General features: G+C 35.3%; 15 protein-coding genes, 1 long non-coding RNA gene and 3 other non-coding genes across 23 annotated transcripts; 6 read left to right on the forward strand and 13 right to left on the reverse strand.

The window, feature by feature from the left end:
- Window positions 1-16713: 16713 nt before the first annotated feature.
- Window positions 16714-16798, forward strand: TRNAM-CAU (transfer RNA methionine (anticodon CAU)). Its single transcript is given in 2 exon segments — window positions 16714-16751; window positions 16763-16798. It is a non-coding gene; the product is annotated as a tRNA-Met (tRNA).
- A 2103-nt stretch (window positions 16799-18901) lies between these two features.
- On the reverse strand, window positions 18902-21662 carry LOC108195218 (uncharacterized). 2 transcript variants are annotated; one of them, XM_017362173.2, is made up of 5 exons: window positions 21506-21662; window positions 21277-21391; window positions 19840-20083; window positions 19375-19500; window positions 18902-19272 (listed from the first exon to the last, which is right to left on the reverse strand). In XM_017362173.2, the coding sequence occupies exons 1-5, from the start codon at window positions 21586-21588 to the stop codon at window positions 19151-19153; spliced, it is 690 nt and encodes a 229-aa protein (XP_017217662.1). In that variant the 5' UTR covers window positions 21589-21662; the 3' UTR covers window positions 18902-19150. The 2 variants fall into 2 exon arrangements, with proteins under 2 accessions (XP_017217662.1, XP_063936903.1); XM_064080833.1 differs by having other exon boundaries at window positions 21277-21419; window positions 21506-21623.
- A 1775-nt stretch (window positions 21663-23437) lies between these two features.
- On the reverse strand, window positions 23438-25129 carry LOC108195216 (F-box/kelch-repeat protein At3g23880-like). The gene has a single exon (XM_017362171.2). The coding sequence runs from the start codon at window positions 24871-24873 to the stop codon at window positions 23779-23781; it is 1095 nt and encodes a 364-aa protein (XP_017217660.1). The 5' UTR covers window positions 24874-25129; the 3' UTR covers window positions 23438-23778.
- A 1369-nt stretch (window positions 25130-26498) lies between these two features.
- On the reverse strand, window positions 26499-29830 carry LOC108195217 (uncharacterized). 2 transcript variants are annotated; one of them, XR_010285899.1, is made up of 3 exons: window positions 29083-29830; window positions 27109-27825; window positions 26499-26873 (listed from the first exon to the last, which is right to left on the reverse strand). XR_010285899.1 is itself a non-coding variant. In XM_017362172.2 (2 exons), the coding sequence occupies exons 1-2, from the start codon at window positions 29622-29624 to the stop codon at window positions 27411-27413; spliced, it is 957 nt and encodes a 318-aa protein (XP_017217661.1). In that variant the 5' UTR covers window positions 29625-29830; the 3' UTR covers window positions 26999-27410. The 2 variants fall into 2 exon arrangements, 1 of the variants encoding a protein (XP_017217661.1); XM_017362172.2 differs by lacking the exon at window positions 26499-26873 and having other exon boundaries at window positions 26999-27825.
- A 6365-nt stretch (window positions 29831-36195) lies between these two features.
- LOC108195215 (protein NRT1/ PTR FAMILY 2.13) lies at window positions 36196-39795 on the forward strand. Its single transcript, XM_017362170.2, has 4 exons — window positions 36196-36516; window positions 36699-36916; window positions 37779-38353; window positions 38772-39795. Exons 1-4 carry the CDS (start codon window positions 36309-36311, stop codon window positions 39649-39651), a joined length of 1881 nt encoding a protein of 626 aa, XP_017217659.1. The 5' UTR covers window positions 36196-36308; the 3' UTR covers window positions 39652-39795.
- LOC108195219 (glutathione S-transferase U17-like) lies at window positions 39754-40943 on the reverse strand. The gene is made up of 2 exons (XM_017362175.2): window positions 40481-40943; window positions 39754-40257 (listed from the first exon to the last, which is right to left on the reverse strand). The coding sequence occupies exons 1-2, from the start codon at window positions 40799-40801 to the stop codon at window positions 39892-39894; spliced, it is 687 nt and encodes a 228-aa protein (XP_017217664.1). The 5' UTR covers window positions 40802-40943; the 3' UTR covers window positions 39754-39891.
- A 440-nt stretch (window positions 40944-41383) lies between these two features.
- LOC108195220 (glutathione S-transferase U17-like) lies at window positions 41384-42855 on the reverse strand. The gene is made up of 2 exons (XM_017362176.2): window positions 42458-42855; window positions 41384-41914 (listed from the first exon to the last, which is right to left on the reverse strand). The coding sequence occupies exons 1-2, from the start codon at window positions 42776-42778 to the stop codon at window positions 41552-41554; spliced, it is 684 nt and encodes a 227-aa protein (XP_017217665.1). The 5' UTR covers window positions 42779-42855; the 3' UTR covers window positions 41384-41551.
- A 2368-nt stretch (window positions 42856-45223) lies between these two features.
- Window positions 45224-46436, reverse strand: LOC108195221 (glutathione S-transferase U17). Its single transcript, XM_017362177.2, has 2 exons — window positions 46079-46436; window positions 45224-45627 (listed from the first exon to the last, which is right to left on the reverse strand). Exons 1-2 carry the CDS (start codon window positions 46400-46402, stop codon window positions 45280-45282), a joined length of 672 nt encoding a protein of 223 aa, XP_017217666.1. The 5' UTR covers window positions 46403-46436; the 3' UTR covers window positions 45224-45279.
- A 2473-nt stretch (window positions 46437-48909) lies between these two features.
- On the reverse strand, window positions 48910-55442 carry LOC108195223 (uncharacterized). Of its 3 annotated transcripts, none has more exons than XR_010285616.1 (5): window positions 55041-55442; window positions 53844-54946; window positions 49551-53750; window positions 49290-49466; window positions 48910-49212 (listed from the first exon to the last, which is right to left on the reverse strand). It is a non-coding gene; the product is annotated as an uncharacterized LOC108195223 (transcript). The 3 variants fall into 3 exon arrangements; XR_010285617.1 differs by having other exon boundaries at window positions 48910-49466; window positions 53844-54248; window positions 54369-54946; window positions 55041-55441; XR_010285615.1 differs by having other exon boundaries at window positions 48910-49466; window positions 55041-55441.
- A 2579-nt stretch (window positions 55443-58021) lies between these two features.
- Window positions 58022-59211, reverse strand: LOC108195330 (glutathione S-transferase U17-like). Its single transcript, XM_017362290.2, has 2 exons — window positions 58840-59211; window positions 58022-58633 (listed from the first exon to the last, which is right to left on the reverse strand). The coding sequence occupies exons 1-2, from the start codon at window positions 59158-59160 to the stop codon at window positions 58265-58267; spliced, it is 690 nt and encodes a 229-aa protein (XP_017217779.1). The 5' UTR covers window positions 59161-59211; the 3' UTR covers window positions 58022-58264.
- A 2484-nt stretch (window positions 59212-61695) lies between these two features.
- LOC108195464 (glutathione S-transferase U15) lies at window positions 61696-63880 on the reverse strand. The gene is made up of 2 exons (XM_017362426.2): window positions 63500-63880; window positions 61696-62665 (listed from the first exon to the last, which is right to left on the reverse strand). Exons 1-2 carry the CDS (start codon window positions 63818-63820, stop codon window positions 62180-62182), a joined length of 807 nt encoding a protein of 268 aa, XP_017217915.1. The 5' UTR covers window positions 63821-63880; the 3' UTR covers window positions 61696-62179.
- Window positions 63881-65849: 1969 nt separating this feature from the next.
- LOC135147616 (uncharacterized) lies at window positions 65850-68744 on the forward strand. Its single transcript, XR_010285273.1, has 3 exons — window positions 65850-66593; window positions 67508-67583; window positions 68424-68744. It is a non-coding gene; the product is annotated as an uncharacterized LOC135147616 (long non-coding RNA).
- Window positions 68745-69243: 499 nt separating this feature from the next.
- LOC108194096 (glutathione S-transferase U17) lies at window positions 69244-70472 on the reverse strand. Its single transcript, XM_017360996.2, has 2 exons — window positions 69975-70472; window positions 69244-69776 (listed from the first exon to the last, which is right to left on the reverse strand). The coding sequence occupies exons 1-2, from the start codon at window positions 70290-70292 to the stop codon at window positions 69399-69401; spliced, it is 696 nt and encodes a 231-aa protein (XP_017216485.1). The 5' UTR covers window positions 70293-70472; the 3' UTR covers window positions 69244-69398.
- A 153-nt stretch (window positions 70473-70625) lies between these two features.
- Window positions 70626-70696, reverse strand: TRNAG-GCC (transfer RNA glycine (anticodon GCC)). Its single transcript has one exon. It is a non-coding gene; the product is annotated as a tRNA-Gly (tRNA).
- Window positions 70697-71617: 921 nt separating this feature from the next.
- LOC108193439 (hydroxyproline O-galactosyltransferase GALT6) lies at window positions 71618-74612 on the reverse strand. Its single transcript, XM_017360092.2, has 7 exons — window positions 73639-74612; window positions 73302-73534; window positions 72862-73152; window positions 72647-72775; window positions 72395-72568; window positions 72127-72234; window positions 71618-72042 (listed from the first exon to the last, which is right to left on the reverse strand). The coding sequence occupies exons 1-7, from the start codon at window positions 74444-74446 to the stop codon at window positions 71836-71838; spliced, it is 1950 nt and encodes a 649-aa protein (XP_017215581.1). The 5' UTR covers window positions 74447-74612; the 3' UTR covers window positions 71618-71835.
- A 21174-nt stretch (window positions 74613-95786) lies between these two features.
- On the forward strand, window positions 95787-99237 carry LOC108194695 (exocyst complex component EXO84A). Its single transcript, XM_017361647.1, has 7 exons — window positions 95787-96077; window positions 96534-96631; window positions 96777-97818; window positions 97949-98431; window positions 98550-98738; window positions 98888-99024; window positions 99102-99237. Exons 1-7 carry the CDS (start codon window positions 95787-95789, stop codon window positions 99235-99237), a joined length of 2376 nt encoding a protein of 791 aa, XP_017217136.1.
- A 4118-nt stretch (window positions 99238-103355) lies between these two features.
- LOC108194696 (phospholipid-transporting ATPase 3) lies at window positions 103356-114390 on the forward strand. The gene is made up of 27 exons (XM_017361648.1): window positions 103356-103514; window positions 104600-104665; window positions 104790-104851; window positions 105081-105162; window positions 105392-105502; window positions 106423-106500; window positions 106648-106744; window positions 107364-107470; window positions 107722-107787; window positions 108179-108300; window positions 108405-108498; window positions 108721-108798; window positions 108886-109002; window positions 109143-109292; window positions 109375-109479; window positions 109762-109904; window positions 110282-110383; window positions 110469-110532; window positions 110613-110825; window positions 111345-111510; window positions 111616-111695; window positions 111794-112033; window positions 112650-112871; window positions 112954-113121; window positions 113292-113645; window positions 113739-113842; window positions 114090-114390. Exons 1-27 carry the CDS (start codon window positions 103356-103358, stop codon window positions 114388-114390), a joined length of 3651 nt encoding a protein of 1216 aa, XP_017217137.1.
- Window positions 114391-125356: 10966 nt separating this feature from the next.
- Window positions 125357-127843, forward strand: LOC108195439 (serine/threonine-protein phosphatase PP2A-2 catalytic subunit). Its single transcript, XM_064081811.1, is given in 6 exon segments — window positions 125357-125637; window positions 125994-126102; window positions 126181-126258; window positions 126729-126937; window positions 127019-127152; window positions 127831-127843. Coding segments are annotated over 5 exon segments (558 nt in total). The 5' UTR covers window positions 125357-125491; the 3' UTR covers window positions 127035-127152; window positions 127831-127843.
- A 566-nt stretch (window positions 127844-128409) lies between these two features.
- Window positions 128410-130244, reverse strand: LOC108193779 (transcription factor MYB1R1). Its single transcript, XM_017360600.2, has 3 exons — window positions 129807-130244; window positions 129019-129230; window positions 128410-128929 (listed from the first exon to the last, which is right to left on the reverse strand). Exons 1-3 carry the CDS (start codon window positions 130096-130098, stop codon window positions 128582-128584), a joined length of 852 nt encoding a protein of 283 aa, XP_017216089.1. The 5' UTR covers window positions 130099-130244; the 3' UTR covers window positions 128410-128581.
- Window positions 130245-142089: the final 11845 nt, after the last annotated feature.

A 142089-nucleotide genomic window follows, 5' to 3' on the forward strand; every position in this document is an offset into this window, starting at 1 on the left:
TGATGCGTAGTGATCGTCGATTACTTCTCTTGTTTGTTGATCGGAATTTTTAACCGTTCGTTTTGCCCTGTTTTGTTCTGTGTAGGTGATATGTCTTCCGATAGCTCTGCCGGAAGTTCCAGTCTGCACTACGGCCGGTCGATCGAATGGCGCCGGCGGCAGGATCTGATAAACCGGATTCGCCGGCTGCCGTCCGAGGCCATCACTGTGAAAATCGTGGAGGCGTTGGAGGATGAGGAGCAGTCCTATGAGGCTGCCTTGGAGATTGTTTACCACGAGCTGCTCTTGCCGGGTCGAGCCCGGGACGCCGAGGAGGTGGGCGGTCGGCTGATGGTGCCGATTGACAACCCACCGGTCCCGCCCGGTCCCACGGTGCGGGAGCGGTTGCGGGATGCGGAGGTGGAGAGGGAAGGCCTGCTCGCCAGGCTGGAAGCTGTGGATGACCGCATCGCGGATCTGGAAGCTCAACTTCCCTAGATATTTTCGATGCGGGATTAGCCCGTGTCTGATTGTATTTTTATTCCTGCCTTAATGTGAAGCTGTTGATTTGATTCGCATATCGCCTTGTGTCGTCCTTGTGTTGTGTTTGTTTCTGCGATAAAGGTTTAAAGCGAACAAGACGCGTAATGAAAATGAGGTTAGTGCACCCCCCCAAGTATTGGGCGCGGCCAATAATGAGGGAAGTAAAAATTTTGAAATAAAATGAAAATGTGCCCCCCAAGTATTGGACGCGGCCAATAATGAGGGAAGTAGAAAATTTGAAATAAAATGAAAATGTGCCCCCAAAGTATTGGACGCGGCCAATAATTAGGGAAGTAGAAAATTTGAAATAAAATGAAAATGTGCCCCCCAAGTATTTGACGCGGCCAATAATGAGGGAAGTAAGAATTTTTGAAATAAAATGAAAATGTGCCCCCCAAGTATTGGACGCGGCCAATAATGAGGGAAGTAGAAAATTTGAAATAAAATGAAAATGTGCCCCCCAAGTATTGGACGCGGCCAATAATTAGGGAAGTAAGAATTTTTGAAATAAAATGAAAATGTGCCCCCCAAGTATTGGACGCGGTCAATAATGAGGGAAGTAGAAAATTTGAAATAAAATGAAAATGTGCCCCCCAAGTATTGGACGCGGCCAATAATTAGGGAAGTAGAAAATTTGAAATAAAATGAAAATGTGCCCCCCAAGTATTGGACGCGGCCAATAATGAGGGAAGTAAGAATTTTTGAAATAAAATGAAAATGTGCCCCCCAAGTATTGGACGCGGTCAATAATGAGGGAAGTAGAAAATTTGAAATAAAATGAAAATGTGCCCCCCAAGTATTGGACGCGGCCAATAATGAGGGAAGTTAGAAAATTTGAAATAAAATGAAAATGTGCCCCCCAAGTATTGGACGCGGCCAATAATGAGGGAAGTTAGAAAATTTGAAATAAAATGAAAATGTGCCCCCCAAGTATTGGACGCGGCCAATAATGAGGGAAATTAGAAAATTTGAAATAAAATGAAAATGTGCCCCCCAAGTATTGGACGCGGCCAATAATGAGGGAAGTAGAAAATTTGAAATAAAATGAAAATGTGCCCCCCAAGTATTGGACGCGGCCAATAATGGGGGAAGTAAAAATTTCGAATAAAATGAAAATGTGATGGCTGGCGGGATGGTAATGGGAGTGATAGCGGTATGGTCGTGGGTGTTTGACTTGGGTGAACCCGAAGTTTGTGGGTGTCTGTGTGCATTAAATGCCCCGCACAGACATTCACTGAGGAGACTGTTGACCACTGGTTTTTCAGGTGCGTTTGAACTATATCTGGCCTAGGACTTGTCTGTTGGAAGTTTGAACGTCTTGGGAACTGCTGGTTGCTTTTATTGCGGGGGTTGTGGCCTTGGCTATATAAGGGCTGTAGAAGTTTACTTGTGTACTTCATCAGTTCGTTTATTTTCTCTCATTTTTCCTACTTATCAAATTGTTCTTTTTGTATAAGTGTTGTGAGGATGTCGGACAATTCCTCTGCGTCTGTGAGCAATGGCAGCGATGTGTCCAGTGGCAGTTACAGGACACAGATGCGTTGGATGAGGAGGGTTGAACTCCTTACCCTGTTCAACGATCTACCGATTGATCCTTTTGCGAGGAGGTTGGCCGATATGTTGGAAGATGGTCATCCATATGATGACCTTCTTGAGGAGGTGTACGAGAGGCTGCTCGTCCCGGGACGCGGGCGAGAAGCGGTGCAGATGAACGGGCGTTGGTATGTGCCCATTGATCGGCCGGATCCGGTGGTGGAGGCTACGGTGGCGGAGCGGCTGGAGGCGGCCCGGGATGAGAGGGCGGAGCTTTTGGAAAGGCTGGAAGATGTCCGCGCCCGCATTGCAGATCTGGAGGCTCAGCTTTAGATAGGATCTATTGTCGCGGACTGAGTCCGCATCCGTTCGTAATGAAAGTTTGAAAAATATATATATATATTTAACTGTTTGGCTTCCTGTTGTCTTTTTGGCTTGTTTGTATTAATTCTTTTTGTCTTCGACCAATTCATGACTGGTAATAAAATGGGTAATAAATGGGGAATAAAATTGAATGCGAGAATGTTGTGGGTGAGATTTGATAAGTAGAGTGGCGTATATGTATTTGTGTATATGGGCAATCGAAGAGACACCGGTTTTCGAAGTTGGGGGTTTTTTGGGGATGAAGTACGGTTTATGCGGCTTTTGAGGAGAGGTGGGTGTAATGGTGCAGTTTCTGAGCCAATCGTGTGCGCGCACGTGGCCATGCAGTTAATGCATCCCTTGGTAATTGTGGGGGTATATATGTATGTCTTAAAAACCAGTTCTAAGTATATTTGTCTGAAGCTTTAATTTTTCCGAAGTGCTCTGCTTTTTCATCTGTGAGTTGCGAGAGGTCGATCGGTGAAGTAAAGGGCACTTGTCTTCTTTGTCATTCCGTTAACAAGTAAGTGTCGCCGGCGAGCCTTCGTGTTCTTGCTCGTCTTATCTCTTTGTTTTGTTGCTTAGTTGTACCTTGTTGGTGTCTGCATATTTCGCTTTTTCATCTTGTTTGCTGCTTCTCTTACTGTCCTTTATGCGTTTAGTTGTTTGCCGGTGTGTCTGAGTTTCTTAGCCGTGTTTTTCGCGCCGGAGTGTGGTTAGATCGGTGTTTTAGGGCTTGCCCTTTCTTTATTTCGACTGTCTGAATGTTTGTATTTTCGTCTTTGATTTGTGGTGGTGTTAGTGAAGCTTTTGCCACCGTGGCTGCCGTCTTCACGGTGGCGTCTGTGGTTTGAGGGCGGTGTAGTGACCTTGGGATTGTCGTCTCGGGTTGTGCACCATTAGGGTTAGGTTGAAGTTTTAAGGTTTGTAATTTGCGGCGGTTGCACGTGTTTGTACTGTAGGTGTTTGATAATATGTTTGTATGGGGGTCGCGGGTAACAAAAGGGGGGTTTGTTGTGAAGTGTGTTTTTGTTTGTCCGTATTCCGCTAATGTTGACGGGATGAGAATGATGTGTGTAATGGTTTCTTGTTTGTGTGGCTACATGTAGGTAATTGATGACTGCTGCAGCTAAGGAGGTTCGTCTGGAAGCTATTCACTTGGGTACTGAAGAAGAGATGGCTGCCATGCCCGGGGAAGATTATTTTGATCCCGTGACGCGGGAGGCCAGACCGCTGATTAGTTTGTCTGGTCGATGGCGGGACTTTCCGCGGTTTACCATTCCGCTTCCTCCCAAAGACCTGCATTACAGGTTCTTTGAGGATCAGAGTAGCTTCTACCGGGCCGCCAAGATACGCCCGGTGGAGATAAATAATGCCAAGGTGGAGCAAGAATTGGCCGGCTGTGAGCATGTTCAGAGGAGGAGCACGTTCAATGCGGCGGAGTATGGGCCATACATGTCGAAGTTGTTTAGGTTTGGGGGTGAATATAGCTGGCGGCCTGCCCGTGATGATGAGAGGCTGCACCATCGTGGTGCTGGCGGGTCCATATGTGTGACCTTGGAGCAGCTGAAGGCGGGTTTGAGGTTCCCGATGCACCGCTTTATGTGGGACCTTGTTTGTGTGCACTTGAAGTGCTCCATTTCGCAGATTACGCCCAACGCGATTCGGGCTATTAACTGGTTCATAGCGAGTTGCACGGCTCTGGCGAAGCAGCCTACTCTAAAGGCCTTTTTTCACTTGTTTAACATCAAGACTAGCACGGCCAAGCCTTTCGTGGAGCTGCCCTTTGCCAACAAGAGCAGCGTGATTGGTAAAGCACTTGTGGATTACACGCCTTTTGAGTTTCCGAATAGTATGACGGACTGGCAGTATGAGTTTATGGTGGTGACGGGTGGAGAATTGGCGTGGATGCTCAATATGGTTTTGAAGGTAGAGAATAGCTATCACACGCCGCGGGATCATTTGTCCGCGGTTGATGTGGAGATATTGGTCGGTATCACGAAGGCTTTGAAGGGTACTTTTGTGATATGTTGTTTGCTTTTGCAGTCCTGGACCCCCGATTGACGGAGTTGCCGACCCTGGAGGGCATGACTGAGGAGGAAGAGATAACGTTGTTAACGGGTCTGTTGAACAGAAATCCCCCTAGGTATAGGGGTGCTGCTAGGGGTGAAGGTGAAGGTCGGACGCAGGCAAGGCGACGTGCGCCGGCTCAAAGCCGGGCGGGACGTGCGTCGGCCAGGGCGGCCCGGGCTACGGCGGTGCAACCTGCGGCGACGGTCATTGGGGCTTCCACATCGGGGACGGCGTCCCGAGGCCGCGTGCTGCTACTGAGGAATGAAGAAGAGCCCGTGACTGAGCAGGCTGAAAACATGCCAAGTGAGGAGGTGGAAAACCAAGATGTGTTTGGGGATGCAGAGGGTGATGAGGGGGATGCTGAAAAGAGTCCTGAGATTCATGAGATAGCGGACAACGAGGAAAGAGGAGGTGGTGGTCATACCACCGCTGGTGATTTTGACGATGGTCTTGACGGGGAGGGTGAAACCGAGGTAAGTGCACAGGCTGGCGGGAAGGTTGTGGAGGCGGGATCGTTCCGTGAAGCTGGAGAGAAAGAGGGTGCTGGGGCCGGCGGCTCTTCAACTGTGTTGATGCTGGAAAACCCGGCAGCAGAGGGACAGACTCCTGAGGTTCCCAAGCGGAGAAAACGGGTTCGCAGTGCCGGCAGTGGTCGGAAGTTGACCTTGAGTGCCCAGATTGGGCGCCGCGTGAGGCGCCGCGGGAATGTAGATTTGATGGCGGGTGTTAGTGTTGGGGATGCATCCGGGACTGAGGATGAGTTGGGACCCGAGGATGCCCGTCGTGCGGGACGAGGCAATTTGTTTGGAGCTGGGCCGCCGGGACAAGTTGGCCTTACTGAAGATGATTTGGAGAAGCTGGATGGGTTGGGGTGGAAAAAGCTGGTGCGTCGTTCCGAGCTTCATCACAGGAAGGTATGTGTTGTGTAGTTACCTTTGTACTTAGCGTTTGGTTTTGTGTATATGGGTTGTAATGTGTTATTTGATAACTGCTGTAGGCTCGAGGGTATGACCTGGCTTTAAGCACCCGAGGAGAAATGTTCCGCCAGGACAACATCGCACTGCGGAAGCAGGTTGCTGATCTTGAAGGTCAAAAGAAGACCCTGGTGGAAAATTTTCATGCGGTGGAAGACCAAAAGAAAAAGCTCGCCCAAGAAATGGAGACTCTCAAGGCTGACTGGCAGGTGCTTGCAGACCGAAGAGGCCTTGTTGACAAGGAGTTGGAGACCCAAAGGTTGTTTTGGGAAGGGAAGGAGGCGGCTTCGGAGCGGACCTTTACCGAGCTGCGCAAGCGTGCAGAAGAAGCTAAGGCCCTGGTTGCGTCACGACTCACGACCAACTGAGGAAATGGCTATCCGAAAATCCCAGGCGGGCATTGAATACCGGGCTGCTTTGGCGAAGGCTTTTGAGGATGGGGCCTCTTCTGTAAAACAAAGCGCGGAATATGTAAGCCTGGTAGCGGGTGCGGGTAGCTCTTCTTCAGGTGTTGCTGCTTTGGAGAAAAGGGTGGCGGACCTAGAATCCTCTCTGAAGAAGGCCAAGTCCAAGGCATACAAGAGGAAGAAGAAGAACAAGAAGCTTGCTGACCGGGTGAAAGAGCTTGAGGGTGCGGGTGCCAGCTCTGGAAGCAGTTCCGGGACGAAGAGCCCCAAGATCCTGGAAACCGTAGAAGAGAATCCCGCAGCGGAGGAAGCGGAGGTTTCCCGCTCTGTAGCCGAGGAAAGGGAGAATCCGGACACGGTTATGGCTGATGCAGAGAAGCCAGCTGAGACCGAGGCTGCCACCCCGGAGGGGGATGAAGGGTTTGTTGATGACTCGAGCGAAACCCCCACCATTTAATTCCTTTGTCTTTAAACTGTTGCTTTTAAATTACTTTCGAACTTGGCTGGTTAGACTGTTTGAACCTATTCTTTTGGGTCTGTAATATGCCGTACAATGGCGGGTGACTTGTGTGTTGCTTTTGATTGTGCGTTTAATTTGCCTGTGTTTGCTTTTTTGTTAGTTGCGTGCATGTGTCTGTGCTTTGTGTTGCTTGCTCGAGTTTACAGGTTGGAGCGTTGCCGTTGTCAGGGTATAATTGCGGATATGCGGCCATGCCTTGCTATATTTTTATTGTTGCGTGTGAACTTGGTCTAGGGGAGGGATGGTGGTAGTCGTCCTTCCCCCTAGTTTATATGCTTGTTGTGTGACAGGTGGTTGCTTGGCCCGTGCGCGGGAGTGGTATAAATAGCCTGCTTCTGCGACGAAGGTATAATGTTCCTTCACTCCTCTGTTTTTTATCCTTGTGTGCTGCCGAAATTGTGCTAACATGTCCAATCTTGTAGGGTCCCGCTGTTATTGTGATCGTCCCGTGGTGATGAAGACTATCTGGGGTGGCCGGAATGCTGGGCGGCGTATGGAGGCTTGCGTTGCGGGTGACTGTTATTATGAAGTTTGGATTGACGAGCCGCTTAGCACTCGCGCTCGAGGTGCCATTGAGGAGTTGGTGCAGAAAAACAAAGACTTGCATGAATCTTATCATAAGAAGATGGAGCGTGTTCGTGCCCGCCAGATGAAGCGTCGTGGTGCGATTTGGGCACAGTTGCAGCTTATTCATAACGAGCTTTCCGCGGGTGACTCGAGCGAGGAGGATGAGGTGTTTTAGACGTTGTTGCCGCCGTGCTAGTTTTTGTATTTCCTAAGTATCCCAGTTGTATGTTTCTGGGATCCATTGTTGTTTGTGTTTTCCGTATGTGTACGTTTGTAATATGCTTGGTATGCGTTGATGTGGCCTGACCCGGGTATGTCTGTTCCCGTGGCGGCCGTTAGCGGGTCTTTGTAAGTTGTGGACTATATAATATAAGTTGTCCGTTTGTCTTGTGCGAAAATGTGCTTTTATGTGCTTTTCGTTGAAATGTGCTTTATATATTGTGCTTTTTATGTGCTCTTGTTGGATGAATCATCAGGATGCAAATTAACGGGAAACATCGTTAATAATATATATAAGCCCAAAATGATGCCCGTTTACATGCTACGAATCATTAAGCCATGTCTGCTACTGATAATATTTCTTGAGCTTTTCTACGTGCCAAGTATTGTTGACCTCCGTGCCATCTAGGTGGGATAGCTTGTAAGAGCCAGGACGGATGATTTGTGCTATTTTATAGGGGCCTTCCCACTTGGGCATTAGTTTACCCGTGTGGCGCGGGTCTGATGCTTCGGTTGCTCTGTTGACTAGGTCGCCCACCTGGAACGCCCGCATTCGGACCCGCTTTCCGAAGAAGTCCCTTGTCTTTTCTTTGTAAAGCTCCATTTTTTGGACTGCTTCTGCTCGGACTTCGTCCAGTAGCTCCAAATTAGTCCGCATCCCCTCGATGCTGTCGTTAATGTTGAAGTTTTGCATGCGGAAGGACGGTGACCCTATTTCGACTGGTGCCAGTGCTTCTGCCCCGAATGCTAACTTAAACGGTGTCTCCCCTGTGCTTGTTTTCTGTGTGGTGCGGTAGGACCATAAGACTTGGGGTAGGTGTTCTGGCCATTTTTTCTTGGATTCTGTAAGGCTTTTCTCTAGCCCGCGAAGAATGATGCGATTGGTGACTTCGACTTGTCCGTTGCTTTGCGGGTGGCAGACTGATGCTTTTTTGTGCTTGATCCCGTGATCAGAGAGGAAGGTGGTGAACTTCTTACCCCACGAATTGTGTCCCGTTGTCAGAGATGAGAGTTGTGGGGATACCGAACCGGGTGATTATTTGGTTGCGGACAAACCGGATTGCGTCTTCCTGGGTGATGGTCCTGAGTGCTTTGGCTTCCGCCCACTTGGTCATATAATCGATAGCCACCATGACAAATTGGAGTTCCCCACGGGCTTTGGGGAATGGTCCCATAATGTCGATTCCCCACACAGCGAATGGGATAGGGGAGAGTATGGAAACTGGGACCGCGGGGGCTGCGCGCGGGACGTTGCTGAAGAGCTGACATTGGTGGCATGCTCTGACAAATGCTTTACAATCCTTTGCCATGGTTGGCCAATAGTATCCTTGGCGCAAGATTTTATGTGTAAGGGCCTTGCCCGCCATGTGGTCCCCGCATATGCCCTCGTGAACTTCCCGCATGCAGTATGTCGCTTCGTCGTCATTGACGCATTTGAGGATGGGGGAGTCGAAGTTTTGACGGTAGAGAACATCGTCCTGTAGGAAGAATTTGGCGGCGTGTGCCTTGACCTGCCGGGCTTTACTATGCTCGGTCGGCAAGGTTCCGCTTCGGAGGTAGGCGATGAGCGGGGTCATCCAGTTGTCTTCGTCGAGCGTGATGTTGAGCTGTTCCTTGGACTCTATTGAGGGATGCGGGAGAGACAGGAAGTATACGGGACCATCCACGGTCGTGTAATCTACCTCTAGGAGCTTGGATAGGCTGTCAGCCATGGAATTGTCTTCTCGGTCTATTTGGTGGAGCTGGTAGCTTTTGAGCGTAGATAGGCGGGTCTGTACTTGTTGCTGGTATCGAGCTAAAGTCGAATCTTTGACCGCGTAGTCGCCCATTGTCTGGCGGACTACCAACTGGGAGTCGCTGTATATGGTGAGGTTCTGCAGTTGTAGGGTGATGGCGAGGTCTAAACCTGAAAGTAGGGCCTCATACTCCGCCTGGTTGTTGGTGGCCTTGAAGTTGAGCTGGAGGGCTTGCTTTATACAGAATCCATCCGGACTAATGAGTATGGCTCCGGCCCCGCATCTGGTGTTGGTGGCGGAGCCGTCTACGTAAAGCTTCCACCCTTCTGCGACCGGGATAAGTTTTTGGTTGTCCGGTGCTGCTTCGTCTGGTTTAGTAAAGTTACATTCCACGACGAAATCTGCCAGGGCCTGTGCTTTGATCGCGGTTCTCGGGACATATGTGAGGTGAAATTGGCTGAGCTCGATCGCCCAGTTAATGAGTCGTCCCGACAGCTCAGGCTTGTGGAGAATTTTGCGCAAGGGTTGGTTCGTGACGACCCGGATCTCTCGTCCTTGGAAATAGTGGCGAAGTTTCCGGCTCGCCATGACGAGGGCCAGGGCTGTTTTCTCTATATTAGGGTAGCGGGTTTCTGCGTCCTTGAGCGTTTGGCTGACGTAGTAAACCAGCCTTTGCACCGTTTCCGCCTCTTTAATAAGTACTGCGCCCACCGTTTTGTCAGAAACTGCCAAGTATAGTGACAACGGTTCGCTCGGGGACGCGGTTGTCAGGAGCGGCGCGGACGCCAGGTATTTCTTGAGGTCCTCAACGGCCTTTTGGCATTCCTCTGTCCATGTGAGTTTTTTGGTTTTGAGCGCTCCTTTGAGGGTGTCAAAGAACGGAAGTCATCGTTCCGCCAGCTTTGATATGAACCGTCGCAATGCTGCGAGGCGCCCAGTGAGGCGTTGAACGTCCTTGATGGTTCTTGGGGGCTGCATGTCAATGACGGCTTGGATTTTCTCCGGGTTGGCCTCGATCCCGCGTTGGCTCACTAGGAAGCCTAAGAATTTTCCCGCCCCCAAGGCGAAAGTGCATTTGTCGGGGTTAAGTTTCATGTTGTGTTTTCTGAGGTTTGCGAAGCATTCTCGCAGGTCGGTCAAGTGTGTCTCTTGGAGCATAGATTTGACGATCATGACATCGACGTAGACTTCCATGTTGCGCCCTAATTGCGGTGCGAAGATCTTATTCATCATGCGCTGGTAGGTGGCGCCCGCGTTGATGAGGCCGAAAGGCATGACCTTATAGCAGTATACCCCTCTATGAGTGATGAAGGCAGTTTTTTCACAGTCTTCCGGTGCCATTTTAATCTGGTTGTATCCTGAGAATGCGTCCATGAAGCTGAGCATGAGGTGCCCGGCCGTTGCGTCTATGAGTTGGTCGATGCTCGGTAGCGGGTATGGGTCCTTAGGGCATGCTGCATTAAGGTCTGTGTAATCGACGCACATGCGCCACTTCCCGTTAGCTTTCTTTACGAGCACAACGTTTGCCACCTAATCCGGGTATGAGACTTCGCAGATTAAATCCGCGTCTAACAATTTATCTATTTCTGCATCGATTGCTTTCTGGCGGTCAGGCGCGAAGTTGCGCCGCTTCTGTTTTTTCGGTGCCTTTTTAGGGTCTACGCTGAGCTTGTGCATGGCCACGGATTCATCGAGGCCGGGCATGTCTTTTGGGCTCCATGCAAAGACGTCCGCGTACTCACGCAACAAGTCTGTAAGCTCCTTTTTGAACACTGATTCCAAACCGGCTCCAATGCTGATTTTTCGCGTAGGGTCGGTGGGAGAGACCTGAATCTGTTCCGTTGCCACAGCAGGTTTTGCCACGGGCTGCTCGTCCCGCAACAAGCATTTCTTGAGTTCGGCGTCCATTCGTGGGGGCTCCTCATGTGTGGGGTCATGTGTTTCTATGACTTGCACCTCCCGGTGCCGTTTGTTCTTTCTTTGGAGGTTCTCTGCGCGTTTCTTTCGCTTCTCCTGCTTTCGTTTGTCGGCGTTTTCCCGCTTAATGTTTTCGGGCTCGGTGGCCGCTAGGACGAGGGCTATTCCATAGCATCGTTTCGAGGTTTCAGAATCCCCTTTGATCTCGCCTATTCCTGTGGGAGTTGGAAACTTCATTTTGAGGTGTGAGGTTGAGGGGATTGCCCTTAGCGCATTTAGGGTTGGTCTCCCCAGGATCATGTTGTATGAGGAAACCGCGTTGATGATGTAGAATTTTATCGTCTTGGTGATTTGGTGAGGGGGTGACCCTAAGGTGACCGGCAAATGGGCTACTCCCGCTATGGGCACAGCATTGTGTCCGAAACCGTACAAAGGTGTCTCTTCAAGGCAGGGTTCGGGGACTGCGTTGTTCAGACGCAGTCGGTCCCAGGTGTGCTGGAAGCAGATGTCCGCAGAGGAGCCATTATCCACCAATATTCTTTTTACCTCATTTTCTGCTATTACCAGAGATACGACTAGGGCTTCGTTGTGATCCGGGTTGATACCCTCGTAGTCTGCATGTGTGAAGTATATGGGGCTGTGCACCTCTCCCTAGGCAATTGCATACACTGAAGGTCCGCCCGGGGCAGGGGGCGTGACGGTGCCGCAGAAAACGGGATTGACCACATTTCGACCGTCTCGATGGTCTTGTGGCGGTGGTGGTGGTAAATCACGAGGGAGGTACTGGTTCAGGTTTCCCGCTTTAGCTTGTCGTTCCAAGAAATGTTTGAGTGCGAGGCAGCTATCCGTAGAGTGCCCATGGGTTTCATGATATTCGCAGTGGCGTTCTTTGTTCCGATCCTCTGGGTTGGTCCACATGGCTGGTGGTGCTTGGTAGAATGGTTTGTTTTTAATGTCCCTCAGTAGAGCCGATCGGGTCAGGCTGAATTTAGTCCAATTAGGCTCAGGGCGCTTCTCGGACGGGGACCCACCGCGGGGCCCAGACGATCCTTCACGGATATGTTGCTGTTTTTGTTGACGGGTGGTCCATGCGTAGTTTGAACTTGCATCTGCTCCGCGGGCTTTTGGTATGGGGCGTGTCGCTCACGAGGGTAGTGTTTCCGATTGCTGGCGGGTGGTGCTCGTGCCCGTTTTAACACGGCTAGAGATTCCGCTTCCGTGACGGCTTGGGATGCCAGGTCATATGCCTTGGCCAATGTCGTGGGTTGTACTTCCATCAGCTTGACAACGTACTTTTCGCACTCATACGGGTCCAGACCTCTTTTCAAATGGACGAGGGCTTCTATTTCGTTTACACAGATGATCTTGTTGACCGCTTCCTTGAAGCGATTGATGTAGCTCTGTAGCGACTCCCTTTCTCTTTGCCCGATGGTTTGTAAGTAGGAGGTATGCACCTCCTGGGGTTGGTTTGCCCTGAATTTGTTTAGGAATGCCCTTTTAAAGTCGGCCCAAGTGTCTATGCTCCTGGCTGGGACGCGGCTGAACCACCGCTGCGCGCTTCCCCTCAGGGTGGCGGCGAAGAAACGGCATTTAGTGAGGTCGCGGTACTCGTAGTGTAGGGCCAGCTGGTTAAAGTAGCTGAGGTGTTCCTCGGGGTCCCCCATCCCGTCGAAGGAATTCAGGTTAAGGTGCTTGATGTGCCTTTGCTTCGGTTCATCCTCCAGCCTTTTTGTAAAAGGGGACTCTCCAACCTCACCACTGGTGCCATCCTCAAGGCGCTTCTTTAGGGCCATGAGCGTGTTGAGCATGTCCGCGTTGGAGGGATTGACGCTTCCTGTGTCATTGCGGGCCTCAGGGGCCTCTGTACGACGGCCTTTGAGACGAGCGCGGGCGCTTTCGTACTCCGCTTGTTTGGCTTCAAGCTCTTTTTTCAGATCCCGGATTCTCCTATTTTCTTTCCAGGTTCCGGGACGATGTTGCTGGCCGCCGTGGTTCTTGTGGTTGGTATTCTGCGACGGTCCGAGGTGGGACGCGGTGGATTTTTGTGGATGTGGTTGGCTATGGGCTTTACTTCGCTCCTCCTCGTCCCGAGGTTCGTGGTTTCCGCGTGCTTCCCCTCTAGGTTGAGGGAAGGCCGATGCTACTTTTAGCATTATGTCGATCTGTTGCTGTGTGAACTTCGTCAGATCGATGGGCCCCCCCTGAGTGAGCGGGGGAGGTACTGCATTGGTGTTTTGTCCCGCGTTCGGGACGGAGTTCCCGGACGGGGATAAGTCTTGCAGGAGTACGTCTTCGCCGACTATTTGAACATTGGGGTTGGCGGGGTCAGGGTTCTGTATGTTGGTGTTTTGCATGTTTGGGCGAGGGTTTGTCATGTTGCTGGTCTGACTTACTATGAGTCCGGATCGAGTTTGCATAAATTTGCCCGATTCCTGAGGGATGCGATTAGGTTTCTCTTAGGGAGATAGCCCCCTTCCTGGCGCCAAATGATAACTCCAAATCTCGTCTAGGGTTCCAATGCACTGTTCCGGGAAGCTTCAGGCCGGACCTAACCTGCAAAACAACGCTACACGGGGGGTGACATCCCGTGAGGCGCCTCCGGCGTGATAATCAGTGATTTGGATGTGCTTGACAAGTTAGGGAAATCAGAGAGCTTTCACTCTAAATATATGGTGAGAGGTGCTTTCTAGAGAGAGTTTTGGGGAGAAATTTTTACTTACCTTCCACTTCTACTGGGGAGTCTCTTATATAGGCCCCCGGCCGCCACTGTTGCTAAAGTGGCGGGAGTGGGTCTGTAGGCACTCCCCAGCATGGGTGGCTGCTTTGGTACAACCACTGTCCTTTTTTCTGTCCTTTTGGGATTTGTGCATGCCTGTTGTCCTGTTTGCGTTGTACTTAGTAATGATGAGATTTGACTTTGGGATCCCCGAGTCCTGTAGCGGGGGCGGATACTGTTGAAGGTTACTGTAGCGTGGCACCTTATCAATATGTAATCACAATATAACATATAAGTATAAAAAATTTGCTCGCAACAAGTCTTACCGCAGGATAAAAAAATCTCATGACAATACAAAAATCTAAATGATTTTTGTTGTTTTTATCTTTAACAGTCGGGGGGCTATTAAGGCCGTCGAGTATCGGATTGATAGATGTGATATCAAAATTTATATTTTAACAATGAATTTGTGCGAATCAGGAGATGGACTCTGATATTGACAAACGTAAATAAATATATATTTTTTGGGGAAAAAAGGTGTAAATTGAAAATTGGAGGTGGAGGTGAAGGAGCGGGGCGGCTGATTTTAAACTATCCTAGCAGTGGCAACTTCCACCGATAACAAATTTCCATCAAATAATATGCAATTTTTCTGAAAAATGGGCCATCATCTTAGACCCATTACGCCCACCGACTGGACTTTTTATATTTAGCAATCTCACGTCAGAGGGCCCAGACATTGGGTTTGCTTTCGACTTTTCCCCCAAGAAAAAATTACTCCCTCTGGTCCTTTATATAAGACACTTTGATTTTTTGCACATTGTTTTAAGAGTTTTGACCACATACTTAAAATTAATATTTTTAAATTTTTCTTTTTCTGAATAAAAATATAAATATTATATTTTTATTCAGAAAAAGAAAATTTTAAAAATATTAATTTTAAGTATGTGGTCAAAGCTCCTAAAATAATGTGCAAAAAATCAAGATGCCTTATATAAAGGACCAGAGGGAGTATGATGTTTGGACGTTTGGTGGGGTTGATTTTATTTTTTTTACTCGTTTGTGTAAAAAAATAAGAAATATTTTTAAGAAGTCGTGAGAAAAAATTTGGAAATAGAAAATGCTACCTTCTCTTTGCAATTTCTAATTTTTTTCCAAACACTTTAACAACTTGTAATTACTCTCTCCGTTTCATAATACATGTCCACTTTAGATCAAATCACACATAATAAGAAAAACTAACTTTTGTAGAAAACATTCATTTATTATTGTATTTATTGTATTGACTAAGTATAATATGTGGTATATATTTAATCTAGGAAATATAGTTTAGTAATATGTGGTATAAACTTCATCGAAAATACAGCTATTGACTACATTGCATTGAAAGTTGAAATGAGACAATTAATTTGAAACAATTTTTAGTTATCAATAGTGGACATGTAATATCAGAAGGAGTACTAATTTACTTCTCAATTATACTTCACTTCTTTATTTTAAGTAAGAAATCACTTCTTTTAAGTTAATCTAAATGACTCCTATATTACTGAATCAAATCTTTACATAATAAATTGATTAAAATCTGGCTGGACATCCCCACCTCCCATTCACGATCACCTACTAGACGGTTAAAAGTGAGCTATTTAGTTTGCGGATCGTATAACAAACTTTACCTTAACTTGATGTTTTGACTATGTAAGCCTGAAAGAAGTGTTCATTGTACAATTTTAGAGCCTGTCTTGGGCAGTCTTAAGCTAAGGCTTAAATGTGTTTCCAACTTTAAGCTGAAAAATGTCTATTTGTGTAATAAGTCAGAAGTCGGCTTAAAGTCAGAAATAAGCCAGAAGCTGACTTAAAACCAGAAGTTAGTTTGAGGTACTTTTTCCAATGACTTACTTTTTTTGAACTTTTTTTTGAAAAAAATTATCCATAAATCATAAGTTACTCATAAAACACTTTTATATTTATTATAATATTTTTAATAACCCATAAATCGTTAATAAGTCAAAATTGCCCAAATAGACATTTTAAACTCCCAGTTTATCAAATAAATCACGTTAAATCATAAGCCTCTTAGTTAAGTTTTATCGTCGCAGTTCCTGTGTTTAAACTGATATCATAAGCATGTCTGTGAGCCCGAACTTTAAGTCATATTTGACGTCAAAGCACAAAAATGGTTGTTTGTGTAATAAGTCAAAAGTCGAGTTAAAATCAAGAATCAGTCGAAAACTGACTTTAAGGTATAAGTTAGTTTGAGGGACTAAATTTTTTTGAACTTCTTTTGATAAACGTTACTCTTTAGTCACAAGTTACTCATAAATCATTTTTAATTTTGTTATTATATTTTTAATAACTCATAAATCATTGATAAGTCAAAATTAACCAAACATACATTTCAAATTCTCAGCTTATCATATGTCACATTAAGTTATAAGTTATGTTAAATGATAAATCATAAGCCAAACGGACTCCACCCATCTGTAATAGGGTAGCATAGACATAATATCTTATATAAAATTCTAGTTATGTTTTTCAATTTATATTCTATAAAAATAAAAAGGAAAACTTCAGCAACAAAAAATATTATTTTTATGGTCACAAATCTCCAATACATAAAGTTCTCTTACTTTTATATTAAGAAGTTTTAGAAAATACATACGCTTGACGTACTATAAAATAAAAATTTTATCATTATTCAATTAAATATAAGTTAAAATTAGCTAAAAAAATTTAAAAATATAAAAACACAAAATTATTATCATTAACATATATTATTTCTAAATATACAATAATCAACATAACGAGTCTTCTTCTGACCAAAAACAAATCAAGTCTCCTAGCAGTTTTATATGAGTCTTGGCCAACTTATCTCGAAGATTCAACAATTCTACACCTTGCTCCATAGTGGACGCTTCCATAATTGTTGTTATTTGCTTTATGTCTTGTTGTTTGGCTTTATTTGCATTTGTTTTGAAGAAAAGAATAAGAACAGAAAGTATTAAATATTTACTAGGGGTATGATTAATATATTTAATTCTCATAAATTTAAAAACATAAAAATACGGCATAATATTTAGTTTTACTTTTACCATATTCATTTTACTTTCATATTAACGTACTAGACAGCTTCAAGTTAAATATGATGATTTTAGAAATTGTTCACACAGGGGTGGTGGCGCAGTTGGCTAGCGCGTAGGTCTCATAGCATACGAGTAATCCTGAGGTCGAGAGTTCGAGCCTCTCTCACCCCACTACTTTTCTTTTTTCCTCCAGTAAAACTGTTTCTATAGGCACATGTGAAAAGAAATAGATATGTTGAAAGCCAACTAAAGTATTAGTTTTCTTTTTATAGATTGTTATACTCCCTCCGTCCCCTTTTACATGTCCCCGTTTGACTTTTGACCAGTCAAATTGACTATATTTTAACTGAAATTTTACATATATCATATAATTCAAAAAATAATAAAAATTATATCATTAGAAAATATATTTAGTGTATTTTAATATGCAACTTTCAGATTTAGAAAATAATGAAGAGATTTGGTCAATTTGACTGGTGAAAAGTCAAATGGGGACAAAGGGACGGAGGGAGTATCTTATTTAAATAAGGAAATACTGATCTCTATTTTTTTTCGAATTTCCAATATTCATCTAATTCAAAATATATATATATATCATTAAATTTGTTGACAAAAATTATATGCTGAGAAACAAATAACAAACATATTAGTTTTTCCAATAAAAAAATTACTTTTGTAATCATATTAAGGTGTGAAGTGAAATATAATTTTACATTATAATTTTTTTTAATGCATAGTTCCTTAACTGGTTTCTTTGTGTGGGTGAAGTGAAATAGTTTACTATTCCCAATCACAATTTTTCCATACTGAGAAGCCATCACCACACCTCCAGAGGTGCAAAATATAACCTAGCACAAGAAAAGGCATGTATCACAGAAGTCCTGGAACTTGCAAATGCACAAAAATATAGAGCTGAGTATTCTAATATCAATAGTAAACTGTGGCATACAAAAAAACATAGATTAGTATTGAATCATCTGATTAATAGCTGGGTAAGTTACCAAGAGGGACCATGAGTATGGTGTGCACATAGGTCTTTAGCTCGAAAGCCTGCCTGACATTATAAACTTCCTTCAACACTTGCTTGCTTAATTGTTGCAACCAGGGCTCTTACACCTGCATGAGTGTCAATTTAATATAACACAGCATTCCAAAGGTGTCATAGTCGATTCTCTATAAGTATATATGCAGCTGGTTGCAAATGAAAGTAAATTTGTTGTACAGCTTTCTTGCTATCATATCAGATTATAACAGTCCAAAGCATTAAACATCAGTTTCTGCTGCAATACCACCATTCATATCACCTAATTTAACAATATTTGTTGATTCGGAAGCTGGAATTATATATTTCTGTAAAAAGAGCTAGTATAAACATTGTAAAAACCAACATCTCTGCTAATTTTCAATTCTCAGAATACTATTTTTATTGTATGCAGATATTTGTAGTATTTGGTATCAAGTAGCTTAACTGTATTTCTTCTGCTTCTTTTGTGTGTAATGTGGCAGCCAGAGGACACAAAATCAGAGTGGAAAGCAATATGTATTGTACACTCTGAGCCAAGTTTCTTCGTTAGTTCCCCGCTCCCGTGATCCAAACTGGTTGCAAGGAAATGCAAGAATCTCTAGACTTGGATTACCAGAACATGTTTAGAGTTGAGTTTAATTGTGATGGCTTAAAACTTCTCCATGTCAATTACAAACCAGATAGAAAGAGAGGCAAGCTCTGTGTAGTTTGACTCAAAATCATTATTCATTCTATTTAACTGCAAATCCCAACCAATAACAAAACCATCAGAATAATCATCCACAAGTGTTATTGAGCATCCAAAACTCTAATAAAACACAAACACAAATTCAAAGACACATACAGAAATCGATAAAGGCAAGAAACTGCACATACAATTTCTCAAGAACTTCGCCGTTGAAGAAATTATTCTTGGAGAGGGCATCAAGAATGCTTCTTGCTGGAAGGAGAGGAATGTACTGGTGCCATCATCGATATCAGAAAAATAAGAGCTCCATAGTTGGTTCCGAAATAAGCAACTGATGTAAAAGGATTGTCCACAAAAGGCCATTTATAAGAAACTCTCTGAGAAGGCATAGAGACTTCAGTTACGATTCAGGAAAACTTGCGAAGCCTGTCCAAGTACCAGACAGACAAGGCAATCGAAGGGCCATCAGGTTTGATCATCAATACACAGCAATGCATATATCAATTATCAATTAGAGGAGAGTTGATTTAGCTGAGCGAAGCGCAGAGAGCAAAGATTTCAGTTCAAGAGATTTAGGAGTGCCACGTAAGCCTCCTGAGATTTTACTTTATATAGGTATATAGATATAGATACAAGACAACAACTTATAATCACCACAACATTCTAAAAACAGATTTCAACACTGACAACATATAATCACCACAACATTCTAAAGACAGACTTCGAAAAATGCCATTCATCATGAAGTTTCTCACGGCTTGGAAGTACTGCATAATTTACAACATATCATAGCTACTGATGATAGCTTTAACTAGTTCCACTCGAGTCCTCCTAAAGTAGTAGATCCGACCCCTTCCCACATTTCGTTGCAACCCACTTCTTCATTGTCAACGCCTTCCATGTTACTGTCCCACCAGCCGCTACCATTTGCATCTGTTTGTCAGAAAAACAAACTCCTTGTAATGGACAAAGAATGTTAAAATTGCGTGCTTTCAAAAATGAGAAAGATGCATCAATGAGGAAACTCAAACTTACAATGATTAAAGAGAGGCTTAGATTTCTCGTAGCTAATAAATTGCTTCTTCCTTGGATTATATGCATTCTTATTATTATCACCAAGGGTGACTAGGACCTTTCGAGCTGTTGCTTTCTCGTCCTTACCTAGTGATTTCAGATAATAATCAAGATAGTAATGCATTAAATATAATGTAGAAAACAGAAGAGTATGCTATGCATCTAGCAGCTAGAACTCTAGCAATGACATTGAACACAGATACCCAGTCTCGCATTAAGTACATCCGGAATCAAAAACAACACTCGAAAGCATATAGTGAGGTAGAGGGTTGACCTACAATGATAATATTGCCAATTGTATATGTTCATTGTAAATTTTCATACAAAACAGCTTGAGTGAATTGGTTCAAGCATGGACATGCAGTAACATAATTTATTTTCAATACCAGCATATTGCATTTGAAAAATTAAGTTGCCATGATGAACCTTCAAATGAGTTGCCTCTTTTTCTTGACCCTTGACTGTGGTGTATATTCGAACCTCCAAAGTCATTAGCAGGTAAGCTGATAAACCCTTCCTTTTTATCTGCAGTACTTTTGAGCTTTTCAAAAGCTACATCAATATCACAATTCAGCCCTGGTTCACCTGTTCTGTTACCAATATTCTCTCCTTCCCTACACCCACTTACACCCACGCCAATCACAGGTGATGAAAATGGTTTTTGTTTTCCCTGCAAATAACCAATCCTAGCATAATCAGATGTTTATATCTATCTGTGTTAATTATCAGTAGCACACTACAATTGGTTGCTATCAACAAGTTTTGTTTGGTTCTTTTACCTAAAGGAATGATTAGAGCAGGATCTTTTGTGGGGGCTAATTGTGCCACTAAAGTAAACCAATAAGCTTGATTCCAATATTACCCATCAAATGCATCGTATTAGTTTGTATACATGTAGTTGTATTGTTGGTGCACACACAACAGATATTACTATGTGTCAAGTATACTAGCTCACCATCATCTACATCTAGCAAAGCTATATTAACACACAGTGTGATATGTAGGCACCTAGAAGGATCTAGCACATTTCTTTACATAATCAGAGTTAGTTAAAATAGTAGATACAGTCTTGTACGTATAGGTTCAGTAGTATATATCATGTCTATGCTCTGATTAGTTGTAACAGATTTTATTTTTGCTCATTCTCTTTTCTTCTTCATCAAGTCAGATAGTTTCTCTGTAATACAAGTTGCTCTGCAATTAAAGTTGTTTCATGGTATCAGAGCTTTGTGCTCGATCCATGGCATTATATATAGATTAAATGCAAGCGCTCATAAATAAATGCTACTCATAGACATTAGTGGGATGTTCGTTATGTCTAACTTCTATCTACAGAAGTGACTATATCTTGTTGGTTGTTGAAAACATCTAACCAAAAGTATGAATTTTAAGATCTGCTGTACTTTGCTCGTGAACCCCATTACCATATTCTACCAGCAAGATTACACTTCACTGCAATTGACCACTTAAAACTTCCGCAACCTCCCAGTCTCCCACAATGCACTCTGATATACCACATTCCTAGGTTCAAGCGTTCACTCTTGACTAAGAATTTAATGTACATTACACAAAACAACTGGTGAATATTAGATAAGCAACTAAAAATAATTAGCAATTTACAAGCCTATACATAATTTATAATTTCTTTAGACATTTGAGCTTATTTATCATTTCTCATTTTTCATCCTCTATGTTATTAAATCCCTAATCAAAACATCCAACAAAATTACACTTCAAGTTCAATGGTCAAGATTCATCGATAAAATTAGAAACCCAACTCTAAATTCTCTATCAAAAACATTCATTATAAATCTTGTACATCAAAAACACAAACCCAAAAATCCATTTCAGTAAACAACACACCTGAACAGATTTACTCAAACTAGCCCCTTTCTGCAGCTTCTTATCAAGAAAACTCGAAAGCGAAACACGCATATGTTTGCCAGCAGCTTTAGACTGTCCATCTACTTTACCATCACTAAAACCAAAACATATCAACCAAAATGCTGTAAAGACATTCGTTTAATCAAAAATCAAGAAAACTGAAAAAACCAAAATTAGGGTTTTGGAGAATTGGGGGGAAAGATCAAACCCTTTTGAAGAGGCAGAGAGAAATTGTGAAGAAATTGGTCGTTGTCCGAAGGCCCTTATGGTAGGAAGCTTTGAAGATTTCATTTTCTTGTGATTTTGTAATCCAGGGTCGATTATAATTACGCAGGGAACTAAAGCTCCAAGGTTTTTTTTATTATTATCAGTTTAACTCTTCCATTTTGGCGCCAATTTTAAATTTTCGACTTTCTAGAGTTGTGTTTTTCTTTTTTCTTTTTAATTTTGAAATTGTTGCTCAAATTTTGATCGTCTTTTGCATTAATTTCGAAAAAAACTACATTATTAAAATATATTAATCAAAAATTTGAGTGTAAACAATGTCATTCATCATAAACATTACTCTCTTCAGCACCCTCTCCTTTTCTCTCTCTCAAAACCCTAACCTCCATTAAAGATTTTTGAGAGGACTTTCATCAGTTTTCACCGGTGGAAAGCCCCAATTCCTTTTTTCTATTCTTTTATTTTGAAATCTTATTTTTCATTTGGGTTTTGTTAATCTCTCCTTGTGAGGGTTGATTTGTTTTGTTTTGGCGTGTTGTGATGTTTTCCATGACCGAGGTTATAGATCAGCATGATTTTCATGGATTTGATCCAGGTTTAAAGGTTATTATGAGATCGCATCTATAGTCGATTGTTTAGAACAGTCAGGTGAAAACCAATCAAATGGAAACAAGTGTATATATTCTAGTCATCTTTAAATCGCTTAGTCGCCTCTCCAAGAAGATCTAATTTCGATTTTATTTGTAGATACCTTATGGTTTTTAATTAATGAATTGTTTCCTATTTATCAAAAATAAAATAAATTTTGAGTGCAAACATATAAGAATTTCAATTACTGATCACATTAAGTTTGAATGACTATCAAACTCTTGCGGTGTATTATAGGATTTTAACATGATTCAAACGAAAATTTTGAATTAACACAATATTCACCCATGCCCAATTTTATAACTTCCCTCGAGCATCTCCAAGGGTAATATCTAAATTCATTATTAGCTATAATACTTATCTAAATGGATTATACAAATTTTTTGCTAACAGTAAAGATACACTCCAATGATATTATATATAATTATTATAAGCTAAAATTATATCTAATAACTTTTTTGGTTCAACAATTCTATTGAATGATAATTAGTTATCTATAATTTTTTGCTAAAGGGTGATGGTTGGAGTGAAACTTTTTTTACATATTATCTAAACGGGCCACCTAAATGACACATAGATTTTTAGCTAACATTTTTCAACCTTTGGAGATACTCTAAAAATATCCTAAAATTTTCTCTATTATTCAGAGAGGCTTTCATCGGCGTGAAATCCCTAACTCTTTTATTTAATTTTTTTTCTTCAATAATCCTTTTTAGGATTTCTGTCGTTTTGATTAGGTTTGATTTGTTTTTCTAGATATAATCATTAGAGTTTCCGGTTTACTTTTTTTTTTTTCCGATCCAAACGGAGCTTATCGGATTTGAAAGTTAATCACGTATCTTGTGGCTTCGACTATCCTATCTAATTTTGTATTTTCAATTGTTTTGAGTTTGGTTTTATTTCGGTTTCCGGTTTGTATTTTTAGGTTGTTTTCTTCTTGGTGAGAGGTTTGTTTTCGCTTCTTGATTGTAAGCGGTGGTCTTAATTTGGTAATGAAATTTTATATGGATCATATTTCCGGTTCATAATTCAAAGGATAGCTCCACTTGATTAATAGGGTACCAGTAATTCAACGAGAATACATGAAATGGACACATATATTTGTATATATATATTATTTTTATAAATCATTTAACTGTCTGTTGATGAGAACAGGCAATGACAATTTACTGTTTGTTTGACTCGATCATTGGTGTATATGCATATGATTTTTAATTATTAGATTAACACCTTTATTTCCTAAAAAATTAAAAATGAAATTCATCCGTCATCCACAAACTCCAAATTGGCACACACATATATAACCGTAATTTAATATACATAGTGAAAAAGTAACATTACAAATTTTGATATGTAACAAAAATATTTAGAGATATCTGCAGTTTGCGACCATTATAGCTTTTTCGTTTTGGTCTCGTACTTTAAATGGGTGCAAACCGTGAATATCTCAAATATTTATCATACAAGTAGCTTGTGAAAAGCCTCATTTACCAGTCATGCTGATGCATGGCTTTAACAATACAAATACAGTGAAAACAGCACAAATGTAGTCTGTTTACCGTTTTAGCATCAGGAGGTATTCTAATCGATCTTGATGTTATTTCTAACTCATGTTTGGATATCAGGTGAAACCAGAGTTTCAACATAAGTATCTGCTTCATAACAATCATAACAACCAGTAAAATTGGTAATCGCAAGATCCATTACACCCTCCTTGATATTGTACACTACAATACGCGACACAAATTTCAGCAAAAGATCTGCATTGGCGTAAATGTACAACGGTGTATACGGATATCCGTACGGATCATCCATATTCAAGATGGTAACTAATTTTGTCCATGATTCTTTCACACCGTACTCCTTCATAACCCAAACATCCCACCTACATTTCTGACAACTAATAAGGATGGATAAGTATTTTCCCAACATTCCTAGTGTCAAACTGCAGTTGCCCTCTCCATAATCTGGCTGCACAACTTCTCCGTAATGCTCCCTTGTCATGTCGAGAGAGACGATGATCCATGAATCTTGACAACTAGGTGGCCTAGTAACCCAATGCAGAGCTCCATATGCAAACTTTCCGGACTTATTAATTGAAATGCCAACTGGAAAGTCTTCTATCCTTCTCCAACAATTGGACCTTGAGCTATACATTTTGAGTTCAGTTGTACAAGGTCCGCGATAATTGGAACTACATTTGATCTCAACAACCTTGTAATCATCATTACTTTCATCATAACCAAACCCATAAACACATTCTGAATGACTTCTGAGTCGCAATTTCACTTCAGAATCGCAAACCCTTCTTGATTTCCGAGTGGCAGGGTTCCACAAAATCAATGAACCTTCGAAAGCTACACAAACCAAGCCATTACAAGTACCTACAATCCGGACTAATACACCTAGTTGTTTCAGAGGATATTCAAGCTCCTCGCAACTGGGCTGAATAAGCCCAGCATCAACAGAGAAAATGTTGAAATGAGGGTCGAGGGAGCTTAAAATCAGTCTAGGGTGAGTAAATTGAGTCGATTTAGAAAGGTGGGTTTGGATAAAATCATGAGTAGAAATCAAAGAGAGCCACAACTTACAAACTGACCTGAACCGCAAAAGAGACAACACGGGCAGCCATTGTAGGATCTCCAGAATAATATCCGCAGGCAGGCTTGGGATAGGCCTCGAATCTGCAGTGCTTATAGTCATCGATCCCTCACTTGTCCTATCTCTATTCCAAATTACAACACATATACTTGACTTAAATAATCATCAACTCATCAAGATGTCTAGCTGATCAACTCAAGAAACAAACGCAGAGCAAGAACCCCTCGTTTTTTTTGCAGGAAAGAACCCCTCGTTGGTTACTCACATTTTTTGCAAAAACAAGTTACAATTCTATCATGTTCACTGATACATAGAAGAAGAATGTCGCGTATTTGACTTTGTATCGGCATTATCTTCTGAATACTTAATGACTTTATTCTATATTATCTGCAATATTAGTCAGATGTGCTACTATTATACAACTAGCACAACTGTGTAGTTCTTTAATGAAAAATTGCAAAAAAATAAAAATATACTAATCCAGTTGTGAAAAATGAAAATAAAGATAATATTGATCTTCCATCACGGTCAGTTTGTTACATCAAATGCTTTATCTGCATCATCAACTTTCAGATGTTCCGAGTTTCTATTGAACCGAGTGTGTTAAAACACCGAAACATTCATACTCCTCCAAGTCTTAATATATTACAAATTCAAGCGTGGAGGAACTTGTAATGTGTGTGATTGCTGCGTTCAGTTAATTACAAAAGGCCATTTCGAGTATCCAGTAAGTTTGCAAAGAATATTGAGGTTGAGAAATATGAGATGGTAGAAAGATATAAGATTCCAGTACATATTTATCATTGTTGTTGCGCTTCTGTGAGGCCACAGAGTGTTAAACGGAAGAAGCAAATACCATAAAGTAGCATGAAGCATCATCTCCAGCAGGAGTTTCTACGACTTATCATGCATCTTTCCTCCCGCTACTCTCATATCACGGCAACCTCCGCCAACTGCAACCACCTAAGTTACCCGAACTCGAGTATAGGTGTCGGATTCACGGATCCATGCAGGTCCAAGTGTTAGACCCTTATTTCTTAAAAGTTAGGATTTATGGATATGGATCCGAAATTGGACACGGGTACGGGGCTACAGCATATGTAATATTATATTTATACCTACATTTTATATATTATAAATTTAATAAGGTCTTCTACTAATAAAATGTCATATACTGATTTTTTATTTTAAACTTATAGCATAAATCGAAAAAAATAGTAATTTATATTGCTAAAAACAAGTTGTTGCTAGGCCTTATAAATCATTTTGAACTATATTACTAGAAATTGAAGTGTCTAGTTTTCAATTGAAGGATCCGACCCAAATCTCATACCCACACCCATGTAATGTCCGATCGACACGGGTGTGATGGCAAAATTGAAGAGTCCAGATAACATAGGCGACCGCCAATGTTTGTCCTAATCTAACATAGTTTCAACAGCGCAAATGTAAGATATACTGCAATATAAGTAAAAACCGCTATAGTCATCTAAATATATGTCATAGGTCGTTTCTGAAATGCAGTGAGAGACAAGTGTAAAACATATACTCATGTAGTTTCCGATCATTGGTGACCAAGTTTGCCTAAGAGCCCAATGCAGAGCTCCAGCAAAATTTTCCAGAATTGCTCCACACGGAAAATCTTCTATCCTTCTCCAGCAATCAGAACTTGAGGTCTAGCTTTTCACTTCAGTCTTACAAATATTCTCTTAGTCAAAAACATAAAAGATCTCAACTGCTTTAAAATCATTATTACACTCGTCAATCGTCGTAGCAAAATTCACGATCATAGTTCGAATAAAATCCAGTCTGCAACTTCATACCAGAATTGTACAATGCCACAACCTTCTCGATTTTATAAAATCAGGACTAGAGATCAAAGAGCGCCATAATTTGGAAACCGCCTTGAATCACAAAAGAGACGAGACGAGCAGCCATTGAAGTATCTTGTAAATAAGTTCTACAGGTAAGCTTGGGTTACGCTTTGAATTTGCTATGCTTATATTCTTTCGCTTGCATTGTGGAACTGCATTTGCCTTCTCATGAATATTCATTGATCTTTCAATTCTTGTGTTTGTTCGATGTCGGATTTTCAGCTGAAACTTAAGTACAAAAACTAAAAATTAAGGTCAGTGAAACTAATATAACAATGAGAACTATGACAGAACAGAACTCAGTAAATTGATAATTTTGATTGAAAATAATAATAATAATTTTGGATATAATATCCAAAACAGGGATAACTTAAACCCGTTTCTTAACTTTTATCATCAGATGTGAGTTGCATAACAAAGGTTTTATCGAGTTCGAATCAAACAAGAAAGTCTGAGTTGGTACCTAATAGAAATGTGTGCTTAGTAATCGCTGTACTCTTCTGCCACAAGATTACATTCAAAATCAAGCAACTTAGATTAAAATCTGATCTACGTTATGTAATGTTGCCATGATTGCAACGAACAACTTGTTACTACTCGTCAAATCCATCTAGCAATATACCTGTGAACAGACTCCAACAAAGAGGATTTCTGTCAAATGGTGCAAAGGGTAAAGAGTCTGCAATACAAGGTCACTGCACACAAGATGATTTCGATGCCTGCAGTTCTCTGTGCCTATTACGACTCTACTAGTGTCGTTTGACATCAATTTGATGAACTCAAAGACCTTTTAAGCTGTCGAAGGATACTCCACATGAATGTTGATATAATGAAGAGCGCAATACCAGTAAGTACAGCATACTTGAGGCCAAGATTCACCAGCAAGTTTACCAAAAGGCCAGCCAGGACAACGCCGAAAAAGTTTGCCGAGACAGCAGACCAGAATGGCATGTCGAGAACAGAAGCAATTATGGCTCCTGTCCAAGCGCCTGTACCAGGGAAAGGGACAGCTACAAACAGCATCAGGCCAAGCCACTGAAACTCTTCCACAGGGCCCGCCTTCTCCTTTGCTCTCTTGAATAACATGTCAAGGAACTGAGATGCAGACTGGTTTCTTCCAGCGAGGAAAGTTGCAAACTTTTTCAAGTAGAGTACGATAAAGGGCACAGGAACCATATTCCTACAGTAATAAGCAAGTTACTACTCACATCATACATTCATCAACAATTGACTTTCAAAGATGATCTCTTCACCTTATACAGTAATGGCATATTAATATACAAACATTTCATTTAATTGACATGTTTGATTCAGAAAGAAAAAAATGGATCTAAATTTGGTTCAATTCCATGGCTTTCAAATAAATAAAAACTCAATTTATGTTATTTAAAATCCACATAATCTAGAGAATATGCAATAATTCAAGACCCTATGCTTCTATTATTTGCAAACAATTTGTACATAGCCTATGTGTGGTAAACTATTAGTACAACTAAAGAAGAGCGTGGAAGGTACAAAATATGATTTGTTACTCAACTAATTCTCATGCTTAGTCATCAAAGTTGATCTGATTCATAGATAAAACTTGTTCTACCAAGAATAATATATTCAACAGATCTAGCAGAAGGACAAAATCAGATTTCTTTACCAAGACACAAAGCTTGTGTCCATCTATAGCTCCAGCCAAAAGCCTATATGCAATAACTGTTAAACCCACTGCTAAAGTTAAAAAATGCTTTGTTGCACCTTCTACAAACGGTCGCATTCCATCAACTTAGTCAATGCACATTCATAAAATGTAGGAATGATCTAAAATGGATAAAGTCAATGGCTATACTTGTTTGTATGGATCATAATTCTTGCACTATCTACAATTTTGTTATCATTGCGTCATACTTATCCATAATCCCTTCTGTAATCCTCTGAACTGTTATTCTGATCACATTTTAGTCCAATACTTCAATTTTGAGGACCTCCATTTCCATACTACTGTGATTTGCATGTACATTAACTGAACAATTATTGCCATTTTGTGCACGGGATAAGTTAAGGATCAAAAATAGTACAAAATCGAAGATACAGAGCTCTGATTTTTCATGAAACAAACATAACATGAATCCTTTATCATAAACACAACTACACAAAAAACTACAATTACAAAATTTTACTCAAATGGAGAGAGCAACTTTTTCCAATTGAAGGCCAAAAATATTTTTTTCCAGCAAAGACAGTAATAACTAATGACTTGTATATCATACGCAGAGACCCAATTTCTCAACATGTTATCTGGGACACTAGCACAACAAAGCTTGAAAACGAGTAATCCAGAAACTAATTATATCCGAAAACACCTTAAACACAAGCACATTGATTACACAATACACAAGTAGATAATATGATAATAATAACAAAGAAGAAAAGGAAAACAAGTACTAACCCCAAAACAGATAAAACAGTGAGCACCACAGGTTTTAGCTGCAACCAATAACCCACAGGAATAGCTCCACGAAGCTCGATAACCGGAAGCGTAGCCAGAGCAAAAACAACAGCCTCATCAGGCCAACCAAAGCCCCTCAAAGCCTCAGCAAATCTCAGACCAAAACTAGAAGCTCTGATTGAGTCAGCAGCAGCATTGGCATCTCCGGAAGCCACATAAAACCCTACAAAAACAGAAGCCCACAACAAAACCAAGAAAAGGGTCTTAACTGGGCCAGTTTTACTTGCTGGCAAAACCAACTCATCTTCTTGAACCAAATCAAAAGACCCATCTGAAGATGATTTAGTTGAAAAACAAGAGATTGAAAAGTGACCCAGATGATTAAAAATCTCAACTTTTGGAGGGGTTCTTGAATTTATTGTATTTTTGTGAATCAATAAATGGGGTAATTGATTGATGGGCAAGAATTTGATTTGAGACTTTGTGTGGGAAAATTGCAAAAGGGTTAGTGAGTGTGGTGAAAAGGAAACAGAAGAAGCCATGAAAGCCAAGGAATGAAATGTATGAAAGGAAGTGAAGAATTATGAAGTAAATGTACAAGTCTTATTATGAGCTGAAACTCAAACACAAACTGTGTTCAGAACTTTGGATTAAGTGGTCATCTATCAAGTATGACTCAAACAGAAAGAAGGAAGATTGTTCATACTGAAGCTCAGAACTCAGGAGCATCCCTGACCAAAATCCCAATATTTTTTTTTTTTTTTGACCAAAATCCCAATATTTAAAGATAGATGAAATATGAAATCATAATAAATTATTTAGGGTATATAAATGAGTTTTTTTTTAGAGTTAATATTTAATCAACTTTTTTGAATTTGATTCAAATACTTTTATTTCAAAAAATATATTTTACAGCTATTTTTTAACAATTATATTTCATAAATTATATGCTATAGATTATATTGCAACAACAATAATTTAATATATGAATTTTAACTTATATAATTTAACATATTTTATAAGATTGATAAATTTAAGAGAAAGAATCCTACGATTATTTCATATTTAAATTAATTATATAATATTAATTAATATATAAATTATTTTGTTTGAATTAATGATCAGCAACATTATTATATCTTAGTAAATACTCCTTTCGTCGCCTTTTACATGTTATTTTTTGGAAAAAAAATTGTCTCAAAATACTTGTCTCATTTCTTTTCTAAAAACAATTTTTTGAATATTTTTCTAAAGAATATCCTTTGAATACAACTTTCGATGTTTTAGTACCACACATATACATATAAGTCAATTTAATTCAGTGCATTTATTAGGGGTAGACCAGTGTTCTAAAAGTCGGCAATTAATCGGGACTAATTGCCGATTAATCGCTGTTCGGTCGGCTACCGTCTCGATTAAATGTTAATCGGTGAAAAAATCGTTGTTTCTGAAAATCGATCAAAATGGGGATTAATCGGTCAAAAGTCAGGATTAATCAGAAAAAGTCGGTCAAAAATCAGTGAATTTAAAAAATTTAAAAATAGAAAGTAAAAAAAATTTTAAATAAAACAAAAGGCACAGTAATGACAAAACACAAAACTTAAAGTTGTTTTTATTACCTTTCACTTTTTCAATATTAACTCATAAACTCTAATTACATAAATTTATAATATCTTCCCTCACAGATTCAATCAAATTCAAGTTTATAGATGAGATGACTGGACTTGTATATGTATATAAAGGCATTTTTTGTGTTAAAAAATCACTAATTTTTTGATCTTATATGACTATAGAATTATAATATATATAATTATATTGATATTAGTCTCAAAAAGAAAAAATTATATTAATATATATATATATATATATATATATATATATATATATAATTTAAAAAATAATATTAAATTGATTACGATTAAAGATCCGATTAATCACTCCGATTATCCGATTAATTGCTGGACGGTGTCTTCACCGACTAAGTCCGATTCCCGCTTTTTACAACACTGGGGTAGACAAGGAAATCAAATACTCAACTAATTTTTCGTAAAATGCGTAATTTTTTCAAAAGGAATATGTAAAAGGGGATGAAGGGGGAGTATTATACAACGTGAATAATTAATGAATTATTATGTGTTTAGTCGAAATATAAAAATTTATTATATTTTATCATGATTTGTTATTTTCTCTTGTTATATGTACTTAAATTTTAATACCTTTTGTCCTGCCTTCTATATTTCTAGGTTTGGCGCTTCACATTGTAAACTTAGAGCATGGTTTGAGTTTAACAGTTGCATGACTTTTGCAGGACAAAAGTTGATAAAATAATATCAGGTTTGCAGGAAATCAACTCTAGATTGCAAAATATGGAAGATAAATCTGAGTTACAAGGTAATGCTAATAATGTCGAGAAATTCATAAGCCCCATACTGTCGATTGAATAAGTTGTATGTAATCCACTTATTAGTAGAAATAAGGACTGTGGTTCTCTAATAAAAAATAGTATGGAGACCTTGATACAATCCAGAAGACAACGCAATTGCAGCAACTGCAGAACAATGCCTTCTATCATGTAACAAAACCAAGTTTATCGGTTGGAAAAACATGCTCTGCATTTTTATAAACTCACAAATCAGCAGAACATTGTGATATAAATACCCTCAAAATTCATTCCATACAAGCACAAAACATTGTAAAATCATTACCCCCATAATACATATATCCTACAACGATTAAAAGCACAAAAAGGGATTTATCCTGCAATTGAAGATGATGGCATGGCTTCGCTCATTACTGGTGATGTCCTGCACGAGTAATTTCTTTGCTCAAACAGAAATTGAACCCTAGTTTCACCTAGCGAAATTGTTCTTCCGTATAACGTGGAGAAGATCTCCGTGTTGCAGGATCAAATAAGTTGCAGGATATCAGCCATCACAATTAATTTGTAAATTATAATTGCCTAGCAACTTTCCTTGTTATTAGCAGTTGAGATAAGCATGCTTTTTTTGAAAAATCATACAGTTTTTTGTTTTAACAAAATAATAACTCCATCTTCTCTATGAACCGTAGGATTAAAATATGATCTAAAGATGATTAGTAGAGACTCCAAGGACTCTAATGAATGTGGGTTTCTAAAGAGCCCAACTCATATAGTTGAGCTCAATGGAGACCACAAATTTTGAAGTCCTTAGAGACTAAAAGATCTAACGTTAAAATAATCTGACAATTAATGGACAAGATTGAATATTCTTGTCGTGCATTTCTGGTAATATTCTTATCCTGCATCCCAAGTAAACAACAATTGCAGAACATTGTAATTTGTAGAATAAATTCTTGGGATATCATGGCTTCAGTTGCTGCAAGATCATCAACATAAGTTTTAATTTTAATTCAAAATTATCTTTATAGTTTACACTATTCTTGTCCTGCATTTCCAGTAATGTGATATTAATAATTTGTCCCGCATATTTGTGATAAATCTAGGTTGAGACACTCACTTTGCTAGTTTTCAAAGGTGAGATACACAAGGTGCATGACTCTGTAACTGCAAGCATTTTACTATAATAATAATATAGTACTTAAATTAGAGAAAATCTAATAAGTATACTAGATATAAAATTATATATATAATCACAGATTACAAGTAATAGTTATGGTGTGTGTATGTATGCATAGGAACAAGGGATACGAAAGATGTGTAGTATTATGAATACTAGCCTTTAACCCGTGCCAAGCACGGACGGATATATATATTTCGTAATTTATTATTTATAATTTAAATTTAACATCATTTTATTAATATTTTAGTACTATTGAATTGAATTTTAATTAAATTATATTAACCAAATTATTATATTTTGTCACGAAAATTTAGTTTTTACAATTTATCATCTATTTATAAATATTTTTCTATTATTAATATGTGATAATTTATTATTCAATTGATTTTAAAACATGTTTTTCATATTTTTTATATCTTCGTATGTATGAAAAAAATTATTTGTCGTGTAACATATTAGAGTTGGAAAGGGTGACGTAATGGATCATGTTTGTATTGAAATAAAACATGTTAGAGTTAAAAGGAATTATATGAAGGTTCATGTTTCTGGGAATATGTTTGTAAATGATATTTAGTAATGTTATTATTGTTGACAATCTGTGCAAGAAACCTAATATATGTTTTTTTGTGTGCAAAATAGAATAAGAACGAAAGGAGACAGATTAAAACGAAAGATATAAACGAATCCGAGTCCAGTGCGAAACTACCTCCTTAAAGCGTATTCGCCTCCTCATCGTATGTCTGGAACGAAGGGTTTCCAGGATAAAACGGATTGCAATGCAGTGCAGCACTTTCAGCGAGCAAGAACAGGGTAGAAACTATCACCGACAGAGGACGAGAGGAAGTGTAGGGTTTGATGTGTGGCTGTGTATTGTGTGATAACCCTAATGACTAGGCGGTTCTAAATTATATTCGTAATCAAGAAACGAATTAATTTAAACCAAACAATTAATCCAATCAAATCAGAATTAATTTCTGTCAATTTAATTTAGCCCAAGCCTAGTGGAGAATAAAATCAGCAAAATTAGTCCGTAATTCTTCGGGTCTAGATTCGTGTCCGCAGGTCGCAAATGCGGAAAAGCCCGAGGCTTGCGAAGGCACGAATTTTGCCTTGAAATTCCATGATTTGCAACTCCCTGTGCGCACGTAGGAGATGGAGCATAACACATTAAACATAAGTTAAACACCACATGGGTGTTCTACTATATAAAGTCAAAAAAGACCTATATTCTTTTCAATGTGGGATACAAGTTTCAAGCTTCATTTTCCACTTCTAAAAGACCCACTTTGGATAATTGTATCTCATTCATCTCTTAGTCATTTTCAGTGATTTAAAGTGCCTCGGAAAGTTCTCTCGGAGGAGAACACATTTCAATGCCCACTCAAACAATTTGACTCAAAATTGACACACCAATGTGGGGCTTAAACCCACATTTTTCCAACAATTATATTTAATACATGAATATTTATTAAATAAATATTATATATATATATATAGTATATATAATTTATTAAAAATAAGGAGTAATTGTTGAAAAATAAGTCAAACCAAATGTGTATATATATATATGTTTCTTTTATTTTTTTACATAATTACCTATAATTTAATCCACTTATATTAATGATCTTCGAAAATTTATTTTAGTTGCGTTTTGTGTTAAGAACATTAGCATAATACATACTTAAAAGAGCTTTTTTTTTTCTCTACCTGTATCATGTTTATATGTTCTTAAATTTGAAATTTCTGAGGAGAAAAGTGACATAAGAGAGATATTTACGACGCTTTCAGAAAACAACACTCCACACATGTGATGTGTGTTTACTGAACATATGTCAAATGTGTAAGTATTTATTTTCTAGACTTTCCTATTTTCTTCACAAAATACATAGCTGTGTTTTTTATAGGACATATACTCCGGTGGAAAAGTTGGGGTGTCCAAAACAGACAACACTTGTCTTAAGCAGAATAAAAGAAGACATGGTTGCTTATAATCTAACTAACAAAATGAATTGTAAATGTCGAATTTTGAACATTTTCAGCAACAACTTGATTCGTAAACAAAATAATATAGAAGTCATACATGCATGGTTGCCGTCACGCTGGCCTGCAAAAAATCAGTGGCACCAATACCATCGAATACTCGTCACTCGGTCTAGCCGATTTGATTAGTTTCCAGAACGTTTATATTATATATAAAAAAATTTCATTTATACAATTAAACAACCGTAAAGAAAAATCACAATTCAGATATTAGATAAATAAACTGATGAACCAGAAGTACTCAAATCCGAAAAAATAATAAACTCATATAAAGTTGTAAATTATTAGGGAAAAAAATTAACAAGTTCTTATGAATATATAATCCTGCTAGTAAAGAGTTAGTAGTAAATCAAGCACACAACGAGACGACCTTGATCATCATCGCCCAAATTACTTCGAGTCCTCCGTCGTCCCTGAATTTGCAATCACAATATTTCTCTCGCATTTTATGTAAAATATATAACATGTTTGACTTGTATATACAAGTCAAAGAGAGTCCAGAGGTAACAGCCAAACAAATCGATTAGAATTTGTATTAAACTTTTTATTATGTTTAATTTTAAAAGAAATCCAAGTTTATACATCATTTGAGATTACACGATGAAGAGAAGATCGATGTTGATTTCTAAACACCTTAGAAGTCACGTAATTTAGAACTGTGTCATTCACACTTATATTATTTAATTAAAACTTGCTACATATAATTTATCCCACGGTAAATAGGACGAAACTATCAACTGTTGGCAGGGTCTTGGAGATGTATTTTAACAGGGTCTTGGAGATGTATTTTAATCATAGTCTAGTAATAATGTAATTCGAGTCCACCGAATTGATTTTTATAATAAACCAGCTCAAGTTTTAAATAAATAATAAATAAATGAACTGATTGAATAACAACTCATTGATAGCTAATTTAAAATGAGCAATGAAATTCAGTTTCTTAATGATTCTGAGTCTACTCATTTTACTCAGTGAGTTGGAGATTATACTATTAGAACTTAACGGACATATTCAACTCTCGTATTGATAAACAAACTCGTAGCAGCTAAAAAAGCAATTTTCATTATAAGCTCAATATGTTAGTACTCCGTGCACCCGGGCCAATAGTGCACATCTGACCTCTCATTCAATTGTATACACCAGGGGCCGGGCGCGGCACGGATTTTAATGATTCATTTTTGAGAATTCTTTTCTCTGCATAACAATATAATACTTATTTTTTTGTAATTTTTTTTAAAAATAAATTATAGAACTATGTTTTGTAAGATTATTGAAAAGCATGTCGAGCAATGAAAAAAAAACATATACGACTGAATGAGACGGAGGGGAATATATTTTAATATGGTCTTACATTTCATCATAATCTCAATATGATATTATTTATACTTTACAGAGCCATGAAATCTCATTTTCTTCGAGTTAAATATTGAAAAATTATCTTTAAAACTCTATTATGCACGAAATTTAAAATTTGGGTTTAACCTCAAAACATATGCACTCGCAATCCTATTGCATGTCACTAAACCACAAATAAACAGTGGGCATATATATTCCTCCACTAGCATAGCTGAGAGGGTTTGTAGTTTGCATACACATCACTTGGAAGAAAAAAGAAAGTGCTTGAAGATGGCAGAAGCAGAAGAAACTAAAAAACAACTAAGCTCTTCATGGCTCTGTTTGTCTGCAAAATGCTTCCCCATCACCACTTCTTATTCTAAGTCCGCAGGAAATAGTTCCGACGACGACGAAATTTACCATTCCGCAGCTGACAATTTGCCAAAACAAACCACTCCAAGAAAGCCCGGTGGATGGAGATCCATGCCATATATAATAGGTACGTAAAAACTCGTACTCTACTTCAGTTTGTTAACGGAGAAATCTGGTGATAACAAAATGAACGTGTAAAAGTTCGTGTTCGTATTTGTATTCTACTTCAATTTGTTAACGGAGAAATCTGGTGATAACAAAATGAGCGTGTTTTACTTGATGACTTATATATTGTCTTTGTTTTTGCAGGAAATGAAACGTTTGAGAGATTAGCCACAGTAGGGCTGCTGGCAAATTTTAATGTCTTCTTGATGACACAGTTTCACATGGACCAAGTTTACGCATCGAATGTGATCAATATATGGTCCGGTATCTCCAACTTTGCGCCTCTTCTTGGCGCCTACATCTCCGATGCTTATGTCGGAAGGTTTCGCACCATTGCTTTCTCCTCCTTCGCCGTTCTTCTGGTACGTCCACTCGCGTAATAAACAAGCATGCTGATATGTGCACATCCTAAATTTTCGCGATTAACTTCATAAAACTATTAACAGATTCTTTTTTATTTTAGTAATGACGAGTATCAAAATTGATTTATTCGCACACAGACATTTTGCTCTTAGCATTGGTTTCTCCATAAACATCGATATTGCCGGTAACATTAATCATCTTAAGTATATTCCGGTATATATGATAAATTCCAAGTAGTCAATGGTGAAGTTCGAAAAGTAGGCGTGATGTCAAAAAAGGGCCAGTGCGTGATGTCAAAAAAGGGCCAGTTCTGTTACCTAAACATTGGTAATGGCTGGGAAATTTAGGATGTGCTAGTGATTTAGGTAATCAGCGCTGGAGTATCACTTTTATACGTTGCCTAAATGTGAGTTTAGAAGCAGCTTTAGAACGTGCAAGTAGTATTCACGGCAGGGGAGCTATCTTGTGATGGAGGGTCTGCATGGGATCTTCTAACCGTTTAAATTTGCTCGTATTGTTATGCCGTAAAGTACTATCGTCCAAGTTTGATGATTTTTTTGTTGAGAAATTTGGAATTTATCTTCCTTTTGATTTGACACAAATATACTTGGGTATAATTTTAGTTCGGTTTCGGCTAGTTAACTAAACAAATACCAATAATTATGCCTATCTAAAGACGAGTCTGCTTTTCTTCAGATTCCTATCTATGCTTAATGAAACATATTAATCTGCAAAATAGAAATTTATTAATTAATCATCTATCAGATGCTACGTCGCTTTACCATTTTCGTGTGATCTCCGAAAAATATACTAAAACTTTGAATTGATTATGTTTATGAATTGGGATTTCTTGTATTACAGGGAATGGTGTGCTTGACTCTAGTTGTATCTGTTCCTGGTCTGCATCCACCAAAATGTACTGATCAGGAAGCCAACCTGAGTCAGTGTGTGGGCCCCACAGGTTCGCAATTCGGGATGTTGATCCTAGGCTTAGGTTTTCTGACCATAGGCACAGGTGGCATTAGGCCATGCAGCCTTCCATTTGGTTTAGACCAGTTTGATCCCACAACAGATAAAGGAAGAAGAGGCATTACTAGCTTCTTCAATTGGTATTATGTGACTTTCACTATTGTTTTGATCATTGCCTTAACTGTGGTGATTTACATTCAAGACTCTGTCAGTTGGATCCTCGGGTTTGCTCTCCCTACTGGATTTATGGCAATTTCGATGGTGTTGTTCTTTGTCGGTATGAGAATATATGTGTACATTAAGCCGGAGGGCAGTGTGTTTTCTGGCATTGCACAAGGGCTTGTGGTGGCTTACAAGAAACGGAAAGTTAAGCTTCCGACAGATGGCAATGTTCAAGGCGTTTATTATGATCCACCTCCAGTAGGAGCCTCTGCATTGTCAAGGCTAGTGCTGACAAATGAATTAAGGTAATAATAACTCATATCTTATGGTAAAAGTCTCGCGTGTTTTCAAGCTAAAATCGTTCTCAGTTGAGTGTGACCCTACATATTATAACGATGTCAAATATGAGGACTCTGTGGTCTATTATAACATGAATTATGAAGTACTAATTGCTTCCGGATCTCCACTAAACTTTGCTCAGATATGACAACAGATAGACTTTAACAACAGGCAATTTTTAATTGAATCTTGGAGGTTAATGTTTCATTTTGTCTTGAGGACTTGGGCAATGAAACTTACAAGAAAGCTAAAGAAGTTGACATCTTCCATCTGGGACTCGAAATATTTAACAATATTTTGTTTTTTCTTTTGTTAATAGCAACTTGTTGTTGTTAGCAGCAGACATGTAGTAAAGCTTTCAAATGATTCTGTATTATTTTACAGCTTCTTGAACAAGGCTGCTGTAATATTGGATGGCGAAGTAAAGCCAGACGGCTCAAAGGTGAATCCATGGACATTATGCAGTATCCAACAAATCGAAGAAGTGAAATGCCTGATCAATGTAATCCCTGTTTGGGCTTCTGGGATTATTTGTTTTCTTGCCATGACTCAACAAGGCACATTCACCGTCTCACAGGCCCTAAAGATGGACCGACAGCTTAATCCGCATTTCAAAATTCCAGCAGGATCACTAGCAGTAATATCTATGATCACAATAGGATTATGGATTCCACTATACGATCGTGTTGTTGTGCCATCAGTACGAAAAATCACTAAAATTGAAGGTGGAATCACATACCTTCAGAGGATTGGAATTGGAATTTTTTTCTCCGCGCTCTCAATGGTTGCTGCAGGAATTTTTGAGAAAATGAGAAGAGACTCTGCATTAGCACACCCGAATCCAGATGGAATTGCACCTATTTCAGTCTTTTGGCTTGCACCGCAACTTATATTAATGGGATTTGCCGAGGCATTTAACATTATTGGACAAATCGAATTTTACTACAAAGAATTTCCCGATACAATGAGAAGTCTAGCAGTTTCATTAGTATTTATAACTGGAAGCGGGGCTAATTATCTTAGTACATTGGTGGTTAACATCGTGCATAGTACGACAGCAAAGAACGGAAAACCAGATTGGTTAACAAAGGATATCAATGTTGGAAGAGTTGATTACTTTTACTATCTTATAGCATTTATGGGAGCACTGAATCTGGCTTATTTTCTAGTTGTATCTCGACGCTATCGTTACAAGAGGGCCAGGATGGTTGGTGATGAAAAACCTGGATTTGATGTGGAGCTTGCAGCTGATGGCAAGCCTTGAACAAGTGTCAACTTTAACTTAACAGCAACTTATTATGATGTAAAGTCGATGTCTCAGATATACAAGAGATCGACTGATATAATTCAGACTGTGCAAGCACTATTATGATTCAAGCCTAAGAAATGGCTGTGCATAATTGTTTCATTTAAGGCATTTTTTATGAATTTGAAATCACAAATTTGTTCAGACAGGGAATTCAGAAACAGAAATGATAAGCATATAAACGCGACTAAAGGCTGGCTAACTATATTTTGGAGGAGCAATGGCCCTGGCTCGCAGAAGTTTTACGAATATCTCAGTCTCTGGTATAACACTCTTAACTGCATTATTGGACATAAACTTGTGAATCCATCCAAGCAGCCCTGGTGTTTTGGCTTCCTCCATCACCTTCATGCCACCGACGATCTCCATAGCCTTTATCCATCCCATGTAGCTTCCAAGAACAATATCAATGTATCCAATATTGTCTGCTCCAAAGTAGCTTTTCCCTTTGCTGCATTTTTCATAAGCCTCCTCCAGAAGTACCATTGCTTCCTTTATTCGCTCTATCGCTGCAACCTTTTCCTCCTTTTGAACTGATTTTAGCTCCCTCATCAATGGAACCAACTGCAATATGTTATTTAGTGACTATTTACAAAATTTGTCATATAATTAACTAAACGAATGTTGGTCCACAGTAATCTGCAGAAAGGCCAGGTCTAGTACTATACATATAAGTTTTGTTATATGTAATTTCAAGCAAAGTAGAAAGCCAATTTTGTTAATACAATCGACTATATAATATCTTTAGAAGAAGTAAGACTATGAGTTCAAACTTGGAAAAATGCACCTTGTCATCAAAATATGCAGACCAAAATCGGGCAACAGCACGATCATAAGGATCAGAAGGGAGAATGGAGTAGCCATTAGTAGTCCAGGTTTCGTCAATGTATTGAATGATGGTAAGTGATTCACATATGCAGTTCTCATCGTGGATTAAAACAGGCACTTTCCTGTTAACAGGGTTACATTTTAGGAGAAGATCACTTTTGGAACTCAGATTCTCCTCAATGAACTCAAAATCAACGGATTTCAAATTGAGAGCGATTTGAACCCGGTTAACGTATGGGCTATAAGGTGTGCCCAAAACTTTTACGCCACCTGAAGCCATGATCAGTAACCAAGCTGTGTAAATATGTCAAGATGAAATTGAACTGATAAAGGAGTTGCAAACTAAATCTTCACTATATATTATGAAGGTCGCTGCTAGGCGCTAGCATATTGACAGATTCTACGGTTTATTAGTATAATTTAGTTGCATTATGCTGTATGCAATGAGGTATCAGCGCGCATAAAAAACTGGCGTAGGTAAGAAAATCTTGAGCATCCAATTTAACTATGTAAATAACGTTGAAGTCAATAGGTGATAACGTGTAGGATATTCGCGCGTATATTTCAGAAAGAAGCTAATCTAAATTTGATAAACATGAAGAAATAGCAGGGTTGTTCGTGATGTGAACAAGCCGATTAGTAACATTTCTAACGAGTGGCTAGTCCAGAAGGGGTGCTTAGGGGCCTATGCACCCCCGAACAAGATAGTACAAAAATGACGGGGACTATTGAACTTTGATTTGTTTTAACTATCTTCAGAATTGTAGATTTGCAGGACTGCAAATACGGAAGTGTGTACTATTAGACAAAGACATAGTTTTATGGAATTGGTTGACAGAATCAAAGTTACAAGATTGCATCATTTCAATATTAAAACCATCATGCAAACGAGGTTTTATTTCTTCTTTTTGTCGTGTAATCGGCTGCAGATAAACAACAAACAAAGCACAGTCCCTAGATCAATCATAACTGATACAGATGGTACAAGAAATGCAGATGAGAAACAATGAAGACCATATTTCCATCAAATTTAAGAAGCTGTGGGCTTGGCTTGCATCTTGGCAAGAAGTTGAAGAAACATCTCTGTTGTCGGTATAACATCCTTAACAGCATCATTCGACAAGAACTTGTCAACCCATCCGAAGAGACCTGGTGTTTTTGCTTCCTCAATTAATTTCTTGCCGCTCATTTTCTCCATAGCTGTTATCCATCCGAAGGAGCTTCCTATAACAATATCAATGTATCCGATGTGATCTCCTCCAAAATAGGCCTTCCCTTTGCTACATTTCACAAAAGCTTCCTCCAACAATCCCAGTCCTTCGTCTATTCGCTCTACCAATGCAGCCCTTTCCTCCTCTTTCACCGATCTTAGCTCCTTCACCATGGGAGATAACTGCAAAAACCCATAAATTCATAGCATGTTAAAATTACGATCCAATTAAACCCCTGTATCATACTGACACCTTAACAATTTCGGAACAATTTTAATTAAGATGGCATCGTAACTCAACTGCAAGACAGCAATTCTTTCTTTTTATTTTGACAATTTAGGCTTATATGTCTTACAAAGATGAGTCAGAGTCGAACCCGGATGTCCCGGGACAACAGAGGATAAACCCACCACTTGGGGTATCCGATCGTGATCCAAGACAGCAATTCTTTAGTATAGTGTATAGTGCTACTAATATTAGCAAGCAACAGGTCTGCCTGATCAAGACCTGTTCGTATTAACTTGCTGCAATCCATTTTTATATTTTGAAAAGAAGGCATGAATCTGATTATCTTACTACAGCAGGGTACTGCTATAAAATCAAATACATCCCGTGGTTTTTGTTAAGTTATCAGTTCCCTAAAATCTCAAGGTGCTAAGTTATGGGCTTACGAGGATCGTATCGTATTTTCTTAACAATATTTCAGATTTCAAAAAAGCATGTACCTTGTCATCATAATATGCAGCCCAGAACCGAGCAACAGCACGATCATAGGGATCAGAAGGAAGAATTGAGAGACCATTACCGGTCCAGGCCTCGTCGATGTACTGAACAATAACACTTGATTCACAGATGCACTTGTCGTCGTGGATCAGAACAGGAATTTTCTTGTGCACAGGGTTGGACTTGAGCAGAAGCTCACTTTTCGGATTCAAATTTTCGTGAATAAACTCGAACTCGACTGACTTAAGATTGAGAGCGATTTGTACCCGGTTCACAAATGGGCTATAATTTGAACCCAGAACTTTGACACCACCAGAAGCCATGAAAGCAGAGTGATTTGTTTATGTTTAAAATGAAATTAATAAATGGATGAGATTGAGCTGGTGAGGAGTGAAGCATGCTTAAAAATTCAGTATTTATAGTGAAGATACTCATAGCATAGTAGCATATGCTTTTAAAATAAATATCTTATTCGTTGGAAAATAATGATGCATGCAATGAGGTATCTTGCAATTAAAAAACAGGTGCGAGTTTGATGCAGGCCTGTCGGTAAATCACATTGAAGACAAAGAGATACTAGTGGTCCAGTATTGACACTTGTAGTTTAGGACAAAAGAGATTTGGTGTTAAAAGATCAATCTCCAAAATTCTCCTAATTGTCTCCTAAATATATAAAAATTATGATTGTTGAATATCTCCAATCATTGAAAATCTTTAGCTAAAATGTGAGTTAAAAATAAAAAAATTCAGCCAACAGCTCGAAAAACTCATTTGTCTATAATTTTAGCCAACCTCCTTTGGATGACTAAATTTGTCGAACCTCTACGTCTGTAAGAAATCTGTAGGAAGATTGCACATCATTTATTATTATATTGAACTGATATATTCTATTTTAACAATCTAAAATATCAATAACATACTATTTTTAAGTTATAGCTATCTTACCGGTTGAGCAAATTTTACATAATGTCTTACAGATCCCATTTAGCCAAGGATTATAGCCAACGCTGTTGGAGACGCTCACAAATTTAGCCAGTCCCATTTAGCCAAGGATTATAGGCAACGCCGTTGGAGACGCTCACAAATTTAGCCATCCATAGGAGGTGGGCTAAAATTATAGATAACAGCTTAGCATGGTTGGAGTACGAGTTTTCGAATTTTTGGCTAATTTTTTTTTATTTTTAGTATGCCAACTCACCTTTTAGCTAAACGAATTCGATGGCTGGAGATTCTCTTAGTCATTTATTATAAAATTATGGGTATGAACTCCAACAATACTCTCTATATTTTTTCTCTATATTATATTTTATTTATGTCGTGTTCCATTTTAATGAAAATATAAATTCAAAAATAGAGATGAATTGGAGGGAAAGAATTTTTTATTGATAAAAATAAATTAGAGTAAGTTATGGCTTCTAAAAATGAGAAGGGAGAATGTTCTTGATTTTTTAAAGAGAATCTTGGAGCCTTTTCAAACTCTGATTTATGATTCTGTGCAGGAATGATTTGATATAACTCAACATTATTAGTCGAGAGTCTAGTTTAAACCCCAAATCTGGATGGACAAACAGAGTATTCTCCGGAGTAAATCAGTTTCTTTTTGGAATTATCTTTTAAAACAAATATTTTCTAAAGTCCCTGAAATAAAAAAATATTTTCTAAAGTCCGTTTGGTTGGAATAACTTATAAAAGTAACAAAAATGTTAAAAATCATTAAAAATAAAAGTAATGTATAAAATATTTTTTGATGATAAAAAATAAATTTTAATTTAATTTTTATAAAATAAAAATAATTTTGATATAATTTATAAGTTAAGTTAATTAAGAAATTAGTGATATTTTAAAAAATTAACTATATAATTTTTAAAATATAAATAAATTATAATATTATAAACATAATTATATTTCATTCTCTTGAAATTACATTTATCTGAACAATCACTAATCATACAATTTTTCATTTTTGCTGCAGAAGAAAACCAATATATTGCTTAAAGCATCTTCAACCATACAAACCCCTTGGCTAAAAAATGTGTTGGCATTCCAAATATAAAAAATTTAGCCAACATGTTGAAAAAATCGTACTCCAACCACATGAATCTGTTGTCTATAATTTTAGCCAACCTCCTATGAATGACTATATTTGTCGAACCTCTACAGGTCTGTAAGAAATCTGTAGGATGATTGCACATCATTTATTACCATATTAAATTGATATATTCTATTTTAACAAACTAAAATATTAATAACATTCTATTTTTAAATTATAGTCAACCAATATAGCCAATACCATTGAAGTACAATGTCTTACAGGTTCAGCAAATTTTACATAATGTCTTGGAGATGCTCTTACTTAGCACCTACATGTGCCCCTTTGAAAACCTTTCCGTTACTTAACATGTTCATTTCATTTCATTTTGTGATAAAATCAAATAAATATCATAATTCAATATTTATTTCTTATATCTTCATTTATCTTTTCTAAAATTTCATTCCGCTTTCCAAATCATACCAAAGTGTCAGAATATAATATACATGCTACCAGTAAAAATGCACCCTTTATCTCCAGTGAAAACGTATTTCCGAGCATAAATTAGTATCAATTTCAGAAATTTACTATTAAAAATTATTATTTAAAATAGAAACAAATTTTGAAATGAGTAAATATTTTATTATAATATGTACTCCACACTTATAATTCAATTATTACAAGCGATCGGTACTTATCTTATGATTTTAATACTACATTTTCAACTCGCCAAAAAACACAAGTCACTCTTATTGAATCAAAGAGACACTCTCAGTTCCTTTATGCAGCTCAGGCTCAAGCCTGCATCTTCTTAAGAAGCTCAACATACACTTCAAGCTCCGGAACAAATTTCTTAGCAGCATCAGTCGACAGAAACTTGTTCACCCATCCGACGAGGCCCGGTGTTTTGGCCTCAGCCAGAACCTTGATGCCACTCATTTTCTCGATTGCCTTGATCCATCCAATGAAGCTTCCAAGAGCAATATCAGTGTAACCAATGTTATCTCCCCCGAAGTAGCTCTTCCCTTTGCTACATGTCATGAAAGCCTCCTCCAGCGGCACCAATCCTTCAGCTAGCTGCTCTATCAACGCCACCCTTTCGCTCTCTGGACCAAAACTCAGCTTGAAGAGCACTGGAACCACCTGCAATATGCCACAGTATCATTTCCCATACATTTTGGTTCCAATGTATTTTTTTGTTAGTCCAAACTGAATACAGATAGTGCCTGTTGGCGACTTTTGTTATTCTAAACCCGTTTAGCTTCCTCAAACGGCCCCATAGATTTCATCAATAAAAAAACGGAAGAATCCGGATTAATTACAACCCGGTAATTACTCAACCAAAAGATATGAATGGACACGAGCAATCAATAAGATCTGCTCACTAATTGTTGATATATAAATTTTAAAATTTTTTAGTAACATTCACAACATTCAAGTACTCACTAAGAAAAATAGTCATAGTAATAACAAGAAATTGAAGGTACGAGATTTCACATCCGTAGAAAAAACGATAATAATCTCAAGAAAAATAAGAAAATTACTACGGATTATTAAAATAACGTGATTTGCGAATCAAAATTTAAAAATGTACCTTGTCATCAAAATACGCAGCCCAGAATCGCGCAACAGCACGATCATAAGGATCAGATGGGAGAATCGAGACACCATCATCACCACTCCACTTCTCATCAATATATTCAACAATGACAAGGGATTCAGAAATGCACTTGCCATCATGAATCAGGACCGGAACTTTCTTATGAACAGGGTTGGATTTGAGGAGAAGATCACTCTTGGCAGCCAAATTCTCCTCAATGAGCTCGAAATTAACAGATTTGAGATTCAGAGAGATTCGAACTCGGTTCACGAATGGGCTAAAGGTTGTGCCCAGGACTTGGACGCCACTTGAAACCATGATGACTGAGTAATTTGTGGATATGAAAATTGAAATTCTTGAAAGATTGAGATGATGAGGAATTTGGCATGCTAATCTCGCACTATATATAGTAGATATTTGCCAGATATGTGCATGAAACGCACGAAACGTTCCAGAAGTTACGGGTGCTTACTAGCATGTTTTGTGAAAATGAAAATTTTGGTAAGTATTAATTATGATGTATTTGAGATGTGTGCCTGACGCAAAAAATGAATAATGCAAAAGAAAAAATCAAGGGGAGGTCAGATTTTGTAACGCTTTTTGCGTGCTTAATTTTGTAATATCAGCAATTCAAATTTGCAAGAGCATCTCAGATATAAAAATCACTTAGCTAAAAAATGAGTTATATTTAAAATAAAAAAATATAGTCAATCTTCGAAAAAATCACACTCCAATCATGATCATATTTTGTCTATTATTTTAGCCAACCTCTTATGAATGACTATATTTGTCCAACTTCTACATGCTTGTAATAAATCTGTAAAAATATTACAAATCATTTTTACCATACTCAACTGATATATTTTATTTTAACGATTTAAAATATTAATAACAAACTATATTTAAGTTATAGCCAACCAATATTGCCAATATCATTGAATCACAATGTCCTAGAGCATCTTTTACATAATATCTTACCGGTCCAATTTAGCCAACGATTATAGCCAATCCATTGGAGATGCTCTCTAATTAGCATAAAAACCTGTGCTAGGCACAAGCCTCTATTCTATATTGTTTTTTTTATAAATGAATTAATCTAATAATAAAAAGTCATACGACATCTACATAAACAGTTGCGTCGAACAAACAAAACACAGAAACAATTACTAATTAATCAATTTTTCTTGGAAAGAAAATCATATGATTTGTTGAAGATGATATTTACACCTGCTTCGCCATTTTCGCTTCCGTAATAACCAGTTTGAGCTATCGACTGAGAGTGCAATTCCGTAACAACTTTTCATACTAAATCAAACTCACACAAACGGCAAGACAACGAAACAACCAAAATCAAACGCGAACTAAACGTGACAAACTAGCAACCTTAGATTTGCAAAGAGAATTCTTAGATCAAACCCACAAAAAATAAGATAACTCGGACCACTTTCGAGATCAAAATCACTGGGAAGAACGAGAAATCCGTAACTCCGTGGATTTGAGATCTAAGAAAAAGTAGGCCAAATCGAAAAAGACTTTGAATACTTAGATCCTAAAAAACAAACTAATATCAAAAGTTAAGAAAAACAATATCAATCTTATCTAACAAGGAAGATCTATAGCTAGGGAATCAAAACGTTAAAATAAGATTTACTGAAAGAAGGAAGAAAACACAAAGGAAATAAAAGGTTTTGGGGCTTTCCACTGGTAGAGATCCAGTGGAAGCCCCGACGACTGTTAAACAAATGAAAACGACGGAGGTAGAAAGAAAAATATGGATTTTAACCTTGCAGTTTGTAATCCAAACTTGTTATTGTGTTTTAAATAATATTTATGTGTAATTATATTATTTGGAGTATAAAAGTTATTTTTAATTCTTTAACGAAATGTGAGTTGTGAAAATGTAATATTTTTTGCAGCATAATAGCAATAATAATAATAATAAATATTGTAGTTTAAAAAAATTTATGGATCAAAAACACATTTGAACTAATTTTTTGATATTCAAATTCGTTAGGATATAGAAGTCATTATCATATTATCTACATGAGTCAAAATTATATTCAAAATAAGTATCGAAACTTCTGAATTTTAAATATATTATACCTCATTGAAAGGTTTCTAATTTATTCCTGAAAATTATTAAATTATTTCACCTAATACATCATTATTTTGGTGAAACTTCTAGATATTTGAATTACAATATTCTAATTTGTGATTAGATGAAGATGTATGACATGCGTTATTTTACATTTCTTTTCGCTTTTTTTTGAGCAATTTTAAAGATTATCAAAATGTCCTTCAATCTATAAATTATATGGATGTTTTGATAGCGTTTAAAATATCTTCAAACTATATGGGAATTTTCTGGTGTTTAAGATCAAACTGATGTAAGAGGGTGTAGATTTGACGTCATAGTTAAGTGATACAGGAGGGGACTTGATTATCAACACCATCTTTTTTATCATATGTTGCAGACACTTTATATAAATAGAAATTGGAATATATATTGTATATAAAACGACCCGTACCTTATTTTGTCGCACACACTTTATATAAATAGAAAATACTGTACAAATATTAGAAAGACGGTGAGAATAATTTCTAACCGAAATCTCATTATCGTTAGTATATCATCTAAATATATTCAAATGTAATGTACTATATTATACTTCCTCCGCTCTCCTCAATTGTTTAACATGGGGAAGAGGGCACGACACGCATTCTAATAAATAAGACAAGCATTTTAAAAATAAATTATAGAACAATACTTAAGACAAGCATTAAAATACGTGCATGCGTATAACTCTGGAGGACGGAGGGACAACTTTGGAGGACAAAGGGAGCAGATAAATTTATTTATTTAGTAGATAAAACAAAACAGAACAAAATCCCAATTAGAAAATCCAATACATTGACCACAGTCACAATGCATGGTAAATTTGAAAAAGATGAAACAGTAGATAACTTGTGGAAAGCCAAACTCCTGATTCAACAGAACTGCTGGTGCATAAAAGCATGGCAACAGGGAGCATGAGACCATCTGTCATGGTTGATTAGCTAGTTTCGCCAGAGGCTTCAAGTCCATCCGATCCCCCCACAGCTATTTCCCCTGGTTGATTAGCTAGTTTCTGGAGAGGATCAATGTAAAATCCGATTGTTTCAATACTATCCGTTTCGTAGGATCCAAAAAATCCACCAAATTTACCTGCCACCTGATAATTGAAGTCGATCGACACAAGACCTTTAGTAGGAGCACCTGGAGCACCAGGTGCGAATGGTCCATAGACGCCTTTGTTAGTATGAAACGTAAATACTTTCCTAGATAGTCGTTGTATTGACCACTCACTCTCGTAATGTACTCTGACGGATAATCAAAATTCACCTGCAACAGATTGGAAACACATTTTAGATAATATGATCATCAATAATCCATGAAAATGTTATTTCAAGTTTCTGACAGTCTCACCGTTTCCATGGAATGACTGGTTTCCTCCCTACCGATTTTTTCAGACAACACTAACTTGGTTCCTCCATCTTCGACGTAAACAAAGTACATGAAATTGATTCGATTTCGGTTGCATGAAATGAGGATTTGAGCTACTTCTGTTTTTCCTTTATGATCCCAGGGAATTCCCCTGCCGGGATATGCTGGCCCAATTCTTATCATTGCCAATATGATTTCTTATTGCAGGTAACTAAATGACTAGCAGTGTCATATATTTATACAGGCAGGAGTAAGTAGCTTTAGCATCTGCACTTCAAATACATTTTTGATTCTTTGAAATTATACTTTTTAATTAACCAACTCTCTCGGTTCGTTCATTAGTATCTTTAATTGTTGCTCTCTTTGAGAAGTGTTTGGGTGGAGTTTTTAAGCTCCACTTCTGGAGTTATAAGTTCGAAGCACTTATTCGTACCGTTTGGATAAAAAGTCGAGAAGCACTTATAAAAAGCTAAGAATCCTAACTTTTGTTTCATGACTTCTACTTTTTTTCCTAACACTTTCATCACTTATAAGTCTTAACTAACTTCTAGCTTCTACTTCACTTTTTTTTACTTTAAGCAAGAAACACTTATTTTATGCTCACCCAAACGACATCTGGTCTAATTAAGACAAATGTGTGATTGTGTTCAATTATCAAATTATTATTATTATTATTATCTATATCTATTTCTCGCTTTTTTCTTGATTTGACAGAAAAACATGAAAATCAGGTTTGCTAAAATGGGCAATCAGATGGTGAAAGACAATTATTTAGACGGGCATGATATTTATGTTTCGAGGAAGATTTAAACGAATCATATATTTATTTTAACAAAGTATCCGTAAAGAAATTCACAAGAAAAGCTAGTCATCTGGTTTAGAATCTCTATTGCTTAGCTTGGAAGTAATTCCTAACTTCTTATTTTCAATCCAGTACACCAATTTTTTGTCGCTATACCTTTATAGAAGGGGATCCGATCCTATCAAAGCTATTTCATCTGCTTGATTAGCTAGCTTCCAGGGAGGATCAATATGAAATCCAATTGCTTAAATACTATCTTTGTCGTACGATCCAAAAAATCCGCGAAACTTGCCATCTGATAATCGAAGTCTACCACCTCAGCACCTTGACTGGGATCACACAAGTGAAGTCCGGTCCGTAAGTGCCTTTGTATAGAAGTAATGGAACATAGATGATTTTTTGGATATTGTGACTAAAGACAATTGCGTCTGCTCACACAATCTCTATAACATTTTAAATCGGTTAGATAAAGATTATTTGTCATATTTGAGCCTTTACAAGCCACAAATAAACAACTATGTTGTGTTTGGTTGGGGTGAATGATTCCGGAAGGAATGAAATGAAAAATGAACTATCTTATGGGTGATTTTTAAGAAATTTCATTCCTTCCTCCATTCCATTCCCTACATCATATGCTAGATATCACCCTTTACATTTGAGATGGAATGCTCCATTCTCTCTCATCCTCAATTTCTTCTCAAATCTCATCATAGCAATTTTGCACTCCTTCAAATTTTTTCAAAACTTTCTTCCTATTTCTATTAGTTTCAAGTATTTTTTACTCATTTCATTCCATTCCATTCCATTCTCCCCAACCAAACACGACACTAATCTTTACCAAACTGCAGCTACCACTTTTGGACTGACATGTGATGAGTTATGTGTTTTGAATGTTATAATGTCCATAAAGGAAGAAACAAAAAGTATAATTGTCAACACAAACTCACCGACCAACACAATGAACAAATGGAGATGCAATAAACTATAACTAATTTTTCTAACAAAAATGTATAGGCTGCTGTTTGAAGATCCTGATTGGCTTCTTTAAAAAGATTTCAAAATTCATTTTATTCTCAGCAGCTCAGCTCCTTGTCTGAAAAATTCCATAGCTTTACACACACTGATGAGGACTATCAATTTGAGTCGGTTAGCTTTCAACTAAACCAGCTTGTTACTAAGATAAAGTACTTATTTCTAAGTCGAATAGAAGCTTTGATACTTCAGATCTCATCCTTGTTGATGAGCTACTAGCGTCTAAAGTGTCCGTGTTTTACAAGGCCAATATAGCTTAAGTAAGACAGAAAAAGATTGGTCTTCCCAAGACTTCGCTTCACAATTTTATTTTGATGAAAACAAATATACCAAGAAGGGGAAAATTTTGTTGGATTTGAAGTGGAGGCAATAAATTTACTGCACAAACTTGCATCTATCACAAAGATGGAGCTTGAAGTGCTCGCGGTTGTAAGGAGGGCTGGACTAGGAAGACTACTTTAGATAGAAGACTCTATAATGATCCGTATGTAAAGTCATACTTTTATGTTCGAGCATGGGTGCCTTGTTTCCAGGTTTATCATGAAAGGGATTTATTGCTTGGTATTTTAAGTTCTGTCATCAAGATGACTGATGAAGTTTATGACATGGATGCTAATATGTTATCCTATGACTTGTTTTAAAGGAACATAGATAACTTATTGTGATTGGTTGGCACAGAATGATAAGAATGTAACTTCTTTGTACATTGCAAATGATGAAAAATCAATACATGGATACACTAGCATTACGCTACGACCATCTGCCTCAACACTTGAGACCTTGTTTTCTCTGCTTTGGAGCATTCCCTTAAGGTCACGAAATTTCAGTACCTAAATTGATTTGGTTGTGGATTGCAGAGGAATACATAAACCAGGAGGGCACAAAAATGTTTCTAGAGGATATTGCAGAGGATTACTTGATGGATCTTATAACTAGGTCTTTATGGACCATTGACAACAAAGAGAGGAGAGTTAAAATGTCCTGATCTTGGCCAACTAATGCATCTCGAATCATTAGGGATGGCAATCGGGTCGGATCGGGTCGGGTTTCATGAAATCCATATCCAATCCGTTATATTTCGGATCGGATCGGGTTCGGGTTTGGATATTAAAATGTAAAATCCAAATCCAATCCGTCGGGTTTTTTCGGGTTTCGGATCGGATTCGGGTTTCAACCGGATATCTTAAAAAAAAAATTAAAAATTATAAACCTGTCTGAACTATGATAATTAAGTATTTTTTTTTCAAAATTAAGATTATTGGATTGGATTTTATTGGTTTAAATTAGAATAATATAAACTTAAACCATATTAATTTTCATTATTACCAATATACAATATATTTTATACAATATATTATTAATGAAGTATTTGTCTTAAATAGAAATCCTTATTCCTTTAACCTAGTCTATTGATATTGAGAGTATTATATTACATTCATCCAAATAATTAAATATAAATATGTTATATATATAGACACACACACACACATTCATATTAAATTATTTATAATATATATATAATATTCGGGTTTTTTTCGGGTTTCGGGTTCGGATCGGGTTCGGATAGGATTTCGGGTTTCGGATCGGGGTTCGGATCGGTAGAGGTCATATCCATATCCAAATCCAAAAAATTTCGGGTACAAAAATCAAATCCATATCCAAATCCAAATCCAAAAATTCGGGTTCGGTATATCCAAAAATTCGGGTTTCGGATCGGGTATCCGTCGGATCGGATTATTTTGCCATTCCTACGAATCATTGAAGTTTAATACAATTTCTTTGAGCAAAGCTGCAAAACTAAGTGATGCAATCATATTCCCCGAAAGTCTAAGCAGTCTTACTTTCTCAAATACATTTTTGGATTGGAAGGAAGCTTGGATTTTTGTTATGATACCTAACCTGGAAGTTCTCAAGTTAAAAATTCATGCCTTTGTTGGTAAAGTCCAGGAAACAAGTCCGGAAGCGTTCCCTCAGCTCAAATTTCTCAAATTTAATGAACTAGATATTGTGAATTGGACAGCTTCTCGTAATCACTTTCCACTTCTTCTGTGCTTGCAGGTGTTCCGATGCCCATATCTGAGGGAGATTCCTGAAGACTTTCATAATATATGCACGTTCGAATGGATTGAATTAATAAGGTGTAGTGATGCTGCAACAAATTCTGCAAGGAATATACAAAAACAGCAGAAGAGCTATGGCAACGAGTGCCTTGAGATCCTTCTTAACCCTTGAAATAATAATGTAGATAAGTGGTGGCAGACTTTTTGTATCTTCTTTCTCTCTCTTTTCTGCGAGTACTTGGCACATTTATTCTAGTCATGTCCTCTGATGGATGATCAAAACGTGACCTGCAACAATATTCCACAACAAATTTTATAGACAGACAGAGATAATTGTTCATCAGCCATGATGAAAACATATTTGATTTGTAAAAATCTCACCGTTTCCATGGACTGACAGGTTTCATCCTCGCCAAATTTATCAGACAAAACTCGCTTGGTTCATCCATCTTCAACATAAACAACGTACATGAAATTGATCTGATCTCGGGAGCAAAAAATGAAGATCTGTGCTATTTCTGTTTTTCCTTTATGATCCCAGGGAACCCTTGGGGGGAAATGGTGGCCCAACTTGGATTTTCTAAGTGTGTTTGCTCAATGCACACAAATCATATGATCAACAGTGTCAGAAATTTATATAGGCAGTTGCTTCAGCATCACTTTTAGTTCTTTAACATAACCCCAACCAACGACTTGTGAAACGATGACATATTTCTCTTTGAATAGCTAATTTTTTCTTTAAGTATAGTAGACAAGTGGCCACAGAGCAGCTCATCTTTAGAATCTCTGTGGTTTATCTTCAGGTCAGAGCAGTCATTGATCTTACTAACCAACTTTTTTGTTATGATTTAAATGAGTCTCGACGCTACAACTTATTATTGAGGATGCAGGGAACCGAGAATGTACCTATTTCAGATATGACCTCGCCTTTAGGACCTCATAAACAAATTTAGATAACTGAAACAAAACAAAAAAAATTTACCAAAATACAAAACAAACAATTCTCACACATCAAACACCATTATTGGACAATGACAACGCTTAAAATTACACAGTACACAACTTCTGAAAAGCCAGTCTCTGATTCAACATAGCTGCTAGGTCGAGGAAATCATGGCATTTGGGACTATGAGACCATCTCCCCATGGTTTTTAGTAGATAGTAGGAGGCTCCTCAATTTCGTCTACAGAAACCAATTTCCCTGGTTGTTTAGCTAGCTTCTCCTGAGGCTCGACATAAAATCCGATGGTTTCGATCCCATTTCCAAGGTATGATCCAAAAAATCCACATAATTTACCCCCCACCTGATAATTGAAGTCGACGAACTTACCATCGTTAATAGATTCAGTCGGAACGTATGGTCCGTAGGTGCCTTTGTTGGTATAAAAAGTTATCGACCATAAATATCTATCATACGGTGAAACTGCGTCGGTGTACTGACCACGTACTCTGGTTATGTACTCTGATGGATAATCAAAAGTGACCTGCAACAATATTTCAAAAATAAACTAAAAGCATAGGCAAAAGTTCCATGGAGAGTACCTTAGACGGATTTCTAATTATTGCCTGCAGTCTCACCGTTTCCATGGAATGACTGGTTTTATCCTCACCAAATTTAGACAACACGAGCCTGTTTCCTCCATCTTCAGCATAAACAAAGTACATGAAATTAATCCGATAGCGGGAGCAAGAAACGAAGATTTGTGCTATATCTGTTTTTCCTTTGTTATCCCATGTAGATCCCGCAGGGTGAAATGGTGGCCCGACTTTTATCATCGTCGACATGTTTTTTCCAATGTACTTAACTAAATGACTAGCAGTGTCATATATTTATACAGGCAGGGCCAGTAGCTTCAGCATCTCAGTTAAAAGTAGACGTTTGATCCTTTGAAATAATACCAGTCAGTGTAACAGAAAGTTTCTTGGTTCAATAACATATCTCTCGCTCAACGGTTCAAATATGGTCGAGAGTGGTGCCAGGTGCACAAAATTGTGTACAAAAAATTTGTATATAATGATGTGGCAATTGACGTGGTGTGTTTTAGTTAAAGTTGTTGATTTAAATATACGAGACTCATTTCAATTAAAACCCATCACATGTTATTATGTACAAAATTTTGTACACATTTATTTGGATCAGGCATTTTTCTATCAAATACAAAACGAATCCAAGTGCAGGAGCTATGTTTAATTATATAAAAAAAAGTTGGTCATCACCTTTAATCTCTTTTGCTTAGCTGGGAAGCAATGAATAATCTTAACTTTTATTTTCAACTAGTACACAGTTTTTTTGTCGCTATCATGTAAAGACCCAAACATAGATACCATGCACCACGGAATCACCTTTACCGGAAGGAGAACAGCTTGATTATTTGTGATTTGGCCATTTCTTAAAAGATTTGCGTGAATCATCACTCAAGTCTTTATAAAATGATAGAATAGGTATCATTTTTGAATAAATGAGTTCATTCAATAATAAAAAGTCATACGGCATCTACATAAACAATCGCGTCGAACAAACAAAACACAGAAACAATCACCGATTAATCCATTCTTCTTGGAGATAAAATCATGTGATATGTTGAAGATGATATATACACATGTTACGCCACTTTCGCTTCCGTCATAACCATAACCAGTTTGAACTATCGACTGAGAATGCTATCCCCGAACAACTTTTACTACTAAATCAAACACCATACTCACACAAATGATGAGAAAATAACAAAACTCACACAAACGGTGAGAAAACAAAAACCACAATCACAACCTAGCAACCTTAGATTTGCAAATGCGTAAGTGAAATACTAGCTAAATCAAAACAATCCTTAGATCTGGGAACAATCCCACAAAAACACCGGGAAGAACGAGAAATCTGTAGCTCCGTGGAATTGAGATCTAAGAGAAAGAAGGTCAAATTGGAAAAGGTTTTGAATCCTTAGATCCGAAAAACAAACTAATACCAAAATTTAATAGAAAAATTTTAAAACAAAATTTATTGAAGGAAGAAAAAAAAAATATAAAAGATTTTGGGGCTTTCCACCGGTTGAGATCCGGTAGAAGCCCCCGGCTGCCAAGCAAGAAAAAGAGAGAGGCGCAGGTCTCCTAATTTGACCTTAAAATATATGAAAGACGTGAGTGTGCAATTAATAGAATAGGTATCATTTTAATTGGGGCACATAATTGTATAAAAAGGTGTGTGTATATAATAACATGTGCTGAGTTTTAATTGGAATGTGGTTATTTATTTACATTAACAACCCCAATTAAAACTCACCACATCAATTATCATATCATTATATACAATTTTTTTTTACATAATTTTGTGCTACTAGCACTACTCTATTACAAAATTTGGTGGTATTCAATCAGATTTTAAATTATACTCAGAAATCTGATGTTATTTTTTAAAATCCATTAAAATTTAATAGTATTCAAATTCTGATTGATTTTTATGAATTTCATAAAATAATAGATTTTGTGGGATTACTCGATATATTTTTAATTTTTTGAAATTGTACCAAAGTCAATGATATTTTGAAATATTGTGCTTAAGCCGAACGAATCTATATATATAAACTCTGCGACATTTTATTAAGAATTTGCATAAAATCAAAATCACATACAATTTATTAAAATTCATATATAAAAAACAATCCATTAATCAACAAGATTACCTACTTTACTAAGAATTAAAAATTCCATGAGTTCAAAAACAGGGTTTTGAGAGTCTGACTCCCAAAACTAACCGTCACTTTTCCATTCTTCACCTTCATCCTCTTCATCTACCAAATCTTTTTCACTCTCCCATCTTCTCCACTATTTACCAGTTTATTGTTTTTCAATAAAATCGAGTGTTGATTAAACCTCGAAGATTCCAATTGAGTTTTATTCTCTGATCTATTTCGGATTTGAGTTTAAGCTTGATTGTTTTCTGAATAAATCAGATCTTTTGAAATCAAAGTTCCAATTGTGTTTTCCCGTATCGCCTTTTGGCGTGTGTTGATTTAGTACCCATTTTTTTGGGTGATTCCGCGTTGTTATATTTGTGGTTGTTATGTTTTTCTGTGTTATCAATGAGAATGATTGGGATGGAGTTTTGAAAGATCTGGCTTATCGCATCATTAATACTTTCGGCATGTTTATAGCTGGCTCCCGGCATGTAGATAGCAAAACGGTGGCGATCGCATGTGCTCACCTTTCACAAAATATTATAGTTGTTCATTATTCGAGGACTCTTATTTCTCATTGCTTAGTTCTTACAACTGAGTCGCTTGAACACCGCAACAGCCATGGAACTATTGTGAAGGTCAATTGTGAAGCTACCATTTTCGGGATTGATGTAGGCTGGATTACTCGAGAAGTCTTTGTATTCATTTTCAGTTTCAGAATCCTTGGATTGAGTGTGTTAAGCAGTTTAGGAACAATGCGGCTATTTGTTTAGCTCGTTTTATTGTTTATCAGCCTGATTGCATTGTCAGTTGGGATTTGTCCCGACTAGACTTGTTTTAATTTAATGGAATGAATTTGCATTTTGTCAAAAAAAAAAAAACAATCCATTAAAATCTCAATCGAATACATCCTCTTTAATTTCAATATTAATGATATAAAATACAAGGAAACCATGTAACAATATCAATAATTAACAACTAAAATACAAGATAACTAAGTAGAGAAAACAATGAAGACAACAAAAAACTGAACCAAATACAGATTGACCAAGTAGGAAACGATGAAGCACCAAATTCACTCATTTGCTTTCACAAGAATAAATATAAAAAAATTTAGATATTATAAGCTGCTTATTTTGAAGCAGGTTTGGCCGTGGCTTGCATCTTCTTAAGAAGCTGCAGAAACACTTGAGGCTCAGGAACAACATTCTTCACAGCATCATTCGACATGAAAGTGTCAGCCCATTCGACGAGCCCTGGGGTTTTGGCTTTCTGTATCAACTTGATGCTGTTCAGATTTTCCATAGCCCTGATGAATCCCAAGCAGCTTCCGAAAGCAATATCAATGTACCCAATTTTATCTCCTCCAAAATAGGCCTCGCCTTGGCTACATTTCCAATAGGCCTCCTCCAAAAGCCCCATCCCTTCTTCCAATCGCTCTATCAACGCCACTTTTTCCTCCCCTTGGGCCGTTCTAAGATCCCTCATCAATGGAACTAGCTGCAAAATCCATAACAACATTTCATAAGTAGGCTATAAATGTAAATTATACTCTCTCCGTCTCCTTTTACATGTCCACTTTGACTTTTGACCCGTCAAATCGACTAAAATTTACATGTATCATATAATTTTAGAAAACTGAAAACATTTACAAAATAAGTGCAAACACGCATATCCAAATTATATTGTTTAGCCAAAAAATGTACCTTGTCATCAAAATACGCAACCCAGAATCGAGCCACAGAACGATCATAAGCATCACAAGGAAGAATAGAGTAACCATTACCGGTCCAAGTTTCGTCAATGTACTGAAGAATGACAAGCGACTCAGAAATGCACTTATCACCGTGGATCAGAACAGGGACCTTCTTATTAACAGGGTTAGACCTTATCAAAAGATCACTTTTAGAACTCAGATTCTGCTCAATGTACTCATACTCCACCGATTTAAGATTAAGAGCAATCTGAACCCGGTTCGCATACGGGCTATAGGCTGTGCCCAGAACTTGTACACCGCTTGATACCATGCTGATTAATTTGTGTATAACAGAACGCAGTATTGAATTGTTTGATGAGGAAAGCTGCATGTAAGATCTTGGTATTTATACACTCTGCGGCTGCATGAAATGCGCGGATTTAGCATTGAAATGAAAATGAAAATTGAATTATGATGTAGGGGATGAGGTGTGTTGCACTTACGAGAGACTGTTGTGCTGTGAAAATTCTGGCTAAATGATTAAAATGTGTGGATTAGTATGAATGCGACTTATAAGTCAAATGGGTCCGCAAGGGAGTCAATTAATTAATTTATAAATTATGCACCATTACGATAGAAACACGAGTGGATTGTGAATATACGCAAGTCAATTGAGCGGTTGAGCCGTGTTGCATCCTCACATGACCTGCCGTATCACATACCAATGATACCATACGAGGCCGGCAGGAAAATAGAAAGTTCCTTTTTTTTTAAGAAATTATTTGTTATTTCTAAGTGATTTTTTATTGAAACAAACACGTTAATCTAATAACGAAAAATCACACAGCACGAGTTGAACAAATAAAAAATTATAATGTCTGTTCTCGTAAAGAGACAATTAAACAATATTTTCAAAATGAGTACTCATTTTATGCATTTTTGTTGAATTACTAATTATATCATCTTCATAATGTCTTGATGGAACTATCATTCAGGGCCGGCCCTTGGACAAGGCGACCAAGACGAACGCCTAAAGCACCGATGTCTCAGGGGCACCAAAAAATTTAGACATACAGTATGTAGTATATATTATGATGAATTTATATATTTATATATTTATATATTTACATGTATTTGAATTGATTGTGTTATTAATTTTAAAACAATATTTTTGATTATGTCATTGTATATTTGAATATATGTAAATTTTTCTTTTACGATCTTGAAAAATAGGGGCACCATTTTCAAAAATCGTCTAGGGCACCCGAATCTTTAGAAGTGACCCTGTTATCATTTGAGCTATCGATCAAATCTGCAATTTCATACAAAATTCATCACCAAATCAAGACCTCCGCTTAAAATCAAGAAGCGAAACAAACCTCTCACCAAGGAAATGAAATAATCTGAAAATACAAGTCGAAAACCGAAATAAAAACAAACAACAAATAAAAATCTGAAAAATTTAGATCTGATTGTCGAAACCACAAAATAGACGATTAACTTCAAAAGTAAACCCGGAACTTCAAATATGTCGATCTGAAAAACATCCGAAATCTAATAATAAAAAAGCTTCCCGAAAAGGAAGATTATTGAATGAAACAAATCAATAAAATAAATAAAAGAGCTTGGACGTTTAATTGGATAAAATCGATGTAAGCGCCGTCCGCTATAGATTTTAAGAGGAAGGACAAGCTGAGAGAAAACAGAGTCGAAGGGTTATTTTTTCGAAACGGAAAAATATTTATAAGTGAAAGTGAATTTATATGTATATGTTATGATTTACTGTAATTCTTACTTATATAAAATAATTCATTTATATATTAAAAATCATCTTTAATTTATTACTACATTATATATTTTTATGAATTCAAATTATCCTAAATATTGGTGATTTATATATAATCTAATTGTTAATTAATCAAGTGGAAACACGGTCGCTTGCTTAATCATTGTTATACACTGAACCGATTAAATCTCCGATTATTTAATTAATTATTTGATTAATTTTAAATTAATTTAATTAAACTTTATCTCGTCTCTCCACTGATTGAACACTTCATGTTTTTTATGGCTCAAGTTCCCAAAAAAAAAAGGATAAAGAAATTAAAATTTTCACCATCTCATATTAAAATTTATAATTATTAAGTTGATATATAAGTTTACAAAAAATGGGAGAATAAATTTAGTTGAAAAGTGGGTACGGTGGTGAGACCTATCAAAATTTAATAATAAATTGAGATACTGGCGGAAAATATTAGTGAGTGTAATAGTGTTTATTTAGTAAAAAGAGAGTATAAAATAGAGAAGTAGCAGGTGTAACAGTGAAAAGTAGTGTTCAAAAATAATGAGTACAATAGGTTATTTTTTTTAGACGTCTCAAAAAGATAGAAGGGTTATATAAAATAGGACGGAGGGAATAATATAAAATGCTATATATTACAATATTTTAACATGTTTTATACAATTTTCCTTTTCTTTTGAAAGATTCTAATAAGCAGCCTCTCGAATAGTATAATACTAGAGACAGAGCGACAATGCAAATAAATCACAAACTTTATTTTCTTAATAAAATCAACAGCACCACAAAACGAACATACACAATCTGCATCTTCAAAGTACATGACTAGATGAAATCCTGCATGGCTGCATATTACTTTGCAGCAGCCACTAGGGGAGAGCATGGGTCGGTTCGGTCCGGTTTTTGGATAAAACCGGAACCGCAACCATATATCTCCGGTTTTTAAAATCGAAAACCGCAACCGCCGGTTCGGATTCGGTTTCGGTTTCGGTTTGAAAAACCTCGGTTCGGTTGTAAACGGTTCGGTTTCGGTTACAAAACCGACAAATATATAAACGACAAAATAAATACAAAATAGGCTGATAATTGCAATACAAAAATATATAAATTTACATCGTAATTTAACACAAATAATAGGAGGAATGCATTTTATGTTTCAGGCTTGCAGATGAGAGAATCAAGTTAGAATTTCATAAAAAGATGATTTAAGTTTCCACATTTAGCTAAATATTTCACTTCTGCCAAAATCACAAAGGATTGTGTATTGCTTGCCTCCCCATCCTAGATCATAGATATAAAAATAAAAAGGTCCAAAACCAGTGATGGACTATCTAATAAAAAGTATCATAATGTCAGGTTAATATTTCAGTAAGCAGGGGCCTGGAAGTATAAACTAATGCAGATGTGGAGTAAATAAATTGGATATAACAAATCTCAGTTGTTATATATATATAAATTATATATAAAATATTTATTATTTGAATTATATTTTAATAACCGGTTCGGTTCGGTTTTATCGGTTCGGTTGAGACGTATAACCGGAACCCAACCATTAAGTTCGGATCGGTTTTAAAATTTTCGGTTTCGGTTTCGGTTCGGTTTTGTTCGGATCGGTTTTTCCCGGTTTTCTTCGGTTTCGGTTCGGTTTCGGTTTTAATTCGGTTTTTTGCTCAGCCCTAGCAGCCACTGCTCTAGCTCTGTAGTAATTCATGACCTCCACAGCTTCATCAGTGCTGGGCAAAATATTCTTAACAACATCGTTAGAAATAAATTTGTCCACCCATCTAACCAGTCCTGGAATTTTAGTTTCGTCAAGCAGCTTCACATTTGCCATTACCTCTCTTGCTTTAATCCAATTCACCATGGTTCCAATAACAATGTCAAGAAAACCGATTTCATCTCCGCCAAAATAAGCCTTCCCTTTGCTTATTTGAACAAATGCCTCATCCAATAGCACCAGCCCTTCTACTGCCCGCGCCACGGCTGCCTCCTTGGCTTCTCCTTCTGCGGTACTAATCTCCCTCCACATTGGAATCCACTGCAATGGAAAATGGTCTAAGCTGACAAAAAAGAAAGGCTAATAGACGTGTTTGCGTGAATATTTAAATTTCTAGAATCTCGTACTTTAAAGTTAACGGAAATTAGCACAAACATAAAAGTTAATATTCCTTCCGTTTTTGAATTTTTGTCTTTTGATTTTTTAGCACACATTTTAAAGTGAAATGTTATTTTCGAGTAAATCCTTCTGTGAATAAAAGTATTGATATACTACCTCCATTCCAAAATAATAGTCGCTTTGACTTTGTGCACGTATTTTGAGGTGTAAAAAAAACATATTTCTACACATTTTTTTTGAAATTTTCTTTTTCTGAATAAAAGTTTAACATCTCTATTTTTATTTAGAAAAAGAAAATTTCAAAAATAATATGTAGAAGTATGTTTTTTTTGCACCTCAAAATACGTGCACAAAGTCAAAGCGACTATTATTTTGGAATGGAGGGAGTAATATTTATATCTGGAAACAAATTTTTTAATAATATTTTAACTATACGATCAAAGCACTTTAATATGTGTCAAAAAGTCAAAAGGCAGATATCTATGAACATAGAGAGTATGAAATAAAGGCCCTGTTTGGATTGTGGAAGCAGAAGCTTCCAGCTTCTGCTTTTCTTGACCCGTTTGCGTAAAGAAGTAGAAGCACTTTTAAGAAACTGAGAATGCTAGCTTCTCTCTCAGAGCTTCTACTTATTTTCCAAACACTTTATTCATTTATTTACTTCTCACTTCTACTCCACTTTTTAATTTAAGTAAGAAGTCACTTCTTTAAAGCTAACCTAAACGGCCCCAAAGATGCTGAGGAGACTGAATTTACCTTTTCATCGAAATATGCAGCCCAAAATCGAGCAACAGCCCGATCATACGGATCACAAGGGAGAAGAGAGTAGCCATTACGAGTCCAGGTGTCGTCGATGTATTGAACAATAACAAGGGATTCGCAAATGCACTTACCGTCGTGGATCAGAACAGGCACTTTCTTGTTAACAGGGTTGGATTTGAGGAGAAGATCACTTTTGGAGAATAGATTCTCCTTGATGAACTCGAAATCGACGGATTTTAAATTGAGAGCTATTTGAACCCGGTTCACGTATGTGCTATATGTTGTGCCCACAACTTGTACACCACTCGAAACCATGATGAGTTGAGTATATTAAGTGAAACTTTATAATTTGAATGATATTAAATTGATGAGAAATTAAAGTGGCATCCACTACTTATACTCCCTCCGTCCCCCTGAGTTGTATACATTGGGGGACGGGGACGCGACACGGATTTTAATGCTCCTGTAAAGTGTAGTTGTGTAATTTATTTTTAAAATTTTCTTTTTCTGAATTAAAGTTTGGATGTTATATTTTTATTCAGAAAAAGAAAATCTCAAAAATAAGTTACGGAACTATATTTTATAAGAGCATTGAAATGCGTGTCGAGCAGTTGAAAGGAAACGTATACAATTAAATGAGACAGAGGGAATATTAGTTATGCATGAAAATGGCTCTCGGGCTCGGACCTAATGCGCGAAGATGATAATATTAATTATTATATCAGGCGAAAGTAAAATTGTTAACTACACTATGATGTATGTGATGACTCAAGTCGTGTCTTTCCTGCCAACCGCGAAGGCAGGAATTTCATCCAGCGAGCCGATATCCTCATTCCTCGCCCTCAGATACATAAAGATAATAAGCATTATCACATTGAATAAATCATATTTTATGAAGATCTGACTCTAAGTAAGATATTAAAATTTCATAAAATGATGATTATTTACTTACGAATATAATGAATTAAAAAAATAATATGTATATGAGTTGGGATCGAATATGAATATGGATCATATTCGGGTATTCGGGTAGAATTATATAATGAAAAATTATATGAGACCTAATCTGAGTGGGTATACGAGTGCTCATATCCAGGATTATATATTATCCGAGCTTAATTTTTCCGCCAGATTTGGATCGTTTTCAAAACGAATATGAAACATGTATCATATTTTCGAGTCGGATATAAAATCGATACACCGGATAGTCTCTGGTTATGAACTCAGCAATGACATAATGTTTTTTGCTATATCACGAGTGATGACTGATGACATTAGTTATTAGTGCCATTGCCATACTCCGGATAAAATTACCAGGTTTTGCCAATATTTTACTAGCATTTTGCTTTAACGCGAATACCATTTTGCTTGCGGATAATCGAGAATACCATTTTTATAGAATATCCTCGTATAAGTATCACTGAAATGAGCATAGGGTGTGAATTATTATTTTTTGTTTTCTAAAAGGTTTTTTTTTTTTTTTTTTTTGAAAATTCTAAAAGGATTGTTAAAATTCCCGGAATAAGTATATTCTAAAAATTTCATTTTTTTACTATTCTCAAATACGTATACCGCCTCTTTATCCACACATCACTACTCATCTTATATACTCATTGTATGGTCCTTTTAAATTGGATTATAAACAGCAGTGGAATATGTTTACAATATGGAAACACGAGCAGGGTCTCTGGTTGGCCGCTAGCCTATAATCTGATACTCACACTCGGATCCCTACTCGAACCATATATGTCTGTTATGCAGAAATACCACCTTAGTCAGAAAGAGTTTCGACACAAGCCGTCCAAGACCTCCAATCGTAATTTTGGATATAGCCTCCCCCACATCATACAACTGCAGCATGCAACCTCAGGATCAACTTCTTAATCATCAGCTCAGCATGCAACCTCAGGATCAATTTCTTAACCATCGGTTCGGATACCACTTGTTGGGCCGCGCAACATCCGTTAACTCCGCATTAGTATGATAACCGTGGCCAAGCCTGCACGGATTTTTTTTCGGACTCCTCCCAAAAGGCATCATACTCATGAAATTGTTTGGCTGCTTATAAAGACAAAGGGTTAATTATCAAGTTGGTCACTGAAGTGGGCTTAATGTATCAAGTTGGTCACTGAACTCAAAACGGTATCAAGATGGTCACTAAAGTCACTATAAATATCAAACAAGTACCTTGAAATATGAGTTCAAGTAGTAAAAATATTATTTATAAAGTTTTACACATTATTTTTAAATGTTAGCACAACCAACTAAAAGGTTATGATTTCTAGTATTTAAAATAATATATTTATATTTTATCAAGTTTATTTATTATTTATATTGTAACGACCACAAATTTCAAGTAAATGAATAAAAAAAAATATATTTAATTTTATGCATATAAAATTTATTATTATCTAAATAAATTGTGAGTTTAATATATATATAAAAATGTTGGTACGTAAAATATTTGATGATGGTACGAGTTTGATAATTTATTTTGGTGCTGGCCAGTAGCTTAATCTATTCGGCGATATTAAATTTAGGAATCCGTTACATGAATGAACTAGTAGACGCGAATAGTTGAATTATTCTACGACTCGGAAATAAATGTTACGGGATGGCTAGAATAATTATTTAATTGTTAATATTCTATAAATCGCGAAGTATTTAGAAACGGTGAGAACAATTATTTAGTTAACAATTTTATATAATATTCAAATATTTAAATAGTAGCATTAATTAAATCGGAACCGAAAATATTCGGGAATAAAACGATCAAAATAACGCATTCTTCGAGTCGTTACTTGTGGAGCAAGAAAAAATAAAAAAATAATAATAAAAAATAATAAAAAAATATATATGTACTTGGTGACCAAGTAAACTTGGGGCCCAAGTATTAATTAAGAGCTAATTAAACTATTATTAGTAGTTAATTATGATTAAAATGTTAGTATAAAAACCGAGAAGATGCATTCATCATTTCTTTTACAAAAAAATTAAGAAGTTTGGGTGTAGCAGATTTAGATAAAAATCAAGCCGGAGGAATTTAGCAGGTCAGGAGAAAGTTAACTACAAGAATCAATAGCACAAGGTATCTATTTATACACTTTCTTCTCCTTAAATAAGTTGGTTAATTTTCTTTTAAATGGTGAAAATTGCCGGTGGACCATTTTCCCTTTCTTTTTCCCTGTAATAAACTAGATTCTACTTTCAAGTGTTAAAGTCTAAGCAGACATATTTGGTGAGGTTCTGTAATTCTCCAATATATATATTAAGGCTAAAGTCAGGTTTTATATAATTGGGGATTTTGGTTTAATGGTGGACAATTGAATAATTGGGACTGTTGAAACTTGTATTGGTTTGAATTGGGTTTGCAAAAATGGAATAACGGAGGAAAGGAGGGAGCAAAGAGGCCAGAATGGTAAACTCAAAAGCTGAGAATTTCTTAAAACAATTATACTAATAATAATATTAATGATGATAATATTAAGATACAATAATAATAATAATAATAGAAAATAAGAATAAAACAATAGAATTGGTGAAGTAGTTCTGAGTGGGATTTAGAAATTAAACATAATAGTTTAAAATTATTTAAGTGGTGAATGTTGGAGATTAAAGAATTAATTTAGTTATCATAAATCAACGGAATTTCCATTGAATTGGGATTGAGAGGATAATAGTACATTAAGTTTGTTTATTAAAAATGATGTTTATTATCAAGCAAGCAAGAATCTGCCGAATTTTTAAAATAAGATAGAACCTCGAGTTAGGTGGGATATCGTCGACTATTTATTGGGAGTATTATAGACATGCTTAAATTTAACAAATAACAAATAGAAATAGAAATAGAACACATAAAGGAAAAGGAGTTGATTAGTTAACCATATATATAAATATATAAATCACTCGGGACTAAAAGTTGTGTGAGATTAAATATGATTAAGTAATTTATTGAAAATCTCCTGAGATCATTATTACTAAATTTTCTATTATGTGACGTAGAATATTAATTCTTGGAAAAGGCGAAGCCAGTTATATATTAAACACTCGGAAATAATAATCAAGCTAAGGACGACAGGCAAGTTCACTATCCTTGTCTCGACGTGAAATTTTTCGTGTCTATTTCATAATTTTGTGATAAGTGTTGATTGTGAAAATATTTCATTTCGTACCATTGTGAATTGAGAAAATGTCTCCGTTTCATTTTGAAGTCTTTAAAGATATTGTGCACATATGATCACTTTCTATAATTCGAGCCCTCCCATTGTTCGGGAATGAGCTAGTCCTATAACGATAATATTCAGAATCTTTGAAACTCGAAGTGAATACATGGCAGCGATGATCTCACCACAATTAACTTACTCCCTTTTTGGAGATCATCTTATTCTTTGGAATTTAATTCTTTTAATTATTTCTTCACTTCTACCTTCGGGTAATCTTTGTTGAAAGGGTGCATTGTTCGCACTTCTTTGGTAGAGATGAGGTTTGTGAGAATTTCCTTGTATTCGGAGGAATCTGTTCAAGCTGGTCAACACGAATTTATTAAATTCGTGGTAGAGTTGAATTTACTATCTGGTAAGGCAGATAGTTTAGGGTTACAAATGTTAACCCTTATGCTAGCAAATGAGAGTGGTAGGTGGGTCTTGTGCAGTTACGATCAGACTGCAAAGGTCACACAGGAGAACGGTATTCACGAAATGGTGCTGATCGAGCCATGTAGTGTTACCGAAAGGTGGAAGACCAGCGTTTTCTTTATTTGAACTTGTGTTGTCATTTGACGGTAGCTGCTTTGTTGCTTTGACTTGAATTGTTTTCAATGCCTTACGTGCATATTCTGTTGATTGTTATTTTGTTCTATGTGGACTTGCTGAGCAATTTGATTGCTCATTCTTGCATCCATTTTATTCTTTTTGAGCAGTAAATAGTGAGTATGGCACAACTCAAGAGAACCGCCCGGAAATGGGTTTTTGGCAAAGGCAGGGAAAAGGCGCATCACCCAAGCTGAGACTGCTAGACTACACTGCTTGTTAGTACGAGCTATAGTTATTATAATGGTCTAAAATCAGACTTCCCTTTATGTAATAAAGTTAGACTCGGTAGTAATGTTGTAAGACAAGCGATCCTGGACTTGTGGGGCAAGAGTTGGATTATGTAATATTAATATGTAATTCAAGTGTTGTTTTGAGCCAGATGTTTAGTGGCGGATCAGATCTGCGGGATGTGGATCTGGGGGCGTCACAGATATTTTATTTTATAGTTATTTTTTTGTTTTAGTTAAAAATAAATAATAAATAAACTTAATAAAATCTAAATATATTATCATAAATATTAGAAGTCATAACCTTTTACTTGGTTTTGGTAATATTCAAAAATAATATGTAAAAATTTATAAATAATACTTTTACTGCTTCAACTTATATTTCAAGGTACTTGTTTGATATTTATGGTCACTTCAGTGACCATCTTGATACCGTTTTGAGTTCAGTGACCAATTTGATACATTAAGCCCACTTCAGTGACCAAATAGATAATTAACCCTAAAGACAAATCGTCTTTATCTTTCCGATGCGAGACTTGGGTTGAGACCTACTCAACAGTTACAATAGAGATAAAGTATGTACTTATCGAAGTACTGAACAATAACAAAGGACTCACAGTTGGCTTATTGTTTTAAATAAGAACAGGTAATTTCTTGTATACAGGATTACATCGAATGAGTAGTTCAATTTCTGGATTCATACTTCAAAATGCAAGCTCAAATATATTAATAGCGACTATGGCCTTAAAAATGTGAAATCCACTCTGCAACTTTCCGATAAAGAAGGTTACAATAATAAATATGATTATTATTGTTGTTATTCGCACAACACAATGGCAAATCGAAAATGCAACATCAAGCTGGTTTCTGCGGAGCTCTCATTTTGGCCATAAGCACCTTGGAGAACTCATACAACTTGTCGGTTTCAGGCATGACATCCTTGACAGCAGCATCTGCGCAGAAGTTCTCGGCCCACTTGACGAGTCCAGGACTATAGGCTTCATCAATCAGTTTCACCTTGTGCGCCTTCTCTGTAACTCTAAGCCATCCCAAGAAGCATCCCAGTGCAATGTCAAGGAACCCGATTTTCTCCCCTCCGAAAAACATCTTGCCTTTGCTGCATTTTGTGTAGGCATCTTCCAGCAAAACCAGTCCTTCTTGGACTAGCTTTATTGCCGCTTTCTTCTCTTCCTCCCCCCTGGCTCTTGCTATTTTAGACATCGACGGAAACCACTGCACCAGCAATTTTGCTAGTTATCAACAGATCATTTTTACACATAATGATTGAACTAATAAAATAAGGAAACTATAAGGCCAAAAGCTACTACAAGCATTTTGTATGTTAATTATCAACCAAGTTGTGATACCATGTTAGATGACTAATTGTCGTGTAATCAGAGAAAACCACTAAATGGATATTATAACACAAACCTTTTCGTCAAGGTAAGCAGCCCAAAAACGGGCTATGGCACGATCATATGGATCAGAAGGCAGAATTGATTCACTTGAAGTCCAAACCTCATCAATGTACTGAACAATAACAAGGGACTCAGAAATGGCCTTGTCGCCGTGAATTAGGACAGGGATTTTCTTATGAACCGGATTGGATTTGAGAAGAAGCTCACTTTTCGAGCCAAGGTTCTCCTGCAGGAACTCATAATCGACAGATTTTATATTCAAAGAGATCCTAGCCCTCATCACAAATGGACTTGCCCATGCACCTAAAACTTTCACTTCACTCGAGCTCATGATATTACTGACAGATGAACAAAACTCAAATGTGTATGACTGACTAGCTATGATAAACTTTTATACTAAAGGGAAGCTATTGTGTTGTAAATTTTGCTGGTAAGCAGTTAATTCTGGTAGGTTGGATTCATGAATGAGATAAATGAAAGATCGGCTGTGCATTTAAGTGTGTTGAAGAGCTGTTCTGCACCACTTCATGATAATGTACTGTGAATTCTGGGACACTTGATGACTCAGTTGAATGGTAGGTGAATTATGTGGTTGTGTCTTTGTGGCTAGCAGGATTTCTGAGCACAGGTTGTTGTTAAAATTGGGGGAAATGAGTTCAAAAAATGCACCAGCCGGGAATCGAACCCGGGTCTGTACCGTGGCAGGGTACTATTCTACCACTAGACCACTGGTGCTTTGATGTTCCAGTTGTCCAAAATAATGTTATTTACTAGCTAAGTTTCTTTATTATACTACAAATGGTAAATGAGCCTTGTTACTTCTCACTTGAAGAATCCTTCTTCAGCTCTCTATCAAGTCCATACTAATCTCACCATAAATTTTGCATAATATCCTTCTAAGCCAAGAAAACTACCGAGTTCTTTAACACTCGTCAGTACCAGCGAATCTTCCGGGAATCTGTTTCAACCCTTGTAGCAAACTTCAATTGCCAGAAGTAGTTTAGCAAAAAGATAAATAAATTTCCAGAAGTATTCCCTAACAAAGCAACACTACTAGTCCTTGGCATTTTAAGGAATTTACTGCTAAAATATCAAATACTGCAGCAAGATGGTTCGATACAACTTTCAAGCAGCCCGTGTACTTCTGGTATCTGATAAAACGAAATCTCGCCTCAAACACACTTCTTCTCATAAAATTTGGACAAACACTTAAAAAAAAAGGTAACTCAAAAGGTGACTCCGGTTTGATTAGTCCTGAACCTGCCTTTCAGGTTCATTCTGTTGTCATCCTTGATCTCGGTTTATTACTTTCTCTATTAGCGACTTTTTCTTCTTAATCCAAACTCATTTCCACCATCCATTTCATCCAAAAACCTGCAACCTACCAACTCGTATAATCACCACTATTTTTTTAGGCAAAAACCATATTTTCTTGATAAGCTGGCTTATATATCAACTGCCAAAAACCCCACCACTGCAATTGAAAAACGACCGCCCCCAGCCACTAAAATTGTTTATAGAAGACAGCGCTACATATATCACACGATTATCTTTCATGCCATGTTTTTGATTCAGGTAAGAAGATTGAAATGCAAAGAGACCTATAATTCTAACTTAACCAGCTAATCTACAGTGCCATATGTAGCTTCTCAGTCATGATAAAATCTGTTTCATTGATATTGTTTCGTTACAATTTGGCATGAAACCACTGTAATAATGAATTACACGAAGAGGTGAATGGAACAGCTCAAATCTGAATATATTTATCTAACTTAACCACATGTATGTCATGTACAAATCTATGACAACAATCTTTTTACCATTGGTTCCTCTGTAATATTCGTATGTTCAACCTACTGCGTCTGTAGTTGTCATCAAGTGTTGCAGCACTGGGCTTTTCCTCGACGTTTCAATTTATCCCACAGACATGTCATCTGTCTTGGAGATTGGTAATGTGCTGTGAAATAATCTTCAATGCATCCAAATTGACAGAAATTCAAGCTATGAACATACTCGACGGGTTTTGAAGCATTGAATTTTCCCACCCACATTCCCATGCTCACATCCTCCATCTTGAACAACTGCATCATGTGGCAAATTAAAATTACCTGCATTAATAAAAAGCAGTGGAAAACAAACACACACTATCAAGTCAGGTAACATACCCGCAACTTATGATTCTCAAAATCCGATACAACATTATTAGCAATATCAGATGATATAATGTAACCAGGACCATTTGCATAAGGTGGATAATCTTCTTCAGGCCATTCCTGCAGGTCAATATCAGAGGAGAAAGCTAAGTCTTAGAACATATAATTTTCTAAAGAATATAGAGCTAAACTAAGCCAAGTGAAATGACATTATTTTTCTGCAGGACATATAGGCAGTTCTAATCAATTGAAAACCAGCAACTCAATTGAAAAATCGTACCTCATCTGTAACAGCCCATTTACCATATCGGAAGGGCTTGCGATTATAATTGATGTTTCCGACATACAGGCTTCTACCTTTCCGAACTTTATTAGCTTCCCTGAGCACTGCATCGATTCTAACAAATGTATCATCATCACACTTCATAATATACTTCGCGGCCACCATGCGGACCTGAAACAAATGAAACAAAATTAGTGAAAGGAATAGATCAAATTGTTTGGCCAAATATAATTTCATCTTGCAACTCACCCCGTACTCACAAATCGCTACAGTCTTAAGAACAACAAGGTCATAGTTATCCATGTAAGGCACTATGACAATATCACCAAAAAATTCTGCTTCTTTCAGAAGCTCCACATTAACATCCTTTCGCTTGTGCTGCCAATAAAACCGCAAGGTAAGGACAAACATCTTCGTGCAGGGTTAATGTGAAAATAAAAAAATAGCGGAAAATAAATGTTTACCATTGCAACAAAAAAACGAGCAACAGCATTCATTGACTTGATCGATTCATGCTGCAACCAAGACTTCCTCACAGCCATCCTCTCGGCAAAATGATTGCCTGCTGAAAGAATACCAATAAAAATTTCAACAGCTGAATCAGGGAGAGGTGGCGCCTGCCACTTGGGAACCATCTCAAGAGGCCTCTGGGGATCAAAACTCGAATGAGTTGTAGGTAAGGCAGCAGCAAACACGGAATGCACACCAACATCCCCTTTTATAAATAGACCTGTGGCATCCTCAAGAGCGAAACCCTGTCAAGTTAACAAACACAGTCAGACTAACAGGATAGTTCAGCCTGCACAACATTGGAAATTTTTAAGTGACCAATTCTCTTAAAACCTCGAGGTGTTAGGGAAAGGACTTTACGGAGAAAGGATTGAAATATTAAAACATTACTTACTGGGCGATAGGGAAAAGAAGAAACATGTCTTCCATCAACATTGACATGAAATCCCTCTAAGCCGGCATACAAAGTAAGAATAAACAACTTGTCCTCAGCAAACGGGAATGGCCAATTGAGATTAACCTTCTTCGGTCGACCCATCAGCCTGTTCAACCACCAGGTGGTCTTTTCTCCTTCTGTGAGATTTTCATCGTCCCGGATCCAATTCTCACATTTTACCTGTCCATCAACTACACAGAGCCCAAGCATCAGTATTGGCAAAAACTCCAACAATAAATCTCAAATTTAAAGCTATAACACAAGGAAAACAAACTTTGAGATTAAGCAAACTCACCCGTTTCCTCATCTGCCGTGGACTTAATTCCAACACACCTCCATGAAGTACCCCATTGCATCCGATAACACGTGTTCTGCTCAATCACAGGCTTTTCACTCCAATCCCCCTTCAACCGCGGATTAAAATGAAATATCCGCGGAGGATCCTCACCATCAACAGCCTTGAGTCCCTGCAACTCAACAACAAACTGTGACACCATCACATTCTCCACCTCATCCTCTTTTTTCTTCCTCCAAATTTTCGGGTCTTTTTCCAAATGCGCCCAATAAGGCCTCCCCACAACAGTAATATGCGATCCCAACGCCATTCCACACGGCATCAAAACCATTCTGCCTCTCTTCCTAAACTCAACACCAGATAAAGACACGGACTTTGGACAAGAAACCGAAAAATTTCCTTTCTTTTTCCTGCCCAACTCAATTTTAGTCTTCCCTGACACAACATCTTCCCAATGATTCTTCCCTGCCACAAAAGCATCTCTTGCCATCTTTAGAAGCTCAGTGAAATTTTCACTTTTACTGATACTATCAAATGCAATTTCATCAAAAACAAGGCCAGAGACCTTCTTTAGCTCTCTCATTCGCCTTTCGGGTGATCGATGGACGATTGAGTTGTCGACAAAGACATTAATCTTGAGTGGACCAGTGAAGTTTATTTCAGCTGAATCAAACCCAAGACTTGACTTGAAAAGAAGCGGGATTTCAAATGTCATGATTACGAGAAACAGAAATATAATGCACATCAAGACTTGTATCAGTTTCAGACGATTCATTGATACTAATGTATCATATTTGCCTCTCTTCATAGCTGAGAGAGACAGAGAGTGGGCGAGAGAGGGAGATAGGGAGGGAGAGGGAGGGAGGGAGAGAGAGAGGGGGGGGGGGAGCTAGTTCATAGCTCAATGAGAGAGAGAGAGAGAGAGAGAGTTTATAGCTCAATGACTAATGTATGCTCTACTACTTAGAGAATGTGGAGTGTGTGTATTGCAAGTATATATAGAGATGTGTGTTGTGTACGTATTGGGGGAGGGGGAGACAAAGATTGTGTCACCGGAGAAAACTGAGGGTATAAACAGTAGGGTATAGGGCTGCACCAGTTTCTTTAGTTAAGTAACTTTTCGACTTAAACGAAGAAGTTACTGGCATATTAATGCACTGACGGTCTTTTTAGGAGTGACAAACAGTTCTTTAACTGCTTTTGATAAGTTGTCGTGGTCGATAATACTTATACCAAACATGGCCTAAATATAAGAGGAAATTAATACTCCCTCTGTCCCTCTCATTTCTTTACGGTTACTATTTTGGGATGTCCCTCTCATTTCTTTACGTTACTATAAATAGTAAGTTTTTCCCATCATTACACCCACTATCTCATACTCCCTCCGTCCCTCCCATTTCTTATCAAATGGGTTGGGCACGGAGGTTAAGAAATATGTATAAAGTAGTGAAAAAGAGGAAGAAAAGTGGGTGAAGTGGTGGGACCCATTGATTTTTAATGTATAAAAAGAAGATAGTGGAGTAAAAGTAGTGTGAAAAGGAAAGAAAAGTGGAGAAGTGGTGGGACCCATTAACTATTTTTGGTAAGTTTTGAAATGTAAAGAATTGGATGAGACACCCCAAAAAGGAAAGTGTAAAGAAATGGAAGGGATGGAGGGAGTATTTAACAATAAAAACTACTATTACACCCACTACTTTCCTCCACCATCTCAAATTTATTATTAAATATTGATAGGTCCCACCACTTTACCCACTTTTCATCTAACTTTACTCATTTTTCATACATTGTCTTGGTTTCCGTGTCCCCCTCCAATGTAAACAATTGAGGGGGACGGAGGGAGTAACAGTTTCCTATGAGGTCAAACCCAATGAATAAATATTTAATTTAAACATGTCTAAGTCTAACATTAAGAAGTAAAATTTATTTTATTTTCTCTCATTCTTACTGAAAGTAGAAAGCTGAAATTGGTGGTCAAATTTTAAACTTTTTTATATTTTGATTTTCAGAATTATTTTATTTCGACGAACAAATGATATTATTAAGACAAAACATTTAACAAAACAAGTATTGAACTTCAATCGAAACAAATCCTTAAACTGTCAATTACAACGTGATCGTGAAACAAAAAACGAGCTGCACGATCACAAAAAACGAGCTGACTAGATAGCCGTAATCTTTTCAAATCCTTTTAACATATAGAATATCAAATTCTTTAATATAAAAAGTATTACAATTACATTTCGAGTAATCCAACTTACATTAAATGTGAAATTAGTGGCATCATAATTGGCCTTCACATAAATACCACATGTAACCCAATGTTCAGAACTATCACTTACATAGACTGATATTGAAACAACAAAGGCCCCAAATTATGAACAACTTCTTATTGTGAAATGTGAGTTCTTATGGTATACATCACCGTCCCCGAATTGAAGTAAGCCTTGTAGATCTCCTAAAATACCATATAAATCCTTCTTAGAAAAACAACTAAAACTCGTACAAAAGCACACAAATATATCAAAACGTAACACAGTAACATCCCAAAAAGATGAGGCACGACTAACAACCTTGATAACAAGGTACTCAGCAAGATCTCACTCAAAAAAAAAAAAATAGATCTAGACTTTATTTAAAAAGTGGTAAATAGAAGAGTGGATGGAAGAGCGAAAGGGTTTAATAAGATTTAGAAAGTGGAGAAGTGAAGACTAAGAAATCTAATTAAGGAAGTCGAAGGCCTTTCAGGTGGGTTGGTGTTGTCTTGAGGAAACAAGCATGGTAGTTAAATTAGCTACGTTTAGCATTCTTAATTGGATTTGGCTTCATGGGTCATTTACAGCACAGCCATTGATAGAATTTTGTTGTGTCACCGTTTACATGCCACAAAAAAAAAGTGACGGCATAAAATTTGGCATGATCTCTATTCCTTACAGAAACGGTATTTTGCAATGCTAATTTGTATCACAGCTGACTTCAACTACATATTATCAGAACAAGATAGAATTAATTGTCAATATCGGAAAGCGGATACAAAAGAATTGCAAGATTTCATGGAAAAGACGGGATCGTGGGATGTTCCCATTCTACAAGGAGATTATACTTGGTTTGATCCTGATGGTAAGTGTAGTATACTGGACCGGGCTCTTGTTAATCATTTGTGGCGTAATCATGGTGACTGGGTCTTGGCGTCGCAAGGTAGAAAATTTTTGGATCACGCGGTTATTCTTCTTAGTCAAAAATGGCATGGACTAGGGATGCAAACCTTTCAAAGTATTTAATGCTGGGTTGGAAAACGAGGGGTTTCTTCAAATGTTTAGTGATCATTATGCGACATTATAAGGTTCAAATTTAAACATTCATGGTAAGTTGAAATCTTTACGTTTAGCAGTGAAGGGCTGGTATCATGCATGCAAGAATACTACCAATTTGATAAAAAATCTGGAAGCATAGAGAGATGCCTTGGTAGGAGTGAAGGGTTCTCTAGCTGAAGTCAGGATGTAGAAGCTAAATTGCATGAGTTGTATAGAGAACAAGAACAAATTCTATGTTAAAAGGCAAAGATTAATTGGGATATGCATGGGGATGGAAATACAAATTTTTTTAATCGAGTGGTATAATATAAGTTGAAGCAGAATCAAGTTAGAGGTGTTATGCATAATGGAAGCTGGTATCACACTCCTAAGCAAATCAAACAAATTTTCTTTGAATATTTCGAAGGCTTTTTCAACAAACATCAAGTAGAAATCATCTTTGGGGTGGAAAAATCTGATTTCCAGCCACTCGAGTCCGGACAAAGCAGAAAAGCTGGAGCAAAATTTTTCTTTGGAGGAGCTATATGGAGCATTGATGAGCATGAACTCTAATAAGTATCCAATTCCAGATGGTATCTCAATGAGTACATTAAGAAAATGTGGTTTATAATGCACAAGGATGTCCTGAGTATGGCTGATGAATTCTGCAACAGAGGTAAGCTTTCTAAAGGCCTCAACTCTTCTTTCATTTGCTTGATAACAAAAAAAGAAGTGCCATCCTCAGTTACAAATTATCGTCCAATTATTTTGATAAATTGTGTTCTCAAGATTCTCTTAGAGGCTCTGTCTCTGCGTCTAGGTCTATGTTTATCAACATTAATTGCAGATGTTCAGTCAGGTTTCATGAAAAATAGAAGCATTATGGATAGTTTCTTAATAACTCAGGAGGTCGTTCATAGATTAAAATCCAAAAAAGTTCAAGGATTTATTTTAAAACTGGATTTTGAGAAAGCGTTTGATTCGGTAAACTGGAATTTTTTATTTAAACTTCTTCGGGCATTTGATTTTTGTGTGAAGTGGACACAATGGATCAAACTAATTCTCAAAAGTACTCGTATGTCAGTCCTAGTTAACGATAGCCCTACACGGGAGTTTGGTATGGCTCGTGGACTGAGACAAGGCGACCCAATGTCGCCTATGCTATTTAATTTAGTGGCAGAATTTCTTCACTTGCTACTCGAGAAAGCAACAAAGCCGGGTGTCTTTAAAGGCTTGTACTAGGTAAAAGTCCACCAATTTCTAACGTCCAATACGCAGATGATACAATTCTATTTTTTGAAAATTCAACAATTGCTTGTCGAGGTGTGAAGATAATTCTTCTACTATTTCAAGTACTCTCAGGCCTTAAAGTAAATTTTAGTAAAAGTGTACTGTACGCACGTGATCCAACGGCTGCATTGGTATACGATTGTGCTCAGATTCTAGTCTGCAAGAGTGGCACTTGGCCCTTTACCTATGTTGGATATCAAGTTGGTGCACCTCCTAAAAGGAAAAACTTTTGGAGGCCTATTTTCAAGAAAGTTAAAACATGATTATGCACATGGAAATGTCATGTTTTAAACAAGGCGGGTAGAAACTCTCTGCTCAAATCAACTCTCAATAATCAACATGTGTACTGGTTTAGTGTCTTGATCAAAACATCTTCGGAGATCCTACAAGCCATTGACAAACTAAGACGAGGTTTTTTCTGGAAAGAAGTACAATCAAGACAGTCCTTACAGGAAAATGCATTCAGTATGATGGGATGTATTGTGTCGATCTAAACAGGCAGGTGGTTTAGGAATAGGTTATCTAAAGGCCAAAAACGAATCTCTTCTAGCTAAATGGTGGTGGAAGTATAGTAAAGAAAAAGATAGTCTTTAGCGGAAAGTTATTGTTGGTAAGTATGGGGAGGACTGCTATAATGCTATACGGAATGACTGGAAATGTCGAGTTGTTATTAAAGCCTCACCGGTTGGGAAAAGTATGGTATCAATCTCAGATGAGTGTTTTGAGAAATGCAGCACATGGAGAAATTTCAGGTGGCAGTTAGGTAACAGGAAGAAAATCGAATTCTGGCTCGATAGTTGGCATAGAGTGGGGATTTTAAAGGAACAATTACACTTGGTGTGCAGTCATGTCAGTGACAAAACCATCATAGTGTCTCAGCTTCTTACATATTGCAAGAAAGTCCCTGGTATGAGTTTTAAATTTTTGACAGACCCCTTACTCGTGGGGAAAGTCTACAAATGGATATTCACTCAGATTGTACATGAGACTCAATTAGTGGATTGCGAGGATTCCATTACATGGTCCCCCCAATAGTAAATCAATTTCATCAGCAGCAGTCTATCAAATATTGTTGGCAAATGAGACTACAAGTGAGGGGAGATGATCTTATATATGGCACCTAAAACTGCTCAATAGGATTAAGCTCTTTTTATGGCAGGGAGAACGGAGATCACTTCCCACAAATAAAATTCTACAGAAATGCTCCATCTTGCGTGACAGCATCTGTAAATGGTGTGCTAGCAGTATAGAGACACGGAATCATTTATTTTTCAGTGTGAGTTAGCTAACCTAGGTTGGCAGATGCTTCAGAAGTGGGTTGAAGTAGACATTCCGCATGATGAGCACTCAGGTTTTCTCGAGTGTTTTATCACATTAAAGTCTATGTAAAAAACATTCGTGGCAATATCTGTCTTGCATCCCTGTTTTGGTCTATCTGGGTTGCTCGTAGTGAATTAGTTTTTAAGAATATACGGATTTCAGCTCAGGGCTTGGAGTTGGCAATTAAATATCGAGCATTTTCTTGGGCCAGAGCTGCTGGGTTGGTTTCTTCCAGTTCACAAAGTAGTTGGGCTCACTCCCTAACCTACTGAATTCAAATTCAGGCGCGTAAAGATTTTAATACCTGGCTTCTAAATTCGGCTTCTATATATCATTATATGGATTTTATTCGTTTCTTAAGAACTCTCAAGGTCAGTCTCTTGCAAGAGTTGGTGGTTTTATCATAAGCAAAAGAAGACTTTGTCAGATGGTTTTTTCAGGTCTTGTGATAGTTTCATCTAGGTATGAAGCTGAAGTCAAAGCCTTGTCAACAATGATGCACCATTTACATCATAATAAATAGGTATTCGATCGTGCATTGATTAACAATTTCTTGTAATATAAAAGTAGAGTCTATTGAGATGTAATTTTTAATGAGCTGATTAATAAATACTTCATCCATCAAATTGCTCTATTCCATATTCCATGACATTTAAGTAGTTTAGCCGATTATATTGCTAAGAAGGGTATGAGAAGGAAAGATATGATTGCTGTTTGGAGTTTGCATTAAGTGTATCTTGCAAATGTGGCGCGAGACTTAGGAGTATTTATCAATTTTGTAGTTAATATCTTCAAAGTACTCGTTGGCTTAGCAATTTATTTTCACATGTCAACTCAGGTCTTCAATGTCAACCCTTCTGCCCAATGCACGTAAGCCTAAACCATTATGATCATGAGCTTTCTTGTGCAGCAGCAGAAAATATTGAAGGTAATGCATTTAAAATTTAATAAACGCATAGATTTTTGTTAAGATTTGCAAGGCAGAGTTTCTGGTTAGCAGTATATGAAGACAGCAGATTTCACTTAGCAGCCGCACATTTCTCCTTTCTTTGTTCACTTATGGCGCTTCATAGGGTATCTCCAAACCCTGGAACACTCAAAATAGATGTCCACAGTGTGCACTCTAATCTCCCTTCGGCTCTAGGAAATACCTCCGGCATCGGTGCAGTGTATCGAAACTCTTCTGGCTTGCCGCGACATGTAACAGTAGGCATCATTCCCAATTTGTCAAGGTTGGGAACGGAGCTCTAGGCTGTCTATGCTCCGTTGAGGAGAGCAATGGTCAAAGGCTATGATTCCGTCATCATCGAGATGGACAACCTCGACGCTTATCAAGTGATCAGGGATTTCAATATGCCTGGTGCACCAGCGCAGGTCTTTGATTCGGTCTCACAAATCACTATCCTTTTGAAGGACCGTCGATGGGTTTGTGTGTTGGCGTATGTATTTCTAGCTCGAAATCATGTGGCTCGATTTCTAGTAAGGCTGGGTAAGGATGTATGTGACCGTTTGTACATACTAAATCACATGATTGATCCTATGGCAGAACTTATCAACTGGGATATGAGATTGGGAGTGGATCACCCGGACTATATGGACGTGGTGATCTCTGATGATGCTCCGAATCCGGTCAATTTCAAAGTTGCAGTAGGCATAGCTAATCAGATCAATGGTCTTACCCTGGGCCAGGAAATTGCTCAAGGAAACATGGCGAATGGCATGCAAAATGTAGTTCCATAAGGCAATACAGTGGAAACTAACGACATGTATAATCCTCATCAAGCTCCGCCAGTGGTGTTTGACGAGCCAGTAGGTGATCATGAGGAAGAAATTCTGTCAGGTATCACAGCAGATGGTTTCCTCTTCGCCGGTGACCCGCCTCTCGAAGACATAGATTAGGGTTGCAAGCTTGTGTTTTCTCATTTTTTAGGTCAAGCTATTCTCGTAGTTATATGTTCCAAGTTTAGCTTAATAATCAGCCTAGGTCTGTAGGTTCAAGTATGAGTTCAGTTTGCTCAGTTAGTTTGTTGGTAGGTTTGGTAGCTATCTACTCTACTGTCTAGCTTAACTCCCATTCCTTGTTGGAGATGAGTTTTATTAATAAAAGTCTTCTTTAAAAAAAATTAAAGAAGTCAAATTTCAAAACATGCTTTATCTAGATAGTTTTATTTCTGAAATTATAATAATGTTGTTTGATGGTCAGAGTTTTAAATTTACAATATGGTGCTCATATATTATTTTAATTTATCGAAAAAGATGGGTAACCGTCACTTTTTTGGAAAAAGATGAGTTTTCTTTCATCAGAATAGTGGCACTTAGTCATTTCTTTGAGATATAAAACAATGTCTGGCCATCTTATTGTAAATTTAAAATTCATTTCACTAAAATATAAAAACGGATAAGTTCACACAAAAATTTATATCTTACTTTTAAAAGTATTATATCAATTTAGTTGTCACTCCAGCTACTCTTGTAAATACGATGTATGAAAAAATATATTACCAAAATAAACGTTATTTCTTGATAACGCAAATGAATTCACGATTTTGATTAAGACAATAATAAAAACTTACATATCTTTTGTCTATTTTTCCCCCTTAACTTTCGAAGGTTGCAATTTAAGGAAAGAAAATAATAGTACATCATGATATTTTCTATCCAATGATATAAAAATATTTAATATAGAAAAGCAAATTCCAACTTATAAAATCAATTCATCATGTATAGTCAGTATTATCATGTATTGTCTAATGTTGTAACTGTTGTGTTACTAGTTCTCAATTTTGATGTAGATTTTTAAAAATATTCACCCCAAAATTCTTATCTCAATATAATTTAATGATGTTCATTAAAATATAATGATACACTCTATATACATCAATCATGTTGAACATATAAAATATGTTCATGATTAATTAATTATATTGACTATCATTTTAAATTTCGAATAATATCTATTTAAGAGATTTACTTAAACTAGGAGCCCGTTTGGTTGAGTTTATGACTTATGACTTAACGTGACTTATGTTGTTAGTTCCCGATATAGGGGATAATTAAGCTAGAGGGGGGGGGGGTGTTTGAATAGCTTAATCGCCAATTTAAAAATAATAGTGTATTTTTAAAATATATCCCCTTTTTAAAAGCTTGTATCAAGTGTTTTAGCAGTTATGATGTGCGGAAGTAAATAAAAAGAAAGATAATACCACACGAGCGATTTTATCCTGGTTCGCGGTGGCTAACTCAACCCTTGGAGTCCACTCACCCCTACTCCAGTCCCCGAACTCCTCCCCGGACTCGAGATTTTCTCAACTATAAAGAAACTCCTTTACAGTAGGCGGAGAAGCCTTTACAAATATATATCTTGGAGTGTAACTTCCCATTACCTCCTCACTATAAATGTAAATTACAAGACTTGTCTTGGAGCGTAACTCCCCGTCACCTCCTCAAAATCGTTATATCTCTCAGTGTGTATCCTTTGTTCTTCTAGCCTTAAGCGGGTCTTGGATCTTAGGTCTTAGGTCTTGGGTCTTTCCTCTTCCTCATGGTGCGAAGACGACTAACTCCCCGTTAGCTCGTCTAGGACTTGGGTCTTAGAACGAAGATCACCTCACTTCACTTTACCTCACTGCAAAATCTAGAAAACAATATCTACGAAAAACAACCTTGGTTATGAAAAGAGTTTTGGACAAGATTAACTAGTTCGAGTTTGTCAATAATATTCTTGGTCTTAGAATATTAAAGATCAAGTGTTCTTTAAGCCTTTTTAAAGCTTAAGACCTTGAGAGTATTCTTTTTCGATAGATTTGTCTTTGTAATCGAAGAATACGTTTATCGTACAAAATCCTCCAAATAAATGATATTCGAGTGTCTTGGAGTTTGTAGATAAATAACGTCCTTCGGGTATGATTACCTTCGAAGTGAATATAACGAAGTGTTTTAATTTACACTTTCGTTGTAAGATAACTCCTCTTTAAATATAAATACTCCCTCCGTCCCACCAGGTTCTTTACAGTTACCTCTTTTGGACGTCCCATCCATTTCTTTACATTACAAAACTTTCCCAAAATAGTTAATGGGTCCCACCACTTTATCACTTTTCCTTCCTTTTCACACTACTTTTACTCCACTATCTCTCTTTTATATATTAAAAATCGATGGTCCCACCACTTCACCCACTTTTCTTCCTCTTTTTCACTACTTTATACATATTTTTTAACCTCCGTGCCCAAACCCAATGTAAACAATTGGGTGGGACGGAGGGAGTATCGTTTTGCACGAGAGAGAGTTCTTGACGATCTTTAAAAATTGCACAATGATATAGAGTTTTGGGCCACTAAGATTCACGATAATATCCGCGCTATAATATATATATATATAGTTGATTTTAGAAATACCGAGCGAATCTCGCGTGGGACAAGCTACGGGTATTTTGTGGTGTGTGAACAAAGCCACTTTTTGTAAAAAAAATATTAAAACATTTAAATTTGTCTTTATATTGCATTTGATGAAAGTTATCTTGGCTGTTACTAATGATTTGTCAGAAGTTTTAAACCAAAGAACTCAGAATATTATAATTCTCTGACAATGGTCAGAAGTATGAAGATTAAATTGCAGTTGTTAAGAGAGGAAGAATGAGAGACAATTTAATCTATGATGTGAGAACGAATAAAGATTTTTCTCGACTTCAAAATATAGGTAATCTTTCTGTCCTGATGGTTAAGACACACAGACATACTGTTTATCCTTTAGTTTATCTTCTTGTTGAGTTATCTCTTGTTTTACTCATTGTCACTGCTACTGTTGATAGAGTTTTTTCTGCTATGAAAAGGAGGGGATATGCATGACTGAATGATAGCATAACGATATATATAAAGCTATTTTTGCAATTGTGGATAACGAAATATTTCAGACCCCCTAAATTTTAGTACTGATTCCGCCACGGATAACTGGCATTACATAATGACAAAAATACAAGCAATGCAGTTGCTTAACTTATTGAAAGAACGATGAGTCCACGATCTGACTGCCATGAACTTGAAATTTGATTGTGGTTGTGGACTAGCCAACCTTTTTCGATTAGCTGGAAATTTTAGAATTTTAGGGCAAATTTTCACTTCATTGTTTGCAACGTTTCAAGTCTTCGTATTTAGGTTATGGCCCAGAAAACATCTGTTAAACGTATTACACAATTATTTCATTTTTATCCACTTAAAATCTAGAGTTGAATTAGGTTTTACCCATTTATTAATCAATTATTTAAAGGTTTTGAGTACACACCTATGAAGTAGACACCGGGGAAATTTGTTTAAACTTTTTTGTTTACGCTAATCTTTGAAGAAAATAATAAATTTTGTAATAACGAAATTGGACTTTTGTTAACTTGAATATTCTAATTAATAAAATAGTGATTTTATTATAGAATGAGCAATTGCGAAAATAAATCTGTATATGTATTCCAAAAACATGTCTTCCCATGTGATTAGTGGTGGGTTTATCCTCTGTTGTCCCGAGTTTGTAAGAGCATCTCCAACGGTGTTGGCTATAATCGTTGGCTAAATTGGATCTGTAAGACATTATGTAAAATTTGCTGAACCTGTAAGACACTTTGCTTCAATGGTATCGGCTATATTGGTTGGCTATAATTTAAAAATAGTATGTTATTAATATTTTAAATTGTTAAAATAGAATATATCAGTTCAATATGGTAATAAATGATGTACAATCTTCCTACAGATTTTCTTACAGACCTGTAGAGGTTCGACAAATTTAGCTATCCATAGGAGGTTGGCTAAATTTATAGACAACAGGTGAGCATGGTTGGAGTTGAGTTTTTGGAGCTGTTGGCTAAATTTTTTTATTTTAAGTAAGTCAACTCAGTGCTTTAGATGGTTGGAGATGCTCTAAGGCATATAAGGCTGCATTGTTTTAAAAAAAATAGATCTTCACTAGTTATATGTTTTAGGACTAGTGATCAAATACAAACTAATCCTAAAATAAAAATTACAGATCAGTACTATTAGGTGATATTTGTTTTAAAAATTAATGATTTATTTATTAAAATTTAGTGATTCTCTGTATAACAGCGTTACAAGTACATGTTTAGAGCATCTCCAATAGACTCTTAGCTCTCTCTTTATAAATATTATAAAAAAATAGCTCTTAGTGAGATAATGTAGGTTCATCTCCAACAATATTCTTTAAACTTCCTCCTTATCTATTATTTTAAATTTAAAAGTACATTGAAGCTATAAAAGGACAAATAGGGAAGGGAGAGAAAGAAAGTGGAGAGATTATTATAGTATAAAATGTAAGTTAAGAGTTAGTTGTGGCTCTTAAAAATAAAGAAGGAAGTGGGGCTCTTAATGATTTGAGGAGCAACTAAGAGTCTATTGGAGTTGCATTTTCACTCCTCTTCTTTAAATTTTGAGTTAAGAGCTCAAATAAGGAGGCTATTGGAGATGCTCTTAATAGATTAAATGGTTAGTGAATGAGTTTATTGTTAGCGCACATAACACGAATCAACGTCCAGGCAGTGGAGTGAATTAATAGGCAATGGAATGAATTGACATTCAACCCGTGAAATTCCAATAAGGTAAATCCAAGCAGCTGCGGCAATTCATTTTTATGTGGGGTTTTGAAGATGGCGGAGGTAAGGGCGGAGGCGAAGGTGGACGGGGCAGTGGAGATGTGGATGGATTTGTAGTGATAGATCGAGATAGTGAAGTTAGACAAAGAAGTGATGGTTGTTGGGGAATGAGCGCATGGAGGTGGAGCGGAGATGACAAAGGTAGCGGTGGAGGCGGAGTTGAAGGAGATGGAGGTTGAGGTAGTGGTGGGGGTGGAGGCGGAGTTGAAGGAGATGGAGGTTGAGGTAGTGGTGGGGTTGAAGGTAGAGATTGAGGTGGGTTTGTCGTAGAATTAGTGATAGCTGCTTTAGAAATTAGTGATCCTGTAGCTGATTTTTAGTTTGTTGAATATGAAGGGGGTTTGTAGTTGAATAAGACTCAACATGAGCAAGTGATCAAATACAAATCAGCTCTTAAATGCAAACTAAAAATAAGTTTCTCTACCACTAATTATAACTACGGCTATCACTAATTTATACTGCACTAATCATTGTTTTATACAAGAACATTTTAATATTAAAATATTTCCAATTTTTACTACGATTAATCTCCAATTTTCGATTAATCATAAATCGCTAGATCAACCGATCAATTTGATCCGATTCCCGATTTTTATAATATTAATGACGGGAGGACGGACACACATCTCTCTAAGAAACCAACGTATTACTCCCTCCGTCTCTAAAAGCTTTTCTCGTTTCATATGTCGGGACTGTTCATAACATGAGACAAATTACCAATTTACGCCTAATCTATAAAACTAAATATAGTCATGAGTGATCTTGTTGGATCCGTATTCATGAGTACTTTAATACAGTGAAATTTTTATATTTAATACTAATACGAAATCAAAAATATTAATCATCAAAAATGTGTGTTGGCAAACATGAAAAAGAGAAACAGGAAAAGTATTAAGGGACGGAGGGAGTATCAGTTCATCACTATCAATGTTAACGTATGAATTGTTTGGTAAACAGAAGCAAATTACTCAGCTGATATGACTCGTAATAGACACAAATCACTCATTTGATTTGACCCCTATTAGACACAATATTCTAATGCGGAATTAGTTTTGGTGTTCACGCATTAAGTTGACAGCTTAATTAGTGAGGCTAAATCCCAACATTTATGAGATTATTAGCAATTTCCACATTTTTCATAAGATATGTTGTGTAAAACGGAAGAGAGGTGGCGAGATAGTAGCTTATCATTCGGCTTTAGTAGGTCAACAAAAGTCAATTTATGCTTAGACGAACTTGTTTCTCACTCACATTATTATAGGTCGAAACTGACAAGACAATGATGGTCGGTCTTTAGATAACTCCGACCAGAAAAATCACGTGAAAATATGACAAGTATTAGAGGTTCTACAAATTTTTCGAAAAATTAATATGTTAAGTTTTTATTTATTACTATCCTTTTATAAATATAACGAGTCTCTCTATACATACAGTACGTTCATTTCATTAATTAAAATACATTATATGTTTAAAAGTTATTTGAGAGTTATTTTAATATCCTATCATTGCTCATAATATATTATAATAATTTCCCTCTCTCCTCCACATCATTTCCCTCTCTCCTCCACACCAAAGTTGTTTAAATTTAATATTATTATAATAATAGGGAATGGATATAGGGAATACTATTGGAGTTCATGTGTTAAATCTAGTGCTAAATCACTAAGACATATTATTTTATAATATTTTTAGGGAACCTCTTAGCATAGTGTTGGACTTGCTCTAATATCTTATAATATTATCTTAAAGCAAGTCCAATAGGTTACATCATATTAATAATATAAAATAATGAGTATTATTGAGTCCTAGTAATTTAAGGATTCAATTTTTAGTGTAAAGTCCAATAGCAATCTCTATTTTGGTTTCCTATTATTATTTTAATAATAAATTTGAGAGAAAGAAAAGAGAAAATGAGGAAAAAGATAAAGAAAAAAAAGGAGCGAAATGAATTTTTTATTTATAAATATTGAAAATGAATTTTGATACATTACCTAAATATGAGTTTAGAAGCACGTTTAGGTAACCTATTGGACTTGCTCTTAGAGCATCATCTCCAAGTCTCCAACCATAGAATGTATTTAGCTAAAAAGTGAGTTGACATATCAAAAATAAAAAATATAACCAACCGCTTAAAAAATCACACTCCAACAAATTTTATATAATGTCTTGCGAATCCAATTTAACGAATGATTATAGCCAACCCGTTGGACATGATCTTATAGAATTATAGAATGAAGATAGCAGAAGAAATTAGTGGGTATAATAATGATTAATATCATCAAAAATTGGTATATTTAGAATGTATAGAAATGATGATACGTCCTAAAAAGACTGTATAGAAGTGAATGGGATGCGGAGAATAATTTATAATTTATAGGACTGTAAAATAAAATGAATTTGTTCGATTTATTAAAACAACATGAAAATCCCTTCGGTTTGTAAACAAGTCTGGGCCGAGCTTGTTACTTGTCTGCTCAAGAGTGACTCGAACAATCTAACTCGACTCGATTTTGATAAAATTTATATATATTCAATATCGTCAATTTTCAAATATATTAAAATGAAAATTTATATCAATATCATTAAAAGCTTAATATGAAAAATGAATAGAGACATAGGATAAGAACAAATGTGTACTCCCTCCGTCCCACCCATTTCTTTACACTTTCCTTTTTGGGGTGTCCCACCTAATTCTTTACTCCCTCCGTCCCGTTGGATTGTTAACATCACTTTTTGGCACGCTTTTTAAGACCTCTATAAAATATAGTTGCATGAGGTTTTTTTTTATAAAAAAAATTCTGAATAAAAGTTTGATGTTTAAACTTTTATTCAGAAAAAAAATAAATTAAAAAAACATTAAAGAACTATACTTTATAAGAGCCTCAAAATGCGTGCAAACAGTGAACGTTAACAACCCGGTGGGACGGAGGGAGTACATTTCAAAACTTATCAAAAATAGTCAATGGGTCCCACCACTTCTCAACTTTTCTTTCCTTTTCACACTACTTTTACTCCACTATCTTCTTTTTATATATTAAAAATCAATAGGGCCCACCACTTTACCAACTTTTCTTCCTCTTTTCCACTATTTTATACATATTTCTTAACCTCCGTGCCCAACCCATTCGATAAGAAATGGGTGGGACGGAGGGAGTATATTTCTTCAGAGTGGAGTGTAAGTGGATGATTATTATGATAATTACATATTAATTTGGACATAACTTATAAAATTTTATATTTTATGAATTGTGATCGGGCGAGTAAAAACACATGATAATTATTTTTACGATGCAAGAGTTAGTTGTATGATTATTATGATGGTGTGATACTGCTGATGTGATTATAACTTGACTATAAATCACATTTTTTGAATAAGGATTGGTTCAAGAAAAATTATACTCCCTCCGTCCCTTTTTACATGTCTCTTTTGAAAAAAAAAATTGTCCCAAATTACTTGTCCACTTCTCTTTTCAAAGCAACTTTTTGTATGTTTTTTCAAAATGTAACAACTTCCAATGTTTGACTAGCATATATATATACACAACTCTATCTAATTCATTACATTTATTAAGGATATGTATGAAAACAAGATCTCCACCTAACATTTTCTTAAGATGCGTTATTTTTTCAAAAGGGACAAGTAAAAAGGGACGGAGGGAGTATATGAATTGTGTATGGACAATTGGACTCGAGTTCAGATTGATTCGAATTGTTTGCGACTAATTTTACCTGATCCTGAACATCATCTTCATTTAGTTGGAAAACGATAATCGGCTCAACTCATTTCAAAAAAATTAAAATCATTTTACTCCACAAAATTTGACTCACTTTGTTTGTTTATAATCTTATTAATTAAATAAAATTGTCGGGTCAGATGTTTCTACAATGTTAAATAAATTTGTTGGATGATAAGTGAGGTTATAAACGGACGTCTTATAAAAATATGAATTGCTGATCTTATTTTTCAGTCACTTATATATTCTTTTCTGGAAATTAATGATAATTTTTCTATAAATAAATAATATTTTTTTTGACAATGCACGCTTATATGCCTTACAAATTCTCGGGGTGAGCCAGAGTCGAACCCGATGTCCCGGGACAACAGAGGATAAACCCACCACTGGGCTATCCAATCGTGCTCATAAATAAATAATATTTTAGTTGAATAGTAAATACATAAAATAAAACATGTCCATAATAAGTTGTCAATTTATATTCACACTTGCGCGGAACGAATATGACAGACAATCAGGGTCATTAGGCTAATACAAATGTACACACAATACTTAACTTCTTTTGACCTTCCTTCTCTGATGGGATAGATTTTCAAGTTCTTGATTGGTTTCCAGAAGGTCCAATAATTTGCGATGACTAATAGAACAACAAAGAATTTATAATGCCATGTAGTAGTAGTACTAAGTTTTGGAATAATTGTCACATATGATAAAACATTGTAGGCGAGGGGGACTCCGGGCCGGGGAGTGGGGAAGCACACTTAGAGGTGGCGATCATCAATTTCGTGTATCTAATTTGAAACACGATCCGAAACGTTTCGTATATTTTTTTATACTTTTCGTATATATTATATATAAGAATATTGATATATTTTTAATCAGAAAATAGCTTTAATATATATTTTTCTGTATAATTTTACTAAGTATGAATAATATATATATGCTCGCATACAATTATTTACAAATTTTTTAATGTATCTATAATATGTATATACATATACATATAAATATATATATTTATTTAACACAATTATATATATAATATATTATAACATATATATAATGAAATCTATGTACAAATATTTCGTGTATCCAAAATAAAAACCCATATCCGACACGAAATCTATCATGTAATTTCGTGTTCGTGTTCATGTATTTTGATATTAGCGTGTTACGCGTCAAATTGCCGGGCCTAACCGCACTTGGGAGGTTTATTACAAGAGCATGTTCACTTTGTGTATTACCTGTAATAGCCTTTAACCCGTGCCAAGCACGGGCGGGTATATAGTTCGTAATTCATTATTATAATTAAAATTTTAACATTATTTTATAAGTATTATTAGATTGAATTTTAATTAAATTATATTATTCAACTGACTATATTTTCTCCCGATTACTTGGAAATGGAAAAACCCTAATTTGTGTATATATATCAGGATTTTAGTACATTTAATCCGAATTTAGTACACGTAAATTGAAAAATAAAAAAAATGAGAAAATTCAAATCTTTTCCAAACATAACCGATCGTGTAATACCTTTGAAAGATTCAGTAATCTAACCAATCGAATTTCAACGTAATTTTGTAATCTTGGTTTTTTTGATATCAATAACTTTTAAGATTATAGTTAGAAAATGATATGTAATGGTTCGTGTTTATATTGAAATAAAACACGTTAAAGTTAAAAAGAATTATATAAAAGTTCTTGTTAAAAGAATATATTCAAAATTGTATATTTATAATTATATTTATAACATCATTATAATTGTTTTAATGAAATATTATATGATAATGGAATGTTATGAGTGTTTTTAGTATTGGAAACTGTTTAACAATATAATACTAATAGACTCCACATTTGTAGACTTGTAGTACCAAAAGGAGAGTACGAAACCAAAAAGACTACAAATTATATCCATGTTGGCTTATTATAATATAGTATAGATACACTGTACAGTATCTTTTTTGGTTTTTTTGTACATATATCGTATGTCTTTAGATTTTGATGATTTATCATTTTTAAAACATGTTAATTTTTTTAAAAATATGTGTTACATTGTTTATGTTAATGAAAAGAAAAATAAAGTTTCAAAAATGTATTGAATGAAAATGTTCAATATAATATTTAGGCTTGTATATATTTAAGTCTTGAAAGGTTAATTAAAAATTGACCGAAAGAAATATCTTTAACGAAAATGTTAAAATATTTTTTAATTATTATAAAAAAACATTAAATTATATTAAATGTTAACGAGGTCCATAGGCAAAAATTAAAGAGCTATGCATGTAAAAAACTCTTAATGTTTCAACTTTAATATTACGATATACATTCGTTACTTATATAATTTATATTTAAATTATCTTTCAAAAGTGGCGAAAAAATTATTATTACAAATTTTATAAATTAAAAGTCAAAGATGTGTGCTTCATAGAATTTAGAAATTATTTTTTAATCATATGATACTTGAATTAACTTTATACATATATATAACATCAACAACAAAAATATATAAAAATATTAATAAGATAATAATCTATAAATGATTAGAAATTATTTGATATTAAAAAATAATCAAAGAGCGCGGGCAGAATTTCCTGATAGTAGTTTATAATGGAAGTGTTGTTTTACTTTTTTTATAATTCAGTTATTATGTCTTTTGTAATTTTTTTTTATTTTAATAGTTTTAACTATTATTCTGTTTAAATTTTTATACAAATAGTACGGATCTCAAACATTGTTCTCAAATATTTTTTCCCCAAAATATTAGTGACAATGTATGATTGACTCTAGCCAAACTTATTACACTGACCTACCTCTGTCGTATTTAGGGGTGTCGATGGATCGGATTTGGATCGGATCACCCTTAATCCATATCCTGATCCGTCTAATTTTATCGGATTCGGATCCGGATCGGATTATAGGCGGATTTTTTAGAACACGATCCATATCCGGATCCATAGGATTATCGGATTTTCGGATCGGAGCTCCGCTCCATGTATATTTTGAAAAATAAAAATTAAAAAGCGAAGTTATATAAAGCACGCATCAATAATTCAGTACACATTAATCCATTCTCTGAAAAGTTATAACATTACAAATGTTTAAAGGAAACTTAAATTAAAATAAAACAATGGCATGCAGTCTGTAACTTCTGTGGTGAGCAGGATTGCAGGAAGCCAAGAACCAAGCAACTGGCAAACAGATACTGCAAAAAAAGCAAACAAAAAAAATAATGTTCATTAGTTACCATCAAAGCATATTTCTATCAATGATCTAATTATGCCAAAGTTGCAGACAACTAAATAATTTAGTAAACCACCAGACCAGAGCATATATTCAGCAAACTACCTATTCAGCCGCAAATAATAAGGTGCAAATTAGTGCTCATTTATAATATAAAGATTACTTCATAATGGACAAACTAAAACATATATATCCAAAACAAGAAATAAATATATAAATAATTATAAATAAATAAATATATAAATATAAAAGTCGGATCGGATTATTTTCGGATCGGATCATATTAAATCCATATCCTATACATATCGGATCGGATTTTTTTCGGATCGGATTTTTTCGGATCGGATTTTATTTTAGCTGATCCATATCCGTTCCGTTAGCTCTTGAATCGGACCGGGTCGGACCGGATATCCGCTCCATTGACAGCCCTACTCGTATTGTATGCACGTAACCCCAATTAAAAACTGTAAACCGATTGTCACGTCACCTCAGAGGAGAAAAATACTGTAATTGATATTATTTTCCTTATATATTGAGAAAAAGGAAAAAGAATATTAAAGAAAAATTTAAATTAGTGTCATCAATGTTTATTAACATTTTTTACAGATAAATGATAAAAAAATATATTTTTCTACTACCTCTTTACAATATTAAAAATTGGTAAAATAAAAGCTAAATCTCAATAAATAAATAAAATATAATCAATGAGTTAATAAAATTTCATCTAAAACCAATATATTATCGTATAATTTATTCATGCAAAAATCTGAACATCTGATAACATTACATCATTAATAAAATGATCTTAAAAATTAAATTATAAACAACAAAATTTTAATTATACATAGATTTAAGATTAATATTTAAGGGAGTGTATTCAATTAGGTTTTTAATAAAATAATAAAAAATTATTAATTCTAATAAATTGTATATGATTTTGATTTTACACGAAGTCTTAAAATTTTAGCACAATGTTTTGGATCATGCAAAAAACTATAAAATATAGAATAATCTCATATTCCCTCCGTCCCTTCCATTTCTTTACACTTTCTTTTTTGGGTGTCCCATCCAATTCTTTACATTTCAAAACTTACCCAAAATAGTCAATGAGTCCCACCACTTCTTCACTTTTCTTTCCTTTTCACACTACTTTTACTCCACTATCTTCTTTTTATACATTAAAAATCAATGGGTCCCACCACTTCACCCATTTTTCTTTCTCTTTTCCACTACTTTATACATATTTTTAATGTCCGTGCCCAACCCAAACGATAAGAAATGGGAGGGACGAAGGGAGTATAATTTATCATATATATGAAGTCTAAAAAGTATTATTATTCAAATATCTTCAGATATTTATTTTAATTAAATATTATCAAATATTTAAATATAATTTAGAATCTGACTAAGTATTAATATAAATTTTAAGATAATTTAAAATCTGACCTAGTTCAAGTCACTTCAAGATTGTGATAATATTTTAAAATACAAATTGAATACTCCTAAATTTAATTTGATAAGTGAAAACAAAATTTTCAACATCACAACAGAATACCCCTTAGTTCTACTCTTCCTCGGTGGAAAGCTTTTGATTCACTTTCAGTTCGGGTCGATATAATTAAGTTCCTGCAAAACTATTGGGCCAAACTACATTTTGTATAGGGCCGTGTCTATGAAGAAACAATTGTCCATCCAAGAACACCTCCGAGGCCTATATTAATTATTTTTTTTACCAGTGAGAAATTAGATATTTTAAGATGAGATATATTAATTAGTGTTAGTTACGTGAATGTAAGAGTCTATTTCAATCAAAATTTAGCATATATAATTTTGTGAAAATTATCAATCTATCTATCTATACTATAATTTGTATTCGTACAAAATTTTGTTTTGGTCGTAACTACAAGTCTGTCACATGTGAACTTCTCTTACTCTTACAATATCAAAAAATTTTATACCGCTTAAATTACAAACACTTGAGATGTAGTACAAGATATAAACTCCACCATTATTCTTTTAAATATAATTTATATACTATATTATAATAAACCGACGTTGGTGTAATTTGTAGTCGTCCAAAAAATATAATCAGTTGGTAAATATAATAAGGTTAAAATCCAATTTAACAATTCTAAAATACTAATAAGATGATGTTAAAATTTAAATTATGATTAATAAATTACGAATTCTATACCTGCCCGTGCTTCGCACGGGTTAAAGGCAAGTATATATAAAATTGTACATTAAGTATTTTTCAAAAAATTATTTTAATTACGAGACAATATTGTTATATCCTAATATGATTTTGAATCAATTTTCAAACAATTTAATATTTTTTAATAAATATAAATAATTATATTTTCTAAGAAATACTAATAAAACACGAGATAAAATAATATCCAGATTTACAGTTACTTCTGGCCTGTATTATTTCTTTGGAAAATGTATAATGCATAGTTATCGATGCATAGTATCAGTAAACAAATTAGCGTGAACAGGGCCTAAAGTTATGGAGGATAAAACATGCAATGTACAGATTTATAAAACTTGCAATGTATTCGTATGAACACTTCGTGTAAATTTCTGTAAAAAAGACGTAGAAGAAGAATTTCAAAGGTGTACAAAATGCATCATATAGCACCACCGGTGATGAGAGACAGGCATAAAAAGGATAAGATACATATATCAGGTCCCACTGGATTGCGACACAAAAGTAAGGCAAAGTCCAAACATTCGCCATCACCTGTTTCGAGTTTAGGTCGGACGGGTTCGAAAAATGTGGTTCCTAGTTTAGGAGATGCCACTGAGTTAGGTGGATCAGAGCCTACACTCAGCGAAAAACTCAAGGTTTTTAAGGCTTCTGGTTTTGATCCTGAAGAATTCTTGACTTCTAAATGTCGTAATATGAGCGAAAAGGTCGGTGTTCCTTTTTAGAATTGCACAACAATTGTTGTTTTTACTGTTATCTGAAATGTATAGGAAAGTGATATGGACTATTTGTTTTTTTAGTTACTTCTGAATGTAATGTTGTTCAAGTTGGTCCTTTTTTCTGAAATTGCAGAACAATTGTTTTCACTGTCATCTGAAATGTACAGGAAAGTGATATGGACTATTTGTTTTTTTGTTACTTGTGAATGTAATGTTGCTCAATTTTATGAGCCAGAAGGTTGGTGCGGTTTTTTTAATTGCTGAACAATTGTTTTCGATGTTTATTGGTGGACCTGTGAATGTAATGTCAGATTTGTAGAAATTAATTTTGCTGTAATTCTGATTATATTCTTAAGTTGCAGCACATTGGAGCACAACTACGAGTGTGTGTGCTTAAAGAATATGGAACTAATTGAAATATTTCCGTAATGAAATGTTGCACAGGAAGTAAAGAACGTGTGCTTGTACCTTGTTGATTTGAAGAAGGCATCTGCAGAGGAAATGCGGAAAAGTGTATATGCTAATTATCCATCTTTTATACGGTAAGCAAGTTTGATTTGGTTTAGCTGTGCATGTTTCATCGTTATGGTGTGAATATGTTGGCGGAATTATATAAACGTGAAAATGTTAGGGAACCCGTGAAAAAATTGAGTATCAAGATAACGTAAATTTGTTTGGAATGTGCAGTACATCTCGGGAGATTTGTGATCTTGAAGGACAACTTCTTGATTTGAGAAACTTGTTGTCTTCTCGGGCAGTTCTTGTTAATGGTTTAACTGATGGAATTCGTATAGATTCTTTTTCGTCTCATCAAAAAGGTTCAGTAAAAGTGGAGGATGTTAATTTGGATGACTTGGAACCTACAAACCAAGAGAAGTGGTTAGCAGAATTTATGGAGGCTCTTGAGGTGTTACTGGCTGAGAGAAGAATTGATGAAGCATTAGATGCACTTGAAGAAGGTGAAAAAATTGCAGAGGAAGACAATAAATATCAGTCATTGACGTCCAATGCAATGTTACAACTGCAGAATAATATAATTGAACAAAGGCAGAAGTTGGCTGATAGCCTTGTGGAATCGGCTTCTCATCCTTCTGCTACTCGTGTTGAGCTTCGTGCATCTGTACAAGCTCTGAAAAGACTTGGTGATGGTTCTCGAGCTCATAGTTTGTTGTTGAGATCTCATCATCGCAAGTTGCAACACTATGTAAGGGATCTTCATCCAGCAGCACCTTCACTTGGAGTAATATATATAACTGCCCTTTCACAGATTACCTTTTCAGCCCTGGCACAAGCAGCTAGTGATTCTTTGTCTATATTTGGTGATGAGCCTTGCTACACATCTGAGCTCGTAACGTGGGCTGCCAATCAGACGGAGAGTTTTGCGCTTCTTGTGAAGAAACACTTTCTAGCATCACCAGCATCATCAGGGAGCCTAAGAATAGTTTCTGAGTGTGTCCAGGTATGCTTGGGTCACTGTTCTGTGTTAGAAGACCGCGGAATGGCTCTTTCTCCAGTTTTATTGAAAATTTGCAATCCTTGTGTTGAGCAAGCATTTGTTGCCAGCATAAAAAGAATTGAACAAAGCACAGCCGCAGTAGCTGCCTCAGATGATTGGTCACTTAATTATCCCCCTATTGGTTCACGCTCTTTCAGTGCCTCGTCTCTTACTAGTGTTGTATCCCAACCGAAGCTTTCCAGCAGTGGTCATAGATTTAATTCAATGACTCAGGTTCTAATTTCTTCTACATTGTATCATAAACGTACATAGAATAAGTGAACTAAGCATCTCATTGATCCTTGATAGACATTCTTGAGGTTTAATAATTGTTTTTTTTCACTAATATTGATGTTCAATGCAGGAAATATGCGAGGACGTAGGTTCACTTGAGAACTTGCATTTGGCTAACCAGGCCTTGGAAAGTCTTTTTCAACTTTTTAACACATACATCAATATGTTAATAAACGCATTGCCCAATTCTACTGAGACGGAGAACTTAGAAGGAACAGGGAGGCTTGTCCAGATTGCAGAGACCGAAGAGCAACAGGTAGCCTTGCTTGCTAATTCCGTAGTATTAGCAGATGAACTGCTTCCACCTGCTCTCAGCAAGCTTTCATCCTTGTCACAAACTGATGATGGTTCTCGAAGAGGTTCAGATAGGCAACGAGAACTCAAAAAGAGGTTGCAACGCTTGGTTGATCAATTGCGAGATAGTTTCTGCCGCCAGCATGCACTTGATTTAATCTTCAATGAAGATGGTTCTGTTCGTTTGTGTGCAGACATGTACTTGAGTATGGATGGACGTGCCGAAGAACCTAATTGGTTTCCTTCTCCAATATATCAGGTAAATCAACACCTTTGCAGTGTGAGAGGCATCACTTAATAAGAATCTTTAGTAGTTAATAACTGCAATTTTTTGGACATCGAAAAAGTCATTTCTTCACCTAAAATTTTCAATATAGGATCTTTTTGGAAAGTTGACTCGAGTTGCAAATATAGCATCTGATGTGTTTGTTGGAAAGGATAGATTTGCTACAATTCTTCTAATGAGGCTCACGGAGACTGTCATCTTGTGGCTTTCTAATGAACAAGCCTTTTGGGATGAAATTGAGGGAGGGCAAAAGTCTTTGGGGCCTTATGGTCTTCAACAGGTTTTCTATTCTACTCATCTCTCATATTATTGAACCTTCTTGTAGTTTGTACCTAAATATTGTCACTAAGACCCCTTTCGTCTTTTTTACGACCATTTCTCTCAAGTATTCCTGGCATCTTAGCTTTTACTCTGATTTTTCTGCTGCAGTTCTATTTAGATATGCAGTTTGTCATACTCTTTGCATCTCGTGGTCGCTACTTATCACGAAACCTTCATCAAGTTATCAAAAATATCATTGGAAGAGCTATAGAAGCAGTCGCCGCAACCAAAATAGATCCTTATAGGTAAATTGATTAACTTAAGAGGGGTGTGTATATTTTAATTTCCATTACTAAATGTCCAAAATCTCTTGAACATGTAGTGTATTACCAGAAGATGAATGGTTTGCTGATGTTGCTCAATTAGCTATAAAGATGTTGTCAGGAGACGATGGTTATCAGAATGAAATGGAAGATATCGGCAGCCCTACAGGAGCTCAGTCTATAGAGAGTTACTAGAGTTGTCTAATAGTTGCGTAGAGCAAAAAGTTTCATTTCTGCGCTGTTGTCATTGTTATTATAGATTTTCATACCTCGTATATACTTTGTTTAGTTTAGATATTTTAGAAATGTAAATCAGAAATACTTTAAGTTACCTGTGTGAAAAGATTGTGTATGGAAGTTCCTCAAGAAATAGTCAATTATATGATCAGCATTGCTCACCAACTTGCTACAGAACATACATTATAATTCCCGAACACATTAGTACATTTCTATAGTAAAATTCCTTCTCTCTTTTATGTATAATACCTGTATTTACGTATGAATACTGTTGTTCTACTAATTAACAAAGAAATTGGTGATGTATTCTAGTTTTTGTATGACTGGTATACTATGTATGCCTGCATGCATAGTACTTTTACTGCATTTGCATATGCAATTGCATATAGATAGTGTAGATGTCCTGCACGCTTTTTGGTTTGCTTTAAATACCCCCTTTCCATCCAAGTTTGATCCGCCATGCACACTTACCATTTCTGTTTCAAAAAATCCGGTTCGACCATGCAGCTTTGGACAGATATACATCCCGACTATATATAGTTAAAAAGAAAAACCGGGATCGAGTAGTATAGTGTAATGCTTCAAAAGAGAGTGAGCGTGGGGAGTGGTAAGTGGGGACTGCCTTTTATATATTAACTGAATTGTCTTCAGGTACTATATACTAAATATGTATACTCCACTCTCTGAATTGTATATATTTTAGGCTACGGGGATGCGACACATTCTTTAACAGCTCTTGTAAAATATAACTTTATAATTTATTTTAAAATTTTATTTTTCAAATAAAAATTTAATATTTAATTTTTATTAAAACAAATTTAAAAATTGAAATAATATTTTACAGGAGTATTAGTATGTTTTAATTCTAGTAGGTGGGTGTTTGGAACCCCGTGTGTTTGTTTCTAGTAGGTGGAATTATATTTGACAATGCAGCTCCAGGAGCATACCAGCTCCACATTACTAGGACATCATACAAGACACATCTTTAACTCTATAGCTTTAAATGCCTAAAAGAGTTGGATTTTGATCATGAATTGTATAACATTCTTCAGAGATCAAGACTAAAAGAAATAGATATTATAGCAACTCATGATCTAGCTCAACAGGGGGCTAGGAGGAGAAACCTCATGCATGCACGGTGCTAAGTACATGAAGCTTCACGCATATACGACACAAGTGCCAACTACCCATTAAAGATAAGTTTACTCACTGGCAAATTATTAAATGTGACAGTTCTACATATATTTGTTTAAGAGAATAAATGAGTTTATTCTCTAAATTAAAAGGCTATTGGTAGAAGGGATGTATATATCAAGGGGAGTTATTAGTTGTGACTTTCCAATACACCGGAATTATATTCTTCCAATCAGTAGGTTGGTGTTTGAAATTAGGGCTCCTGAAAAATGGAAAGACATGACCATTCAGTAGAGAGGGTGTTAATATATACCCCTTCAAACTTTTCAATATTTTACATCTTTACATCAAGAGAAAGAAGACAATGGAGCAAGGGTGGGACTTTCTCGAAGTAGGATTTGTCAAGGTTAACGTTCATGCAGTTTACTATGATCAACCTCTCCATAATGGTAACACCACATGAATTGGGGTTGTTATCAGAGATTACGAGGCTCGCAATATTACGGTGATGGCCTCTGAAACTATGGGGAACCTCAACCGGCGAGCCAACAAGCTTTGGGCTATGGTCATTGGATTGAAAGCGGCCTCTGGAGAAAGAGGGAACAAGATAGAACTAGAGACGAAGAGTGCTGATGTTGTAAGAAAATGGGACGATTGGCCATGGTTCGTGGATAACCATTACTCAAGGGTTGTCCAAAAATTGTAGTAAAAATGAAGCATGCATGTATGCTAATGGATCAACACTTTCTTCTAATAAAGCATGCTCAATTTTTTGTATTAATAAAAAAATCACAGTAGTATTAATGTATTAGAATGTGAGTTGTAGCTCAAGCCTCAGTGTAGAGGATCAGACGAAAATTTTCTTCCCATAAATTATGGAGACAATTTTTTGTATGAGTCAATCATGAATTCTAATTTTTTAATTGTGAATGAATTTGTTCAATACAATCTACATCTTCCTTTGTAAGAGCTATACATTATTTCAGTACTATAATATTTTAATTACGTAGATATTGATAAGAAGTATAAAATTAGATTTATGCAAGATCCATATCTGAAAAATAATGATGAAGAATAAGAGATTATGCCTTACAAGTTGGCACTTTTGTTTGTTTAAGCTTTCATAAGTACCTATGTGTAACTAAAGGAGCCCTTTTAGACGTGTAGTTACCATTTCTCTTTTGTTCATGTCAACGTTAGAAACAATTGCTTCAACAAATGGAACCCACACAAGTGGAGCCAAAACAAGGATCTCTAATTTTGGATTTCCGTCTCCATCAGACAATTTGGGAGATCTACTAAGTCTAACTTGTAAAAGGTATCCTACTCCACAACAGTCTCCGCATTTTAACGAGTATCCAGTTAACGATATAAGAGAGTAAGAATCTTAAAGAAGCAACCAATAGTTTTTAGTCACAAGTCATAACAGACGAGTCAAGAATTTCCCCAGTATGTTTACTACAAAGTGAAAGGTACAAAAAGCTATTCGATGTTCATATATTATTTTAAAAGTCACAACAAATAGTATATTACAATTAAGACTTTCGGCCAATGATTTTATGATACATTCACAGACCTTCAACTATAGACACATATAATGCACCCAAGATGACAATATAGAGCAGAATACACAATTACCACTTCTTTGTTAGTAAGGATGCAGTGTGCTTATAGTCTATAAATACTGTAATGCATCCAGCACTCGATAACCACACATGTCATTCACAACTCAGAGAATTCACAGAACTTCAATTCAAAAATTATTTTCACTAGAAAAGAGCAACAATATCAACATGGCCTTATGACCAAACACAAATGAGCCTGAACAACAATGCCCTTGCTTTGCACGGGCTTCTACGTTTACATGTTAAAAAAACAAACCTATAGCCGAGCTCAATACGGATGTTATATCAAATGTAACAAGTAAATTTTTAATTGTTCAGATTTCCTAGAGTTGAGCTGGTGAAGGAGAATACATCAAGCCTTACTTACCTCTTTTCTATTATCAGATGAATACCAATAAACAAATCAGCATGGCATCATAAAATCAGTACACATTCAATTTTATTAATAGAAAAAAAACAAAACACATAAGAGATAACATAATGAAAAAGACATATAGCACAACAAGATATTAACAAAATTTAACATAAAAAAATTACGAATGACAAATTAATTCAAGCAATTGTGTTTGAGTTTGATCTTGACGGGTGAATGATCGAGTTGGACCGCTCTCCCGCAATCATTCTCAACTCGCAGCTTCGGCCCGTCACATTTTTTCGAGGAACCATCCATTGTGAAGAATGTGTGCCGTGTAAATCCAATTGATATACACATATGAACTGAATCCGTTTGCCCCAAAACCCACACTAGGAGTAACCCAAGTGAGGAGAGACAACCTCACTATATATTAACTATATATACATGTAACGAGAGAATACTTACACAAAACACAAATCTTTGGTAAGGAGAGAATACTTGAGTTAAATCAAAGAGCAGACAGATAGTGAATACAGGGAGACTATGAAACTGTTACAGAGCATAGATGGAGAAATTGTTAGAGAGCATGAAGAAAATGAAGAGAAGAGGGTGTTGCAGAAATTGTGTGTAAACCGAGAGTATATTTGAAATTTCACTGATATTTTTCTTGGTCTTTTTGTCCCAATCCTCTTTTATAAATAGAAGTAGATTTTGAAAACATATAAATATCTTGGAAACTGAAAATGTTATTTATATAATATTATTCGTGTATGGATATTAATGTTTTATCAATCGGCACGTAATGTGACCTGATGGCATGACTTATATTCGATGTAAATCGTTGGTTTGCTCAAATCACAGCCCCAAAAAACAGTAAATAAAATAGAGCGAGAAATTCGGAGATCAAAAATAATCATTACTGTCTGCATGAATTTTCTTTCCGGCGATCGGAGAAATTGCATATGGCCGGATGGAAATATAGCAGACTAGGAAACACCGAGATTCTTGGCGGTTTAACAACGTCTCGAACCATTCAACTCGGCCGTGTCACACCTCAGGTTCCTGGTAATCGTACTGTCTATTGTAACGATCGTGAAGCCAACGCTCTTGCCAAGTTTAAGGTCCTCCTCTTCTCCATCTATGTAAATACATGCATGCAGGGGCTGATCAGTTAAAATTAGTTTTCAGGATATTAATTTGTATATAGTCTTACCCACCTATAGTCATAATCACACATGCATGCATGCATGCATGCACAATGTATTTAAATACATAATGCTTTGATCTTGTTTATAGGCCCAAGTTATTAGCAAGGGTTAAGAGTTGATATTTTTATCTAATTTTGGACATAACGAACATCTGAAATAATTTGGGCTAAAAAATATTATAGTTAAGTTTTAATGTTAGTAAGACATGTTTATTACTATGTTTGTAGTTTAGGTTAGCCTCTGGCCATGTGGTTTGGCCCTGTGTTAGCTAAAAGATGATTTTAGGGTTTCTTTTTGGTCGTTAATGGAAAGATGATCGTGTTTTGAAATCTGAATTGTGTGAACTGGAAGTTAAAAGAAAGAAATGAAGTGAAGTTAGGTGATTGTGAATTAAGTAGTAAAATCCGAGATTGAGAAGTAAGCAATACAAAAATGAGACTAGGATGAATTTTGAGAAAGAAGTTTCAGTTGAGAGAGGAGCATCTTCGACATTGGTAAGTAGAACCTCAAGGGGAAAAGTGATTCTGAATCCGAGATACATTATCAAAGTTAGAGGAATCATGGGGAAACGAGTGGAACGGTGTGCGAGCATGATAATCGTTTTTGAAAGGAAGAGAATAGAGCACAAATCTTATAGATTTATGTAGTTAGGTTCCTAAATTAATTCAGCACCTCTTACAACAAGAAAAACGAAAGTGGTAGTTAATTTCGACTGAAGTATTGAAATGGCTTCTATTAAAGCTCTATTAGCTATCGATTATAAGAAGGGGTTTGATAATTGTCATCAAAATCCTATAACATTCCTTCTAATTAAATTATTTCGTTCTTGATGTGAAATTTACTAGTTTATTAGTGCCTTTTTATAATTGTGGCAAGGTAATTGTACTTAGAAAGTTGAAAACCTTTTTATTTACCTCTTATTTAACTTAATTTGAATGGAAGATGTATGAATTCGCTAGTATGAACTTGATCTTGTTTGGTATTTATGTATATTTCAGGGAAATTCCATATCAACCACAAAGTACAACTTATTGACATTTCTTCCGAAAGGGCTATATGAACAGGTAATCTTATTTATCGTAGTGGAGTGTCTGATTCTTAATCTTCTCCTTCTTTTACCATGTTGTAAGCTTCGAAGTCCATAGTGTCAATTCCAATGTTGGACTTCTTTTGTGTTCACGATGGCAGTTTAGGAGGCTGGCTAACTGCTACTTTCTTATGATTTCCATGTTATCCTTCACACCTGTCAGGTATGTATGAAGATGTAAGTCAGATATGTGTGATTTTTTCGAGCATAACCTTTATAGAACTGCATAAACTATAACCTGTGGCACCAACATCCTTATTGAGTGCTAAGTTTTATTTAGGACTTTCTACCTGACACCATACGTCCTTCAGCCTGTCGTATTTCTTTGTTGTTGATATCTCTCTCAAACTAGTCTACAAGCCTCTAACTTATTCTCTCTTTTTTTATTGCAGCCCTGTGAGTCCGTATACAAATGTTGCTCCATTATCTATTGTACTCATAGTCTCTCTTATTAAGGAGGCTTTCGAGGACTGGGTGAGTAGTACTACTTTGTGTTTAACAAATTACTAGATTGTTAATAATATTTCATCCACTCTATTATTTGTAAATGGAAGCTTATGTAACTTCTAATTTGTCAATACTTGATTTTGATAATTTTATGAGTCTTTTAAACTTGTTGCTTTGTAGCAAAGTTTAAGGTCTATGTTATGTGAGTGTGTGAATAAATTACTTGCATACGTGTTGTTTATGTTCCTTGTAACAGAAACGTCTTCAAAATGACAAGTCAATAAATAATTCTGCTATAGATATGTTACAAGGACAAAATTGGGAATCTGTGCCTTGGAAGAAACTACAAGTTGGAGATATTGTGAGAGTAAGTATGAGATAAAATTTCTCATCTATTACATCTTCAAGTTCTTTGATTATTTATTAGAAACTGATTGTTCCAAAGTCTCTCTACTTCTTTATTTTTTTAATCAAAACTGCTGTATGTATTTACTAGTGTTCAGTTTTTAGCATACGGTGTATGTGCGTTGACTGCAGCTGGCATTTTGTTCAGTTATATGCTATCCGTAAATTGAACAGTTGGTGTTACTTCCACAATTTCAATTTGTAAAGAGGATTTAGACTTAAAAGAATTTATAAATGGAACTTTGATAATTTAGTTCAGTTTGATTGTAATTCTGGAAATTAAACTCTATGAGGGAAACTTACAAGATCTATTGTTTTGACAATTTAAATTAAGCGCGTGAATATTAAGCTTTTAAAAAAAGCGTTATTGACTTTACATAGCTATTGTTGATTTTTTATGTTGTGAAGTAGCAGGTTGTAATCTTTTGGACATGAGCAAAACCATGAAAGTACTATTCTTACTAATAGATGTGAAATTAGCATAATGTAAGCTATCTAATATGCACTGCCCGGATATTGTTCCATCTGCTTGGTGTGACATATTTAGATTTTCCTTGTTTTCGGTGCTAGACAAACTGTAAGATGTATCCTAGTTGGTCTGGGGATATCAATGGAGATCATAAATTCATCAAATGGTACTTGCTTTGAGTACAAGCTCTATAAAAATTTAGTATAGTCTACAGACATGCTTTTGTCTATTACTTCACTAAAACCAAAACCATTACATAGTATTTGATTAATATATAAAAAATCAATCATATTTTGAATTATATGAACGTAATGTGTACATGCTTCTGAGAATCACTTCATAATTTTGACTGTAGATAATGATCTCATATTCAATTTAGGTACTTCTATTGCTGAATGTTCCCCCTATTGCAGGTTAAGCAGGATGAATTTTTTCCAGCTGATTTGTTATTCCTTGCCAGTACCAACCCAGATGGTGTTTGCTACATTGAGGTTTGCTGCAGTTTGCAAATTAGCTTACTTCGAAGTTCATACTAAGACGTCTAGCAAATTCTTATGGTTGTTTAAGGGTTAATATAATATAATTTCATCTTTCTTATCACCTTATAGAAGAAACTTTTATGTTGCATTTTCTTACAGACTGCGAATTTGGATGGTGAAACAAATTTAAAGATTAGAAAAGCGCTAGAGAAAACATGGGATTTTTTGACTCCTGATATAGCCTCTGAATTTGATGGTTTGTCTTCTAAAATTAATTGTCTTCTTTGTTTGTTTGTCTACTATCTGGTCAGAAAAGGCTTTTGTTGCGTAAAATACTAATGTGCAAGTGTACACAATCTATATTAAATGTATTTTAAATGAATTAATCAAAATACAAGGAGATTTCCGAATCAGAATAGAATTCCAAAAGAGGAAATTCGTAACTGTATTTTGGACTCTGATTCTGGGCTCATACAGCTCGGATCAAATTGCAAGACCACTTCTGAATTAAAGGCCTTGTTCTAAGCTTCGCATGGGCTCTTGAATCACCTGATTTGGACCTCTAGAACTCCAGATATGGCCCAAACAGTGAATGTTGCGCAACTAGCTTCAAAGTCCGAATTTTGTTCGAATTAATCTCCAATCCTTGCTATTTAAACTCCAATCCAAATATAATTAGGATTCCTTGCATCCTACAATAAAACATTAGTATTTATTAAATAAAATTTCAATTAAGCACAAAATAACTAAAATACAAGAACAATATTAAGATAAATTGCACGCTTATCAGCTTTCTTTTTAGTAGTATAGCATATAATTACGCACTCATACTTATAATCATAAAATCTTTGCTTTATTATTTGAATTGTTTGCAGGCGAAGTACAATGTGAGCAACCAAACAACTCGTTATACACTTTCTCAGGCAATTTGATAATACAAAAGCAAACATTACCACTTAGTCCCAATCAGATTCTACTGCGGGTATGTGCTACATTCATAGACACGCAGATGAGCACACACCCATACCATTTTTCCAAGTAGATATTAATTACATCAATATTACCCAGTTGCGAAAAATGTTGTGTCTACTCTAAAGTTTATGAATAAATAGCCTATGTTATGTTTTAACAAATGTGGTCTGCTCCTAGAGGTCATTTTGAAGTTTCTTCTACTTATGTCGTCCACATAAAACTAGCATTTGTTCACATACTACCGCTCAACTCGGTTTACAGGGATGCAGTCTGAAGAACACAGAGTACATAGTTGCATCTGTTATCTTTACCGGGCCAGAAACAAAGGTGTGTGACATTATGATGATTGTTTAATCATTATGCTGACATTATGCGAAGATAGGATTGTTTTTTAATGATATATGTCAAATTTAATGTTTTAAAGTTAAATACGTAGCAGAGAAGCCTAATATTTAGATGTTATTCGACAAGTTCAGGCTGATTATATTAAGTACATCCATGTATCGCTTCTATGTAATCTTGAATCTGTTTCATCTGAAGAAAGGTCATTTTTATAGACAAGCACTGGCTTGGACATGCATCATCATTCTAGATATTTCAGTATTACATCTTATCTTTGTAGTGTTCTATGTTAAATTCTTTACTTTCCTTTCTTTCGTTGTGTATCCTATAACCTCTCTATTATTACTGAATTATGTTCTTATAATATTGCATGCAGGTGATGATGAATTCCATGAATGTTCCTTCTAAAAGAAGTACACTGGAAAAGAAACTCGACAAAGTGATTATCGCTCTCTTTTGCCTTCTCTTTTGCATGTGTCTTATTGGGGCCATAGGCAGGTCTGACATTAGCTAGTCTATTGTCTAAATTGTATATGAAATTTAAATCTTTTATGGCATAGTTGACTTCATATATGTATTGATTAATTAATGGAATGCTACAGTGCTGTGTTTGTGGATGACGATTATTTCTATCTGAATCTTAAGACTAAAAGACAAGGTGAACTCGACCAGTTCAACCCAAACAACAGGCTTAAGGTAAGTTATCAAACTTTAATATTCAGCGTTTCTCGATATGGATACTATGATATATACTTTGAAATAATTATAGCTAACCAAGATATCAAGATGACCATAACTGTATTCATCTAATCATTAAATATTAAGAAATCATTAATAGAATCTCGTGCTATAAATAATGTGACTACAATGATAAGGATTACCATATGCTATCTTGATAAAGATATTATTTTTCTCCAGGTTGCTGCCCTGGGTATGTTTACTTTGATTACTCTGTATTCGCCAATCATCCCTATTTCCCTTTATGTTACTGTCGAGGTATGATGACGAGTAATTTTTGTATGGTCTTTCAGAAGGTTTTTGATTATTCATCGATTCAACCACTTAATGACTCTTTACTTTCAGACCATCAAGTTTATCCAGTCTTCCAACTTTATTAACAATGACTTGCATATGTACCATTCTGCAACGAATACCCCAGCCTTAGCACGTACGTCAAATCTTAATGAAGAACTTGGACAGGTCAGTTTTGTGTTAATTTGTTTGATCATCTATTAGCATCTAAAAAACATTATTTCTATAAACTATGGATGATAAAACATTAATTAAGTTCTATAAGCATCAACTATTATTTCTTTTGATACAACCGTTTGCTATTCCAGATAGAATACATATTCTCAGATAAAACGGGAACATTAACAAGAAACTTGATGGAGTTCTTTAAATGTTCTATTGGAGGGGAGATGTATGGAGCTGGTGTCACTGAAATTGAGATGGGAGGGGCTCGCCGGAATGGCATAATTCTTGAAGAGGTATCAATAGCTGCATAGTGGTAGTATAGGTTTATTGGTTATCATTAGAATTTAAATATCTTATTGCCGTATAACCCCACAGGGGGAGAAATCGTCAAATACGATATTTGACAAGGGTTTCAACTTTGACGATGCGAGGCTTATGCGAGGTGCTTGGAGGAATGAACCAAATTCTGATGCTTGCAAGGTGGATTACTTTGTTAGATTTTAATTATTTAAACTTTTAATAGCCACCGAGATAATCAGACTAGATAGATTAAAATACACACACTGTTTGATAAAGACGTATATAAATCCAACTGTATGGTATGAATTTTGAATATTGTATAATACATGTCAGAATTAGTAGTTTGTTGTGCATACTGAATGTTTGCAGCTCTCAACTTGATTCATAGAAAATTCTTAAATAGTTCACTATATTTCTTTGTTTTAATTAGACGATTTTGGTAAAAGAGTTGTTTTTGTGTAGGAATTTTTCAGATGCCTCGCAATATGTCATACTGTACTTCCTGAAGGTGAAGAGACTCCTGAAAGAATTCGTTATCAAGCTGCTTCTCCTGATGAGGCTGCTTTGGTGTCTGCAGCAAAGAACTTCGGCTTCTTTTTCTACAGGTAGTTTATATACCAAATGGACTGCAGCTCATTGGGCACCATGTTTGACTAGAAAGAGACATTGCAATACAAAGTTTCTTGCATATATATTAATGTATCTGTTATTTTTTTATTGTCATCGTCATCATTTTCATTAGAGGCAATACAGTACATCTTTTTTTGTATTCATGTTATTTTCTCATGTATAATATTATGATATTACCTTCTAATTGTACACATGACATTGCACATGAAAGAAGATCTTAGATCATGAATTCCTGTAGAGTTTATTTTTTATTTATAACATGGTTATAATTATCAGTGCTGTACTATAGGTAGCTGTATTTATGTTATTTCATCATTAATATGCGTTAAACATTGGTAAACATATATTTCAGGCGTACACCTACTAAGATCTTTGTTCGTGAATCGCATGTTGAAAAGATGGGACAGATTGAAGATGTTTCATATGAGATCCTAAATGTCCTCGAGTTTAACAGGTGGGGTTTTGCTTCTTACTCAAATCTGTTACTTGCATGGCTTTTATAGTAAGGCTCTCGTGCTGACAGAAATAGCTCTTTTCAGTACAAGGAAGCGCCAATCAGTTATATGTCGTTATCCAGATGGAAGGCTTGTATTATACTGCAAGGCAATAACACTCTGTGAGACCTCTAATGTAAATTAAAAGTTGTTTGTGCATTGTACTTTTTATTTGACTTGTTTCTACAGGGTGCTGATACAGTAATCTACGAGCGGTTGGCTGATGGGGGTGATGATTTGAAAAAAAGAACCCGAGACCACATGGAACAATATGGAGCTGCTGGATTGCGAACCCTTTGCCTGGCCTACAGAGATTTAAATCAAGAGATGTATGACAGTTGGAATGAGAAGTTTATTCAAGCAAAATCTTCTTTAAAGGACCGTGAGAAAAAATTGGATGAGGTATGTGTTTAATTGAGGTTGTCACCTTTTAAGCAGATCATCTTCTAGTTACCAACATGTGCATGTCAGTTTTGTGCTTTAAATAGCTGAATTCTTACTATTTTATAATACAAAATAAATTAAATAATGTTTATATATATATATATGGCTAAATATATGAATAAATAATTTTAAAATGGTCGATTTCATTTTATTTATATGTTTTATATTTTCTGAATGTTTATGTTTTATTTTGTTTGAAGTTTGACAGTTTTAGCAGGTACCAAATTGTCTCAAGTTGTCCTTTTACACGTAAAATATAATTGTTTTGTCTGTTCAAAATTTTAGCTAGTTGGTAGCAGATGCATCTTCTGTCTAACTAGATCATAAAGGTTGTTACCCTTCCTAGCATTCTCAGCGGATCTAGTATTGTCCAACACTGTTGTTCATGTACGACTGCACTAGGCATCTTTTTTTTTTTACCAATTTGCTTTTCTAAAATCAGTCGGGTTGGTTAAGTATGTTTTGGAATGTGAATAGGTGGGGGAACTGATAGAAAAGAATTTGATACTAATGGGATGCTCTGCCATAGAAGACAAGCTTCAAGAAGGGGTACCGACATGCATCGAAACTCTCTCTAGGGCTGGAATCAAGATTTGGGTGTTAACAGGAGACAAGATGGAAACAGCGATAAATATAGCTTATGGTTAGTTTGCATGTAGTCCAGTGCCTCCTTTGATGAGGGTTTCTTAATGTATGACATCTCCTACAAAAATATGAATCCTCCTCTTTTTTTTACTTCCTGTTTCAGCATGTAATCTAATTAATAATGACATGAGGCAGTTTGTTATCAGTTCAGAAACTGATGAAATTAGAGAAACCGAGAGCAAAGTAAGCTTTCACATTAAAATTCTGTTGCTATGTAAGCTCAAATTCCAATTCTTTACAATTCATTTTTTTTATTTAACCCTCTCTCAATATAATGCTAGGGTGACCAAGTGGAGATAGCACGTTGCATTAGAGACACAGTGAAAAATGAATTACACAAATTTCATGATGAGGCCAAACAGTACCTTCAGGCAGCAACTGGCCCAAAGTTATCTCTTCTAATTGATGGAAAATGTCTTATGTATGCCTTGGACCCAAGTTTACGATCAATGCTCTTAAATTTGAGCATGAACTGTAGCGCAGTTGTTTGTTGTCGTGTCTCTCCTCTACAAAAAGCACAGGTCTCTCATTGTGCCACCTCCTTGATATAAATTATTTTATGTTTATTTACAATGATAATAAAACAGAATTATTTTCATATGTTCTCTTGTAGAACATGATTATTAAATTTTTCCTGTGAACTCTTTGTCATCAATTTTAAGCTCATCTGAGGACTATTTAATCGCATCCTCACCATGCCATTGTTAACTCCTTATCTTATGAGCGCAAAAGGGCTAGGAATTAGTCCTTGGGATTATATTATAGGATGAAGTATGATAAACTGAGATCAAGTTGTAACTAGTCCACAAATATTCTCATAAACATAGATTACGTAACTTAAAAATGCTTTCGGTTGGATGAAATTTGTCTTTTGGTGTGTATATTCACATGATAGCAAATCAGCTTGATACTAATCAGTGTCAATAATATAACGACTATTTTGCATTTGGGAATTGTGTAGCACAAACCTACAATATCATGATAGCAAACATATCAGTTTCAACTTGTTAATTAAATTTACAAGGCAAGTTCATCCAGTTTTCTAGAACAAATTTAAACTCCCATTTGTTGGTTAGCCATCAAATTGTGAATTTGCATGGTGATGTATAAAGTTGGGAAATTCAATTACTGCCTCAGGTGACAAGACTGGTCAGGAAAGGTGCACAGAGAATCACACTTAGTATTGGTGATGGTGCAAATGACGTAGGGATGATTCAAGCTGCTCATGTTGGCGTTGGAATCAGTGGGATGGAAGGAATGCAAGCTGTGATGGCCAGTGATTTTGCAATTGCCCAGTTTCGCTTTCTTACAGATTTACTTCTTGTTCATGGACGGTGGTCATATCTTAGAGTATGCAAGGTCACTTATCTACCTTTAAATAACACATGATCTCTTATGTAATCTTGATTGATCCTTGCATGATTGGAATTTTATGCTGCAGGTTGTGTCCTACTTTTTTTATAAAAATCTCACATTTACGCTGACTCAATTTTATTACACCTTTCAAACTGGATTTTCTGGACAAAGATTTTATGATGACTGGTTTCAGACTCTATATAATGTTATTTTCACATCCCTTCCTGTAATCTTCGTTGGACTTTTGGACAAGGTACGTTTCTTCCATTACTTCTGTAAATTTCATCATATGTTAATTCGTTGATACGAAAATGTTAAGGCATCTACTACAAATAGTTCAGATTATTAATTTTCAGTATACAAATGGTTCCATTCATCTTTTGCTGATCAATATTTTGAATTTCAATGTGATTATTTTAACAGGATGTTAGTGCATTCCTTTCCAAAAAGTATCCAGAATTATACAAAGAGGGGATAAAAAATACTTTCTTCAGATTCAGGGTTCTGGGTATTGTTGCTTTCTTCTCAGTTTATCAGTCAGTAATCGTGTACAGATTTGTAATCTCGTCCAGTACTGAAAGTGTGACTTCATCCGGGAAGATGTTTGGGCAGTGGGATGTCAGTACTATGGCCTTCACTTGTGTTGTGATTACTGTGAATTTGCGTCTTCTGATGACGTGCAACAGAATTACCAAGTGGCATCAACTAAGCGTTGGGGGAAGCCTCTTAGCGCTGTTTTTGTTTATTTTTGTGTATTCATTCTTTTTTACTTACAAGGTAATTAATAAGTACATAGTTTTTGTTACCTTGATCACTTCGTTTAGTTATCGAGTATTTTCACATTTTTAAGTCGTTCATTTCAACTTGCAGGGTATATTTTACACCATCTTCCTGTTGATGAGTACATTCTATTTTTATCTCACACTTTTTCTTGTTCCCATTGCTGCACTGCTTGGCGAATTCTTATACCAGGGGTGAGACTCTTAAAACTGATTGCTTCCACTTTGAGGTTCTGTATTTCTTTGCCTGGAGTGAATTTCTCATTATTGATCTAATTTAATGCTAGATTGATTATATTATTCCCTATTGTCGCTTCAGTTATAATTTTGAAATCTTATCCAATCTCCTTGGCCTAGATAAAAAGATGCTGGTGATGGTTTGTCTCGTCTTTTAACAACTGTAATAAGTTTATATACTAAGTAAATATTTGTGGTGTAACAGGGTTCAGAGATGGTTTTTCCCCTATGATTATCAGATCGTTCAGGAAATCCACAGACATGAGCCTGACAATGCTGGCTCCGCATTACTGGAGGTAGGCACTAAGCTGACACCAGAAGAAGCAAGGAGCTTTGCGTTTGCTCAACTACCAGGGCAGAGCTCCAGGCACACTGGATTTGCATTCGACTCTCCAAATTACGAGTCATTTTTTGCTTCACAGCACGGTGTTAGTGCCCCTCATAAGGCTTGGGATGTTATCCGAAGAGCAAGTATGAAGCATCGTAAGGCGCCTAAACATCGTTGAGTTCACCTAACATATTTGTACAAATTATTTCTCGGATTTTGCTATGAAAAATGCTTACACATGATAATCTGTATCATCGATCAACACTTGTAATTCTCTGAGCACTGTTTTTTTGATAGATGTAGTTTGGGGTAGGATTATTCACCATTTAGTTGTAACAATATCTACATATAATGTTCTTTTGGTGCAACCATGTATATAATCTAACACGAACATAGTTCCTACCGATAAATTTTTGTTTTCATACCGAACAAATGGTATAATATATTTTGATGGCCTAATTAATTTTATTTTTCAAAAATAAGAATTTATTTAGGTAACATTATATATAGTATTATATTTTGTTATGAAATAAACTTTTATTTTTTATCAAATGAAAATATAATATACCTCCTTGACATTTAGCTGGTGTTGGCTCCCATTGTCATCATATCTGTCATTAATGACAGAAATATCACGATCTTTAAAAATGCCCTCTGATGATACCATTTATTAACGCTACATCTTGCAACTTATTGCATAATTATTGAAAACACTACATCATCTGACGTTTGTTAGGCACTACATCGTGTAGCGTTCTATTAAGATAAAAAGAACAAAATCGAAAACGCTAAATCATTTTGTCTGGTAATTGAGAGTATCTTTTCCCAACTACATTATTTTGTACATTACATATATTTTTTGTGAGATTCTGAGTCTTTTCCCACATTTAGATCTAAAAGATTTAAAAAGATCTATATATTTTTAAAGAAATAAGTTCTTAAATTCGAAAATAAAAACTTACCCAAATAAACTTAATCCATGAGTTCGTTACATAAAAATTGTCTCTCTAAAATTGGCATAAGATAACATATTTATATTACGTTTCGATAATAAATTAAGAGTTCAACAATTTTTTTAATTACTTTTAATATATGTTTAAAATAAATTATTTTAACTCAAAAGTTTTTTTTAATGTATGCTTAAAATAAACTATTTTGATAAAATGAAGTGGATTGAAAATATTTTTTTTTTTTTGAGCACGATTGGATAGCCCAGTGGTGGGTTTATCCTCTGTTGTCCCGAGACACCCGGGTTCGACTCTGGCTCACCCCGAGATTTATTAGAACAGATACTAATTTGTAAGGCATATAAGCCTGCATTGTCAAAAAAAAAAAAAATATTTTTTTTAAAAAAAGGTCCCGCAAAAATTGAACACGTGTAATGAAATCCAACTCACGTAGACTAAGCGGGCGGAGCCGCTGGTTCTACATTTTCAATGCGCTCTTTCTATTTCAATGTATCAAATAAATCGTGTAATCTTAGTCACCCATTGATTAGTGTAATCATTCAAAAAATAGATATTATCTTTAATTTAAAAATATTAAAATTATAAAAAAAATTATGATATATTTTATAATAATATAATTTTTAAATCAAAGCACATATAGGTTTCATTTGAACAATATTATCTCTTGTAGAGATATATATAACCATGAATAAAATTAAACTTATAATAGCAAAGATAATAAAATATTTTAATTACATACACAAACATGAATTTATTAAGATAATTTATAAATTTTATAATAAGTATCTGAATTCATGATTACTCTTATACAGGATTTACATGCAAACCGAATAATTTAACAAAATTCAACGAAATAACTAAGAAAAATGAAAAAAAAATACTCCTCGTAGTATAAATTTTTTAGAATAGTGCTTATAAAATATAATTTTATAATAATTTATTTATAAAAATTCCTTCAATAGAAGTTTAATATTAAATTTCATTAAAAAATAAATTAAAAAATACTATGTTTTTGTTTGATAAAAAATTATTATGTAGTTATGTTTTGTAAAATGCGTGTAACATAAATAAATTGTCGAGACGGAAGGATTATTTTTATTTTAAAATATTGAGAAGACCAAAGAAAAATAATTTGTTTTGATATAGCATTTCAGGTTTATCAAATAATAAAATATCTAACAAACCTCCTAACTATGTAGTAGGGTAAGTCAGAGTCGTTCCCACAGAGACAAACGTATCAAACATTAGTTATCCTCGATTCAATCCAACTAACAAGTAACACAATAAAAGATGGAGATATAATTAAACTAATACAAATAAAATCTAGAAAATAATTAACTAAAAATATCTAGAATCAAGTATCCCCACCAGTATGAATTAATGCAAATATGATTTTCTCCCGCAATTAATCAGAACTCACGAGGAAAGATGCGCCCTATAAAATACCAATAACCTCTTCCGAGTATTAATGGCTTCCCTAAAATAAAATCAAGCCTATTTCCATGGTATCATGCAGTTTAGAGACATTAAACACATCATCCTAACTTCCAAACAATTCCTTCCACCTATTTCCATGGAGAAGTTCATGTCCTTATTGGATAAATCACAACCATCTAAATCCAACTTCCGATGGTAGATAGATATCGGTTCAAACAATACACAAAATCACGTCTGACCTGTTATTGTTACTTAGCACAACTCAATAAGCAATAGCAAATAACATAATCAACTAGAGATCATCAAAAATCATGCATCAACCACAACTAGGGTTCAACTCAATTCTAGAATAAAATCTACTCTAGCATAATAAATAATTAAAAGAAAACAAAGATCGATTATACAATGAAATCTTCAATCCCGAAGTCTTGAAGAAGAAGAGACAAAGTGTTATTAACCTAACCTAATTCTACAATACCCTCTTCCTCTTCTAATGTCTATTCTCCTTATATATATATATATATATATATATATATATATATATATATATATATATATATATATATATATATATATATATATATATATATATATATATATATATATATATATATATATATATATATATATATGATTTTAATGCTTACAAGGAAATACAAATCAGTTTCCCAAATGAAATTGGTTTGTCTAAGGAAAATTCGTAGCTCTGTTTTCTGTCCTGTATCTGGGCTGCTTCTCTTGGATTTTGGATATTGGACCACCTCTAAATTAAAGAAAATTCTCTATGCTTCGCGTGGGCTGTAAGATGATCCAATTCTGACTTCTAGAACCCAGGATATGGCCCAAACAATGAGTCAAGTGCAAACAATCCAAAATTTCCGAATTTCCTTCAAATAAATCTCCAAATTAAGCTTTTTATTCCAATTTCCTCCAAGTTTAAGAACTCCTTGCTTCCTACAATAAAACATTAAAATCTATTAAATAAATATTCAATTAAATGCAAAATATATTAAATTATGAGAATAAAAATCATCTGTAAATATATACTCTATCAAACATCCCCACACTTAGCTTTTGCACGTCCTCGGGCAAATAAAAGAAATAAAAATATCCTAACTAACTAACTAACCCCACTTTCGTAGATGACACGATTGCATTGAGCGCATGCAACAAGCCGTTAAACCCCTAGGCAGCTCTAGTAGGACGAGTTTTGTCTCGTGATGAGGGTTTATAGAAGATATACCCACAAAATCAATATTTTTCTGCCAAGTCTCAAACATGCAACTAATATGAATGCAATCTAAATGAATATGCCTAGAATCCAATCATGAAAGCATTAACCTCGTCAACATATAATATTCAGAATATGCAAAAATCAAGGATTTCATCTATCTCACATATTAGTCATGCAACTCGTCCACTGCAAGTACGGAGTGCATCGTGTGTGCTTAACATGCTCTCTAATGAAACAAAACAGTGCCCAACAAACTTCAACAGAGTCTTAACCATGAGCCGTTAATCAGAATAAAGCTTAAACACTTCGTTATAATAGAGTCAACTATAGCTTAGGGTCACAAAGGAACTTCTATGCCTCTCTTATATTTTTCTTTTTTTTTCATGCTCGGCCTAAGGTTAGGACGTTTCTCAGGGTATGTGAGTTGCGACCATCATAAGACTTTGCTATCTCATTATTTTTTATTTTTTGTTCCAAGTCAAGTGCTTCTTCAGTAACCAAGGGTTGTGAAAAATCACCAAGAAAATTTTATTTCTAGTACAGTTGCACTTAATACTAGCACAAGTACATGGATCGTTCCCTTCACATGACATTATATTGTCACCCATTGATCTCAAAGGAGTACTTGATACATTATTTTTAATATTCTATTTCTTTTTTTTTCTAGAAAGGCATATACATCTCATAGCTTCCCCAAACTTAAGAATTACATACTCTAAGCTCAAAAGAGAATAGTCAAAATTCTACGCTCGACTCATAGCTAAGGGGTCATTTGTTAAATCTGAACCATAAATTCTGAACGGTTAATATATCTGAATGATTGATAATCTGGAGCTGGATGAACGATATCATTTGATAAATATTTCTGAATGGATACCTATTATTTACATGTATATTATAATAATATATGATTGACGAGTTCAATAAAAATATTATAAATAATAACATTGTGTGTTATTTCTATATTTAAATATAGTAGTCATTTTTAATTTTTATGCGTATTTTCAGGTGCAAAAATCATAGTTATAGAATATATGTATATATGAATAATATATTAATTTAATATAATATAATTTATAATTGAATAATATAAAAAGTTACATAATTACAAAAGAAAAGTTATTCTATTTTATTTTACAAATACTGGACGTGAAAAATATAATTTCATGACCACAATTTTTAACAAACATGTATTAATGCAATGTTGGTCACTTAAATCTGTGGAAAAGAATGGGCAATAGATTATGTTGTTGATGACTCTGGATGAGACATGCTTGGTTTTGCAAACTCACTCGTCCAGAAGAAATAGTGTTTTCGTCCAGCAGATTTTCTTTCGTCCAGCGCCTCAGAAACTAACCCAAACAAGCTTAACATATGAACCATCCCATTCAGTCCCTTTAAGGGGTTAACAAATGAGGCCTAAGACTCAAGAATTAAGCTAGCCTATGTCTCGTTTCTAGAGCATTTATAGTGTAATTAAAATTTCCGCACAAAGAATTTCTAAGCATGCAAGACATCACATATGATCAAGATTACTGGCCAAAAAATTATGCAAATAAACTCATCACAAGAAATTAACTTGGTATTATATACTTTCATGGATTATGCAAATGCAAACTAAAAAGAAAATTAAAAAACTACAAAAAATCTACGAATTAAATAACTACATGCTCTAATTTAATGCAACTATCATGAATTTCTTAAACTTAAGACATGGCAATATACAATTTTTTCTTCTAATTTTTCTATTTTTTTTAATTTTAACCATATATAATTTTTTTTGGATTTTTTTTCATTCATTAAGGACATATCCCCACACTTAAATGGTTCATTGTCCTCAATGAATAAATTATTATTAATATAATTTAGAAAATATAAAAAATAAAAATTATACAAATAAAGGATAGAAATACTCCCCAAGTGCATAGGCACGAAATGCCGCTTGAAAAAGAAATGAAGTATTGCTCCATTTGATTAATTTTCCAGCTTCATGTCCAAATATTAGATTTTAAAAATCTGACAAAGTGTGAGATCTGTCCAAACGGTTGCCAAGCAGAGTTGTAAGCCAATTCTCTCAGGTTCGAATCCCATGCTATCGACCATTTTCATATAGGCGGTGGACTTGAAGGTTAAGTGGGCAGCAAGTAGATGCTGGGATGGGCCGACTTGTGGGCTGGGCCGGATCCAGAATACAAAATAGCAGGCCTTCGATATAGGACTTGGGCTCATGACGTTGTATCGGATGAATGCACATAAAATGCGTAGCAGGCCTTGGATACAGGACTTGGGCTCATGACGTTGTATGGGATGAATTAATAAATTGGGCCCTCCACTGAAAGATAATGCGCCCTCGCTGAATGCACATAAAATGTGCTGCTTCAAAGTAATGTGCTGCACAGTAGACTTCCAAGAGCCGCGAGGAGGTAATACATAGTTGTAGCTCTTTTCATTTTGACGAGGCAAGTTGTAAGGAGGGAGCTGCGGAGAGCGTAAGGAGCAACTTAAAAATTTTCTATTCCAAAATTGTTAAAAATATTTCTTTATCCCTGAAACACTTCACAAAAATCGTCAAGGCACCTTGAGAGAGTAAAAATAAAATACAATAAAAATTTCTAATCTAAAAAAAATGCAAAAATTTAAATAAAAAAATTACTAACCTTAAAAATCATGGGTTGCCTCCCAAGAAGCGCTTGTTTATTGTCATTAGGTCGACTTATTTAGATAACTAATATTTATCAATGAGGTGAAAAAGCAAACAAGTGTACATATCTTCTAATTTCAATTAATCTATTTATTTGAGTACCAATCAAACTACTAAGAAGATATATAAATTGGCACGTGAGACTTGTATGATCAAGAAATTTGGGAATGTGAAAGTATTTAGAAAAATCATCTCTAACAGGTTTATAACTACTTTTCACAAATTCCTCCCAAATTGGATCAACAAAAGGCATATACATATTCTCGATCCTAACATCAATTGAGTCAATCTCATCCAAACTTGGTTCTATCTCATCTACCACAATTGAATTCACAATATCCTTATTCGAATCAATTTCCACCACAGTTATATTATCACCCTCATCAAATAGCATGCAAAAAAAGTCATCTAAGAAATCAACATCATTATTATCACACGAGTTTTCGCACATGTTTATTTCTTGAGAAGCATATCGGTCAATAAGAGTAAGACTTTCAAAATCATCATCATCATCATCATCATCATCATCATCATCATCATCATCATCATCATCATCAAAGTCATCAAAAATTATCTTACCGTTACTTGCCTCATTTTTAGACTCTTTGCCCTCCACACCATTCCACACAGTTGCATCATCAATTTGACTCGTAGGTTCTCTATCCGTTTGAGTGCGCATCTCTACAATTTGAGTTACCTGTTGAGTCATTTGAGCTAGTGTCTTTTCTTGCATCTCATTGAGATGTGTCTTAAACTCTTCATTCCTTTTCTCTTGCGTAGAAATAAATTCTTGTAAAAGAGTTTCCAAGTGGGAATTTTGTGGTGATTGAGGGTAGTTTATTTCAGGTGGTTGAGTTTGGCATGGACTAACTTGCATCTCTTCAAATTGAGGATTAAATGGTTGACTTTGAGAAAATTCGGAGATAAAAGTTTCCAAGGCAGTTTCCAAGCTAGACTTTTGTGGTGGATATGGGTTATTTTGGTAGGAAAAATCAGGATAATTTTCTCAACCATAGTTGTATGTGCTAGGATATGGATTGTACTGTGGTATTTGGTTATAGTTGTAATTGATAGTGTAATCAAAATTACCATCCCAATACTGTGCTTGGTTTGGATAAAAAGGGGTGTTAAATTGGCAATAATTTTGAGTGTGTCCCTTTATACCGCAAACTTCAAATGTAGCAACCAAATATGAAGATATAGGCTCAAGTTCATCAATTTTCCGATACAATGAAAGCATAGCCTTAGTCAATGCTTCCATGCTTTCTTCCTCCTCCTCCATTCACTTGCTTACTTTCTTATCGTAGAAACCTGAAACTCAAATATTGCAAGAAACAAGAAAAACCACAAGTGAAGGATTAAACGGAACAAGAATAATAGCCGATGCAACTGAACAAAATATTAGCTGGATGTTATCAAAAACAAACTAATCTAATACCGCTTTGTCCGCGGCAGCGGCGCCAAAAATTTGACAAGGCTGTCGCGTGCCTATCAAATAATAAAATATCTAAAGGTGGGGATACTTGATTCTAGATATTTTTAGTTAATTATTTTCTAGATTTTATTTTATTAGTTTAATTATATCTCCATCTTTTATTGTGTTACTTGTTAGTTGGATTGAATCGAGGATAACTAGTGTTTGATACGTTTGTCTCTGTGGGAACGGCTCTGACTTACCCTACTACAAAGTTAGGAGGTTTTTTAGATATTTTATTATTTGATAGGCACGCGACAGCCTTGTCAAATTTTTGGCGCCGCTGCCGCGGACAAAGCGGTATTAGATTAGTTTGTTTTTGATAACATCCAGCTAATATTTTGTTCAGTTGCTTCGGCTATTATTCTGTAGAAATACATGATATTTATGGAAGAAATGATGTGTATATATTTATAATTTAGTTGTGTGTACTTATACATATTGATGAGTTTTGAGATTTGAGAATTGAAAGTTGAAGGGTTAATATGTTCTATTGGATAGAGGCGGCAAAATATGATTTTGGTTTGGTTTTGGTTCTTACAAAATGGATTTGGTTAGGATAAATGAACCAAAACTATTTTCAAACCATATATTAATAAATGTGGTTATGGTTTTAGTTTGAATTATGGGTAACTAGTTTAGTAAGTAAAAATAAGTATTATATAATGAGCAAAACTCAAGTGACAATATAATGAATACTAAATATAACAATAGTGTGTTTGAGTGTGTGAGTTGGTGTAGTGGTTCAAGCTTTTGGTTTCTACAAGTAAGGTCATGAGTTCGAATGAGTTCGAATCATGAGATGAGATGTGCATGTGTGGTAACTAGTAAAACAAAAGAAAGAAAAGGAAAAGAACATAATAGTGTGTGGAGATTTATAAAAACTCTTAAAAGTGAGACAAAATGTGGTTAGATCCATATTTTGTGAGAAATGTGAGACTAAAAACCAAACCAAATCCATTTTTCTAAGTGTGATTTTAAATGGATCCAAATCCACAATTTTGGTTTGGTTTGGATTGGTTTAATGGTTTTGTAACCATATTGCCACCTCTAATTGGATTGTTAGGTTATTTGTAAAAAAATATATCGAAATATTAAAAGAATGGTGCATCTGTTGATAACTTATGTCTGTGTTGTTGTGTATGGTGTTGGTGATTTCTGTTAACTAAAAGGTTGAAAGGTTAAGATGTGTTAATCTGATTCTTAGTTAGGTTAATGTAAAAAAAAGGCCGCTTCAGAAACACGTGAATATTATAGAAGTACTGGTATGTGCAAAAAGTTTGGGACGGTTAGGTTTCACTTTTATAGAAATTAATAATTGGTTTTAAAGAGGTGATTGTTTATGTTAGGGTAAGACAATTAAGTGCTGGATTTTACTTGTGTGTATGGGTTTGTTAGGAAAAACTTTTAAGTGTAGCTAGAATTTACTATTTTAGGAATCTAGATTCGAAATGCTGATTGTGATGTATGACGTTTAGGGGTAAGTTTGAAAACGATGTTACATAGCTTGTGATGAACTGATGATGCTCTAATTGGTTGTTTTGTTACTTGATAATCGAGATGTGAAAAAGAAACCCTTGATTTAGAATAAGCAACTACCAGCTTATTACATTCCCAAGTATATTGCTATATTTTTGAGTTCTTTGTAATTTTACATGGGAGAAAAACCTATATGCTCCATCTTACTTTTATTTTATATATGTGTGTGGCTGTGTATGACGGTTGGAATGAGGGTCTGGCGGTGGATTGCAAGTTGATATTTGTTATTTTGAACACTGGTCAGTTTTCATCGAAATTTGATTTTTTATTAAGGTATGGGACAGCTATTACTGGTTAAGTTTGTTATGGTCACAGTGATGGCTTATGAGTTCGTAATCAGTTGGTGCCCTATTTACGTGACTTGTCATAACTGTCGAGTCAAACTTAAATATCGACATAAGTAAATTCATTTATTTGACGGAAAATTGCTCTAAGTTGACTAGATGTGTTGTGGTGTGTTTAAGCATCTTGTCAGTTTGTGGGTTTTGGATTTGGATTAATGATTGATATATCCTCCGTCCCTCTCATTTCTTTACAGTTTTTTTACATTGCTTGGCACGCATTTTAAGTTGCATATAAAACATAGTTCCATAACTTAATTTTAAAATTTTCTTTTTTTGTAAAAATATTTAAACATTAAATTTTTATCAGAAGAAAAAAAAATTAGAATAATTTGTGAAACTGCACTTTATAGGAGCCTAAAAATACATATCAAGCCCCCATACCCCAAACAACCTAGGGGGATAGGGAGTATTTTAGATAAATTGCACTACTACAAATATTGCATTAGACACCAGTCAAACACCGATGTCTGAGTAAAAAACAACCGATGTCTTCGCGTGCGATGTTATATGCTGGTATAGTCTGGTATGTAGTTGAGAACTTTGAATTTAACAGTTCAACAATTGTTGGATCCTTTAATCTTCATTTTCGGGGAATTTAATTAATAGTTTAATCCTCTTATTAATATATCCGTCCAGTTAAGTTTGTTATATAACTGTCCGCTGCCTACTAAGAAAGTGAAATGAATTTTGCTTTTAATGAGGAATGATTATATTTTAGCAACAATAGGTTTGTAAGAGTAACAATTCTTTGTTGGTGTATGACATAATATGAATGAATTGTGTCTGTCACCGTATAGTTTCATGCCTTAATTTCATGTTCTTTTTTGTTTTTAGATGTCACCATTTAGGGACTAAAACTGCAAAAACTGATGATAAAAGGTTTATGGTTTTATTATAATGTAATGTGTAAACGTCATATTAAATGTAACAAAAGTTATAGAAGCATACACACAAATCTGCAAGTGCCGTGTTCGATGCTGATGTCAACTAACATGTTGTAGTGTCAATATCTTATTTATAAGTTTGGTGCAAGTCTTGATGATAAGCATAGGTTTTGTGTTATTGTTTCATAGTTTTACTTTGAAGATATTTACATAAAAATATGGAAAGGTGATGTAAACGTGGCTCCAACAATAAAAATTTGCCTCAGTGACACTTCCATTTCCCTCCATATGATAACAACTACTTATTGATGCCTTTTATCCTTGGCAATTGTTGTGAAGTAAAATGTTTCTTAGCTGGGTATAGATAACTGAAATGTGGATACTTTTGCATGGAAGTTACCATTTTCAGTGGTTTTACATTTTTGCCATGTTTTACTAGAAACTTATCATACTACCGTAAGATTATGCATTACAAAAAAGTACGTCACTCAAGACGGTTGACTCTACTAACAAAACTATCAAGTGGGAGTGAGTTTTCTTGATAGCGTAACCATTCCCTAATTGTAAGGCATATAAGGAAACATATCGAGTCATCAACTCCTTTTTGTTGAATAGAGTACATTTTCTTTTTCCTCATAATTGAACTCATCTAAAGTTCAGTTTCTATATTCCTTCCAGCAATTGTCTATGCTGAAATTATGATTTCTAATCATACTAAGATTCTTGCAGATCGTGGGTACTATTCTGTAGAGACTGTCACCCTCTTAGTGGCCCTAAAAGTTCGATACAGAGATAGGCTTACAATCCTCAGGGGAAATCATGAAAGACAACAGATCATTCAACTGTAAGGCTTTCTAATAATTTACATTTGATCATTTTGATGTTTAAACAACTTTTTTCTGGTCAATAGTTGAAAACTATCTGTGTCTTATCTTGTGAAAAAAAATAAATATCTGGTCTAATCTTCTTCATAGATCATGTTGTTCATGGTGTAGTTGATGATTTCAAAGTTTTTCTGAAATGGTTTTTTAATAGAATGTATGATCATAGTTGCAGGAGCTATCTCTTATCTCATTCTTTCAGTATACTACAGAGATAAACTATACCATTCATATCTTGTTTAGTTGTAATTAGCTTGTTTAGAAGATTTTAAGCTGGTTCCTTGATGCATTATTCATTTTCCTCCCTTCTCCAACTCAGGTATGGTTTTTATGATGAATGCTTGCGGAAGTATGGGAACGCTAATATTTGGAAATTTTTCACTGACCTTTTCGATTATCTGCCTCTTACTGCACTTATAGAAAGTCAGGTGTGTTATTCATCAACTTTTATATCATATTTTGGTTTTGTCAGAATTTGTAATAATATTAGATTGATAAATATGCAGGTATTTTGTTTGCATGGAGGACTTTCACCATCTGTAGATACTTTAGATAATATCAGATCCTTGGATCGTATACAAGAGGTACATAACCAATTCCTATGTTTAGAAATTGTATTGTGCACAATGCCATGTGTAGTCTGTATTTGTCCAATCATGATGTCTTACTGTGGTCATCTTTCCTTACAACCTTTATTTTCTGTGGCCTTATGGTTATAAGTCCTCTGGATCTCTATATGCAATTTGCTCACATTTCAAATACTAGAAGGATGGTGGATGTTCTATCTGTTTCTTCCTTTATACCGGAGTGAACAATCAAGCAAAGAAATGCCCTTTAGTTATTGTCTACAATATTAATATTTTGTTTTATTTTTATTGTTGTTAAATATATTGATATTCTTTATTTGCTACAGTATGAGATACCCTGATATAGCGATACCTATGTTTGTTTGACATTTACTATTGGTAGTCCCTCACTAAAACCTGGCCAGCTCAGGCAATTTACACATATTCTTTATGTTTTTGTTAATTTGTCAACATATGAAATATGCTAGGTTCCGCATTCAGGACCAATGTGCGACCTTCTATGGTCTGATCCAAACGACCAGTGTGGTTGGGGAATATCTGCACAGGGAGCTGGTTATACCTTTTGACAGGATGTAGCAGCTCAGTTCAACCACACTAATGGGCTCTCTCTAATTTCAAGAGCTCATCAGCTAGTGATGGAAGGTTTTAACTGGTGTCAGGAGTGTCAACCTGATTGGTGGGGAAGGTTTGAGGGAAAATTTTCAGTTCTATTTTTATTGAGTTGAGTCTAATCTTATCTTCTTTTCTAATACTTCAGGAAAAGAATGTGGTAACAGTATTTAGTGCTCCAAAATACTGTTACCGCTGTGGAAATGGCAACAATTCTATAAATTGGGGAGAACATGGACCAAAATTTTCTCCAGTTTGATCCAGCACCTCGGCAGATAGAGCCTGACTAGGGATGGGCACGGGGGCACTTCGGGGGCGGGGAGTGCTATCCCCGACCCCGATCCCCGAATTCATGACCCTTCCCCGACCCCGCCCCGAACCCCGAACGTGGATTATTTTTCTCCCCGATCCCCGCCCCGAATGGGGAACGGGGACCCCGCGGGGAGTCGGGGAATTTTATTTTTAATAAAAACATAATAATTTATAATATATAATATACTTTTTAATAAAAAAACAAACTACTAACTCCTAATATACTAATAAAATAATATTATCTTATATTTCAACATCAAATCATATTACAATTGATTTATAATATAACTAAATGATAATTTAATATTATTAAATATATTATATTATAATATATTTATAATCAATCAATAAAAATAAAGATTATATTTTAATTTTATTTATATTATAAAGCTTATCTATTTCAAATAATATATTTAGTATAATATATATACATAAATATATTATTATTTATATATATATATATATAATCGGGGTTGGGGATCGGGGCGGGGAGACACCAATCCCCGACCCCGCCCCGATCCCCGAATTTTTTATAGAACTTTCCCCGATCCCCGCCCCGCCCCCGAAAAATTCCCCGAATCCCCGACCCGAACGGGGCGGGGATCGGATCGGGGTCGAGCGGGGCGGGGTGAATGCCCATCCCTAAGCCTGACACCACCCGTAAAACTCCTGACTATTTCTTATGATTTTAGTTAGGTACCAGTCTTTGTGCAGATCATGGTTTTCCAATGTGTCTTGGAAATGGAGTTTTTTGTTCTCGAGTAAGTGGCTTCATTATTCTTTTATTGGGAGTTGTTCTGCTGCTGAAAACTTCGCATCCAAGAAAGGATGGGAGAAGCCGACAGAACAGAAGGTAGCATCCATTTCATTATGTATATCATCAAAGATTACATAAAATTTTGTGTTCTGTAATTTCTATAATAGGAATTAGATTTCGAGATTTTGTCTTATCGATTTGCTTGGAAGTTGGCAATGGTTATGTACCTTCTAAGCACCTACAAGTTGTAGAGTTATTCAATTTTCTAGCATCTTTAAAATAGGTATCGAAACATTGTGCTAATTCTGTTTTTCCATTCCGAGGGTGTATATTATTGATAATTATAAAATGCTCTTAAATTTTAGTTGAGATTAGTCTTGTTTATTGAGGGTGAACAAGTGGTATGAAATTATCTTGTGTTCATGAGATGTGCGAACATGCATATAAGTTAAAGGTCTAAGATTTTGAAATTGACACACAAACAACTTTTATAGATCACTAATTAATGTACAACCATCTATATAAGGAATCACCTAATGAATTACATAACCTAGCTAATCTTAGAAGTCTATTCCAACCTAGTTAATTTACTCTTAGTTCCAAATAACTTCAACATAATAGTAAAGATTATCATAAACTTGATCATGCAACACTAATGATATTGTTATCTCCATTATTGCTACTAAAGCTACCGGGCATTTCCTGAAAATTTGGCACCTGTCCTGCAGTCGCAGGCAGCTGCTTGCTGGAAGACGATGATCCTGGCGAGTCTATAGACAGATTGATATTCAGAGGTAGCATTTGCTCTGGCTGCTGCACTGGAGTTGATGTGTTGTTTAAGCTGAGGTCTGCCATTTTCGAAGATGGAGGGATCGGAAATTTGGGTATTGGACGGATAAATTTAGCTTGTCGGAGTGTTAGATTTTCCATAGAGGCGTCTCTTGATAACGGCAAAGCTGCTGGATAATCTTCGGTTTTGTTGCACATATACTGTGGGATAGACTTAACATGAGTAAAAACAAATGACACTACAAAATAGCGATGTCAAAGAATCTGCTTGTTGTGCTATTTACCCTTACCGTGTCTTGAGTGGTGATGTCGAAAAGACTAGATCGACGGCGACGCCTATTATGATTGTTTCTCCGGAGAAAATACTTCTGAGCATGACTTGCAACTTGAGTTGGTGTTCTTGTCTTAACAAAATTCCTTGATATTCCTCTCCAATCTCCTTTTCCCACTCTCTGCAATCCCATCAAGAATAGTCTATGCTCCTCCTCTGTCCACGCCACTCCTAAATATTCCGGCAAAATACATCAATCGTCAAGATTTATTTAGTTTTAAGACACAACCACCGCAAGAAAAATAACTAAAAGATTAAAAAAAATTGTAAAATCCTTTAATATAGTCGTGCTTTCCAAATCAAACTGATAATAAAAAAACTCAATTTGATTATTACCCATTTACGTTAACATGTAGATCATGAGGCCTATTAACGTGATTTGTGACTTATCTGATAAGTTGGAATTTTAAAATGTCTATTTGGAATTTTGGCTTATTAACGGCTTATGAGTTATTAAAAATATAATAATAAAAATAAAAGTGTTTTATGAGTAACTTATGACTTATTGGTAATTTTTATAAAAAAAAAGTTTAAAAAAATTAAGTCACTAGAAAAAATACCTCAAACTAACTTTTGACTTTAAGTCAGCTTCTGGCTTATTTGTGACTTTAAGCCGGCTTCTAACTTATTACATTAACAGATATTTTTCACTTTAAAATTGGAAACAGTTTTAAACCCCAGCTTAAATTGCCCCAAACAGGCTCCATGTTTGTTTATGACACGATATAGAAAATATTTCATTATTACCTCTTTTCCGCTCACGGCCGCCTCCGGAGGCATGAACAACATCATCAGAAGCATACCCTGCCGCAACAACATCCGAATTCGAGTCCTGCGCATGCTCATATTGCGCCAGATTATTCATGCTAGCACTTTTCCTAAACGAGGACGCCCCCTCCACAACTCTCACACCGAACAACATGATCCCTTCCCCTCCACCCCGCAAACCGCTACTTCCTCCACCCTTTGGTTCCATGCACACCGGGCCAACATGCCCATCGATTCGAGATTTCGAGCCCGAACTAGAAAATGCGTCCATTCTCAGAGCAAGGAGCTGCGGTCCATACAAAGGGAGATAGAAAAATGACAAGTGTTGTGGTAAACTTTAGCACCTTACAAAATGTGCACTCACGAAAATATAAATATCGAGAGGATCAACTGTTGCATTGCTTCACACCACATATTACAATGATCAGAGAGATCGGGACCGTTGATTAATTGTACCACGCTAGTGTGCTTTCCTTTTCTGATAATTATGTTTAGAAAGCATCTTGGTGTGAACGTGGACACTTATTTTGCAGTATCTTAAGATACAGGGTATGGGTATCTTACTAAACTAAAAGGACTTGTATGCATTCCATCGCCAATATTTTTTTTAAGATCCCTCCATTTTAATCGGCTGAAATTCACGAATCAATTTAATTACGGGACTTATAATGATATTAGAAATTTTTAAAAAATTTAATGATATTTATAATTTTGAAATAGAATAATTATTTAACGGTATCAAAATTGTACTAGTTCTGAATCATTTTTTCTTACGAAGATGTCCATAAAATTCTGTGACTTTTTGAGATAAGATTTCTGTGCATCTTTAAATTCGTACCAAATTCAGATTTATTATTAAGAATCAGATTTCTAACGAGAATGAACGTAATTTTTTTTGAATATTTTAAGATTAAACTTTGTGCATGTTTAAGTTCGTGTTGAAGTCAAAATTGCAAGTAAAAATCACATTATTTTCACGAAGATGTATAAATATTCTTTAAATTTTCAATATCGTTTGAGTTCACATCCTTCATAGCCCTTTGTCTATCTTTTTTCGGAGGAGAAACCCTTTGTCTATCGTTAAATTGCATAATTTGTTAGAGAAGGGTTTTTGATATCCATTTCAGAAATATTATCTAGAGAAATGTGTTGTGTTGAGTGGATAACACTTTTATAGCAATAGAATTCTCCATCTTATCTACAAAAATAAGCTTATCTTTATATTGAAAAATACGTTTTTTTTTTTGCGATCTAGACTTATATATTTACAAATGATTATTTGTTTTAAGACTTTTCGGGGTGAGTTCAAGTCGACTAGAATAATAGAAGATAAATTTATCACCGGATCATTCGATCATGTTCACTCTTTAGAACCGTTAATCGTGATTTGTTAAGCACTAAACTTCCAAATCATTACACTCACATTATTAAACAACTTGAATAAGCAATGAAATATTGTTTAGCTTGTACAGGCACAAAGTGGTTGACCATTTAATATGAACCAAAGGGCGATAAAAAACACGAGATTAAATCAAGAGATCTGATTTGATACAACACATAAAAATGTTTTCTTTTGGCAGTCGACAAAGTTGAAGCTGAAAGCAACGTTATTGGATGAGAATGGTTGCTTAATAGAAGAAAGCGTTTGGTTAGAAATAAATAGGTAAACAAAGGGATGGTGGAGCGATAGAGCTCCTTTCCACCGTCGAATTCGCATATTCTTTCTTCCATTTTTATAGCTTTTCTTGTCTCTGTTGCTACAGTTTTTTAAAGTCATATCTTCTCTTTCGTTTAGTGGTGCCTGTTTTTTTAATTTGATTTATTAATTCAAATGTCCTTTTTGAAATTAATTTTTTATTGTAGTGTCATCTCTTCACCATTCTCATACACTGTTGTTGTTACTTGTTTGATATACTTAAGATTTGATATAAAAGTAATCAAATTTTATTGAAATTTGATAGTATACTGTAGGAGAGAGGTAGAGCGCGGTGCGGGTCGGTGCGGTTTTAGGGTAAAACCGCAACCGCAAGTCTTTGGTTTTTAAAATTGAAAACCGCAACCGCAACCAAATGCCGGATCGGTTTCGGTTTCAAAAAACCTCGGTTCGGTTTCAAACGATTCGGTTTCGGTTTTAAAATCGTAATAAATAAATGTAAGAAACATACTTCCAAGTTAAAATAGTAGATAACTTATGTTGATTCAATATATACTTCAAAATTAATAATGAACCATATTATTATATTATTGGAATTAAACAAGATTAGATTACAAATGAAAACTTATATATTCTGCGGACAACATGATGGAAGTAGATTAGCAACTCAATTGTAGTGATACTAAAATAAAATGCTCGGTGGAAGAATTCGTTCGGATAAAATAATTTTAACAAAACAACCTCAGAACATATTAACCCTACTTCCTAGTAACCTCCTTGTCTCCATTCTACTTTGTTCATTACATATTATATATAAATAGTTATATAAATTACGTGTAATACACACACACACACACACACATTTATATATATAATATTTATTTTAATAATCGGTTCGGTTTGGATTTTTGCGGTTCGATTTTGATGATATAGTTATTTAACAGAAAAACGAGTTTAAGTAGATTTTAGTTTCATAACTCAAAAACTTGTGTTCTTGAGAAAAACTAAAAATCTTTTGTTCTATTAATAAAAATATGAACATAGCTTTTACGGAACAAATATGGTATTTGTTATTGTTTTTAAAACAATTTTTCTGCATATTTTGAAAAGAAGATAGAGAACTGAAAATAGAAAAATATGAAGGAATATCTTAATTTTCCTAAATAAACGTATCTTAGACAAATATTCCTTCCGTGCTATTTAGTAGTATACGTTAGAGATGGAAGATTTAACACACATTTTAATATTTTTGTAAAATATGATTTCATAAATTATCTTAAAACTTTCTTTTCTTGAACAAATATTTAATTTTTAAATTTTTGGTCAGAATTAATATTTTTTGAAAAATAAATTATTAAACTATGATTATAAAAATTTTAAAATATGTGTAAAATAATAAAATATTGTATAAAATTCGAAGAGACGGAGATAATACCAACTCTAAAAAAAATTAAAATTTTATTGAATAATTTAGCCATCTGCGGCACTAGGACCAGCCCAGAAATTACACATGGGGTCGTTTGGTCCGCCGAGTGGTATGAGGTTAGAATGAGGAATCGGGTTAAGGTGGTATGGGTTTAAGATATCATATCTGATATCACGTGTTTGGTTTGGTCTTGAAATCAATATATTTCAAAATTTAAAAAATTATATTATTAATTTATATTAATTAAAAAATTAAAAAATATTATTATTATTATTATTATATATTTTTGCATCATTGATTATTGCTGTATTAAAAATTAATATCTAATTACTGAAATAGCGACAAAAAATCAAAAATGAAATTGATTCTCATACCTTCCATCTCATACACACCTACTCTCTTCGGTATCAAAAACTCATATCTTGAGTGTTTGAAGTATGGGTTTGAAATTTTAATTTTTACAACCAAACAGCAGGTATGGGTTTGGAAGGAACAAAACTCATACCGATATCCATACCTGATTCCAGATACACTTCAACCAAACCACCTCGGAGATTTATCGATAGATACATCTTATCAAGATAAAACGAACAAGAGACCACAATCCCACACGGATATATTAGATTAACGGGGGTGTATTCGATTGGGATTTTAATGCATTGTTTTTAGTCTATGGATTTTAATGAATTGTACGGGATTTTGATTTTGTGCGGATTCTTGATGAAATGTCGCAGAGTTGATAGGATTTAGGTACAATGCTTCAAAATCCCATTGAATTTGATGGGATTTCAAAAAACTTAAAATACACTGAAGAATGACACAAAATCCATCATTTTATGAAATGAAAAAAAATCCATCAGCATTTGAATACCATCAGATTTTAATGGATTTTAAACAATCCCAATTGAATACCATCGGTTTTTAAAGCATAATTTAAAATCCCAATTGAATACCACCAGATTTTGTAGCATAATTTAAAATCCCAATTGAATACCTCAAGATTTTAATGGATTTCAAACAATCCCAATCGAATATCCTCGGATTTGATGAATGCAAAAAAATACTTTAAAATCTCAATCCAATACACTCCTCTAAGATTGCTAGTGCTAGAATCCATTACATTTCAAAAGCAGACAGCTCTTCATACAAATACAAATAGTAACAAACAAATTATCAAACAACTCATAAACGCAACCGATGTACGCGTGTTCACATCTCCCGTCACAGTTTCGATAGTTGGCTTCGTAACCCTATTTTTAGAAATATAAAAACAATTGTAAACAACACAAATACAGTATCTGATCCTGTTTCGGAGAACAGTTTTAAGAGGAGATATTGAAAACAATGACGAAACTTGAGATAAGGTGTTATAAATTATATATCTGCTAATAAATTCAGGTATTTTAGGGGTGTTTAGCTCAGCGTATAAACCCGATTAGTAGCAGCTTATTCGTACAATTTGTCTAACGAATTTATAAGTCAGTAATTTTTAATTTGTAAATCGGAATTGAAAAAGAGAAAATTCCAACTTTTTTTAGTAAGTTATTTTTATTTTTGAAATGAATATGTAAAGGATCACTTTAAAAAATAGTCTATAATAATTTGTTATTATATTAATAATTTTTATACCTAATAAATTGTAAACACCAATTTATTTAATTTTAAATTAAACCATATGATGGTTAGTTTCCTCTCTATTTAGATATGTGAATCCTGTTCAGCGACGAGAACAGTAATGAGTATAAATATGAGGTACCGAATGCATCTCTTCATGTTTAGGACTTTACAGACAAAACGGGAGCACGAATTTGATGCCGACTACATGTGTTTTTGATCTTTCAATATTTCAATGAAGTACTTATGGTGTCTGGACATAAGATTCCAGTACGTACTTGCAGACCAAGTCCAGTAACAACACGAATCACCAATCAGGGCAGAATATAAAGAGATGGAGGGGGCCGAAAACAGAGAGACAGTGAGAGTGGTACTTGCATTTATTAATTATAAAAGTAAAATTTAAAAGATTTACTTGACTTATCATTTTTGTTTAAAATTGTTCCACCTGATTTGTTCATATACATTGTGATTCTATTGCGGTTCTTGACTTGGGTTCTTGACTTATTGGAACTAGAAAGTATTAATGCTAAATTGAACGAGTATCTGCACATACGTTACAATCAACCAAGCGTTTGATGCGAAATTATGTGACCCTAAATATTGTAAGGTCGGAAGAAGATCCATCTGATCCTTTGACAAAAGGTCCTTTTAGGAAAAAGATCCGAGATTCATCGAAGGGAATGGGGCGAAACTCATAACTTTACACATCGATAGTGGCAACCTTACTTATTTTATAAGTTCTAAGAGTAGAAACAAGCTTGAGAGATGATTGTTTGACAGCCTTAGGGAGTTATACTCCCTAGAAGATGTATGTAGATACAATCATATGCCCATTCCTATTATGATGAAGTGCTCATATAGTAAACGGTAAGGTTGAGTATTCAAGGTCATTCACTAGTACTTTTGAGGACTAACCTATGTGAGTGGAGTTGTGTGACCGCAACCAGGGATGGAATTAAACTGGGGTAATGGGGATACGTGCCCCTAGTAGAGTTTTTAGTGTTTATTAGTTTGTAGTATACATATTTTACAACTAACAAGCTTGCCCTCATGGACCATGGTTGGGACATAGGTACATCCTGGAGTTGGCCAGCAGCAGTAATTAGTAAATATCTTCCAATAAGCTATTATAATAAAAATAAACATGCAACAGAAGCGACAAAAAAACTCCCCTGCTTTACCAATTACAATCGCAAATCAAATATATAAACCCTGTCAATTAGAATTATATTATTAAAAAATCAATAATAGAAGATCAAAGAAGAGGAAAATTTGGTTTGATCAAAATTCTCATCTCCCATTCTTGTTGCCTCCTTTATCTATTTTGTGACAACCCGGGTCAAATCCTGAGTTTTTTTCGAGAATCGGGTCAAGTCTCGAATTCCGAATCCGAAAATAAGCCGAAATAAACTGGCCCAACTGCAACAACTTGGCTAATCCACAAACCCACCACAGGCCCCCAAAAGATCATGATTTGTTGGTGCAATTGGTAGTAATACTTATGCTTTTAAACTGAACTAAAGTCTCCACACGACTCGATGTGGGACTGGGGTGTTACATATTTAATGTTATTTTCTCTAATTTAGTTTTTTCTCATACCATTTTCATGATTATTAGTATATTTTGATTGAATTTATATGTTGAATTTGTAGTGGATAATAAGTTTGTAATAATTAATATATACTTGTCATTTTTGCTATATTAAATTGTGAAATGCTTGATTCTAATCAAGACCGTGATGAATTTTAGGGCTTGAACATAATTAGCTATGGACAAGTTTCTCGTTAGAAAAACGCCAATTGTTGTAGAACGAACAATTAATCATGATGCTAATACAAGAGATGTGTCGTCTTCTTTAAAACAACCTCATATAGTAATTGATTTAAATAACCTTTATCAGATCCCGGGTTAAGAAAAAGCATTCTGAAATATCATCCAAATGATCGAGATAAGATACGAAGATTTTATCTTCAAAAAGTGCCATGTCAAACAAAAGATCATGACTTTCTACAAAGAAAAATTGGATCGATATTGAGACAATTTTTTCCTTCTTGGTTTTGATGATTATAGCACTTGGTTAAAATATAGTATTTCAAAGGATGTGGCATTTTGTCTATGTTGTTATCCCTATAAATCGAAGGTTGGAGAAAAATCAAGTGGAAATAGTTTTACCATTGATGGATTTACAGATTGGAAAAAGAAAGAAAGATTTGATTCTCATGTTGGAAAATATAATAGTGCTCATAATCTAGCTTGGAGGAAATATCAAGACTTGATGAATTAAGAACAACACATCGAAGTAGCCTTTGAGACACATTAAACTCAAGTTCGAAAAGAATACCGTATGCTTCTAACAGCAGCAAATGATTGTATTCGATTTCTTTTACATCAAGGACTAGCTTTTCTAGAAAATGGATGAGTCCCCGAATTTGGTTAATCAAGAAAACTTTCTACAACTATTAAAGTATCTTTCTCCGCATAATGAAACAATTAAAAGTTGTTTTAGAAAATGCTAGGTAACTCCAAGCTTACTTCTCCTCAAATTCAAAAGGATGTAGTATATGTTGCTTTCGTGGAAACTACTAAAGCTATTATCAATGATCTTGATGATGAATTGTTTTCAATCTTAATTGATGAATCTCGTGATATAGCGGTGAAGAAGCAAATGACTTGCATTATGTGAATTCAAAAGAATGTGTAATTGAGCGCTTTCTTGGCATTGTACACGTAAGTGATACTACTTCTTTATCACTTAAGTTGGTAATGAAAGGACTTTTTTCAAAATATGATTTAAGTATATCAAGTTTATGTGGGCAAGGTTATGATGGAACTAGTAATATGCGAGGTGAGTTTAATGGACTAAAAGCATTAATTTTGAAAGAGAATCCTTCTGCATATTATGTCCATTGTTTTGCTCATCAATTACAATTGGCCTTATTTGTCGTGGCAATAAATCATTCTCGCGTTGCTTTGTTGTTTAATGTGGTTTCTAATTTGTCAAATATTGTGAGAGCTTCATGCAAGAGAAGAGATCTTTTTCGTGTGACACAATATAATCGAGTAATTGAAGCAAAACAAAATGGAGACATTTGCATCAAGAAACTTCTCTTCAACGACCCGGGGATACACGATGGAGTTATCATTATTTTTCCTTGGCAAGCCTAATCACTATGTTTTCTTCCGTTATTGATGTCTTTGATGTGATTGTCGAGGGTGTTAAAAATTCTGAACAAAAAGGTCAAGCTTGTGCCTTAATTCCTTTAATACAATCATTTGAGTTTGTTTTTGACTTACATTTGATGAAAACGTTATTGGCACTCACAAATGATTTGTCACAACTGTTGCAAAGAAAAGATCAAGATATCATCAATGCCATAGGCCTAGTCAAGATTTTCAAGCAACGACTTAAAGAAATGAGAGATTCCGGATGAGAATCTTTGTTTATTGAAGTGTCTTCTTTTTGTGAAAAAAATAATATCAATGTCCTAAAGATGGATGATAAGTTTGTGGATAAAGGAAGATCACGAAGAAATCACAAAATGTAATACAATTGCATCACTATCAAGTGGAGTCCTTTTATACTATCGTTGACATGCAATTTCGAGGACTAGACAACCATTTCACATTGACAAATTCAGAGTTACTTCTTTGCATTGATTGCTTAAATCCTATGGACTCTTTGCGGCATTTGATAAGAAAAAGTTGATTCGACTTGCTCAGTTTTATCCTTATGAATTTTCAAGGGTTCAAATTGCTATACTTGAATATCAATTGAAAACTTATATTTTTTGATATGAGATCCGACAATCGATTCTCAAAAGTTCAAGGCATCGATGATCTTTTCAAGACTTTAGTCGAAACAAAGTAGAATGTTGTGTATCCTTTACTTTATTTGTTAGTGAAATTAGCTATAATTTTGCCGGTTGCAACGGCATCGGTAGAACAAGTATTTTCGGCTATGAATTTGGTTAAGACTAGACTACGTAATCATTTAGGAGATGCTTTTTTAAATGATTGTTTAGTTACGTACATTAAGAGGGAAGTATTTGATAGCATTGATAATGGAAAAAATCATTCAAGGCTATCAAAATATGAAGTCTCGTAGGGAACAACTATGAAATGTATAAATGTATTATAATTATATTTTGAAATTTGTATAGCCTACCTCCATAAGTTTGAAGTCCTGGATCCGTCCCTGGCCGCAACTATGAGATATGGGCTAATTTGTAAAACTCTCATTAGTCAGTTGTTGCGCATAGCAATTATAGCGCAAGTCCTAACAATTGTTTTTCCGTATTATGTGTGCTTTTGTCAATTTCTGGTTAAATGATTTAAGTTTCAGGCCTAGCCACTTAGTTTCTTCAAACTGGAACAAATGCCACTAGGCGCGGTTTCCAAGCTGGAAGCTACCCGTATTGAATACGTAATAACATATGCTCTATATTATATTTGCTATATTATTTTAGTTGATTTAAATTTATTTAATTTTTTTGGAGGGGGGATTGTTATTTATTTGCCAAATATTTGTTAACTATAAAAATAAAATTGTTAAATATTTGCCTTATCTATTTGGGTTTTTTTATCAACAAATATTTATTTGCAAAGATTAGTCAACATTTATTTTTTTCCCCTCCCGTTACCTTTTCCTCTTGTTGCTTTGTATGCTACTGGTTTAATATTAAGATCATATATTCTCTTTAAATATATACTAGAAAATAGCCTGCTGCCGTTACTTCCAGTTCCTATATAACCAGGCTTGACAATCAGAAGAAAATACAAGCATCGATTCATACACAAAACAATCCTCTATAACAACAATACTCCTCTGCCTTCTCTATATTTATACATCCATTTATATACACACATCAATTGGGTTATACAGTTGTATAATTAGTATTTTGTGGGTGTTATTTGGAGCGTCGTAAAAGCTTTATTGACATCTGGATCCTTCGTGCACGGAAAAGAAAAAATTACATTGGGTGCTGTACTACTAAAGAGTTGCCACTACAATCTTGCATGAGAAGGGGCGCCATTCTTTAGGGAAGTGTTTTCACATGCCTGACCAGACCACTTTTTAAACCCTCTTAATTTAATTTATATTTCATATTTTTTATCTCTGGATTGCTTGTTTATCTTGTTAATTTATTCTGCAAAATTATTGTGTTGATGTTTTGTTCTTTCCATCTATTTTCATTATATTAATTTGCTGCTCAATATCATTGCATTACTGTTAAGAAGTTAAGTTTAAGGCTTTGGCCAGATGAATATGCCGGCTAACCAATTCTATAGGAACATTTTACAACACAGATCTCATTCTTCTTTTGTTATCTAATCATGGAGAAGTCCACTCGTATTCGTTACAAACTACTTTTTTACGATTACTTGCAGGAAATTAAGAGCATGGATACATCTGAACGTTTATATGATATAATTACGCTGACAATGTTACCGGTTACTTGACATGATATCAAAGCTATGTCTGTGTTCTAATACCTTAAGGATGGAAATTCCTTTTACTCTATAGTGAATTGCCAGTACTCCGTTTAGAAAGCCTATCAAAGCTACATCTATCGTTTATGTTCCTGGATATCTTAACATATCATATGGTTAGTTGACATCTTTTAAAATTAAAATTGGCCAATAATATATGATCATGACATGACACTTTTAGATACCTTAAAATTATATATGAATACCTTAACGTTTCAGATGATTACTTGACATGATATCAAAGCGATAAATATTCTTTTTCCTCATTGTCGGTTGTTTGTTTAGAAAGTGACAGAAATTCCTTTTCATATCCAATAAGCGTTCCGTTTAGAAAGCGACAAAAATACCTTTTCCTATTCGATAAGGGCTCTATCTAGAAAACCTACAATGCTCAAACTCGTTAACATTCTCACTTCATATCGTGTGCAGTAACCTCACATTTATGGTATATCATTCATTCATTTGCTCCATAAGCAGCTCGAAAAGGGGGGAAAAAAAAGAATAGTGTTAATCCATGTACAGCAGAAAGAAGCCGGAAGCATAACAAAATAATTAGGTATATTGCTACTAGTTTTTGAGCACATCAGTTAGGAGAAACTCCTCCAACTTCTTTATCACCCCCACAATCTTTAATCATTCTTATGTTTCAAAACACCGCAAGAGGCTGTATTCGATCAGGATTTCAAAGGATTTTCTTCATTCATGAAATCCAAGAGTATTCAATTGGGATCGTTTAATCTATTAAAATATTGGGCTATTCAATTAGAAATTTAAATTATACTACAAAATATGGTGGTATTCTATCAGAATTTTAAATTATGCTTAAAAATATGATGATATTCAATTGAGATTGTTTAAAATCCATTAAAATCTGATGGTATTCAATTTCTGCCGGATTTTTATGGATTTCAGAAAATGATGAATTTAGTGGAATATTTATGTATATTTTAAGTTTTTTGAAATCCCACCAAAATCCATGAAATTTGAAGCATCGTTCTTAAATCCTAAAAAATATATATCGATTCCGTGACATTTTATCAAGAATCCACACAAATTCAAAATCACATACAATCCATTAAAAATTCATATATTAAAAATAATCCATTAAAATTCTAGTTAAATACACTCCTTTAAATTTCCATGAAGATAAGTAACCATATACGGTTAGGTGTTTAGAGGGCGTAAGCATCTTACTCATGTTATTCTCTTATTTACATTATAATTTAAGAAATAATGTATTTATGTGTTCTAGAATTTCAACCCACCTTATTAAAAAATGTAGTCAACCATATAAATGTGTCATTACATCAAAATCATAGATCATATAAACTTTTTTATATGAATAAAGCTCCTTTCTTACTGATCCGCCACTTGTCATCTTTGTTGGGTAGCATTGCTGCCATGGGAATTGAATGCATCAGCCTAAATTCTTCCTTAAGTACGGGAAAAGACCAAGATATATTGAATCCAATCAGCAGAATTATACTCCGAACACATCCAACGTAGACAATCATGAAAATTTACTAGATGTTCATCAGCCACGAATCGACTCTAGCTTTGATAGTTAATTTTTTAAAATTTCGTTTTTATAATCTCTAGAAGCGGAATGCGAAAACCATGCTGTTGGCCACTCGGGCGGTTCGAAACGGGCCAGGGCGAGTTGCCAGCTGTCCAATTTAAAGTTGCATGATTCGTAACCGTCCCGCTTGTTTACGCGGGCCGATTCGGTTTCGGGCTGAATCCCAGCCAATGAACCCATGAACCGATATGCGAGATCACGGGTTGGGGCGGTTCATTTTTTTTAATTTATTTATTTTATGCATCAGTTTAATTTAATCAAATATTTTTTTTGTAAATAAATTTTCAATTTCGTAAATAAAAGAAGTCAAAATAAAATAAAATTCTTTTGATTTAACAATCAGAAGCAGCGCCAAAGCAAATGAATTAATTAAACTAAAATAAAATAGTTGATTCGAGTGATTCGTTGATTCGTTCTGCAATCTTGACTCAATCAAAGTTAGCTACTCCCTCTAATTCTTTATACTTTTCTCATTATATGAATGGCACAGGTTTTA

This window comes from Daucus carota, chromosome 7 (assembly GCF_001625215.2).
Source record: "Daucus carota subsp. sativus chromosome 7, DH1 v3.0, whole genome shotgun sequence".
In the NCBI taxonomy this organism is placed as follows: Eukaryota; Viridiplantae; Streptophyta; class Magnoliopsida; order Apiales; family Apiaceae; genus Daucus; species Daucus carota.

Excerpts from the sequence above, each read along its gene's own strand:
- LOC108195464 (XM_017362426.2), bottom strand. The coding sequence starts at position 63,820 with ATGGTTTCGAGTGGTGTACAAGTTGTGGGCACAACATATAGCACATAC. Across the intron at positions 62,666-63,499 it reads CTGCATATTTCGATGAAAAG|TGGATTCCAATGTGGAGGGA; the intron begins GTAAATTCAGTC and ends TTTCCATTGCAG.
- LOC108195221 (XM_017362177.2), bottom strand. The coding sequence starts at position 46,402 with ATGGTTTCAAGTGGCGTCCAAGTCCTGGGCACAACCTTTAGCCCATTC. Across the intron at positions 45,628-46,078 it reads CTGCGTATTTTGATGACAAG|GTGGTTCCAGTGCTCTTCAA; the intron begins GTACATTTTTAA and ends GGCATATTGCAG.
- LOC108195215 (XM_017362170.2), top strand. The coding sequence starts at position 36,309 with ATGGCAGAAGCAGAAGAAACTAAAAAACAACTAAGCTCTTCATGGCTC. Across the intron at positions 36,917-37,778 it reads CCTCCTTCGCCGTTCTTCTG|GGAATGGTGTGCTTGACTCT; the intron begins GTACGTCCACTC and ends CTTGTATTACAG. Across the intron at positions 38,354-38,771 it reads GTGCTGACAAATGAATTAAG|CTTCTTGAACAAGGCTGCTG; the intron begins GTAATAATAACT and ends ATTATTTTACAG.
- LOC108194096 (XM_017360996.2), bottom strand. The coding sequence starts at position 70,292 with ATGAGCTCGAGTGAAGTGAAAGTTTTAGGTGCATGGGCAAGTCCATTT. Across the intron at positions 69,777-69,974 it reads CTGCTTACCTTGACGAAAAG|TGGTTTCCGTCGATGTCTAA; the intron begins GTTTGTGTTATA and ends TTGCTGGTGCAG.
- LOC108194695 (XM_017361647.1), top strand. The coding sequence starts at position 95,787 with ATGCATCATATAGCACCACCGGTGATGAGAGACAGGCATAAAAAGGAT. Across the intron at positions 96,632-96,776 it reads AATTATCCATCTTTTATACG|TACATCTCGGGAGATTTGTG; the intron begins GTAAGCAAGTTT and ends TGGAATGTGCAG. Across the intron at positions 98,739-98,887 it reads GGCCTTATGGTCTTCAACAG|TTCTATTTAGATATGCAGTT; the intron begins GTTTTCTATTCT and ends TTTCTGCTGCAG.
- LOC108195220 (XM_017362176.2), bottom strand. The coding sequence starts at position 42,778 with ATGGCTTCTGGTGGTGTCAAAGTTCTGGGTTCAAATTATAGCCCATTT. Across the intron at positions 41,915-42,457 it reads CTGCATATTATGATGACAAG|TTATCTCCCATGGTGAAGGA; the intron begins GTACATGCTTTT and ends GGGTTTTTGCAG.
- LOC108195219 (XM_017362175.2), bottom strand. The coding sequence starts at position 40,801 with ATGGCTTCAGGTGGCGTAAAAGTTTTGGGCACACCTTATAGCCCATAC. Across the intron at positions 40,258-40,480 it reads CTGCATATTTTGATGACAAG|TTGGTTCCATTGATGAGGGA; the intron begins GTGCATTTTTCC and ends AACATATTGCAG.
- LOC108194696 (XM_017361648.1), top strand. The coding sequence starts at position 103,356 with ATGGCCGGATGGAAATATAGCAGACTAGGAAACACCGAGATTCTTGGC. Across the intron at positions 104,852-105,080 it reads TTATCCTTCACACCTGTCAG|CCCTGTGAGTCCGTATACAA; the intron begins GTATGTATGAAG and ends TTTTTATTGCAG. Across the intron at positions 106,501-106,647 it reads ATGGTGTTTGCTACATTGAG|ACTGCGAATTTGGATGGTGA; the intron begins GTTTGCTGCAGT and ends ATTTTCTTACAG.
- LOC108195216 (XM_017362171.2), bottom strand. The coding sequence starts at position 24,873 with ATGACTATAAGCACTGCAGATTCGAGGCCTATCCCAAGCCTGCCTGCG.
- LOC108193779 (XM_017360600.2), bottom strand. The coding sequence starts at position 130,098 with ATGGACGCATTTTCTAGTTCGGGCTCGAAATCTCGAATCGATGGGCAT. Across the intron at positions 129,231-129,806 it reads CGGCCGTGAGCGGAAAAGAG|GAGTGGCGTGGACAGAGGAG; the intron begins GTAATAATGAAA and ends CGGAATATTTAG. Across the intron at positions 128,930-129,018 it reads ACATCACCACTCAAGACACG|TATATGTGCAACAAAACCGA; the intron begins GTAAGGGTAAAT and ends TCTATCCCACAG.
- LOC108195218 (XM_017362173.2), bottom strand. The coding sequence starts at position 21,588 with ATGAAATCTTCAAAGCTTCCTACCATAAGGGCCTTCGGACAACGACCA. Across the intron at positions 21,392-21,505 it reads CTCTCTGCCTCTTCAAAAGG|TGATGGTAAAGTAGATGGAC; the intron begins GTTTGATCTTTC and ends TTTTGGTTTTAG. Across the intron at positions 20,084-21,276 it reads GTTTGAGTAAATCTGTTCAG|GGAAAACAAAAACCATTTTC; the intron begins GTGTGTTGTTTA and ends GGTTATTTGCAG.
- LOC108193439 (XM_017360092.2), bottom strand. The coding sequence starts at position 74,446 with ATGAAGAGAGGCAAATATGATACATTAGTATCAATGAATCGTCTGAAA. Across the intron at positions 73,153-73,301 it reads CTTCTTTTCCCTATCGCCCA|GGTTTCGCTCTTGAGGATGC; the intron begins GTAAGTAATGTT and ends TTAACTTGACAG. Across the intron at positions 72,776-72,861 it reads CTCGTTTTTTTGTTGCAATG|CACAAGCGAAAGGATGTTAA; the intron begins GTAAACATTTAT and ends TTTTATTGGCAG.
- LOC108195217 (XM_017362172.2), bottom strand. The coding sequence starts at position 29,624 with ATGGCTTCTTCTGTTTCCTTTTCACCACACTCACTAACCCTTTTGCAA. Across the intron at positions 27,826-29,082 it reads ACTGTTTTATCTGTTTTGGG|GAATATGGTTCCTGTGCCCT; the intron begins GTTAGTACTTGT and ends TTATTACTGTAG.
- LOC108195330 (XM_017362290.2), bottom strand. The coding sequence starts at position 59,160 with ATGGTATCAAGCGGTGTACAAGTTCTGGGCACAGCCTATAGCCCGTAT. Across the intron at positions 58,634-58,839 it reads TTGCGTATTTTGATGACAAG|CTAGTTCCATTGATGAGGGA; the intron begins GTACATTTTTTG and ends TGGATTTTGCAG.